The sequence below is a fragment of the Lipophrys pholis genome (genome assembly GCF_963383615.2).
Source record: "Lipophrys pholis genome assembly, contig: SCAFFOLD_24, whole genome shotgun sequence".
NCBI lineage: Eukaryota > Metazoa > Chordata > Actinopteri > Blenniiformes > Blenniidae > Lipophrys > Lipophrys pholis.
Window position 1 is genome coordinate 2,367,753 of NW_028291924.1, and position 144,179 is coordinate 2,511,931.

General features: G+C 42.3%; 4 protein-coding genes across 9 annotated transcripts in view; 3 read left to right on the forward strand and 1 right to left on the reverse strand.

The window, feature by feature from the left end:
- Positions 1–4,449: 4,449 nt before the first annotated feature.
- On the reverse strand, positions 4,450–23,523 carry LOC308128376 (NACHT, LRR and PYD domains-containing protein 3-like). 3 transcript variants are annotated; one of them, XM_080494082.1, is made up of 12 exons: positions 23,384–23,523; positions 22,630–22,703; positions 21,195–21,314; positions 20,172–20,273; positions 20,017–20,095; positions 19,497–19,704; positions 17,353–19,138; positions 17,099–17,272; positions 9,791–9,973; positions 6,589–6,771; positions 6,120–6,293; positions 4,450–5,815 (listed from the first exon to the last, which is right to left on the reverse strand). In XM_080494082.1, exons 2-12 carry the CDS (start codon positions 22,671–22,673, stop codon positions 5,803–5,805), a joined length of 3,066 nt encoding a protein of 1,021 aa, XP_080350208.1. In that variant the 5' UTR covers positions 22,674–22,703; positions 23,384–23,523; the 3' UTR covers positions 4,450–5,802. The 3 variants fall into 3 exon arrangements, with proteins under 3 accessions (XP_080350208.1, XP_080350209.1, XP_080350210.1); XM_080494083.1 differs by lacking the exon at positions 20,172–20,273; XM_080494084.1 differs by lacking the exons at positions 4,450–5,815; positions 6,589–6,771 and having other exon boundaries at positions 6,044–6,293.
- A 2,033-nt stretch (positions 23,524–25,556) lies between these two features.
- Positions 25,557–45,802, forward strand: LOC308128387 (ribonuclease inhibitor-like). Of its 2 annotated transcripts, XM_080494098.1 has the most exons (5): positions 25,557–25,692; positions 43,217–43,399; positions 43,695–43,868; positions 44,173–44,253; positions 44,883–45,802. In XM_080494098.1, exons 1-5 carry the CDS (start codon positions 25,676–25,678, stop codon positions 45,025–45,027), a joined length of 600 nt encoding a protein of 199 aa, XP_080350224.1. In that variant the 5' UTR covers positions 25,557–25,675; the 3' UTR covers positions 45,028–45,802. The 2 variants fall into 2 exon arrangements, with proteins under 2 accessions (XP_080350224.1, XP_080350225.1); XM_080494099.1 differs by lacking the exon at positions 44,883–45,802 and having other exon boundaries at positions 25,595–25,692; positions 43,695–43,872; positions 44,173–44,365.
- Positions 45,803–60,519: 14,717 nt separating this feature from the next.
- Positions 60,520–65,844, forward strand: LOC308128367 (uncharacterized protein; the record flags this gene model as incomplete). Its single annotated transcript, XM_080494068.1, has 4 exons — positions 60,520–60,863; positions 64,720–64,902; positions 65,198–65,371; positions 65,676–65,844. 4 exons carry the CDS (start codon positions 60,520–60,522, stop codon positions 65,713–65,715), a joined length of 741 nt encoding a protein of 246 aa, XP_080350194.1. The 3' UTR covers positions 65,716–65,844.
- Positions 65,845–134,219: 68,375 nt separating this feature from the next.
- Positions 134,220–144,179, forward strand: part of LOC308128373 (NACHT, LRR and PYD domains-containing protein 12-like) — a 281,629-nt gene continuing 271,669 nt past the window's right edge. For 2 of the 3 annotated variants that reach the window (XM_080494073.1, XM_080494075.1), the window contains exons 1-8: positions 134,220–134,352; positions 134,991–135,064; positions 136,264–136,383; positions 137,443–137,544; positions 137,621–137,699; positions 138,012–138,219; positions 138,577–140,362; positions 140,442–140,615. In XM_080494073.1, coding sequence (XP_080350199.1) covers positions 135,021–135,064; positions 136,264–136,383; positions 137,443–137,544; positions 137,621–137,699; positions 138,012–138,219; positions 138,577–140,362; positions 140,442–140,615 — 2,513 coding nt within the window. In that variant the 5' untranslated portion in view covers positions 134,220–134,352; positions 134,991–135,020. Of the gene's footprint in view, positions 134,353–134,990; positions 135,065–136,263; positions 136,384–137,442; positions 137,545–137,620; positions 137,700–137,854; positions 138,220–138,576; positions 140,363–140,441; positions 140,616–144,179 lie in introns of those variants that run through there. The other variant, XM_080494074.1, reaches the window with a different exon arrangement.

The following is a 144,179-nucleotide window of genomic DNA, read 5'->3' on the forward strand; positions in this document are numbered from 1 at the left end:
TGATCCTCTGGACACTGCCCAGCTACTGAAGGAGGAAAATCTAGTGGTTCTGACAAACTCCCCACTCCACCCAGATGTGGAGGCTAAAAGCAGCTTCACATGGGGAATCAACCTGATGTGACCTGAGATGTCTGGTCCTAGGTGGAACTGCTTTCTTCTCTCTTGGCCTCTTTTCTTTCTTTACCTTCTCTTCCTGCTCCACATCATCATCCTCTTCATCTGATTCTCCTTCACCCTCCTCATTCCACTCTTCCTCTCTCTCACTGCTCTCTCCCTCTGTTCACGTCCATCCTCCACCGCTGCTGCTGCTGCTAATATAAACTGATCTGTTTCACTCTCCTCAGCCTTTCTTCCTTCCTGCTTATGTTTCACCACCACTTTAGTTTCTTGTACAAACGGAGAGTCACAATCAACTTTCCACAAAGAAGCAGTAAATGTCAAAACTCCATGCATTAAGGTGTCCATTAATTATCTTGGTGATGTGAGATGACCAGCTTGTCTGTGTGACCAGCCATTAATCATTGCTCCAGCAGTGGCTTGTGCTTTTCCAAAACATTCCTTCATCCCAGCCATCATCTGGAGTGATTCAAATTATCTCACATATTCTGAACAAATCCAGCTTTAATACATGTTACACCTCACCTGGGTTTGATGGAACACAGAGTCCATCTTGCAGGACATGCAGGACCTTCGCCTAGAGAAACATTTTATTTCACAACAATCAAGGGACGCTAAAACCTCGTTTCCACTGCGCAGTTTGTGTCTGTACGGTACGGTACGGCAAATCATACCCAAACCCAACTCTGCTCGCCGTCCCACCACAAGGAATGTAAGAGAATAGAGAATCCACCAAAACAGAGGAAACCAAGAGGATGGAGCTCAGTGGTGGAGGAGGCTTTGTATGTTTGAGCTCCTTGTTTCAATCCTCAGCTTCTCCAAGCTTTAAGTCCAGATTCATGGCCGGAAGCATATCAGTGCTGTGTTTGTGACTCTTGGTGCTCCTGAAATGTCCTGCGTCTCTATACAATGCCCTCCTTCAGTGACTTCAGTTGAAATGAAGTCAAAGAAACACACTTTGACTCCAAGTTTAAATCTTCAGTGTTTTTACCAGAAAATCCTCTTAAAAACAAAAAAGAAATTACCGATTATTGTGACAGAGCCCCCAGCTCGCACAGTTGGTTTGAGTATGAGACTCTCAATCTCATGTCTCAGTGGGTTCATGTCCCACTCCGGGAGCCACCTTCCTGTGGGCTCACCACCTGCAGGAAAGGTTCTTAATGGGTGCAATGTGATCTTGGTGACGGTGCTCAGACTGTCACCCCCGTGACCCAGAAAGTTATGAATAAAAGATGTTGCATTTAAATTAAATCACCATGTACATTTCAAAGTGTCTGTGTATTTACAATTTGCAGAGAAACTTAATAAACTCTGAATAATGTTGCAGTGACTGTGAAGTATTTTCATTGACTAGATGTCCATGGATGCACCATGCTGAGCTGCTCTCTGTGGTTCCATGGTGTAATGATCAGAACTCTGGACTCTGAATCCAGTGATCTGAGTTCAAATCTCAGTGAAACCAGACTTTACTGGTGCTGCTCTGCTGTGGTCAACATTCACCACAATAGTAAGAACTTCACATGAACAATAATTAATGATTGAACAAACAGTAAAACAACAGACCTCCAGGCACTAAGCTCCTCCTCCTCTGAGGTGGAGCTCCTCTTGTAGGAGGTGAGAACAATGGTGAGTGATTTACACTTGAGGCCCAGCAGATGACCTTTGTCAGAGCAGAGAAGAAGCTCCTGAAGACTTTGAGTTGCTTCTGGGACAACTCAACTTTTCCTCAGTACATACTTGTACACATGGTTTTACAGGCAGGTGAACTCCGCTTAGAAACCACACAAACATCAAAATGATTCAGTGAAGCTCATTTTTTTGTCATAACCTGATTTAAACACTAAATCCAAAGGATCACACGCTCCATGGGAGGGAAGCACTGTCACTTTGTGTGGCTTCAACATTAAACTACCAAGGTGATGAATACAAACTGGAATGTCTGGATTATCTTCTTACATTATAAATTAGACACAAAGTTATAAAAAAAAACTTCCAGAATTTAAAATGATGGAAGTTATTATCAAATTACAAGTGTAACCTTCATTAAATGTTTAAAACAAGAAAATTCTAGATGAAATAGTGTGTCTGCCTCTCCTTTGTTCTCAGTGTCTCCATGGCAACAGACACAGATCCCCTTTGATCTCCTTTCATCTCTTCCATAAGGAGCCTGTCCCATCTGCTTTGTAAAGGACATATTTTTGCAGTTTTTTTTCTATTGTTTAGAAAGTGTTAGCAGAATCATTAACAGAAGTTGTAGCAGCCTATTGCTGAGAATGATTCTCAAACACAAAGTCAAAGCCTCTTTTGAAATTCAACACAAAGGATCATGGTTGATGACCAAAAGGCTCATCCAGGAGTTGAACCCAGGACCTCTCACACCCTAAGAGAGAATCATCCTCCTAGACCAACAAGCAGACATGTTGAAGAAGCTAAAGGACTCCTTTGATTGTCATAAAGCTGCAGGTTTGGAGCATTTCCACACTTCAAGTCAGGGCCGGCTTGGAGTTTGTATGTTCTCCTTGCCCCTCCTGGGTTTTCTCCAGGTGCTCCAGTTTTCCTGAAAACCTCCAAACATATATTTCAGGCTCATTGGTGACATAATACCTGAATCTCAAAATATCAAAAAAACACATTTTAAACCAATGTTCAAGTATTGAAGTTGATTTAGGACAACTTGTGTCTGAAATGGAGGAACCAAGGGTTCTTGTGGGTAATATGGGACAAAGAGCTCTTTAAGATAGGATGGAGCCGGGTTGTTAAGAGCTTTAGAGGTTAAAGAAGGATTTTAAATTCTATTGTAGATTGAACAGGAAACCAATGAAGAGAAGATCATATTGTAGTGATGTGATCTCTCCTGCTGGTTCCTGTCAGGACTCTCACTGCAGCTTTTCTATCAGTTCAGCACTTCAACATTTCAACACTTCTCATTTGGTTCTGCTCGTCATGGAGGATATACTGAGACTGATGACATCACAGTGATGTCAGAAAGGAGCTCTTGCCATGTTGCCATGGTAACTGTTGCATCATAGAATGAATTCACTCAGCTCAGCACAGCTTTACCTCCTGTCTGGTTCTTCTGTCTGCCACAGACTGTAAACACATTGTTGGAGATGTTTTTTAAGAAGCTCAGACCAGCTGGTTATTACAGAAGAGTATTAGAGCCTCTCATGAGAACAAAAGAGGGGAGTTAGTATTGTTTATTTCATCATCGCCCCTTTTATGTGAACGAGCTCTGATCAGGATGGAACAGCCTGGTTGAATTACTGAGTTGATCACCTGCTTCGTAGTAACGCTTATCAAGGAATGAAAATGTTTGTCAATCCAGATAACGGAGAGAGATCTGGATTGGTGGAGTTGGTGAGGAACCAGAGAGCTGATGGGGGTCAAAGGTCATGCTCAGGGAGCCACAGTGGTGAGTGGTCAGCTGTAGGATTCATCACTGTGAACCACTGCCTGAAAAGAGAGCATCGCCCAACGTGGGACTCAAACCCACAACCCTGAGATGAAGAGTCTCATGCTCTAGCGACGGAGCTCGTCAGGCAACGTGTTGTGTAGTGATGAAGGACGACTGTAATGTCCTACACAGGAGACCTTCAGGGACCACGGGAGACTGTGGCTATTTGAAGCTCCATCCACAGTTGCTATGGATACAGGAGCAGAAGCAGAACTCTTTCAGAACCATGACATCATCACAAGAACAGCCGAGAGAAGACAGGATGATAAGAATGATAAGAAGATGATAAGAAGTGGAGGAGTTTGTTTTGTCAGACAGAGAAGTGACTCAGGTTTCTGAGTGAGTTCTGTCAGAGCCTCTTCAGCTTGTGTGTCTCATCAGGTCTTTCTGGGCCGTTCACACCTGGTTAACATGTGTTTCAGGTTGTTGGGATTTATGGTTGGTTATTAGCATTAAATTACTGTAAGTGATAGATTACTGAAAGTAATAAATAACTGGAAGTAATTTATGAAAATTTTAAATTATTAATGGAAGTCAACGGTCATTTACTCCTTAACAACCCCTCAAGTAATTGAGTAATTACTTGAAAGTTAATAAATGATCAAAAATAATTTATTAATAAAAAATTATTAATTTTAATACATTCATTATTTATTTATTTATTAATAATGAAAAGGGGAGACACCACCAGATAAACTGGAAACAGCTAATACCAAAATATCAGTCTGGTTTGTAAAAAGGTTTATTTAAGTTAGTTAATATTTCTGCATAAAATATAACAATCTTAAATAAAAGGGAAAGTGTGAGATCCAAGCAGAGACTGTTACAAACCAGTGAACTGTCAACAATAAATAAAAATAATCACCAAGAATCGTTCAATTCAGCTAACAGGCGTTTATTAACAAAATGTATTAATTCATTAATAATTCTGAAATCATCTCATAAATCAACACGTTCAAGTAGCAAACGACATCTAATATGGAGATCTAATCTATCAAACAGCAAACACTATGTATATTGAGTGTGTGTGTGTGTGTGTCTGTGTGTGGCCTGGAGTGATGAGTGGAATGGGTGTAATGACCTTGAATATCCACCAGAGGGAGGCAGAAGTTGGCGGGTCAATTTGGTGACCGTGACGACCACTAGGGGCATGCAACGGCGCTCAGTGGGAGAGCGCAATGGTATGATGTGTCCACCAGGTGGACGTCAAGAGGAATTGCAATGACCCACGCGAACAGTAGAGGCGTTTGACTCGCTCTTTCTGGGGGCCGCAATGGTTGCTTAGCGACCAGCTATACAAGATGGCCGTCACGCGAGTATGCGCAAGGGCGGTCTCAGAACAACATGGTCTCACCTACTCCCGTAAACACTGGTGGACTTTGTCGGCCCGGTTCTGAGCGCCGGAGTTCTAACGGGACATGCAGTTAGAACTCTGGTGGTGGATGTGGATGTGGTTTAGCAGCACCAGATAGCAGTTTGGCTGCTAAATGTGACTGTGTGTGTGTGTGTGTGTGTGTGTGTGTGTGTGTGTGTGTGTGAGCTTATCTGATCAGATAACAGGAGCGGCGGCGGATTAGTGAAGGAGGGGGAGAGAGAGAAGGGAGTTAAAAAGTTCTGGGCCGGTCCACGTGAGTTAACACGCGGCTCCTTGTGTCTCCGTACGAAGTCCTGCGTCTGGATGGACGTGAATCCGTCTTGGAGACGGTGTGTTTTCACAGGTCGGACTTTTATACCGGATCATCATGGTCCGGCTCCCTGCTGTGCTCACCCTGGCCTTGGCCAATCAGAGAGGGGTTGGCTTCAGAGTTTCCGGGGAGTTTTCTACGGCTGTGGATGGAGTTGGTGGATCCCCCTGGTGGTGAGGTGCAGGGATGTAGCTTCCAGGGAGGGGTTGCCGTGGACCCCCTGGTGGGGGTCACGTGCCCAATGGCGAATTTTTCCAGTGGCGACCACATGTTCCTTTGTCCTGAGGGGGTGAGCCATGGAGGCCAGGCCCAACACAATGAACCAACACATGAAGAGAAGGAGGAAGAGCAGGAGCAGGAGGAGGAGGAGGAGGAAGAGGAAGAGGAAGAGGAAGAGGAAGAGGAAGAGGAAGAGGAAGAGGAAGAGGTTCAGTCCACACAGTGATGGTTCTGTGTCACATCCAGAGGAACCCTGGTTCGATGCTGGACTCTCACAGCGTCCTCTCTGCTGTCCTCAGTGGATCTTCAGGACACACAGCGTCCTCTCTACTCCCACCACCTGTAGAGAGATGAGAGAGATGAGAGGTGATTAGGAGAGTCTCTGTGGAGCAGCCAGGACTTCAGTCCTGTCCACAGCAGCAGCTCAGACCTCATGAAGGACCACCACTGTCAGACCAACACAACAAGCCTGAGGCTCCTCTGATTGGCTGACTGTGTCCTCTGCTGTCCAATCATGAAGCTGCTCAGCGTTCTCCTCTCACAGCCTCACAGAGCAGTCAAACTCTGGATCTTTGTTCTCACACTAACTGTGTTTAGTAGAAACCTGCTGGAAGCAGCATGGACTCACTCCAACATCTACTGACCTGAGAGTCTGCAGGCTGCAGTCTGGACTCTGCTGAAGACCAACCAGCTGCTGCACATCTGGATCCTCAAGGTTGTTGAAACCCAGGTCGAGCTCCTTCAGGGGAGAGGGGTTGGACTTCAGAGCTGACACCACAGAAGAACAGCTGATCTCTGACAACCTGCAGCCCCTCAACCTGAATAAAGAGAGAAAGCAGCAGAATGAATGAGGAGAACCAATCAGATGTGTTGATGGAGAAATGAGCAGCTCCACATTACTGTGTCCTGATCAATGAGCTGTTCTGTTGTTGTGGATCTTCATCACACTCATCCTCCACATGTCAGCACAACATTGCCACTCCTCCTCATGTCCACACACATCAGTAACAAGCTGCTGAGCTCAGTCCATCTCTCACTGCAGGATCAGAGTCTCACATCACAGCTGCTCACAAACATTTCTCCTTCTACAACAGTAACAGACAGTCAACTGACCCCAGAGTCTCCAGACTACAGAGTGGACTCTCCAGAAAACCACACAGCTGCTCAACTCCTGAATCCTGCAGCTGGTTCCAACTCAGGTCCAGATGTTTCAGATGTTTCAGGAGGGAGGGGTTGGACTTCAGAGCTGAGGCCACAGAAGAACAGCTGATCTCTGACAACCTGCAGCCCCTCAACCTGAATAAAGAGAGAAAGAAGTGAGATTAGAGGACAAAGTTTGATGTTGAAGTCATTGAGACTGAAGAAGGTTCAGACTGGAAGAGTTTAGAAATGTAAAGTCCAAACAGCTGAAGCCTCCAGGAGGAGAAGAGTCTCATCAACATGCTGATCACTAACATGCTGCAGAGCTCAGTCCATCTCTGTCCTCCAACATCTGGATCACAACACACACACACACACACACACACACACACACACACACACACACATACACACATACACACACACACACACACACACACACACACACACACACACACACACACACACACACACACACACACACACACACACACACACACACACACACACACACCCTCCTCCCCCTCCTCCTCCTCCAGTGCTATAAGAACCTTTAAATTCAGTGTCTGTAATGAAATTCTCTATATTTTTCCATCAGTTCCTGAAAATGAAGTCAGTTTAACTGAAACTTCTGGTGAAAATCCACTGAAACGTCAAAACAAAGTGTCTAAATCCTTTAAAGCTCCTGGCTTGGTGGGACCAGATTGGACCTCTTGGTGGGTTCTGGTCCACGGGCCTTATGTCCTCTGCTGTTATGTGAAAGTCAAACTTAAGGACTGGTGACGTCACACTCCTCCTCCACCCTGTGCTGGAGGCTCCGCCCCTCTGCAGGGATCTTTGGGATCATTATGTTACATTACTGCATGGAAGTGAAGCCAGAGTGTTTTATGAAGTAATCATGGAACCTGATTGGAACTAACTTCACTTCCAGGTCTTGTATGGCGTTCTGACCGCAGGCTGAGGTCTGCATGAGGCAGCAGGGGGCGCTCCGCTATGAGACGCATCATTAATAGAACTTCTTTCTAATGAAGCCAGACTTTAGCTTCATCAGTAACGACTAAACAAACCACATACTACTGGAAAGGAAAGATTGGATTTGGAGCCATAAAATGATCCTTTTAACGGCTTCATGTGAAAGAAAAGTAGAATCAGAGTGTTTCTGTAGGTTGTCATTGTCCCTCATCACGGTGTGTTAACAGTTAAATATGTGTCTGTGCACAGTGACGTGTCTGCTCAGTACAGGGTGGAGCTCTTACCGCTCCACCCCTCACAGGTTCTACTGGAGTCACAAGAAGTTGGAGGAGCATGGAGCGGTGACGTCAGCGTGAACAGGGCCGCTCGGAGGGGCCTGGAGGCTACAATGACGTCATTCAGCCGCACGGAGCCGTACAGAGCTCGCGGACACGTCAAGAATAAAACAGGCTTTATGGATCAGTGGCGCCACCTGCTGGAATCCTGGACTCACCGTGAGTACAATTCTTTTGAAGGTGTGGAAAAAATTAAAGTTAAAGCCTTGGGCTGCTGTTTCTAGAGCTACAGACCAGAACTAATCATAGAGCTACACAGAAAAGAATCCTCAATGAACATACCTCTCTCCCTCGTCACAGTTGCATGTTTACAAACTCTTCACAAGAGGGCAGTGTTGCACCACAAGTCTGTGTGTGTGTGTGTGTGTGTGTGTGTGTGTGTGTGTGTGTGTGTGTGTGTGTGTGTGTGTGTGTGTGTGTGTGTGTGTGTGTGTGTGTGTGTGTGTGTGTGTGTGTGTGTGTGTGTGTGTGTGTGTGTGTGTGTGTTCCGTCTGCAGCCAGCAGCCCTGAGAGAGAATCAGCACTGCTGATGTGGACATCAAGAAGAAATGATTGTTAAAGGAGAACCGTTTCAAATAAAGACAAAGTGTCGCGTCATTCAAAGCACAAAACCTTTAAACTGGAGGAGGAGGCGGAGTCTGTGTTCAAAACTTTGACGGCAAATAAAAACAGAACCGCTCCACCACTGAAAGTGATATTGGGGATTATTGAGGAGGAGAGTCTCCTCTGTCATTTAATAGGTTTCTGAAGTCGATAGATATTCGTGCTCAGAGTAGCTAGTGTTTGAAAATCTTATTTTGAAAGGCAAATTGTGGCCTTCCTGTCAGATTTAGGACACGGGTCCCAGCATGTGATTTGTCGGGCTCGATGAAACGAACAATTGACTTTTGGTTTGATCTTTCTACCACATTCCTACGGGCTGTGGTCGCTGTTTTGGTTTCTCTAGGAGGCGCTAGAGAGTACATTTTGGCTCTCTGGGGGTTAATGAACGTGCCAAAATTGGTGAGTTTTTGAGCATGTTTAGGGTTTTTTTATACAGGTTTTTATTTTTTTTTTACAAAAAACTAATAAGAAACATTCCAAATACAACAGGGTCCTGGCCTCCAGGTCCAGGCCTCCTTTGGAGGTCCTGGCCTCCAGGCCCAGGCCTCCTCTGGAGGTCCTGGTCTTTCTGCTCGGTCCCTCATAATGGTGACTTCAGCTCAAACATCTGCAATTAAAAAAAGATTTTACTGCCAGAGTGCAGAATACCCGCGGATGTTCCAGCCCTTGGTTTGACATGCTGCTCTGATTTTGATTTTTAGTTTAAAAGGCTCAAACAAAGTTGTACTTTTCAGGCGAAAGCAGTAGTGTGTTACTCTAAAAGGCCAGCAGAGGGCGCATGGCGATTGAAGGAGCCTAAAAGCTGCACAGAGGCAGCAGCATATTAAATCCTGCAGCCGAGCCAAACCCCAGCTCAAGTGGTCTGCCTCTTTGTTTCCTATTACAGGATGGAATCACACCCCTACATGACACACACTGGGTCAGGGGGGCAACAATGGCAGAGTGAGGGAGAGTTTGGAGCTCCAGCTGGGAGATCAGTGACTCTTCATCCAGGAGAGATCAGCCTGCTTTGAAAGCTGAAGCTCAACATGGAGCGTGTCAGAGGTTGTCAGTGAATTCTCCACTGCAGCACCTTGCTTCTTCTACCAAGCTTTGAAATGTGGAGCTCCACACGGCTCTGCCACAGTCACAGGACTAAAGCCCAGAGAAGAAGTCTCAGTTTCTCATGGAGATCCTCAGTGTGGATCATCTCATATCAGCCTGATGTCTGACCTTTAGTGTCAACACAACTTTCACTGCACACAAACTCAAACATGGAGTCTGACCTCAGAGTCTCCAGACTACAGAGTGGACTCTCCAGAAAACCACACAGCTGCTCAACTCCTGAATCCTGCAGCGGGTTCATACTCAGGTCCAGATGTTTCAGATGTTTCAGGAGGGAGGGGTTGGACTTCAGAGCTGAGGCCACAGAAGAACAGCTGATCTCTGACAAACTGCAGTTCATCAACCTGAATAAAGAGAGAAAGAAGTGAGATTAGAGGACAAAGTTTGATGTTGAAGTCATTGAGACTGAAGAAGGTTCAGACTGGAAGAGTTTAGAAATGTAAAGTCCAAACAGCTGAAGCCACCAGGAGGAGAAGAGTCTCATCAACACGTGCACGCACACACGCGCACGCACGCACGCACACACGCACACACGCACACACACACACACACACACACACACACACACACACACACACACACACACACACACACACACACACACACACACACACAGAGTTATTGTGTTTTTATTCTTTCCTAAATATTTTAAACTCGAAAAGTTTATCTTTAATGTTGAACAAGTGTGAATATTTCATTCCAAACTCTTCTATACTGAACTCCAAACCTTTCAACATTTGTTTCCTGAATATTTTATAACTTTGGGGTATATGTCAGTGTAGCTGTTGGTAAAATAAAGGGTTAAACATAGAACTATACAACATAGAACTAGTGTTGTCACGATACCAACATTCTGGTATCGATATCGATACCACCATGTAGTTCGATACGTTTCCAAATAAACAGAGAACACAAAAAATGTCATTAGATACAGCCTGTCTTAAGTACGACCAATGTCTTTAAATGGTTTGTCACTATGCAGTAATCTTTGACAACCTGCAGCCACTCAACCTGAATAAAGAGAGAAAGTTTCCAGATGTGTGTCAGTAGTTTGGAGATAAACTCAATCACCCTCTTTACTGGTTTCATCTCCATTTAGTCTCAATCTGAAGATTTGGTTTTACATTTGATAATAATTTCTATGATTTCTTCCTTACTAATGAAATGTCTCTGGGTCTTTCTCTTTACACTCTTTAATAGATTACATGTGTCTTTAATAGGATTCTGCTTTTCTTACATTTCACCACTTTTATTCATATTTATTTAAATCATTTCTTAGTTGTAGTTAACTTATTTTTATATTTCACATATTTATGTGCCACTTCTTTAGTTTAGTGTTTTATAGATTCTCTGTATCCTGTATTTTTCCTTTTGACAGAATCTTTTAATCCTTCTTTGATCAATAGAAGATCTTTGTTATTGTTTTCTTTGTTTAACATTTCTTCCTAATTCTGCATTTCTTACAGCTTTATTCACATTGTTGTCTAGATATTCTGATTCCCAGTCACTTGTAATAAATAGCTCTTTTCCACCAGCTCCTACTCAGCCTTACTCCACTTGACCTTACTGGCCTTGCCTCTACTCCACTCAGCCTCACTTGTTTTCCATTACAATAGAACGACCACGGCGTGGGCGGAGTCATCGGAGCTTTCTCCGTCATGCACAAGTAATCACCCCGATGTGATGCTTCACTGTCCGGTGTTTCGGTTTCACTGGTGCTCCTGTTAACTGGTGACTTCTGCCACAAGCTGTTAGTAGCTACTGATGTTAAAATAAGAACAACAAACCATACGATACTTTAAATTCTAATAGAAATGTGGTTAAACAGCGTTCACCAGGACAGCTGCAGACTTTGGTCCGTTTTTGTTTTTTATTGTGTTCAGGTTTATAAAATGGCGGGTGAATGAGCAGCCTGCCGTCTTCTCGTCTTCGCTCGCTTGGAACCTCAGTGTACTACGGTGTACCATGAAAGTACCTGGTAGCAGGGACCATCATGTAGTGGGAAAGTGTCAAAGGTGAGTAGAGTCAAGTGGAGTAAGGCTGAGGAGGTGGAGCAGCACCTTAACCTATTTAAGGTGCTGCTCTGGTGAGGACAGGTAACTTGTTTAGAACGTATTCAGGAGCAACACTGATCAGGTCCAATCAGCAGTTTTTACTTTGGACATGTCAAAGTATTTATTTGATATCCACAGTCCAATTGTTGATTCCTGTCCTCAATGACTCGCCCAATACTGAGTTCCTCTACCACAATAAATGTTTCTTCCTCATGCCACTCTCCCTGGCCCGGTTCACAAACTGTGTCTGCACACCTGCCATCCATTAGGTGGAGGCTTTAGAACCTCCACCTTGCCCTAGCTCTGTACTCTGGACTGTCTGTATTACAATCTGTTGTCCTGATTGTTTTGTAAACAGTTGATGTTGTTGGGAACACTGGTTGTACATCAGGCAATTTGACTGTTGATGATGATGAGTAACAGTGATATGAACACTTTATTCAGTAATGAGTAATCTAACGTGTTACTATTTCCAAACCAGTAATCAGATTAAAGTTACTTCTCCAAGTCACCATGCATTACTATTACTATTGTAGCATTACTATTGTAGCAATACTATTGTAGCATTACTATTGTAGTGATAATATTTCAGCATTACGATTGTAGTGTTACTATTGGAGTGTTATTACTGTAGATTTACTATTGTAGTGTTACTACTGTAAAGCTACTACTGTAGCGTTACTAATGTAGCGTTACTAATGTAGCGTTAATATTGTAGCGTTACTGTGGTAACATTACTATTGTCACAATACAATTGTAGCGTTACCATTGTAGCATTATTATTGTAGCATTACCTTTGTAGCATTATTATTGTAGCATTACTATTGTAGCATTAGTATTGTGGTATTACTATTGTAGCATTACTATTGGAGCGTTACTATTGGAGCGTTACTATTGTTGTATTACTATTGGAGCGTTACTATTGTAGCATTACTATTGTAGCATTACTATTGTAGCATTAGTATTGTGGTATTACTATTGGAGCATTACTATTGGAGCGTTACTATTGTAGTGTTACTATTGGAGCGTTACTATTGTTGTATTACTATTGGAGCGTTACTATTGTAGCATTACTATTGTAGCATTACTATTGTAGCGTTACTATTGTAGCATTACTATTGTTGTATTACTATTGGAGCGTTACTATTGTAGCATTACTATTGTAGCGTTACTATTGTAGTGTTACTATTGCAGTGTTACTATTGCAGTGTTACTATTGTAGCGTTACTATTGTAGCGTTACCATTGTAGCATTACTACTGTAGCGTTACTACTGTAGCGTTACTACTGTAGCGTTACTACTGTAGCGTTACTACTGTAGCGTTACTACTGTAGCGTTACTATGTTAGTGGTAGTACTGTAGTATTACTACTTTAGCGTTACTATTGTAGCGTTACTACTGTAGCGTTACTATTGTAGCGTTACTACTGTAGCGTTACTACTGTAGCGTTACTACTGTAGCGTTACTATGTTAGTGGTAGTACTGTAGTATTACTACTGTAGCGTTACTACTGTAGCGTTACTATGTTAGTGGTAGTACTGTAGTATTACTACTTTAGCCTTACTATTGCAGCCTTACTATTGTAGCATAACTATTGTAGCATTAGTATTGTAGCATTACTATTGTAGCATTACTACTTCAGCATAACTATTGTCGCGTTACTATTGTTATATAACTATTGTAGCATTACTATTGTAGCATTACTATTGCAGCATTACTATTGCAGCCTTACTATTGTAGCATTACTATTGTAGCATTACTATTGTAGCATTACTATTGTGGCATTACTATTGTAGCATTACTATTGTAGCATTACTATTGTGGCATTACTATTGTAGCATTACTATTGTGGCATTACTATTGTAGCATTACTATTGTGGCATTACTATTATAGCATTACTATTGTAGCATTAGTATTGTGGCATTACTATTGTAGCATTACTATTGTGGCATTAGTATTGTAGCATTACTATTGTGGCATTACTATTGTAGCATTACTATTGTGGCATTAGTATTGTAGCATTACTATTGTGGCATTAATATTTTAGCATTACTATTGTAGCATTACTATTGTAGCATTACTATTGTGGCATTAGTATTGTAGCATTACTATTGTGGCATTACTATTGTAGCATTACTATTGTGGCATTACTATTGTGGCATTACTATTGTAGCATTACTATTGTGGCATTACTATTGTAGCATTACTATTGTGGCATTACTATTGTAGCATTACTATTGTGGCATTACTATTGTAGCATTACTATTGTAGCATTAGTATTGTAGCATTACTATTGTAGCATTACTATTGTGGCATTAGTATTGTAGCATTACTATTGTGGCATTACTATTGTAGCATTACTATTGTAGCATTAGTATTGTAGCATTACTATTGTGGCATTAATATTTTAGCATTACTATTGTAGCATTACTATTGTAGCATTACTATTGTGGCATTAGTATTGTAGCATTACTATTGTGGCATTACTATTGTGGCATTAGTATTGTAGCATTACTATTGTGGCATTACTATTGTGGCATTAGTATTGTAGCATTACTATTGTGGCATTACTATTGTGGCATTAGTATTGTAGCATTACTATTGTAGCATTACTATTGTAGCATTACTATTGTAGCATTACTATTGTGGCATTAGTATTGTAGCATTACTATTGTAGCATTACTATTGTAGCATTACTATTGGTGAATTACTATTGTAGCATTACTATTGTAGCATTACTATTGTAGCATTACTATTGTAGCATTACTATTGTAGCATTACTATTGTGGCATTACTATTGTAGCATTACTATTGTAGCATTAGTATTGTAGCATTACTATTGTGGCATTAATATTTTAGCATTACTATTGTAGCATTACTATTGTAGCATTACTATTGTGGCATTAGTATTGTAGCATTACTATTGTGGCATTACTATTGTGGCATTAGTATTGTAGCATTACTATTGTAGCATTACTATTGTGGCATTACTATTGTGGCATTAGTATTGTAGCATTACTATTGTAGCATTACTATTGTAGCATTACTATTGGTGAATTACTATTGTGGCATTACTATTGTAGCATTACTATTGTAGCATTACTATTGTAGCATTACTATTGTGGCATTACTATTGTAGCATTACTATTGTGGCATTACTATTGTAGCATTACTATTGTAGCATTACTATTGTAGCATTACTATTGTAGCATTACTATTGTGGCATTACTATTGTAGCATTACTATTGTAGCATTACTATTGTAGCATTACTATTGTAGCATTACTATTGTAGCATTACTATTGTGGCGTCCAGCAGGAAGAGTTTCTTCTCTACAAAGACTCTTCATTATTAAACAGAAGCGGCTGCTCGTTCTCTCCTCCAAACTAAAGGACTCTTCAACACCCCTCTGGATGGAGCCTCCAGAGAACTGCTCTACATTGACATCGTTAAGGCTCCTGCATTCTCCCTTTTTCAACCCAGAAGAACAAGAAGAAAGTTCAGCAGTGACGTCAGCCAGATGCTGAAAAAAAAGCTTTTTCTGCAGGACAGGTCATACTCCGATAAGATGCTGCTGAACTCTCAGGCCACGCCCCCTCACAACAGACCACGCCCCCCGCAGCAGGCCACGCCCCTCGCAGCAGCCTCACGTCTGTGATGCGGCTTATAAACTTTTCAACTGCACAGTTTATTTCTGTTCCAGGGCTTTCAGAAATACATTCCTCTGAACTGTTTCAGCAATAAAAGAGAGTTGTTGGTCCGGTTTTAACTGCAGGAGCTGACAGCTGTTCGTGATGCGTTCAGGTGCATCATGTATGCCTGCACTCCGACATTTTAACGAGCTGCGGCGCACGTACAGTAGCGATGTTTCAAGCTAAATATGATTAAAATATGACTGATAGTCATGAGCGTACTGGAACACGCATGAGCAGCACACGGCAGAGCAGAAGTTTCGGCAGAGCAGCTCCTACATGGTTCAGCCAGGGAGGTTGGAAAAGCCCAAACTAATTTCTTCAGCCAGAAGAAGCTGGAAGAAGGAAATGACATCATTTTGTTCAGCAGGACCTGAACTGCTGAACTTTCATCTTGTTCTTATGGAGGATGAAGAGGACTTTACAGACACACACAGAGCATGCAGTCTGACCTGACCCGCCCCCTTCTCCACTCTCAGCCAATCACAAAGCAACTCGATCTAACGGTGCGTTCAGGTGACACAAAAGAATTGGAACCAAGAAATATCAACACTAAACTATATCATTGCTACAAGAACTGCAGAGATGTTGAACTCTTTTTGTATTTTCTTTCTTTTTCAATCAATCAATCGATCAATGAAAGACTTTATTTGTCCCCTAGGGGGGTAATTAAAAGGTTGAATAGCGCAGATGGAGCAGATAGTGCAAATATATAAATAGATAAATAGATAAATAGATAAATAGATAAATAGTGCAACAACAGACTACAACTACATCACCACATAAATAAATAGCTGCAATAGTAACAATCTGATAATAAAAGCGTGAGTCAGATATAAATACAACAAAGAATGAAGGTCAAAGGTTAAATATGTATCAGCAGGTGCAGGAGGCAGTGGTCAGCAGAGCTTTTGGCAAAACCGGTTGTCATTTTTATGTTCAGAGGATGGGGTGCTGTCAGCAGCTGTTAATAAATCTGTAATCTAACTTAGTTACATTTAAAAAATAGTAATCAGTAAAATAACTAGTAATCAGTAATTAGATTACTTTTTCAAGGTAACTGTGTCAACACTGATTAGTATTGATCAAAGAGTCATGGATCATGAACAAAAAATGGAATCTGATGTGCATCAGAAAACCTCGGGGCACCACCTGTTTAACAGGAAATGATGCCAATTTATATCAGTCTCATCAAGATAGACTAAACTATTAATTTAGAATTTAAATAATACTTAAATTAAAAACAATTAACACAATTAATCATAAAATATGTAGAATTTCAGTGTTTCTGACATAGAAGAGGTCGACATTTCATTCACTCTAGCCTCTGCTCTCTCATCCTCCTCTCTTTCCTTGGTGGATCCTCAGCCTCCTAAGTGATGATATTTTCATCCAGCCACAGGAGCACACCTGAAGTGAGTGTCCTGCTGCTGCTGGGCTTGTCTCATGTGTGGTGTTCTTGCTCGTAGTCGTGTCGGTGTCAGAGTCTGAGGCAGAACTCTGTGACATGGAGCATCACAAACACAGTGAGTGGAGGAAGTAAAGCTGCTGCTCTCCACCTGAACTTACACTGGAAACTTTACTTTGTAGTTTTACTTCCTGATTAATAGAGGAGAAAATATCAAGAGGCTGCAGTGTTCTACTGAGATGTTTTACTGATGTTCTAGAGATGTGAGCAGGAGAACAGAGAGTGGTGGATATTAATGATCAATAATGTCAGAACCTGAGAGCTTCCAGTTTACAGTGAGGACTCTCCAGTCCAGCCGACAGCCGCTTCACTCCTGAATCCTGCAGGTTGTTGTCACTCAGGTCCAGATGTGTCAGACTGGAGGACTGAGAGCTGAGGACTGAGGACAGAGCTCCACAGCTTCTCTCTGACAGACCACAGCTGCTCAACCTGAAGAAGAAGCAACAATGAAAACCAGTTCAATGTTTGTCATGGACTCAGTTCTACATATTTGTTCATGACCCACGTACACAGCTTTGTTGGAGGCTTTGACCACTGGCAGCAGCTTCAGAAGAGCCTCCTCTGAAGCAGAGTATTTCTTCAGGTCAAACTCCTTCAGATCTTTTTCTGATGACAGTAAGATGAAGACCAGAGCTGACCACTGAGCAGGAGACAGTCTACCAGTGGAGAGACGTCTTGATCTCAGGGACTGTTGGATCTCCTCCACCAGAGAACCATCGTTCAGTTCATTCAGACAGTGGAACAGATTGATGCTTCTCTCTGCAGACAGATTCTTACTCAGCTTCTTCTTGATGTACTGGACTGTTTCCTGATTGGTCTGTGAGCTACTTCCTGTCTGTGTCAGCAGACCTCGGAGGAGACTCTGGTTGGTCTGCAGTGAAAGACCCAGGAGGAAGCGGAGGAACAAGTCCAGGTGTCCATTTGGACTCTTCAAGGCCTCGTCCACTGCTCTCTGATGGAGATGGTGGAGATTGTTCTTCATCAGGACTGTTTGTTGTTGTTCATCCAGGAGGTTGATTCCAGAGCTGATGAAGGTCTGATGGACATGAAGAGCAGCCAGAAACTCCTGAAGGCTCAGATGGATGAAGCAGAAGACCTTGTCCTGGTACAGGCCTTGCTCCTCTTTAAAGACCTGTGTGAACATTCCAGAGTACAGTGAGGCTGCTCTGAGATCCAGGCCACACTCTGTCAGGTCGGAGTCATAGAAGATCAGATTTCCTTTCTGCAGCTCATCAAAAGCCAGTTTTCCCAGAGACTCCACCATCTCCCTGCTCTCTGGACTCCAGTGTGGATCTGTGGCAGCTCCTCCATCATACTTGACCTTCTTGACTTTGGCCTGGACCACCAGGTGGTGGATGTACATCTGAGTCATGGTCTTGGGCAGCTCTCCTCCCTCTCTGCTCTTCAACACCTCCTCCAGAACTGTAGCAGTGATCCAGCAGAAGACTGGGATGTGGCACATGATGTGGAGGCTTCGTGAGGTCTTGATGTGGGAGATGATCCTGCTGGCCTGCTGCTCCTCTCTGAACCTCCTCCTGAAGTACTCCTCCTTTTGAGGGTCAGTGAACCCCCGGACCTCCGTCACCATGCCGACACAGTCAGGAGGGATGTGATTGGCTGCTGCAGGTCGTGTGGTGATCCAGAGGCGAGCAGAGGGAAGCAGGTTCCCCCTGATGAGGTTTGTCAGCAGCACATCCACTGAGGTGGACTCTGTAACATCAGTCAGGATCTCAGGGTGCTGGAAGTCCAGAGGGAGTCGACACTCATCCAGACCATCAAAGATGAAGACCACCTGGAGGTCTTCAAAGCTGCAGAGTCCTGCTTCTTTGGTTGGAGTGAAGAAGTGATGAACAAGTCCCACCAAGCTGAACTTCTTCTCCTTCAGCACATTCAGCTCTCTGAAGGTGAATGGAAATGTGAAGTGGACGTCCTGGTTGCTTTGGTCTTCAGCCCAGTCCAGAGTGAACTTCTGTGTCAGGACTGTTTTCCCAATGCCAGCCACTCCCTTTGTCAGCACTGTTCTGATTGGTGGAGATCTTCCAGGTGAGGCTTTAAAGAGGTCTCCTGGTCTGATGCTGCTTTCTGCTCTGGCTGCTCTCCTGGATGCTGTTTCAATCTGTCTGACCTCATGTTCCTCATTGACCTCTGCAGTCCCTCCCTCTGTGATGTGGAGCTCTGTGTAGATCTGCTTCAGGAGGGTGGACTCTCCTGCTTTAGAGAGCCCCTCAAACACAACCTGGAACCTCTCCTTCAGGGCACATTTCACCTTCTGTTGGCAGACTCCAGCAGAAGTTCCTGAAAAGAAGAAAGCAGGAATGAGTTGAGTGTGTTTGACATTGAATGTGAAGATGACAGTGTGTTAGTGGAGATGTTTCTCCTCCATCAGCTCCATCCAGCTCCTCAGTGGAGACCAAACAGCCTCTGATCTGATGCAGATGTTTGCATCACATGAGCAGCAGAGTTCAGGAACTCTCTTTGTGTCTCCTCTTCTCTGCTGCTTGTTTTGGACTTTCTGCCTGTTTCACACTTTCTGTGTCTGACCTGGAAATGACCTGTGTTCTCTGGATGGACTCTGTTTCTGACTGCTTTCTGCTCCAGCTGAGAACATTTCAGCTTCATCTCCATCCTGTGAAATGAGATCAAATCCTCTTACTGCTCCACAGACGCCCAGCCAGCTCCTCCTGCTTCATCCTCCTCAGGAAGTCCAGGGTGATCCTCAGAAATGACTCTCTGCTGCTCCTCTGCTCTTCATCCTCATCCTCCCTCTCACTCTCTGAGCATGCTGGGTAATCTGGACTCAGGAGCTTCTTCATCTTCTTCAGCTCCTTCTTCATGAAAGTCACCATGTTGTCCTCCAGCAGCTGGAACAGAGAAACATCTGGAGTTGACTTTGAGCTGAAACTGAAGCCAGATTGAGATGTGAGTGTAAATCCAGTGCAGAGAGCAGGATGGACAACATGTGAAGCCAAATCACACTTCATGTGGGATCTCCAGCAGAAGCAGCTTCAAGCATCAGTGAAGACTGGAAGCTGGATGAAGGTTGGACTGTTTCACTTTGGACCTGAATGGATCTAATAAGCTGAGTGTCTGTTTCATGTTTCAGCTGGAAGCCACAGCAGCTTCTTCTGTCTCATGATGTGACAGTAAAGTGTTGAATGGAGACGTGTTCTCACCATAAATGTGGAGTCCAGATGTCTTTGATGCTGAGGGGCGGAGCCACCAGGGAGAAGCTGGGAGCTCTGCTGGCTCACGCTGCAGAAACATGTTGACTTTGTTAAAGCTGCTGTGTGGTGTGATGAGGAATCCTGAGACAAACACTGATTCTCACCCCTCATCACCACTTCCTACTCTACATTTAAAGGTACAGGGTTGGTCCTTAGAGCGGTCACTCTTCATGGACACACAGCTGGATGGAAACCCAGAGTCAGAGCTAAAAACAAACACAACATCAGGAACAGACTGACTTGAACAATGGAAGATACATGGAAGAACTGAGACTTTGATTCTCTAAGTCAGACTTTGTGAAAATACTGTGAGGATATTTAATAGTTATAAACTGTAGTTCCACATTTAAAGTTACTCTACCAGAAAAACAATCTTCAAAATGTACTTCCCATAAAACATCTCCCTTCTGCAGAGAGAATAAACCAAAACACCAAAACAAGACCATCAACACTCATTTGGACTCATTTCCAACCTGCAGTTTCCCAAATCGATCCACCAAAGTTGATGTTTACAAACCAAACATCAAACTGTGTTGATGTTTCCTAACTGACATCATCTTGGGAAATCTGCCACAAGGGTTTCTGGGATATCAAAGGTGGCGTCGCAGAAGCTGAAGCAAAATGATCCACATTGGAACGATTCAGCCCAAAATAAAAGACTGGACTTTCTCAGAGAAAGAGGATTAGAACCTCCAGAATATTCTTAAATGTTGTGAAACTGATCATTAATCAGCAAGAGGTCAACACACTGGTATGTTCCTTTAAATTTAAATGCTGGAATTATGTGTTTGTGTGAGTGTCATGATGAATTCCATTCAGAAAGGTATTAATGTATCAGAGATCAACATCAACAACTGAAACTGGATCCTACATGTTTCATGTTTCCCAAATGGATTCTGGTCGAATAACTTTAAAGTTGAAAGTTAAAAGAAGTTCCCCTCATATGATTCAGGTCCATTAAAGTTCCTAGTTTTTCCACCATCATCAACAGCTCCTCTGGTTCCCCTCCAGAAACTCCATCTGGACTAAAACTCAGTTCCCTAAAATACTGGAAGTGAATCTTAGAGTGAGCACAACTTCTCTCACTCTGGTTTGGAGGAAAGAAAAGAAAAGAAAGAGTTTCTTACTTTGTGTCTGAAGGTCCAGGTTCAGTACTGAAGTCTGGTGGATCAGCTTTGGACCGGTCACTCTTCATAGACAAGCTGCTGGATACTGAAGACCCTGCTGTGTGTCTGAGCTTCTCACCTCTATACACACACACACACACACACACACACACACACACACACACACACACACACACACACACACACACACACACACACACACACACACACACACACACACACACACACACACACACACACACACACACACACACACACAAATATTGTATTAGATCAACAGATCACACTTGGTTCTTATCATTTCATTTCCTGTTTTCAACAAAAGAACATTAATGTTATTTTCTTCTGGAAAAGTGTTCAGGAATTGATCAGTAAAAATATGTTTGATGAAAGAACTTCAATAAGCTTCATGTCATTTCCAATCTGCCATTTGTTTCAAAGTTCCTGGAAAAGTAGTAGCATCTGATCTGGACTCTGACTTTTCCCACAATAATCTGTATTCTGAATTTCACCTCTTACAGATTAAACTTGGATTAGAAAGGCCCAGTCAGTCACCAGATCTCAATCCAATAGAACCTGAATTTCTCCTCTTACAGATTAAACTTGGATTAGAAAGGCCCACAAAGCAACATCAAGTGAGCGGCTCTGCGGTGAAGCCTGGAAAAGCATTAAAATAGAGGAAACCCAGCGAGCGCCTGCTGAAGTCATGAGTTCACAACTTCAGCCAGTCATTGCCTACAAAGGCTTTTCAACAAGTGTGAGAGATGAAGGATTGATTCTCTCTTATTTCATTGGTTCAGTGACCTTTGAGCCTCTGACATGAAGGGATTGGGTTCAAATCCTTTAGTTCCTCACATTGTTATGGGATGTTTTAGTTGAAGCCACTGGATTAAAGCTGAAGTCTGGAGGGTTTCATTTCTATTTCCTGTGGTAATATACAGAACAAAATGAGACAAACTTTGTCTCTGGACAAATCTTTGTGGACCAAACTGTAAGTTAGTGATGTGGGACGTTTGGACTTCAGTGTCATGTGGAGACGTCCACTTCCTTTAAACTCCCTGTTGGAAAGGTGACACTGCTCTGACCTTGGATCAGGTTAAGAGGAGTTAGAAACTCTGACCTGAAAGACAACACATGGTCTTCTAGTCTCTGTCCTTTCCACTGCTTGTCCTTGTGTCTTTCATGATCACATTGGGACTGATCATGGGGACGGTGGAATGTCTCTGCACCTCATGTCCTTTACTGCAGCTCTTTTTCTGCTGCCTGTTGAAATCACTTCAGCTCACTTTGGATGACTTGAAATCACTGAGCCTTGAGACGAGTCAATACAGCAGAGCCACTTTTACTACATTTCATCTTTCTATGGAGTTTACATTTAGTGTCCATTCTTCTGTTTGCTGTTTGACTGAATGCAGGAGGGGGGGACGTCTCTTACCTGTCCACACACTCTGGTGGGTCTTCTTCATCCACGTCCCACATGTTGAGTCAGACAGAGAGAAACACACCAACCTGCTCCACACACACACACACACACACATACACACACACACACACACACACACACACACACACACACACAGAGGAGATCATGTGTGTGGTGCAGCAGGAAACAGAAACCCACATCCTGGTAGTTCCAGTTAGAGACGGTATCATTCAGTAGACTGAGATCAGAGAGCGACAGCCGAGACAAAACAGAGAAAGAAGAAAAACAAGAAGCATAAATAATGAACAAACAAAGGAAATAAGATGAGAGAAGAAAATATAGAAACATGAAAAATACAACAATCAATAGGATTAATGTCAGATGGAGGTTTCAGGGACAAAATGAAGCGTCTGGATGATAAATAATGAGATGATTGAGTCGTGTGTGTGTGTGTGTGTGTGTGTGTGTGTGTGTGTGTGTGCGTGTGTGTGTTGGTTTGAATGTTTTAGACTAACACAAACATGAGCCAATCAGAGTGAAGGAGGGCTGAAGCCCCGCCCACTGCTGAATGTTTTCAGAGTTTCTCCATGGAGAAGAAAAGAAGTGAAGAAAGGAGTTAAATGGAGGATGAAATGTTTGTCCAACAGGTGAAGAAGAAGAAAGCAGCTGTCAGAGGTTTGTGATGGTGTGAATGAAAGAGAAAAAGAGAAGTTAGAAAGTCTTTTGCTCCGTTGTGGAAGCTTCTAAAGAGCTGACAGATTCTCACCTGAACTCTCTTCTCTTCTTCTTACAGACACTTTTCCACGTGTGAGGAAACTTGTGGAGAGAAGAAGCTGCTCTTCGTCCGTCTCAGTCCGTCTTCGTCTGTCTCAGTCCGTCTCTGATGTCTGACAGCGTCGACGTTCTCTTTCCTGCTCTGACACACCCAGAGGAGGACATTCCTGAGAAAACCTGTTTGAAACCTGCTTCATGACGTCAATCTGAACTTTAAAGTGAAGGTGGAGCTTTAATATAAAGTCTGACACTTTATTTGGAGGAAGAAGTTTTCTCTTAGAACAGCTGTTCAACATGTGGCTCTTCATCTCCTCTGTAGCAGCTCCCTGAATCTTCACTGACTCACACTGAAATCAACATTGTGTTGTGGTTGCACTGGGAAGAAGGGCTCACATTAGAAGGGGGTGGGGCCAGGTGACATAAGCAGAGAGAGGAGGTGTGGTGCACTGATGTCGGGGGTGGAGTCAGAGGGGGCGGAGCTTCACCTGTTGGAATGTTTGGCCTGACAGCTTCAGTCTGTGTGGAGAAACAAAGACTCTCCACTCCACCCACCGTCTGTCTGCTTCCACCACTTCTACACTCTTTTATTTTCATTCTATTTACACACCAGAGTCTTTTTCAAAAGGAATCTGGTCTCTTGTGAAAACAACTTTGAAAAAAACAACAAATGAAAAAGAAAAACAAGCAAAAACGAGTAATGTGGAAAAAACACCTTACAACAGCAAAGATAAAAAACCTTAAATGACCAGAGTTTTAAAACAAAAGAGGTTTAACATTTTTAAAAAGACATGAAATTCTATCTAAAAAGGAGCAAAAATGTTGAAAGAGTTAAAATGTTGAATTGACTTAATACATTTTAAAGATAAAATATGAAACTGCTGCAAACAGCTGCTAATGAAACGTTGACCAGCCTGGATTGGAACTGAAACTTTATAAAGCAACATCAGACACACTTCAGAGCTTGTATCATAACCAGGGGTCTTCCAGGTTTACCAGGCCAAGGACCCCAAACTGATGGAGAGACGGAGCAGGGACCCCGACTATATATATTATATGAAACTGTGTTTTATATGAAGCTGGCCTGGTGCCATGTATAAACAGAGCTACTGTGTTATTGTCCATTCAATACTAAGCTATTGAAGTAATACACAGGTTGATATTTTCATGTTTTTAAACATGAACAAGCTGCAGGGTGGCCGTGCCACTGCCTGTTTCAAACAGACGTCTTGCCTACGACACTGAGCTGTTGGAATAATTCAGATTCATGTTTTTATCTGAAGCAGACATGTAGAAGTGACGTCAATCCTCAAGCCGTCTGTGGATGCTCACATACTCCCACATTAGTGTGACCTCTGACCCTGATGAGCAGCAACTGATGTGTCCTTGGACGGACGGAGGTCGTCAGGCAGAGGTCAAACCATCTCAGTAAAGGAGCTCTGAAATCCTCCCTCCAGCGCCTCCCAGTGGTCAGGAACTGCTGGTGTTACAGGAGGAGAGAGCACAGCAGAACCTGCCAGTTCCTCCACTGATGGAGACATGGAGGATCTTCCCTTTCTGACGTGCTCCCTCCATCTTCTGCTGCTTCCATTCTGTCCTACATGTGTACGGCCACCTTGCAGAGAAGCGTTCAGTTTGTTCAGCTCAGAGAAAATCAGCAGCATATGAACGTTTGGTTCCCCAGACATTGTGGCTGAAACATGCAGCCAGCTCTGTGAGCTTCTGGAGGAGGAAACACTCCAGAATAGACCAGAGTTTTAGACCAGGAAAATCTACCAAAATGATTTATATTTATTCTTGTGCCTCCGTCTTTAAGAGGCGAGGCGCTAAGATTACTATTATTAGGTTCACGTTTATTTTTAATCTGCTTCTTCTTCCGCCGGTATTTCTGCACAATCACGATGTCTCCCCATCAGGACACATGTTTAGTACACAGCTTACGGCCCCTGATGAGGACACCACTTAGCAAGCAGACACACAATCACTGCTTTCACTGTGGGACAGGAAGAGACGGACGTCTCCTAGACACCCTGCAAAGCAAGCAGGCAGACCCACCCTAAGATGGAATGACCTCATCAAGTACAAGTCAGAGCGAGGCAGAAGGGGCGTGGCCAGCCTTGCCCTGCAGCAAGGTAGAAATAAATAGGAGAGAGAGACAGGCCACAGCCACAGACAGCAGAGAGAGACAGACAAGAAACACTTCAGAGGGGAAAACACCAGGAAGAAGAGGGAGGAGACTGCCGATACCCAACAACTCAACTGAGCTGGGGCGCCAAAAGCCAAGAAGATGACATCATCCATCAGGTCCTGGAGATTTTCCAGATTTCAGTATTGCGATAGCAGCAGCAAATTCCTCTGGTGAAATAGGTCATATAACCTGGCCCTGGTATTTTCTATAAGATTAGGGAAGTATGGATGGTTGAAGAGGACCACACAGTGGCACGGTGGTTTTCCCCCTCGCCTCAGAGAGAAATGGTTAAAATACCAGCTGGGGCCTTTCTATGTGGAGTTTGCATGTTTCCCCATGTGTCCATGGGTTTCACACTCTAAAAACATGCATGTAAGGTTAATCGGTGACATAAATTTCCCCTCGGTGTGAACATGAGTGTGTGTGTTTGTCCTGTGATAGACGGTGACCTGTCCAGGTTATCCTGTCCTCGTCCATAGCAGGCTGGGATCAGCGTCAATACCCCACGACCATGAGGGGGATACAAGATGGAGGGATTATTTCAGAAGTTCTCCTTAGAAACAGTTTTCTGGAAATTCAGAGGTTTAGAGTCTTGAGTGAAACTTCTGAAAAATGTCATTTATTTTGAAAGGTCTCTATTGATTTCAACATTCTCTATTCTATTTTTTCTGATTTGTTGTTTTGCGCTGATCATTTCAGTTGGTTTGCTTGTAGTTTCTCTGATTTCTCTCAATGTAAGTAGTAGTGTTGTGCCGATACCAGTTTCGGGAGGGGGGCCGATACCACACTAAAAGCTGGTATCGGTATCGGTACCTGGAGGTATGAACTATCAACTCGCTGATACGCATCGCCGTGTGTTTTTCTCTCTCCCGACTCTCACTGCTGCCCTGACTCCTGGTGAGGTATTCAGTGCATGCCAAGGAAAGCCTCATATCTATATTATTTGTTATTTTAATTAAAATTTAACTGCGGTTGCACTACTGTTTTACATGTATTTACCAGTACATGGATATTGCACTATTTTTTGTCATTTGTGAGATAAAGCTCAGGTTTAAGAAAAGTTTATTATTTTTTCAGTACCACCCATACCAGGTAGGAAATAAAAAAGTTGTCCTACATTTACTGTGTTGGAGTTTTTTTCCTGTTTCACAAAGGGTTAAGCAGCCAGATGAAGCCATGATAGCAATGATTTATACAACCAAGTCAGTATTCAGTTCTTAAGAAATGGAAGAAAAACAGGCCATATCTTTTTTTTAAACACTGCAGTATAGGCAAGTATCGGCCGATACTATGCAACCCGGGTATCGGTATCAGGACACAAAATTGGTATCGGAACAACACTAGTAAGTAGTGTAGACTCTTGTGTTTTAAAAGCTGCTGTTTAACCGGGTATGTTGTTAAACGGTCGTGTTTAGTTTGGAGTTCCAGTCATTTTATTTTGTTAAGGCCTTGGCTAATAATTAGAATAACTTGTTGATCTAATTATTTGATTATATTCGTTGGTTTCAATGTTTCCTTGTTGGCTCTTCATTTCATGTTTTCGGTGTAAAAACATATCTGTCTTCTTAACTAAGCTTCCAAAGTTCCTCAAACGGCTTGACATGTCAGGACATGTTTGTTGAGGTCCTCTTTGAAGACGGAAAGGTTGTGACACCTGGGACTTGGTGAGAATTGAAGCAGAGAGACATGAACACAGGAGCCCCACCCAGTTTATGAAGTTTGAATCAAAGCCAATGTTTTCACTGACTTTGAAGAGATTCCTGAAATAGGAGTGGCAATTCTTTAAAAACCCAGTATGACTGTCTGAAATAACTGAGGCCAGAATGTCCTCTAGTCTACAAGACAGAACTTTTGCGGAAATATTTACGTCTCCCTTAAGCGAGGATTTCGATCTGTAAGAGGAGCCCTCTGATGGATCTTTACCTTTCTTTGCAAGGCCTCATGGGAGATTTAGGAAGCTGGCCAAGCTTACTTGTACCTGAAAACATTAAACTCAGCCGGAGCACCAAGAGCCAGGAAAAGTACTAAAACATTCAGCAGGTACTCTGTCAGGTCTTGGGGATTTTCCAGATTGCAAAGAAGAAATCCTCCTCTTGTGACTTGGGCTCGTCTCGCCTCAAGGCTCAAAGCCTATCGAGTCGGTCCACATATTTCCTTGGTCCCGCCTCTTCAGATCAACAGTGGGTGGAGCCGGCATGTTGACACGCAAAGTTCAGGTCAGACAACAAACTAGTTTCACCTCTATAAAAGTGCAACTCACAGGAAAGAGGCTGGACGTCTTTCCAGGATGTCCACTAATGCGAGACGAGTGTAAAGCGAAGGACACAATCTGACTTTGTGTGGCAGAGAAGGTTTCCTACTCTGGAGTCAGACAATAATCCTGCTCTCAATCCACAGTCATTTCAGCTTCAGTTCCACCTCCATGAATACAAAGACAGAGTTTTTCTAAAGGCTGAGAATCAGCTGCAGGTTCAATCCTCCTTCACATCCTGCAGATTGCTTCTCTGTCGTTCTCCTGATCACTGCTAACATTGTCTCCAAGTCTCGAGCAGCTATCTGACTCTTTCACTGAACACCTCTTTACCAGAAGAGGGAAAAATCAACCAAGCTGAACTAACTCAGTCCTCCTGACAGGAAAACCAAAGGTTGACCTTTGTAGGTGACATTAGCAAGAGCTGTGATGAGCATCAGCCTGCTGAACAGTGAGGAACTTCCTTTCTAAGACCCGTCTGTGTCTGTCTGCAGGTTGGTTGTTTAGCTCGGCCATTAAGTTGCTGCTTCTTCTTCTTGTTCCTTCCTGAATCAGAACCTGGTTATGACAGAACAGCTTCTTTGGTCTGGTGATCTCTAGAGATCCACCATCAAGGTCAACATCCTCCTGGTACGCTCACTCAAGTCAAACACTTTCAAAAATACATGGATGCAAAAGCAAGACAACAAATTGTGTATCCTTGTGATATTGTCAACCAGCGTGTTTGAGCTACAAAAATAATCCAAATGATCAATTACAAACTATAGAAGCAAAGATTATTTCCTTTATCATACTATCTTAATCCCCTGAGGGCAATTTCTTTAACAGATTGACCCTTCGGGAGCAGCTGGTTGGGCTGACGGTCTCGCTCAGGGATCCACGGTGCATGTTGTTTGGACTGTGGGAGGAGACCGGAGTACCAGCGTACACACACACACACACACAAACACAGCAGAAAATATAAACACACATTCTGGTAGTTCCAGTTAGAGATGGTATCATTCAGGGAAAAATGAAGCATCTGGATGATAAGTAACAAGATGATTGAAGTGTGTGTGTGTGTGTGTGTGTGTGTGTGTGTGTGTGTGTGTGTGTGTGTGTGTGTGTGTGTGTGTGTGTATGTTGTGATCCAGATGTTGGATGAACGGGCTGAACGATTTTGGAAAATAATCTAATTGCAATTATTTTTCTCAATATTGCAATTTAACATGCGGTTATTGTTTTTAGGTTCTCATGTATTTCTCAACAAACAAGCAATAAATCAATGTGTATTATAATAAACAATATCAGGTTTATTCTTCAGAAATTGTTCTTTCTTATAGGCGAGGCTTATGTTAAGATAAAGTCAAATGAAGCATGTATTAAAATGAAAGACAGTTTATTTATCTTCTACTTCAATTACAGTAGTAAACTTACTATGTACTGTGACTTGCAGCCTTGTAAGCGTTCACCACAACAAGCCAACCGCTTGTCCATTGTGCTGATCAAAGCCGTGAACCCAGGCTTGGTCACTATACTAATGCAGGGCTGGACTTTAAGGATCAAAGCTGTAAACCCAGGCTGGGTCACTATACTAATGCAGGGCTGGACATTAAGGATCAAAGCCCCAAACCCAGGCTTGGTCACGATACTAAGGCAGGGCTGGACATTAAGGATCAAAGCTGTAAACCCAGGCTGGGTCACTATACTAATGCAGGGCTGGACATTAAGGATCAAAGCCCCAAACCCAGGCTTGGTCACGATACTAAGGCAGGGCTGGACATTAAGGATTTTGAGCGGTTTGCTCATCTACACTGCAGTAGGGAAGCACCGATCCACATTTTTTCTCTTCCCATCCGATCCCGATACTTAAATTTGTATATCTGCTGATACTATTCTGATAGCAGAGCTCTGTTTGCTTTAATATTATTATCATCATTATTGTGTGTTGCCTTCAGTGGCAAAGGGAAATAAAACCTCTGCATGAACAGAAATCATAGAGCCTCCCCCTTCTCAGCTCCAAGTGTCCAAATCTGAACAGCTAGTCTGGGCTCTGAGTGGAAGCTGAGGGGGTCATGTGCCTGGGCCTCCAGTCTAATCCACTCCACTCCAAGTCTAAGTCCGAGTGTAAAACTCAGTCTCACTTTCACACACTCACTCACACACTCACACACTCACACACTCACTCACTCACTCACACACACACACACACTCTCTCTCTCTCTCTCTCTCTCTCTCTCTCTCTCTCTCACGGTGCAACCTCAGCTCCGCCCACTGCTCCCAGAGTCCAGGATCCATATTTCACTTTCTCTTGTATTGTTTGATTGTACACTCATAGTGACAGGACGTCTTTTCCTTTATAAATGAGTTCCCTGTCATCTGATTGTACCTCAATAACTAGTTTATCCAGGGATTCCTCTCTTCTGACTCATTTGTAATGATATCCATCTGTTGTCTGTTTTAAATGTTCATGTCTGTTAGTAAAAAAACAAACAGACATGAAATCACTGATATCATTGACTAATACACCCTTATACGTTTTCTTAATTTGACTTTTATTTGCTGATTGTTTCATCTGAATGTTTAATCTGTTCCACCTCTTTAAGCTACATCAATAACCAATGTAATACGCCCCCTGGATTTGGTCACCACAGTCACACCAAAGTCAGCCTTGCTGCTGCCCCCTGCTGGCCGCGCCCCGTCACTATCTGTCAAATCCTGTTACAGAGTGCTCTGGTGTCTGTGGGAAAAAACTTGAAACTGAGCAAGATGACTATTGCAGCAACACGTCATCAGTAGGATAAAACTAAGCTGTCTCTTGATGGTCTACGACAGGGTGTCCAAACTGGGTCAGAGAGTGCTGGTGTCCTGCATGTTTTAGTTCTGCGCCTGCTTCAGCATACCTGAATCTAATGATGACGTCATCACCAAGGTTGTGAAAAAGAACAATAATGAGCCTTTCATCACAAAGTGGATGGGAGAGGCACCGGATGGAGATCAACGGAGATCAAAGCCGGAGGAAATCTTGGATCTGAGCATCTCCATGGCAAAAGGCACTGATCTCCTTTGATCTGATAGGAGATCAGCACTGGAGCCATGGAGACGCTCAGATCAAAGGAAATCAGCTTTGTAGAGTTGTAATGTGCTCGTACTCATCCTTACATTTTTCTAGAAATATATCTTCAATCACCTTTTCACTAGCTACACCCTTTACCTGAACCTTTACCTGTTTCTTTATTTCATGTTTTCCAAATATCATGATTTTGGTTTGACCTAGATTCAATGAATTAGATTTCATTTCTCTGAATGTATCTAGTATCTCGTTAAAGAGTTTTTCTAGGATTTGGGAGAATTGTGGGTCTGTAGTTTGTGAAGTGTGTCTGTTTTCAATAACGGTATCCTTACTGGAAGCCTGTTGAATAATACTATGTAGAACCTTCTATGTACTGCTGACATGGTCTTTATTGTTTTCTGGTACTTTCTTAAAATAATTCTTCTTACATTTTCTCATCATATGAGTGAACTTATTTTTACATTTCTTGTATTTATTTTCCATCTCCTTCGTTCTACATTTATTGGATTCTCTATGTCATGTATTCTTCTCCTTGGATGCATTTTTTAAGGCCTTTGTCATCCATTAAACATCTTTATATTTCACTTTCTCTTGTATTTATAAATGAGTTCCCAGTCATCTGATTGTACCTCAATAACTAGTTTTTCCAGGGACTGCTCTGTTCTGACTCATTTGTGTTGACATCTATCTGTTGTCTGTTTTAATGTTTCTGTGGTTTTTATTGTAAATAGTAAAAAAACTAAAACAAACAGACATGAAATCACTGATATCATTGACTAATACACCACTTACTTTGATATTATCTATAACATGTTTAAATAAATTATGACCCTCCAAACGACCCCCAGGAGGCCCGGCTGTTGTGTGTGTGTGTGTGTGTGTGTGTGTGTGTGTGTGGGGGGGGGGGGGGGGGGGGGGGGGGGGGGGGGGGGGGGGGTGTGTTTGGGCCTGGTTATAGGAGAAGTGAGGATGGAGCAGCCATTTACTGGTAAAACTAACTCACTAACATCTTGGTGAAAATAGAATATATGTTTTTTTCAAATTAAAGTGACAATGAAAGTGAGAACAGGAGTTCCCCCCTCACCTCCAGAGGAACATAGAGAGTGAGCTACCAGCAGCTTCTCTCTGTGGAGGGGAACATCAGTCCTCACCTCCAGAGTGAGTCATGTCTGTATATTACATCCATTATTATTATCATTATTGTAGGTATTTGAACCGATTTGACATCCGCATTTTGGACGGTGCCGCGCTGCGTCTCATCTGGAAAATATGCATTTCGATTGGATAGCGTCGCATAATTCCTCAGGATTTCCTCGAAATACGTCATTGGGAAACTCCTCGTCGGCCGCCATTTTGAATTATTTGCTTCGGTCAACATTCAGACCGTCTCCGGAACGTATTAAAAACTCACTGGACTTCAACACATAAAAACAACTTCAACAGACTAAGTGATGCTTTTGAAAAGTAAATTGACGTATTTGTGATTATTTTGACTTTCTAATCCCAAAGTTTCATAACTTTCTATGGTTCAGAATAAAAGTGGACTGAGGAGGAGGAGCAGGAGGAAGAGGTGGAAGAGGAGAAATAAGAGACTGGATTTGATTTGTTATTGACAATTAATAAAAGTACTTGACACACATTTACCATGTTATTAAAGAAAACATGTATATGGATGAAAAGTGACTAATAAATATAGTGTGGTAGTAGGTAGAATGTAGTATGTAGTAGTATGGTAGTAGGGTGTGGTAGTATCAGGTCAGAAAAGGAAGCAGTACCATTTGGACAAGCTCAGAATGACTTTATTAATCCCTGGGGAAATTCTTTAGCAAGGCAGCACCAACAGCAGTGTTTTTAACACAACACAAATGATTGGGACTATTTTCAGGGAGTTTAGCGTGGAGTAGGACGCAGCTTCACGGAGGTGTGAATCGCCTGCTGACAGCCTGGAGGAGCTGCTGTTCATTTTTTTGATGTCAGTGCTGTTCTCCTCCGAGAGCTGGAGTTTGAAAACGCTGACGTCTGGCTGCAGAGCGCCGCCTCGCTGTACAACTGCTTTGCTAACATCCACATTGCTGCGTTGCTTTGCTAACTTCCACGTTGCTTTGCAAACATCCACATTGCTGTGTTGCTTTGCAAACATCTACGTTGCTGCATTGCTTTGCAAACATCCACGTTGCTGCGTTGCTTTGCTAACATCCATGTTGATGTGTTGCTTTGCTAACATCCACGTTGATGTGTTGCTTTGTTAACATCCACATTGCTGCGTTGCTTTGCTAACATCCACGTTGCTTTGCAAACATCCACATTGCTGTGTTGCTTTGCAAACATCTACGTTGCTGCGTTGTTTTGCTAACATCCATGTTGATGCGTTGCTTTGCTAACATCCATGTTGATGCATTGCTTTGCTAACATCCATGTTGATGCGTTGCTTTGCTAACATCCACGTTGATGTGTTGCTTTACTAATATATACGTTGCTGCGTTGCTTTGTCAACATCCACATTGCTGCGTTGCTTTGCTAACATCCACATTGCTTTGCTAACATCCATGTTGCTGCGTTGCTTTGCAAACATCTACGTTGCTGCGTTGCTTTGCTAACATCCATGTTGATGTGTTGCTATGCTAAAATCCACGTTGCTGTGTTGCTTTGCTAACATCCACATTGCTGTGTTGCTTTGCAAACATCTACATTGCTGCATTGCTTTGCTAACATCCACATTGCTGCGTTGCTTTGCAAACATCTACGTTGCTGCGTTGCTTTGCTAAAATCCACGTTGATGTGTTGCTTTGCTAAAATCCACGTTGCTGTGTTGATTTGCAAACATCTATGTTGTTGCTTTGCTTTGCTGACATCCACATTGCTGTGTTGCTTTGCAAACATCCACGTTGCTGTGTTGCTTTGCTAACATCCACGTTGATGTGTTGCTTTGCTAACATCTACGTTGCTGCGTTGCTTTGCTAACATCCACGTTGCTTTGCTAACATCTACGTTGCTGCGTTGCTTTGCTAACATCCACGTTGCTTTGCTAACATCCACGTTGATGTGTTGCTTTGCAAACATCCACGTTGCTGTGTTGCTTTGCTAACATCCACGTTGCTGTGTTGATTTGCAAACATCTACGTTGCTGCTTTGCTTTGCAAACATCTACGTTGCTGTGTTGCTTTGTAAACATATACGTTGCTGCTTTGCTTTGCTAACATCCACGTTGCTGCGTTGCTTTGCAAACATCTACGTTGCTGTGTTGCTTTGCTAACATCCACGTTGCTTTGCTAACATCCACGTTGATGTGTTGCTTTGTTTACATCCACGTTGCTGTGTTGCTTTGCTAACATCCATGTTGATGTGTTGCTTTTGCTAAAATCCGCATTGCTAGGTTGCTTTGCTAACATCCACATTGCTGTGTTGCTTTGCAAACATTCACGTTGCTGTGTTGCTTTGCAAACATTCACGTTGCTACATTGCTTTGCTAACATCCACGTTGATGTGTTGCTTTGCAAACATCCACGTTGATGTGTTGCTTTGCTAACATCCATGTTTATGCGTTGCTTTGCTAACATCCACGTTGCTGTGTTGCTTTGTTAACATCCAGGTTGCTTTGTGGTGTTTTGAGTGTAAAATCCCTCCAAACAGCAACATGTTGCCATGAAAAGTTGGATAGCACAGTGCTACTACCCTAGCCTGCTTGCTGGCTGCAAACTGTGGAATGGATTTCCTGACTCATTCCTCCTGGTCTCATTGAGACCCGCCTCCCTTCAGGAAATCCAGTCCACAGTTTGCAGCCAGCGAGCAGAGCAGCAGCAGGGAAACACTGGGGATCATTTCAGCACCATGAAGCAGACCAGGATCATGGATCAGAAATCTCTGCAGGTTGGATCAGAAATTTTTGATCCGTGAATTACGTTGATATCGGAACCTGATCCTGGATCGGCTCCATTCCTAAAGACCACCAGCCCGTTCAGACAAGGGGGGCAGATGATTCACTTGCCCGAGCAAAGCTTTTACTAGCCCCGGATGGTCGGACAGTCCTTAATGTCCAGCCCATTAAATGGGCATCATATCTTTCAATATGAACTCCGTTATGGCCTGAGTTAACCTGGTCTGAGTCCAGTATGACCAGTCCACCAGGATCCTAAACCTGGTCTGAGTCCAGTATGACCATTCCACCAGGATCCTAAATCTGGTCTGAGTCCAGTATGACCAGTCCACCAGGATCCTAAACCTGGTCTGAGTCCAGTATGACCAGTCCACCAGGATCCTAAACCTGGTCTGAGTCCAGTAGGACCAGTCCACCAGGATCCTAAACCTGGTCTGAGTCCAGTATGACCAGTCCACCAGGATCCTAAACCTGGTCTGAGTCCAGTATGACCATTCAACCAGGATCCTAAACCTGGTCTGAGTCCAGTATGACCAGTCCACCAGGATCCTAAACCTGGTCTGAGTCCAGTATGACCAGTCCACCAGGATCCTAAACCTGGTCTGAGTCCAGTATGACCAGTCCACCAGGATTCTTCACACATTCACATTCATTCAGATGTTCTTTTGTTAACTTTATTAATGAGCTGATTTTCAGGAACAGTTTTGACAACTTCAGCTTTGGACAGCAGCTCATCGTGTTCACATTCATTTCTCATCACATACGTCAGCAGGTTCTCATGGGAAGGTTTGGTGGATTTTATTTTGAAAACCAGACAACCTTATATCTGTCTAACCCCTGAATATTATTTTTTTTAATGTTTTTGGGGTAATCTTCAAGAACCAAGGACTTTTATTTTGAAGGAGTTTGTTGCTTGCCTGTCGGGGTCGGCACACTCATGGCCTCTGGCTCATTTAAATAATGATCAAAAAGGTTTTTTGAAGGTTTTAATAAAAAATGACTTTTGTTAAGGAGCTTGGGGCTTTGATTTTGAATTCCAGCTCACCCCTAGCCTAGCAAACAATGTACCATCCATTTTGAAGATTTGTATAATTTTATTAAACAAGGACATTTATTTTGAAATAACTTGGGGCTTTTATTTTAAAAGCCAGCTAAACTTTTATCCAGCTCCATTTTTAAGTTTTTTTGTGTTTTTTAATAACTATGGACTTTTATTTTGAAGAAGCTTGGGGCTTTTATTTTGCGGTGGACAAACCAAACAGCCATGATGATGGAGGTGCTCCACCAGTCACATTCATGTGTTCATTCACACTTTTCCACACCTGTTCTGAGCAACTAGATTAGAGGTTGGAGGAGGATTTCCATCAGTCTGCACTGATGATCAATCTGGTCCAGTCTCTCATAGAGTCGTAGGAATTGTCCCGTTCACCATCTGTAACAGTCTCCTCAACAATTCAATTCAATTCAATTTTATTTGTAAAGCGCTAAATCACATCAACAAACATCTCGAAGCGCTCTTACAATGATAGAGTACAACAGGACCCAACTAAACCTTCCAAAGCAAGCAGGTGTAACAAGCAACAGTGGCCAGGAAAAACTCCCTCGCATGGAGAGAAGTTCAAGAACTCCCTCTTCAGGAAGAAACCGTGGGGCGGACCCTAGACTCTGGAAGGACGGCCATCCGCCTTGACCGGTTGGGGGGAGAAGTACATGGGATAGGACAGGGAGAGAGAGGAAAAGAAGAGGGAGAGAGAGAGAGAGAGAGGCAGACAGGCCAGATAAGTACAAATACTAAGAAAAGTCTATGATGAGCGTTGGTCTGATGATGAACCAATCTCAGTCTGGAGTTTAAGGGCCGTGCCGTTGCGGTGGGGTCCCGGTGCTGTGGGGGGGTCCCGGTGCTGTGGGGGGGTCGGGTAGTAGGACCGTCGTAACTCCACTCTGTGAGTCTTGGGTCTGATCCCCTGGATCCTGCTCTCCTCCTGTCAGGGATAAAAAAGACTGCGGCAGTGTCTGGTGGCTCCAGTAATGTTGTTACACAGAGAGAAAGAAAGAAAGACAAGAAACAGAACCTCCAAATGTAGAGTTCCTCCCTTTAACGGGAGAGAAAAAATCCCCTCAGCAGTCTAGGCCTATAGCAGCTCAACTTAGTGCTCCTATTTTATTCCTATTTTATTCCTAAGGATAAGCTTTATCAAATAGGAATGTTTTTAGTCTCCTCTTAAATAAACTAATGGTGTGGGCCCTTCGGACCGAGGCTGGTAGTTGATTCCAGAGTAAAGGAGCCATATGGCTGAAACTCCTGCCTCCTGTTTTACTTTTATGGACTTTAGGGATTACCAACAGTCCTGCATCCTCAGAGCGAAGGGCTCGTGGAGGGTGATAAACTTCTAGAAGTTTCTCCATATAGGACGGAGCCTTCTGATGAAGAGTTTTATATGTGATCAGAAGGATCTTGAATTCTATTCTAGATTTGATGTGAAGCCAGTGTAAGGATGCTAAGACTGGGGAGATGTGCTCTCTTCTTCCAGTTCTGGTTAGTAAACCTGCAGCAGCGTTCTGCACTAGCTGTAAGGTCCTAACAGAGGAGTTTGGACATCCTGACATTAGGGAGTTACAATAATCTAATCTTGAAGTCACAAAGGCATGAATAATTTTTTCTGCATCTTTGAAGGACAAGAAGTTTCTAATTTTTGCAATATTCCTTAGATGGAAGAAGGCTGTCCTGGAGACATGTTTAACATGGGAAATAAAGGACAGATCCTGATCAAAAATAACACCCAGGTTCCTAATATCACTGTTAGAGGTTAAGGTAATATTATCTAACCTAATCAGACTGTCTGAAAAGTTATGCCTGAGCTTTTTAGGACCTACGATTAGAACCTCAGTCTTGGATGTGTTGAGCATTAAGAAGTTGATAGACATCCAGGACTTAACGTCCCTGAGGCAGGACTCTAGTTTAACAAGTTGGTCGGCCTGATTGGCTTTAACTGATAAATATAGCTGAGTATCATCTGCATAACAATGAAAGTTAATGCTGTGTTTCCTAATTATATTTCCGAGTGGCAACATATAGAGATTAAACAATATCGGTCCGAGGACGGAGCCTTGTGGTACTCCACACCGGACCCGTTCATGCATTGAAGATTTGTTATTTACATGAACAAATTGAAACCGGTCAGATAAATATGATTTAAACCAGTTTAAGGCTAAGTTTTTAATGCCGACGGCATCTTCTAATCTCCTTAAAAGTATATTATGATCGACAGTATCAAATGCGGCACTAAGGTCCAGAAGAACTAAAACCGATAGAAGACCTCTATCTGAGGCCGTTAGAAGGTCATTAGTAACTTTTAGCAGAGCAGTCTCTGTACTGTGGTTCATTCTGAAGCCGGACTGAAGGTCCTCTAACAGATTATTCTCCTGCAGATAATCGTTGAGGTGTTTAGCGACTACTTTCTCCAGAACCTTTGACAGGAAAGGAAGGTTGGAGATGGGCCTGTAGTTTGAGAGAAGGCTTGTGTCTAAGTTTGGCTTCTTAATGAGAGGTTTAGTAACTGCTAGTTTAAAGGATTGTGGCACAGAGCCTATTGATAGAGACTGGTTAATAATTGCGAGTATAGAATTATTAATTAGTGGCAGTGCCTCTTTCAGAATTCTAGTAGGAATTGGGTCCAACAGGCTAGTAGTTGGTTTAGCAGAAGAAATAAGGGAATTTAGTTCGACTAGTTGTATTTGCTGAAAGCATTCCAGATGACTGTTAGGTTTAACCAGTTCCTCTGTTATGGGGCTAACGGACGGTAGGGTTTGATGGATGTTATCCCTAAGCGTTGTAATTTTATTTTGAAAGAACTTCATGAAGTCCTCACTACATATATTGTTAGGAATGGTGGGCTCAACGCTATTTTGGTTCTTGGTCAGTTTGGCTACAGTACTGAAAAGAAACCGAGGGTTGTTTTTGTTTTCCTCTATTAAGGATGAGTAGTAATTAGTTCTACTTCTACTCAGAGCTTTCTTATAAGTTTTGAAGCTATCCTTCCAGGCTATATAATCTAGCTCTGTTTTTGTTGAACGCCAAGTTCTTTCTAATCTACGGGAGCGTTGTTTAAGCTCGCGGGTTGATGAGTTAAACCATGGGGATGACTTTTCCTGTTTTTTCATTTTCATTTTTTGAGGAGCTATGTCGTCTAGCGTTGTTTTTAGCATATCTGTCAGACTGTTTGTTAGGTATTCAATGTCTGAGCTAGCAACAGTATACGGGTCAGGAAGATTCACTACTGATTCTATAGCAGAGGGAATTCTTTCCTTGAATTTAGTTACTATGTTATCAGAGAGAGACCTGGTTAACACGGCTTTAGCCGGAGGTTTATAACTATTTAGAACAAAGTCAAAGGTTATTAAGAAGTGATCTGACAGGAAATCATTGTGAGGAGAGATGGTCAGATGCTCTATATTCAAACCATAAGTTAGAATAAGGTCTAGGGTATGTAGATGTTTATGGGTAGGCCCGTCTACTACCTGAGAGAAACCTAGAGAGTCAAGTGTAGATTTAAAGCTGGCACTGAAACTATCATTTTCTACGTCAACATGAACATTGAAGTCTCCTACCATGATAACCTTATCTTTAGTCAGGGCTAGATCTGACAAAAATTCAGAGAATTCAGTTAGAAAAGTTGAAGAAGGTCCAGGAGGACGATAAATGATTACAAATTCTACAGAATTTACTATTTTATTTGACGGGTGTCGCATGGTCATGCTCAGACTCTCAAAAGAACTAAAGTTGGGTTTTGGGTTCATGTTAATTAGTAACTGAGAGTTAAAGATGGCTGCCACGCCCCCTCCTCGACCACTTTCACGAGCTATTTGAGTGTTAATATGACTTGGAGGGGAGGCTTCATTTAGACTAACATGCTCATCTTTACGTAGCCAGGTTTCTGTTAATCCAAAGAGATCAATGTTGTGTTCGGTTATCAGATCATTGACTAGAAGAGCTTTGGATGATAAAGATCTAATGTTTAGGAAACCACATTTAATTTTTTTGTCTTGATTTTGTCTAGTTTCACACTTGATACGGATTAAGTTTTTGTAGTCATTAGAAGTTATTTTCTATTTAAAAGCAGATAACTGAACCAGTACAAAGATGTATACGATATATATCCATATATACATGTATATAAGATGTATACAAGGTAATTATTAAATCAGATTTAATGTACTTCAGGGACCACATACAGTCAGTTTCATCCTGAGTGGACCAGACTGGTACAATATTACTATAATAACCTTTATATTTACACTTCAAAGTTTTTCTTTGTTGTTGTCACAGTGGATGTAATGAAAGTATCTATATTTTTACTAGATCAAACAGTTGGTAGTGAAAATGACAACAATCTCAACATAAAGTCAATTTTAATGAAACATTGTGATGCAAAATACAAAGAAATGTGAAAAAGAAAGTAGTGTAAATCCTCTATAAGCTCCTTGCTTGATGGGACCAGATTAGAGCCTCTGGTCAGTTTGGGCCTCATGTTCTCTGCTGGAAAGGGAAAGTGAAACTAAAGGAGAGCAGCTCCACAGAGCAGCACTGGGCTGCAGGGAGGCGGCCAGAATTCACCTCTCAAACTAACCTCCTGACACCACAATGTCTGAATATTACAATAATCTGCTCCAGACCAAGTATTCTGGTCCTTTCAGTGTCGCTCAGCTTGAAATTTAGCAGGAGAACCTGTCTGTTGTCCTCGTCAGGCAGGTTGTCCTCATTAAGGTGTGTTAACAGGTAAATATGTGTCCGTCCACAGTGACGTGTCCAGTACAGGGTGGAGCTCTGACCTGGTCCTCAGAGGTTCTACTGTATCTGAAGACCTGTGTGTGTGTGTGTGTGTGTGTGTGTGTGTGTGTGTGTGTGTGTGTGTGTGTGTGTGTGTGTGTTTGTGAGTGTGTTTGTGAGTGTGTTTGTGAGTGTGTGAGTGTGAGTGTGTGTGTGTGTGTGTGTGTGTGTGTGTGTGTGTGTGTGTGTGTGTGTGTGTGTGTGTGTGTGTGTGCGTATTTTTGTGTGAGAGTGTGTGTGTCTGTGTGTATGTGTGTGTGTGTCTTTGTGTTTGTGAGTGTGTGTGTGTGTTTGTGTGTGTGTGTATGTGTGTGTGTGTGTGTGTGTGTGTGTGTGTGTGTGTTTGTGAGTGTGTGTGTGTGTGTGTGTGTGTGTGTGTGTCTTTGTGTTTGTGTGTGTTTGTGTTTGTGTGTGTTTGTGAGTGTGTGTGTGTGTGTGTGTGTGTGTGTGTGTGTGTGTGTGTGTGTGTGTGTGTGTGTGTGTGTGTGTGTGTGTGTGTGTGTGTGAGTGTGTGTGTGTCTTTGTGTTTGTGAGTGTGTGTGTGTGTGTGTTTGTGTGTGTAGAATAGAATAGAATAGAATAGAATAGAATAGAATAGAATAGAATGCCTTTTATTGTCACTTGTACAGATACAGTGAGATTAAAAACAACTCCAGTGACAGTGCAGCAGTTAAAAAGGGCAGAATATAGTGCAAGAAGGAGGGTGGGGGGTGTAGGGGGTAAGGTGCACGGTCCAGTCCTGTGAACGTTACAGAGTGTATTTACAGGGGTACAGAGTGTATTTACAGGAGTACAGAGTGTATTTACAGGATAATAAGAACTATAAAAATGATATTGCACATTATGAGGTAGTCTGTAAGTAAAGTAAAGTGAAGTCAGTGCATACAAGAGTTCACAGTGGTTATGGCTTTGGGGAAAAAACAGTTTTTGAATCTGTTCGTTTTTGATCTCATGACCCTGTAGCGCCTTCCCAAGGGCAGCAGGTCAAACAGGCCAGAGCCAGGGTGGGAGCTCTCCTTGATAATGTTCGTAGCTCTGCTGAGGCAGCGAGAGGTGTAAATGTCCATCAGGGAGGGGAGAGAGCAGCCGATGATCCTCTGTGCTGCCTTTACCACTCTCTGGAGCCTCTCCCTGTCTGCAGCGGTGCAGCTGCCGTACCATACTGTAATACAGTAAGGCAGCAGGCTCTCGATAGATGAGCGGTAGAAGGTCAGCAGCAGGTTGGAGTCCAGGTTGTACTTTTTGAGAACTCTCAGGAAGTGCAGCCACTGCTGAGCCTTCTTGGTGATTGCAGTGATGTTCTCTGTCCAGGAGATGTTGTTGGAGATGAGGACGCCAAGGAACCGGAAGGAGTGGACCCTCTCCACACACTCGCCGTTGATGTAGAGGGGGGCTGGGTCGGTGCTGGGTTTCCTGAAGTCGACGATGATCTCTTTAGTTTTCTTGGTGTTCAGACCTAGGTTGTTCTCTGAACACCAGTCTGCCAGCTTCCGGACCTCCTCTCTGTAGGCTGTCTCGTCCCCCCTCAAGATGAGTCCGACCACCGTAGTGTCGTCTTCTTCACTATGAGGTTGTTGTTGTGGGTCGGACTGCAGTCGTAGGTGTAGAGGCAGTACAGGAGAGGGCTCAGCACACAGCCTTGTGGGGAGCCGGTACTCAGCGTGCGGGTGGAGGAGAGGTGGGGGCCGAGTGTCACTGTCTGGAGCCGGTTGGAGAGAAAGTCCTTAATCCAAGCACAAGTGTGTGTGTGTGTGTGTGTGTGTGTGGGGGGGGGGGGGGGGGGGGGGGCAAGAGTGTCTAGTTTTGTGATGAGGATGTCCGGTATTATTGTATTAAAGGCAGAACTGTAGTCCACAAAGAGCATCCTAACGTAGCTCTGCTGTTGCTCCAGGTGGTGCAGAGCATGGTGGAGAGCTGCAGCGATGGCATCTTCAGTGGATCTGTTCGCCCAGTATGCGAACTGGTAGGGGTCGAGATCTTTGGGGAGGTGGTCCTTAATGTGCTGTAGAACTAGCCCCTCGAAGCACTTCATGATTACCGGGGTGAGGGCCACCGGACGGTAGTCATTCAGGGTGGTGACGGGAGACTTCTTCGGCACCGGGATTATTGTGGCTGATTTGAGGCAGGACGGGATGACTGCCTGGGCCAGGGAGAGGTTGAAGATCCTGGTGAAGGTGGTGGTGAGCTGGTTGGCGCATGCTCTGAGCACCTTGCCAGGAACTCCGTCTGGGCCCGCAGCTTTCCTGGGGTTCACTGTCAGGAGCACCCGCCCGTGTGTGTTTGTCTTTGTGTTTGTGTGTCTTAGTGTTTCTGTGTGTGTGTGTGTGTGTGTGTGTGTGTGTGTGTGTGTGTGTGTGTGTGTGTGTGTGTGTGTGTGTGTGTGTGTGTGTGTGTGTGTGTGTGTGTGTGTGTGTGTGTGTGTGTGTGTGTTGTGATACAGATATTGGAGGACAGAGATGGACTGAGCTCTGCAGCATGTTAGTGATCAGCATGTTGATGAGACTCTTCTCCTCCTGGTGGCTTCAGCTGTTTGGACTTTACATTTCTAAACTCTTCCAGTCTGAACCTTCTTCAGTCTCAATGACTTCATCATCAAACTTTGTCCTCTAATCTCACTTCTTTCTCTCTTTATTCAGGTTGAGGGGCTGCTGGTTGTCAGAGATCAGCTGTTCTTCTGTGGCCTCAGCTCTGAAGTCCAACCCCTCCCTCCTGAAACATCTGAAACATCTGGACCTGAGTGTGAACCAGCTGCAGGATTCAGGAGTTGAGCAGCTGTGTGGTTTTCTGGAGAGTCCACTCTGTAGTCTGGAGACTCTGGGGTCAGTTGACTGTCTGTTACTGTTGTAGAAGGAGAAATGTTTGTGAGCAGCTGTGATGTGAGACTCTGATCCTGCAGTGAGAGATGGACTGAGCTCAGCAGCTTGTTACTGATGTGTGTGGACATGAGGAGGAGTGGCAATGTTGTGCTGACATGTGGAGGATGAGTGTGATGAAGATCCACAACAACAGAACAGCTCATTGATCAGGACACAGTAATGTGGAGCTGCTCATTTCTCCATCAACACATCTGATTGGTTCTCCTCATTCATTCTGCTGCTTTCTCTCTTTATTCAGGTTGAGGGGCTGCAGGTTGTCAAAGATCAGCTGTTCTTCTGTGGCCTCAGCTCTGAAGTCCAACCCCTCCCACCTGAAGGAGCTCGACCTGCATTACAACAACCTTCAGGGTCCAGATGTGCAGCAGCTGGTTGGTCTTCAGCAGAGTCCAGACTGCAGCCTGCAGACTCTCAGGTCAGTAGATGTTGGAGTGAGTCCATGCTGCTTCCAGCAGGTTTCTACTAAACACAGTTAGTGTGAGAACAAAGATCCAGAGTTTGACTGCTCTGTGAGGCTGTGAGAGGAGAACACTGAGCAGCTTCAGGATTGGACAGCAGAGGACACAGTCAGCCAATCAGAGGAGCCTCAGGCTTGTTGTGTTGGTCTGACAGTGGTGGTCCTTCATGAGCTCTGAGCTGCTGCTGTGGACAGGACTGAAGTCCTGGCTGCTCCACAGAGACTCTCCTCATCACTTCTCATCTCTCTCATCTCTCTGCAGGTGGAGGGGAGCTCTCTGCGTTCTGAGCAGGGAGGACGCTGTGTGTCCTGAAGGTCCTCTGAGGAGAGCAGAGAGGACACTGTGAGAGTCCAGCATCGAACCAGGGTTCTTCTGGATGTGACGCAGAACCATCACTGTGCTGACTGAACCTCTTCCTCTTCCTCCTGCTCTTCCTCCTCCTCTTCCTGCTCCTCCTCCTTCGTCATCCTGATCCTTTTCCTCTTCCTCCTTCTCCTCCTCGGCCTGCTTCTCCTCCTCCTCCCCCTCTTCCTGCTCCTCTTCCTCCTCCTCTTCCTCCTCCTCTTCCTCTTCCTCCTGTTCTTCCTCTTCCTCCCCCTCCTCCTCCTCTTCCTGCTCCTCTTCCTCCTCCTCCTCCTCCTTGGCCTGCTTCTCCTCTTGCTGCTCCTCCTCTTCCTCTTCCTCTTCTTCCTCCTCTGCCTGCTTCTCCTCCACCTCTTCCTCCTCCTCCTCCTCCTCCTATTCCTTCTCCTCCCCCTCCTCCTCGTCGGCCTGCTTCTCCTCTTCCTGCTCCTCCTTCTCCTTCTCCTCTTCCTCCTCCTGCTCCTGCTCCTCCTCTTCCTCCTCCTCCTCCTCCTCCTCCTCTTCCTGCTCTTCCTGCTGCTCCTTCTCCTCTTCCTCCTCCTGCTCCTCCTCTTCCTATTCCTCTTCCTCCTCCTCCTCCTCCTCGCCTTCATGGCTCTCCCCCTCAGGACAAAGGAACATGTGGTCGCCACTGAAAAAGTTCACCATTGGTCACGTGACCCCCACCAGGGGGTCCACGGTAACCCCTCCCTGGAAGCTGCATCCCTTCACCTCACCACCAGGGGGATCCACCTACTCCATCCACAGTCGTAGAAAACGCCCCGGAACCTCTGAAGCCAACCCCTCTCTGATTGGCCAAGGCCATGGTGAGCACAGCAGGGAGCCGGACCATGATGCGCCGGTATAAAAGTCCGACCTGTGAAAACACACCGTCTCCAAGACGGATTCACGTCCATCCAGACGCAGGACTTCGTAGGGAGACACAAGGAGCCGCGTGTTAACTCACGTGGACCGGCCCAGAACTTTTTAACTCCCTTCTCTCTCTCTCCCCCTCCTTCACTAATCCGCCGCCGCTCGTGTTATCTGATCAGATAAGCTCACACACACACACACACACACACACACACACACACACACACAGTCACATTTAGCAGCCAAACTGTGAAAACGCCTCTAGTGGTCGCGTGGGTCATTGCTATTCCTCTTGACGTCCACCTGGTGGACACATCAGGCCATAGCACTCTCCCTCTGTGCGCCGCCGCACGCCCCTAGTGGTTGTCACGATCACCACACTGACCCGCCAACGTCTGCCTCCCTCTCGTGGACATTCAAGGTCATTACACCCATTTCACTCATTTCTACAGGCCACACACACACACACACACACACACACACACACACACACACACACACACACACACACACACACACACACACACGCACACACACTCTTTGTACATAGTGTTGCTGTTTAATAGATTAGATCTCCGCGTTAGATGATGTTTGTTACTTAATTGTGTTGATTTATGAAATGATTTCAGAATTCTTTATGAAATAATACATTTAGTTAATAAACGCCTGTTAGCTGAATTGAATGATTCTTGGTGATTATTGTGTATTTATTGTTGACAATTCACTGGTTTGTAACAGTCTGTGCTCGGATCTCACACCTTCCCTTTTATTTAAGATTGTTATATTTTTACACAGAAATATTAACTCACGAGGCTGATATTTTGGTATTAGCTATTTCCAGTTTATCTGGTGGTGCCCCCCCTTTTCATTATTAATAAATAAATAGCAATTTATTTATTAATATTTTTTTTATTCTTAAATGATTTTTGATAATGTATTAACTTTTAAGTAATTACTCAATTACTTTAGGAGATGTTAAGGAGTAAATGACCATTTACTTCCATTAATAATTAAAATTTTTCATAAATTACTTCCAGTGATTCATTACTTTCAGTAATCTATTACTTCCAGTAATTTAATGCTAATAACCAACCATAAATCCCAACAACCTGAAACAGATGTTAACCAGGTGTGAACGGCCCAGAAAGACCTGATGAGACACACAAGCTGAAGAGGCTCTGACAGAACTCACTCAGAAACCTGAGTCACTTCTCTGTCTGACAAAACAAACTCCTCCACTTCTTATCATCTTCTTATCATTCTTATCATCCTGTCTTCTATCAGCTGTTCTTGTGATGATGTCATGGTTCTGAAAGAGTTCTGCTTCTGCTCCTGTATCCATAGCAACTATGGATGGAGCTTCAAATAGCCACAGTCCACCGTGGTCCCTGAAGGCCTCCTGTGTAGGACATTACAGTCGTCCTTCATCACTACACAACAAGTTGCCTGATGAGCTCAGTCGCTAGAGCATGAGACTCTTCATCTCAGGGTTGTGGGTTTGAGTCCCACGTTGGGCGGTGCTCTCTTTTCAGGCAGTGGCTCACAGTGATGAATCCTACAGCTGACCACTCACCACTGTGGCTCCCTGAGCATGACCTTTGACCCCCCATCAGCTCTCTGGTTCCTCACCAACTCCACCAATCCAGATCTCTCTCCGTTATCTGGATTGACAAACATTTTCATTCCTTGATAAGCGTTACTACGAAGCAGGTGATCAACTCAGTAATTCAACCAGGCTGTTCCATCCTGATCAGAGCTCGTTCACATAAAAGGGGTGATGATGAAATAATTTTGATATAAAATGTTGGTAAGTTTATAGTAAGACCTCGGAATGGTGACAGTTGTCGAAAATAAAAACGTTGCTAGATTTTGATATAAAATGTTGTTAAGGCTATAGTAAGACCTCGGAATGGTGACAGTTGTCGAAAATAAACACGTTGTTATATTTTGATATAAAATGTTGGTAATGTTATTGTAAGACCTCGGAATGGTGACAGTTGTCGAAAATAAACACGTTGCTAGATTTTGATATAAAATGTTGGTAACGCTATAGTAAGACCTCGGAAAGGTGACAGTTGTCGAAAATAAAGACGTTGCTAGATTTTGATATAAAATGTTGGTAAGGTTATAGTAAGATCTCAGAATGGTGACAGTTGTCGAAAATAAACACGTTGCAAAATTTTGATATAGAATGTTGGTAAGACAATAGTAAGACCTCGGAATGGTGACAATTGTCGAAAATAAAGACACTGGTGGAATTCAATAAAAACTGAAGGCAAGGCTATAGGAAGACCTCGGAATGGTGACAGTTGTCGAAAATAAACACGTTTCTAGATTTTGATATAAATTGTTGGTAAGGTTATAGTAAGACCTCGGAATGGTGACAGTTGTCGAAAATAAACACGTTTCTAGATTTTGATATAAAATGTTGGTAAGGCTATAGTAAGACCTCGGAATGGTGACAATTGTCGAAAATAAAGACACTGGTGGAATTCAATAAAAACTGAAGGCAAGGCTATAGGAAGACCTCGGAATGGTGACAGTTGTCGAAAATAAACACGTTTCTAGATTTTGATATAAATTGTTGGTAAGGTTATAGTAAGACCTCGGAATGGTGACAGTTGTCGAAAATAAACACGTTGCTAGATTTTGATATAAAATGTTGGTAAGGCTATAGTAAGACCTCGGAATTGTGACAGTTGTCGAAAATAAAGACGCTGTTGGAATTCAATAAAAACTGAAGGCAAGGCTATAGTAAGACCTCGGAATGGTGACAGTTGTCGAAAATAAACACGTTGGTGGAATTCAATAAAAACTGAAGGCAAGGCTATAGTAAGACCTCGGAATGGTGACAGTTGTCGAAAATAAACACGTTGCTAGATTTTGATACAAAATGTTGGTAAGGTTATAGTAAGACCTCGGAATGGTGACAGTTGTCGAAAATAAAGACGTTGGTGGAATTCAATAAAAACTGAAGGCAAGGCTATAGTAAGACCTCGGAATGGTGACAGTTGTCGAAAATAAAGACGCTGGTGGAATTCAATTAAAACTGATGGCAAGGCTATAGTAAGACCTCGGAATGGTGACAGTTGTCGAAAATAAACACGTTTCTAGATTTTGATATAAAATGTTGGTACGGTTATAGTAAGACCTCGGAATGGTGACAATTGTCGAAAATAAAGACGCTGTTGGAATTAAATAAAAACTGAAGGCAAGGCTATAGTAAGACCTCGGAATGGTGACAGTTGTCGAAAATAAACACGTTGCTAGATTTTGATATAAAATGTTGGTAAGGCTATAGTAAGACCTCGGAAAGGTGACAGTTGTCGAAAATAAAGACGTTGCTAGATTTTGATATAAAATGTTGGTAAGGTTATAGTAAGACCTCGGAATGGTGACAGTTGTCGAAAATAAACACGTTGCAAAATTTTGATATAGAATGTTGGTAAGACAATAGTAAGACCTCGGAATGGTGACAATTGTCGAAAATAAAGACACTGGTGGAATTCAATAAAAACTGAAGGCAAGGCTATAGGAAGACCTCGGAATGGTGACAGTTGTCGAAAATAAACACGTTTCTAGATTTTGATATAAAATGTTGGTACGGTTATAGTAAGACCTCGGAATGGTGACAGTTGTCGAAAATAAAGACGCTGTTGGAATTAAATAAAAACTGAAGGCAAGGCTATAGTAAGACCTCGGAATGGTGACAGTTGTCGAAAATAAACACGTTGCTAGATTTTGATATAAAATGTTGGTACGGTTATAGTAAGACCTCGGAATGGTGACGGTTGTCGAAAATAAAGACGCTGTTGGAATTAAATAAAAACTGAAGGCAAGGCTATAGTAAGACCTCGGAATGGTGACAGTTGTCGAAAATAAACACGTTTCTAGATTTTGATATAAAATGTTGGGAAGGTTATAGTAAAACCTCGGAATGGTGACAATTGTCGAAAATAAACACGTTGCTAGATTTTGATATATAATGTTGGTAAGGTTATAGTAAGACCTCGGAATGGTGACAGTTGTCGAAAATAAAGACGCTGGTGGAATTCAATAAAAACTGATGGCAAGGCTATAGTAAGACCTCGGAATGGTGACAGTTGTCGAAAATAAACACGTTTCTAGATTTTGATATAAAATGTTGGGAAGGTTATAGTAAGACCTCGGAATGGTGACAGTTGTCGAAAATAAACACGTTGCTAGATTTTTATCTAAAATGTTGGTAAGGCTATAGTAAGACCTCGGAATGGTGACAATTGTTGAAAATAAAAAAGTTGCTAGATTTTGATATAAAATGTTGGCAAGGCTATAGTAAGACCTCGGAATGGTGACAGTTGTCGAAAATATACACGTTGCTATATTTTGATATAAAATGTTGGTAAGGCTAGAGTAAGACCTCGAAATTGTGACAGTTGTCGAAAATAAACACGTTGCTATATTTTGATATAAAATGTTGGTAAGGCTATAGTAAGACCTCGGAAAGGTGACAGTTGTCGAAAATAAAGACGTTGCTAGATTTTGATATAAAATGTTGGTAAGGTTATAGTAAGATCTCAGAATGGTGACAGTTGTCGAAAATAAACACGTTGCAAAATTTTGATATAGAATGTTGGTAAGACAATAGTAAGACCTCGGAATGGTGACAATTGTCGAAAATAAAGACACTGGTGGAATTCAATAAAAACTGAAGGCAAGGCTATAGGAAGACCTCGGAATGGTGACAGTTGTCGAAAATAAACACGTTTCTAGATTTTGATATAAATTGTTGGTAAGGTTATAGTAAGACCTCGGAATGGTGACAGTTGTCGAAAATAAACACGTTGCTAGATTTTGATATAAAATGTTGGTAAGGCTATAGTAAGACCTCGGAATGGTGACAGTTGTCGAAAATAAAGACGCTGTTGGAATTAAATAAAAACTGAAGGCAAGGCTATAGTAAGACCTCGGAATGGTGACAGTTGTCGAAAATAAACACGTTTCTAGATTTTGATATAAAATGTTGGGAAGGTTATAGTAAAACCTCGGAATGGTGACAATTGTCGAAAATAAACACGTTGCTAGATTTTGATATATAATGTTGGTAAGGCTATAGTAAGACCTCGGAAAGGTGACAGTTGTCGAAAATAAAGACGTTGGTGGAATTAAATAAAAACTGAAGGCAAGGCTATAGTAAGACCTCGGAATGGTGACAGTTGTCGAAAATAAAGACGCTGGTGGAATTCAATAAAAACTGATGGCAAGGCTATAGTAAGACCTCGGAATGGTGACAGTTGTCGAAAATAAACACGTTTCTAGATTTTGATATAAAATGTTGGGAAGGTTATAGTAAAACCTCGGAATGGTGACAGTTGTCGAAAATAAACACGTTGCTAGATTTTTATCTAAAATGTTGGTAAGGCTATAGTAAGACCTCGGAATGGTGACAGTTGTCGAAAATAAAGACGCTGTTGGAATTCAATAAAAACTGAAGGCAAGGCTATAGTAAGACCTCGGAATGGTGACAGTTGTCGAAAATAAACACGTTGCTAGATTTTGATATAAAATGTTGGGAAGGTTATAGTAAGACCTCGGAATGGTGACAGTTGTCGAAAATAAACACGTTGCTAGATTTTGATATAAAATGTTGGTAAGGCTATAGTAAGACCTCGGAATTGTGACAGTTGTCGAAAATAAAGACGCTGTTGGAATTCAATAAAAACTGAAGGCAAGGCTATAGTAAGACCTCGGAATGGTGACAGTTGTCGAAAATAAACACGTTGGTGGAATTCAATAAAAACTGAAGGCAAGGCTATAGTAAGACCTCGGAATGGTGACAGTTGTCGAAAATAAACACGTTGCTAGATTTTGATACAAAATGTTGGTAAGGTTATAGTAAGACCTCGGAATGGTGACAGTTGTCGAAAATAAAGACGTTGGTGGAATTCAATAAAAACTGAAGGCAAGGCTATAGTAAGACCTCGGAATGGTGACAGTTGTCGAAAATAAAGACGCTGGTGGAATTCAATTAAAACTGATGGCAAGGCTATAGTAAGACCTCGGAATGGTGACAGTTGTCGAAAATAAACACGTTTCTAGATTTTGATATAAAATGTTGGTACGGTTATAGTAAGACCTCGGAATGGTGACAATTGTCGAAAATAAAGACGCTGTTGGAATTAAATAAAAACTGAAGGCAAGGCTATAGTAAGACCTCGGAATGGTGACAGTTGTCGAAAATAAACACGTTTCTAGATTTTGATATAAAATGTTGGGAAGGTTATAGTAAAACCTCGGAATGGTGACAATTGTCGAAAATAAACACGTTGCTAGATTTTGATATATAATGTTGGTAAGGCTATAGTAAGACCTCGGAAAGGTGACAGTTGTCGAAAATAAAGACGTTGGTGGAATTAAATAAAAACTGAAGGCAAGGCTATAGTAAGACCTCGGAATGGTGACAGTTGTCGAAAATAAACACGTTTCTAGATTTTGATATAAATTGTTGGTAAGGTTATAGTAAGACCTCGGAATGGTGACAGTTGTCGAAAATAAACACGTTGCTAGATTTTGATATAAAATGTTGGTAAGGCTATAGTAAGACCTCGGAATGGTGACAGTTGTCGAAAATAAAGACGCTGTTGGAATTAAATAAAAACTGAAGGCAAGGCTATAGTAAGACCTCGGAATGGTGACAGTTGTCGAAAATAAACACGTTTCTAGATTTTGATATAAAATGTTGGGAAGGTTATAGTAAAACCTCGGAATGGTGACAATTGTCGAAAATAAACACGTTGCTAGATTTTGATATATAATGTTGGTAAGGCTATAGTAAGACCTCGGAAAGGTGACAGTTGTCGAAAATAAAGACGTTGGTGGAATTAAATAAAAACTGAAGGCAAGGCTATAGTAAGACCTCGGAATGGTGACAGTTGTCGAAAATAAAGACGCTGGTGGAATTCAATAAAAACTGATGGCAAGGCTATAGTAAGACCTCGGAATGGTGACAGTTGTCGAAAATAAACACGTTTCTAGATTTTGATATAAAATGTTGGGAAGGTTATAGTAAAACCTCGGAATGGTGACAGTTGTCGAAAATAAACACGTTGCTAGATTTTTATCTAAAATGTTGGTAAGGCTATAGTAAGACCTCGGAATGGTGACAGTTGTCGAAAATAAAGACGCTGTTGGAATTCAATAAAAACTGAAGGCAAGGCTATAGTAAGACCTCGGAATGGTGACAGTTGTCGAAAATAAACACGTTGCTAGATTTTGATATAAAATGTTGGGAAGGTTATAGTAAGACCTCGGAATGGTGACAGTTGTCGAAAATAAACACGTTGCTAGATTTTGATATAAAATGTTGGTAAGGCTATAGTAAGACCTCGGAATTGTGACAGTTGTCGAAAATAAAGACGCTGTTGGAATTCAATAAAAACTGAAGGCAAGGCTATAGTAAGACCTCGGAATGGTGACAGTTGTCGAAAATAAACACGTTGGTGGAATTCAATAAAAACTGAAGGCAAGGCTATAGTAAGACCTCGGAATGGTGACAGTTGTCGAAAATAAACACGTTGCTAGATTTTGATACAAAATGTTGGTAAGGTTATAGTAAGACCTCGGAATGGTGACAGTTGTCGAAAATAAAGACGTTGGTGGAATTCAATAAAAACTGAAGGCAAGGCTATAGTAAGACCTCGGAATGGTGACAGTTGTCGAAAATAAAGACGCTGGTGGAATTCAATTAAAACTGATGGCAAGGCTATAGTAAGACCTCGGAATGGTGACAGTTGTCGAAAATAAACACGTTTCTAGATTTTGATATAAAATGTTGGTACGGTTATAGTAAGACCTCGGAATGGTGACAATTGTCGAAAATAAAGACGCTGTTGGAATTAAATAAAAACTGAAGGCAAGGCTATAGTAAGACCTCGGAATGGTGACAGTTGTCGAAAATAAACACGTTTCTAGATTTTGATATAAAATGTTGGGAAGGTTATAGTAAAACCTCGGAATGGTGACAATTGTCGAAAATAAACACGTTGCTAGATTTTGATATATAATGTTGGTAAGGCTATAGTAAGACCTCGGAAAGGTGACAGTTGTCGAAAATAAAGACGTTGGTGGAATTAAATAAAAACTGAAGGCAAGGCTATAGTAAGACCTCGGAATGGTGACAGTTGTCGAAAATAGAGACGCTGGTGGAATTCAATAAAAACTGATGGCAAGGCTATAGGAAGACCTCGGAATGGTGACAGTTGTCGAAAATAAACACGTTTCTAGATTTTGATATAAATTGTTGGTAAGGTTATAGTAAGACCTCGGAATGGTGACAGTTGTCGAAAATAAACACGTTGCTAGATTTTGATATAAAATGTTGGTAAGACTATAGTAAGACCTCGGAATGGTGACAGTTGTCGAAAATAAAGACGCTGTTGGAATTAAATAAAAACTGAAGGCAAGGCTATAGTAAGACCTCGGAATGGTGACAGTTGTCGAAAATAAACACGTTTCTAGATTTTGATATAAAATGTTGGGAAGGTTATAGTAAAACCTCGGAATGGTGACAATTGTCGAAAATAAACACGTTGCTAGATTTTGATATATAATGTTGGTAAGGCTATAGTAAGACCTCGGAAAGGTGACAGTTGTCGAAAATAAAGACGTTGGTGGAATTAAATAAAAACTGAAGGCAAGGCTATAGTAAGACCTCGGAATGGTGACAGTTGTCGAAAATAAACACGTTTCTAGATTTTGATATAAAATGTTGGGAAGGTTATAGTAAAACCTCGGAATGGTGACAGTTGTCGAAAATAAACACGTTGCTAGATTTTTATCTAAAATGTTGGTAAGGCTATAGTAAGACCTCGGAATGGTGACAGTTGTCGAAAATAAAGACGCTGTTGGAATTCAATAAAAACTGAAGGCAAGGCTATAGTAAGACCTCGGAATGGTGACAGTTGTCGAAAATAAACACGTTGCTAGATTTTGATATAAAATGTTGGGAAGGTTATAGTAAGACCTCGGAATGGTGACAGTTGTCGAAAATAAACACGTTGCTAGATTTTGATATAAAATGTTGGTAAGGCTATAGTAAGACCTCGGAATTGTGACAGTTGTCGAAAATAAAGACGCTGTTGGAATTCAATAAAAACTGAAGGCAAGGCTATAGTAAGACCTCGGAATGGTGACAGTTGTCGAAAATAAACACGTTGGTGGAATTCAATAAAAACTGAAGGCAAGGCTATAGTAAGACCTCGGAATGGTGACAGTTGTCGAAAATAAACACGTTGCTAGATTTTGATACAAAATGTTGGTAAGGTTATAGTAAGACCTCGGAATGGTGACAGTTGTCGAAAATAAAGACGTTGGTGGAATTCAATAAAAACTGAAGGCAAGGCTATAGTAAGACCTCGGAATGGTGACAGTTGTCGAAAATAAAGACGCTGGTGGAATTCAATTAAAACTGATGGCAAGGCTATAGTAAGACCTCGGAATGGTGACAGTTGTCGAAAATAAACACGTTTCTAGATTTTGATATAAAATGTTGGTACGGTTATAGTAAGACCTCGGAATGGTGACAATTGTCGAAAATAAAGACGCTGTTGGAATTAAATAAAAACTGAAGGCAAGGCTATAGTAAGACCTCGGAATGGTGACAGTTGTCGAAAATAAACACGTTTCTAGATTTTGATATAAAATGTTGGGAAGGTTATAGTAAAACCTCGGAATGGTGACAATTGTCGAAAATAAACACGTTGCTAGATTTTGATATATAATGTTGGTAAGGCTATAGTAAGACCTCGGAAAGGTGACAGTTGTCGAAAATAAAGACGTTGGTGGAATTAAATAAAAACTGAAGGCAAGGCTATAGTAAGACCTCGGAATGGTGACAGTTGTCGAAAATAGAGACGCTGGTGGAATTCAATAAAAACTGATGGCAAGGCTATAGTAAGACCTCGGAATGGTGACAGTTGTCGAAAATAAACACGTTTCTAGATTTTGATATAAAATGTTGGGAAGGTTATAGTAAGACCTCGGAATGGTGACAATTGTTGAAAATAAAAAAGTTGCTAGATTTTGATATAAAATGTTGGCAAGGCTATAGTAAGACCTCGGAATGGTGACAGTTGTCGAAAATATACACGTTGCTATATTTTGATATAAAATGTTGGCAAGGCTATAGTAAGACCTCCAAATGGTGACAGTTGTCGAAAATAAACACGTTGCTATATTTTGATATAAAATGTTGGTAATGTTATTGTAAGACCTCCAAATGGTGACAGTTGTCGAAAATAAACACGTTGCTAGATTTTGATATAAAATGTTGGCAAGGCTATAGTAAGACCTCGGAATGGTGACAGTTGTCGAAAATATACACGTTGCTATATTTTGATATAAAATGTTGGCAAGGCTATAGTAAGACCTCCAAATGGTGACAGTTGTCGAAAATAAAGAAGTTGGTGGAATTAAATAAAAACTGAAGGCAAGGCTATAGTAAGACCTCGGAATGGTGACAGTTGTCGAAAATAAACATGTTGCTATATTTTGATATAAAATGTTGGTAAGGCTATAGTAAGACCTCCAAATGGTGACAGTTGTCGAAAATAAAGAAGTTGGTGGAATTAAATAAAAACTGAAGGCAAGGCTATAATAAGACCTCGGAATGGTGACAGTTGTCGAAAATAAACATGTTGATAGATTTTGATATAAAATGTTGGTAAGTTTATAGTAAGACCTCGGAATGGTGACAGTTGTCGAAAATAAAGACTCTGGTGGAATTCAATAAAAACTGAGGGCAAGGCTATAGTAAGACCTCGGAATGGTGACAGTTGTCGAAAATAAACATGTTGCTATATTTTGATATAAAATGTTGGTACGGTTATAGTAAGACCTCGAAATGGTGACAATTGTCGAAAATAAACACGTTGCTAGATTTTGATATAAAATGTTGGTAATGTTATTGTAAGACCTCGGAATGGTGACAGTTGTCGAAAATAAAAACGCTGGTGGAATTCAATTAAAACTGAGGGCAAGGCTATAGTAAGACCTCCAAATGGTGACAGTTGTCGAAAATAAACACGTTGCTAGATTTTGATATAAAATGTTGTTAAGGCTATAGTAAGACCTCGGAATGGTGACAGTTGTCGAAAATAAAGACGCTGGTGGAATTCAATAAAAACTGAGGGCAAGGCTATAGTAAGACCTCGGAATGGTGACAGTTTTCGAAAATAAACACGTTTCTAGATTTTGATATAAAATGTTGGTACGGTTATAGTAAGACCTCGGAATGGTGACAGTTGTCGAAAATAAACACGTTGTTATATTTTGATATAAAATGTTGGTAATGTTATTGTAAGACCTCGGAATGGTGACAGTTGTCGAAAATAAACACGTTGCTATATTTTGATATAAAATGTTGGCAAGGCTATAGTAAGACCTCGGAATGGTGACAGTTTTCGAAAATAAACACGTTTCTAGATTTTGATATAAAATGTTGGTACGGTTATAGTAAGACCTCCAAATGGTGACAGTTGTCGAAAATAAACACGTTGCTAGATTTTGATATAAAATGTTGGTACGGTTATAGTAAGACCTCGGAATGGTGACAGTTGTCGAAAATAAACACGTTGCTATATTTTGATATAAAATGTTGGTAATGTTATTGTAAGACCTCGGAATGGTGACAGTTGTCGAAAATAAACACGTTGCTATATTTTGATATAAAATGTTGGTAATGTTATTGTAAGACCTCCAAATGGTGACAGTTGTCGAAAATAAACACGTTGCTAGATTTTGATATAAAATGTTGGTAAGGTTATAGTAAGATCTCAGAATGGTGACAGTTGTCGAAAATAAACACGTTGCAAAATTTTGATATAGAATGTTGGTAAGACAATAGTAAGACCTCGGAATGGTGACAATTGTCGAAAATAAAGACGCTGGTGGAATTCAATAAAAACTGAAGGCAAGGCTATAGGAAGACCTCGGAATGGTGACAGTTGTCGAAAATAAACACGTTGCTAGATTTTGATATAAAATGTTGGTAAGGTTATAAGTGACAATCACTATAGTTTAATAATCACAGAGCACTTTTGGTTTTATTTCCTTCTTTCTCGGGGGTTCTGGTGGGTCTGCGTTGCTCCGTGTTTGCCGGCGACTGGCTGAGGCCATGTCGGCCGAGCTGAGGAAACTCTGGCTGTGGGGGAGAAGGTCAGCTACAGCAGGTGGAGCAGGTGGAGCAGATTGCTCTGGCTGTGGGGGAGAAGGTCAGCTACAGCAGGTGGAGCAGGTGGAGCAGGTTGCTCTGGCTGTGGGGGAGAAGGTCAGCTACAGCAGGTGGAGCAGGTGGAGCAGATTGCTCTGGCTGTGGGGGAGAAGGTCAGCTACAGCAGGTGGAGCAGGTGGAGCAGGTTGCTCTGGCTGTGGGGGAGAAGGTCAGCTACAGCAGGTGGAGCAGGTGGAGCAGATTGCTCTGGCTGTGGGGGTGAAGGTCAGCTACAGCAGGTGGAGCAGGTGGAGCAGATTGCTCTGGCTGTGGGGGAGAAGGTCGGGTACAGCAGGTGGAGCAGGTGGAGCAGATTGCTCTGGCTGTGGGGGAGAAGGTCGGGTACAGCAGCGTGAAGGCGGCGGCCCGGATGAACGGCGCCGTGGTGATCTTTATGGACCGGGTGGAGAAGGCCAACTCCGTTGTGGAGACAGGAATCACCGTGCTGGACAGGTTGGTCCAGGTACAGCCGCTGTCCCAGCCTGCTGTCCTGGTGATCCTGTCCAACGTCCCTCCTTATGCTCCAGATGAGCTCTTAACTAAGGAGCTTTCCAGGTTTGGAAAAGTGGTGTCTGGCTATAAGGAAATCCTGTCTGGAATGAAGTCTCCGCTGCTGAAACACGCGATCTGTTTCAGAAGACAAGTATTTATGATACTCAATAACCGGAATGAGGAGCTCAACCTCAGGTTCCGTGTGAGAGGAAATGATTATGACTACGTTGTCTTCGCGAGCTCAGCTGGCATGAAATGCTTCGGCTGTGGTGAGGAGGGACACACGGTGAAGTCCTGTCCGCGGCGGGCTGAGTCGGCTCAGCCCGGTCCGTCTGGGGGGTCCCCCCCCCGCTGGTGGCTCCGCGGTCCGGGCTCCCGGGAGACGCGGTGACTGGGGCTCAGTCCGAGCGGCCGATCGCCGCTCCTCGGGTTTTACCGAGGAGACGCGCTGCTGTGACCGACCAGGAGAGCATCAAACACGGGGTGAGTAGTGTAAATACACCGGGTGGAGGTGTGAATGTGAACGTGAGTGAGGAGAGTATGTCGGGTGGAGCTGGAGAGGAAGGAGGAGTGAATGACACTGAATGCAGCGTGAATGAAAGAAATGTAAATATCACTGGTGAGGTGGAGGAGAAAAAAGAAAAAAAGAAAAAAAAGTGGTTGATAAAAAGAGTGAGCCAGATGTGGAGCAGGAGAGAGAGGAGGAAGGAGAATGAAGGAGCAGCAGAGCTGATCAGGTGGAGGAGGCAGGAGGGAATAGCAAGGCAGAACAGGTGGAGGAGGTAGGAAGGAGTGCAGCATGGGCAGAACAGGTGGAGGAGGTAGGAAGGAGTACAGCATGGGCAGAACAGGTGGAGGAGGTAGAGATGGAGGAAGATTAAATAGGAAAAAATAAACCTGCAAAAAGGAGGAGGAAGAGAAAAAAGAGTGAAACAAAGAAAATGTGTGGAGAGAATCGGGGGTCAGAAGACAGTGGAAACGAATATGCATCAGATAACAGAGACATTTCTTTTAACAGTTCTCAAAAAACCAAAGTACCGTACAGTGCAGGAAGATTTAAGATGTTTTTTACAGCAGACGAAAAACCAACACGGGGTAAAAGTAGAGGACCATTTCCCAGACCTCAGTCTTTTTATTGTTTCAGCCAGACTCCATCTGAGCAGCAGACAGGAGTCTGTCCTCACAGGACAGGAGTCTGTCCTCACAGGACAGGAGTCTGTCCTCACAGGACAGGAGTCTGTCCTCACAGAACAGGAGTCTGTCCTCACAGGACAGGAGTCTGTCCTCACAGAACAGGAGTCTGTCCTCACAGGACAGGAGTCTGTCCTCACAGGACAGGAGTCTGTCCTCACAGAACAGGAGTCTGTCCTCACAGGACAGGAGTCTGTCCTCACAGAACAGGAGGGTTTTAGATTAAGGAAACTTGTGCTGAAAGCCAAAAAACTTTTAGACGATGATGCTGACAGTCAAGTTTGTTTTAATTAATGTATTAGTTTTTATCCTAGTTTTAAACATCTCTTTTATCATGGATGTTTTTAAACTGGGTATTTTAAATGTGAACGGAGCAGAGATCTGAGAAAAAGACAAGCAATCTATGAGACAGCCACACTTAAAAAGATAGACGTCCTGTTCCTTCAGGAAACCCACAGTGATTTTAGTAATGAAGCTGAGTGGAGGAGGGAATGGAAAGGGGAGGCCATGTAGAGCCTCCACCCTCCTCTCAGTGGAGGAGTGGGCCTCCTCTTCTCCAGGGCTTTTAACCCCAACTCACTGGAGGTCCAGCACTGTGTACAGGGGAGGTTGCTTTTAATCAAAGCTCAGTTCCACCATTTTAAATGTGTTTTTATTAACTGTTACGCCCCAACAGCCGCTGCAGAGAGGAAGCAGTTTGTCCTCAAGTTAAGTGAGGTGGTAGGTGGGTGTGGGTCGGAGGACTATTTGTTTCTGGGTGGAGATTTTAATTGTACAGAAGACGCGGCATTAGACCGCAACCATGCAGAGCCTCATCCAGCCTCTCAGCACGCCTTAAGGCAGCTGGTCCACTCTCAGGACATAGTGGACGTCTGGAGAAGGATGGTCCAGCCTTAAGGCAGCTGGTCCACTCTCAGGACATAGTGGACGTCTGGAGAAGGACACATCCTGACTGCCGACAGTATACCTGGTCCCACTTTAGAGAGAGCAGGGTCTCCTCAGCCAGGTTAGATCGTATTTATTGTTTTAAACATCATTTTAATGTCTTTAAGAAGTCTGATATTTTATCTATTGGTTTTACTGATCATTGTTTACTTTTAAATAGTATTTTTATCAGAAATGTTTTACCCAAAAGCGCCTACTGGCATTTTAATTCAGTTTTAACCTTTGATAGAAGTTTTAGAGGCTTTAGAGATTATAGCAGTCTTAGGCAGTGGTGGGACCACGGTAAGACTCAGATCAAACTCCTGTGTCAGCAGCACACCCTAAATGTCACAGGTGACATCACCAGGTCTATGAAGCATCTAGAGACCCAGATAGTGGAACTGGAACATCTAAATGAGTCCACAGGAGATCGAGGTTATATTGAAAGCCTCAAAAGCAAAAAAAGGGCTTTAGCCGACCTGCTGAACGTTAAAGTGCAGGGCGCATTGGTCCGGTCCCGGTATCAAACCATCTCTGGGATGGATGCTCCCTCTAGCTTCTTCTTCAGCCTGGAAAAAAAGAACGGTCAGGGGAAAGTGGTCCACGCACTGCTCTCAGACACGGGGCAGGAGATCTCGGAACCAAGCCAGATGCGAAGGAGAGCGGTGAGCTTCTACGCGTCCCTGTACCAGAGTGAGTACAAGGAGGAGCAAGGTCTCCTCGAGGGGTTCCTGCGGGGACTGCCTCAAGTCTCCGAGGAGGAGCAAGGTCTCCTCGAGGGGTTCCTGCGGGGACTGCCTCAAGTCTCCGAGGAGGAGCAAGGTCTCCTCGAGGGGTTCCTGCGGGGACTGCCTCAAGTCTCCGAGGAGGAACATGGTCCTAGGTAAGGATGTCCTAGACGTATTTAATGAGTGTCTGGCCTCTGGTTCCGTGCCAGTGTCCTGCAGGAGGGCAGTCCTCACTCTGCTCCCTAAAAAAGGGAACCTGCAGGACATCAAAAACTGGCGCCCTGTGTCGTTGCTCTGTGTGGACTACAAACTCCTGTCCAAAGTACTGGCCTCCAGGCTGGGGAGGGTTATGGAGCAGGTCATCCACCGGGACCAGAACTACTGTGTCCCTGGCAGTAGGTCTGGTAGGTTTAAAAACATTCTGTGCTGTACGGAAAACAATGAACTGCAATTTGCACATTTTTTAACATAAATGATTTCATAAGGCTCTGACGCACAATGTGACTGTTTTCTGACAAAATGTGTAAAAGGTGTAAATAAAAGTGTTTTAAAAATCAAAAAAATCTCTCTCTCTCTCTCTCTCTCTCTCTATCTCTCTCTCTCTCACGGTGCAACCTCAGCTCCACCCACTGCTCCCAGAGTCCAGATCCATATTTCACTTTCTCTTGTATTGTTTGATTGTACACTCATAGTGACAGGACGTCTTTTCCTTTATAAATGAGTTCCCAGTCATCCGATTGTACCTCAATAACTAGTTTATCCAGGGATTCCTCTCTTCTGACTCATTTGTAATGATATCCATCTGTTACTAAATAGTGTTGCCACAGTTATTTTTTAAAAGTAATCCAATTACTGATTACTAGTTACTCCTTTTTGTCACAAACTCAGTTCTGATCACTGCCTGGCCTCCTGCTGTTAGATATTTAACCTTTGACCTTCATTCTTTGTGTATTTATATCTGACTCACGCTTTTGTTATCACATTTTTACTATTACTGGTTTTTATTTACCCAGAGATGTAGTTGTAGTCTGTTGTTGCACTATTGATCTATGTATATATTTGCACTATCTGCTCTATCTGACCTTTTAATTACAGCCCTTCTCGGGCAAATAAAGTATCTGATTGATCGATAGATTGATTGAAAAAGAAAAAGAAAAAAAAATGCAAAAACAGTTCAACATCTCTGCAGTTGTGTTGTTGTTGCAATGATATGGTTTAGTGTTGACATTTCTTGGTTCCAATTATTTTGTGTCACCTCGTTAGAGCGAGTTGCTCTGTGATTGGCTGAGAGTCGAGAAGGGGGCGGGTCAGGTCAGACTGCATGCTCTGTGTGTGTCTGTTAGTTTGGAGGAGAGAACGAGCAGCCGCTTCTGTTTAATAATAAAGTGTCTTTGTAGAGAAGAAACTCTTCCTGCTGGACGCCACAATAGTAATGCTACAATAGTAATGCTACAATTGTAACGCTACAATAGTAACGCTACAATAGTAATGCTACAATAGTAAGGCTACAATAGTAATGCTACAATAGTAACGCTACAATAGTAATGCTACAATAGTAATGCTACAATATTAATGCTACAATAGTAATGCTACAGTAGTAACGCTACAATAGTAATGCTACAATAGTAATGCTACAATAGTAATGCTACAATAGTAACACACAATAGTAACGCTAAAATAGTAATGCTACAATAGTAATGCTACAATAGTAACGCTACAATAGTAATGCTACAATAGTAATGCTACAATAGTAATGCTACAATAGTAATGCTACATTAGTAACGCTACAATAGTAACGCTACAATAGTAATGCTACAATATTAATGCTACAATAGTAATGCTACAATAGTAACGCTACAATAGTAATGCTACAATAGTAATGCTACAGTAGTAATGCTACAATAGTAATGCTACAATAGTAACGCTACAATAGTAATGCTACAATAGTAATGCTACAATAGTAACGCTACAATAGTAATGCTACAATAGTAATGCTACAATAGTAATGCTACAATATTAATGCTACAATAGTAACGCTACAATAGTAATGCTACAATAGTAATGCTACAATAGTAATGCTACAATAGTAACACACAATAGTAACGCTAAAATAGTAATGCTACAATAGTAATGCTACAATAGTAACGCTACAATAGTAATGCTACAATAGTAATGCTACAATAGTATTGCTACAATAGTAATGCTACAATATTAATAGTAACACAAGGGGACGACTTGGAGAAGTAACTTTAATCTGATTACTGGTTTGGAAATAGTAACGTGTTAGATTACTCATTACTGAATAAAGTGGTCATATCACTGTTACTCATCAACATCAACAGTCAAATTGCCTGATGTACAACCAGTGTTCCCAACAACATCAACTGTTTACAAAACAATCAGGACAACAGACTGTAATACAGACAGTCCAGAGTACAGAGCTAGGGCAAGGTGGAGGTTCTAAAGCCTCCACCTAATGGATGCCAGGTGTGCAGACACAGTTTGTGAACCGGGCCAGGGAGAGTGGCAGTAGGAGGAAACATTTATTGTGTTAGAGCAGGGGTGGGCATTCCTGGTCCTCGAGGGCCACATTCCTGCGTGTTTTCTACGTCTCCCTTCTCAGACCAACTGAGTTGTCATGATGAGGCTCTGCAGAAAGCTTGATAACGAGCCAATCATTGCTGTCAGCTGTCTTGATGTGAGGACACATAGAAACCGTGCAGGACTGCGGCCCTCGAGGACCAGGAATGCCCACCCCTGTGTTAGAGGAACTCAGTATTGGGCGAGTCATTGAGGACAGGAATCAACAATTGGACTGTGGATCTCAAATAAATACTTTGACATGTCCAAAGGAAAAACTGCTGATTGGACCTGATCAGTGTTGCTCCTGAATACGTTCTAAACAAGTTACTTGTCCTCACCAGAGCGGCACCTTAAATAGGTTAAGGTGCTGCTCCACCTCCTCAGCCTTACTCCACTTGACTCTACTCACTTTTGACACTTTCCCACTACATGATGGTCCCTGCTACCAGGTACTTTCATGGTACACCGTAGTACACTGAGGTTCCAAGCGAGCGAAGACGAGAAGACGGCAGGCTGCTCATTCACCCGCCATTTTTTTAACCTGAACACAATAAAAAACAAAAAAGGACCAAAGTCCGCAGCTGTCCTGGTGAACGCTGTTTAACCACATTTCTATTAGAATTTAAAGTATCGTATGGTTTGTTTTTCTTATTCTAACATCAGTAGCTACTAACAGCTTGTGGCAGAAGTCACCAGTTAACAGGAGCACCAGTGAAACCGAAACACCGGACAGTGAAGCATCACATCGGGGTGATTACTTGTGCATGACGGAGAAAGCTCCGATGACTCTGCCCACGCCGTGGTCGTTCTATTGTAATGGAAAACAAGTGAGGCTGAGTGGAGTAGAGGCAAGGCCAGTAGGGTCAAGTGGAGTAAGGCTGAGTAGGAGCTGGTGGAAAAGAGCTATTTATTACAAGTGACTGGGAATCAGAATATCTAGACAACAATGTGAATAAAGCTGTAAGAAATGCAGAATTAGGAAGAAATGTTAAACAAAGAAAACAATAACAAAGATCTTCTATTGATCAAAGAAGGATTAAAAGATTCTGTCAAAAGGAAAAATACAGGATACAGAGAATCTATAAAACACTAAACTAAAGAAGTGGCACATAAATATGTGAAATACAAAAATAAGTTAACTACAACTAAGAAATGATTTAAATAAATATGAATAAAAGTGGTGAAATGTAAGAAAAGCAGAATCCTATTAAAGACACATGGAATCTATTAAAGAGTGTAAAGAGAAAGACCCAGAGACATTTCATTAGTAAGGAAGAAATCATAGAAATTATTATCAAATGTAAAACCAAATCTTCAGATTGAGACTAAATGGAGATGAAACCAGTAAAGAGGGTGATTGAGTTTATCTCCAAACTACTGACACACATCTGGAACCTTTGTCTTTCCAAACTTTCTCTCTTTATTCAGGTTGAGGGGCTGCAGGTTGTCAGAGATCAGCTGTTCTTCTGTGGCCTCAGCTCTGAAGTCCAACCCCTCCCACCTGAAACATCTGAAACATCTGGACCTGAGTGGGAACCAGCTGCAGGATTCAGGAGTTGAGCAGCTGTGTGGTTTTCTGGAGAGTCCACTCTGTAGTCTGGAGACTCTGGGGTCAGTTGACTGTCTGTTACTGTTGTAGAAGGAGAAATGTTTGTGAGCAGCTGTGATGTGAGACTCTGATCCTGCAGTGAGAGATGGACTGAGCTCAGCAGCTTGTTACTGATGTGTGTGGACATGAGGAGGAGTGGCAATGTTGTGCTGACATGTGGAGGATGAGTGTGATGAAGATCCACAACAACAGAACAGCTCATTGATCAGGACACAATAATGTGGAGCTGCTCATTTCTCCATCTACACATCTGATTGGTTCTCCTCATTCATTCTGCTGCTTTCTCTCTTTATTCAGGTTGAGGGGCTGCAGGTTGTCAAAGATCAGCTGTTCTTCTGTGGCCTCAGCTCTGAAGTCCAACCCCTCCCACCTGAAGGAGCTCTACCTGGGTTACAACCACCTTAAGGATCCAGATGTGCAGCAGCTGGTTGGTCTTCAGCAGAGTCCAGACTGCAGCCTGCAGACTCTCAGGTCAGTAGATGTTGGAGTGAGTCCATGCTGCTTCCAGCAGGTTTCTACTAAACACGGTTAGTGTGAGAACAAAGATCCAGAGTTTGACTGCTCTGTGAGGCTGTGAGAGGAGAACGCTGAGCAGCTTCAGGATTGGACAGCAGAGGACACAGTCAGCCAATCAGAGGAGCCTCAGGCTTGTTGTGTTGGTCTGACAGTGGTGGTCCTTCATGAGCTCTGAGCTGCTGCTGTGGACAGGACTGAAGTCCTGGCTGCTCCACAGAGACTCTCCTCATCACCTCTCATCTCTCTCATCTCTCTGCAGCTGGAGGGGGAGCTCTCTGTGTGTCCTGAAGATCCACTGAGGACAGCAGAGAGGACGCTGTGAGAGTCCAGCATCAAACCAGGGTTCTTCTGGATGTGACGCAGAACCATCACTGTGTGGACTGAACCTCTTCCTCTTCGTCTTCGTCTTCCTCTTCCTCTTCCTCTTCCTCTTCATCCTGCTCCTGCTCTTCCTCCTCCTCCTCCTCCTCCTCCTCCTCCTCCTTCCCCTAATCGGTGGGCCTGCTTCTCCTCCTCCTCCTCTTCCTCCTCCTCTTCCTCCTCCTCCTCCTCCTCCTCCGCCTGCTCCTCCTCGGACTGCTCCTCCTCCTCCTCCTCCTCTTCCTCCTCCTCCTCCTCCTCCTCCACTTCCTGCTCAACTTCCTTCTCCTCCTCCTCCTCAGCCTGCTTCTCCTCTTCCTCTTCCTCTTAAACTTCCTCTTTCTCATCATCTTCCTCCTCTTCCTGCTCCTCCTCCTCCTCTTCCTCCTCCTCCTCCTCCTTCTCCTCCACCTCCTCCTCCTCCTCGGCCTGCTCTTCCTCTTCATCTTCCTCCTCCTCCTCGTCCTCTTCCTCATCTTCCTCTTCCTCTTCCTCTTAATCTTCCTCATCCTCTTCCTCCTCTTCCTGCTCCTCCTCCTCTTCCTTCTCCTCCTCCTCCTCATCGGCCTGCCCTTCCTCTTCATCCTCTTCCTTCTCCTCCTCCTCTTCCTCCTACTTCTCCTCCTCCTGCTCCTCCTCCTGCTCCTCTTCCTGCTCCTCCACCTCCTCCTCCTCCTCGGCCTGCTCTTCCTCTTCATCCTCCTCCTTCTCCTCCTCCTCTTCCTCCTCCTTCTCCTCCTCCTCCTCCTCTTCCTCCTCCTCCTCCTCTTCCTGCTCCTCCACCTCCTCCTCCTCCTCGGCCTGCTCTTCCTCTTCATCCTCCTCCTTCTCCTCCTCCTCTTCCTCCTCCTTCTCCTCCTCCTCCACATCCTCCTCCTCCTCCTCAGCCTGCTCTTCCTATTCGTCCTCCTCCTTCTCCTACTCCCCTTCCTCTTCGTCGGCCTGCTCTTCCTCTTCGTCCTCCTCCTTTTCCTCCTCCTCCTCCTCCTCCTCGGCCTGCCCTTCCTCTTCATCATCCTCCTCTTCCTCTTTCTCCTCCTATTCCTCCTCCTCCTCCTCCTCCTCTTCCTACTCCTCCTCCTCCTCCTCCTATTCCTCCTCCTCCTCCTCCTCCTCTTCCTCCTCCTCCTCCTCCTTCTCCTCCACCTCCTCCTCCTCCTCGGCCTGCTCTTCCTCTTCATCTTCCTCCTCCTCCTCGTCCTCTTCCTCATCTTCCTCTTCCTCTTCCTCTTCCTCTTAATCTTCCTCATCCTCTTCCTCCTCTTCCTGCTCCTCCTCCTCTTCCTTCTCCTCCTCCTCCTCATCGGCCTGCCCTTCCTCTTCATCCTCTTCCTTCTCCTCCTCCTCTTCCTCCTACTTCTCCTCCTCCTGCTCCTCCTCCTGCTCCTCTTCCTGCTCCTCCACCTCCTCCTCCTCCTCGGCCTGCTCTTCCTCTTCATCCTCCTCCTTCTCCTCCTCCTCTTCCTCCTCCTTCTCCTCCTCCTCCTCCTCCTCTTCCTGCTCCTCCACCTCCTCCTCCTCCTCGGCCTGCTCTTCCTCTTCATCCTCCTCCTTCGCCTCCTCCTCTTCCTCCTCCTTCTCCTCCTCCTCCACATCCTCCTCCTCCTCCTCAGCCTGCTCTTCCTATTCGTCCTCCTCCTTCTCCTACTCCCCTTCCTCTTCGTCGGCCTGCTCTTCCTCTTCGTCCTCCTCCTTTTCCTCCTCCTCCTCCTCCTCCTCGGCCTGCCCTTCCTCTTTTTCATCCTCCTCTTCCTCTTTCTCCTCCTATTCCTCCTCCTCCTCCTCCTCCTCTTCCTACTCCTCCTCCTCCTCCTCCTATTCCTCCTCCTCCTCCTCCTCCTCATGTGTTGGTTCATTGTGTTGGGCCTGGCCTCCATGGCTCACCCCCCTCAGGACAAAGGAACATTTGGTCACCACTGGAAAAATTCACCATTGGTCACGTGACCCCCACCAGGGGGTCCACGGCAACCCCTCCCTGGAAGCTGCATCCCTGCACCTCACCACCAGGGGGATCCACCAACTCCATCCACAGCCGTAGAAAACGCCTCGGAAACTCTGAAGCCAACCCCGCTCTGATTGGCCAAGGCCATGGTGAGCACAGCAGGGCGCCGGACCATGATGCGTCGGTATAAAAGTCCGACCTGTGAAAACACACCGTCTCCAAGACGGATTCACGTCCATCCAGACGCAGGACTTCGTACGGAGACACAAGGAGCCGCGTGTTAACTCATGTGGACCGGCCCAGAACTTTTTAACTCCCTTCTCTCTCTCCCCCTCCTTCACTAATCCGCCACCGCTCCTGTTATCTGATCAGATAAGCTCACACACACACAGTCATTTAGCAGCCAAACTGCTATCTGGTGCTGCTAAACCACATCCACATCCATCACCAGAGTTCTAACTGCAAGTCCTGTTAGAACTCCGCTGCTCAGAACCGGGCCGACAAACTCCACCAGTCTTTACGGGAGTAGGTGAGACCGCGTCGTTCCGAGACCCCCTCGCGCATTCTCGAGTGACGGGCGTCTTGTTTATCTGGTCCCTAAGCAACCACTGCGGCCCCCAGACAGAACGAGTCAAACGCCTCTAGTGGTCGTGTGGGTCATTGCAATGCCTCTTGACGTCCACCTGGTGGACACATCAGGCCATTGCGCTCTCCCTCTGTGCGGCGCTGCACGCCTCTAGTGGTTGTCACGGTCACCACACTGACCCGACAACGTCTGCCTCCCTCTGGTGGACATTCGAGGTCGCTACACCCACTCACATTGACCTACCGTCTGCCTCCACCTGGTGGATATTCGAGGTCATTACACCTATTTCACTCATCACTCCAGGCCAGACACACACACACACACACACACACACACACACACACACACACACACACACACACACACACACACATACACACATACACACACACACACACACACACACACACTCTTTGTACATAGTGTTTGCTGTTTAATAGATTAGATCTCCATGTTTGATGTCGTTTGCTACTTGAATGTGTTGATTTATGAAATGATTTCAGAATTATTGATGAATTAATACATTTAGTTAATAAACGCCTGTTAGCTGAATTGAACGATTCTTGGTGATTATTGTGTATTTATTGTTGACAATTCACTGGTTTGTAACAGTCTGTGGTCGGATCTCACACCTTCCATTCTATTTAAGATTGTTATATTTTTACACAGAAATATTAACTAACTTAAAATAAACATTTTACAAACAAGACTGATATTTTGATATTAGCTATTTCCAGTTTATCTGGTGGTGTCTCCCCTTTTTATTATTAATCAATGAATAATGAATTTATTAAAATTAATAATTTTCTATTAAATTCTTTTTGATAATTTATTAACTTTTAAGTAATTACTCAATTACTTTGGGAGTTGTTCATGAGTAAATGACCGTTTACTTCCATTAATAATTTCAATTTTTCATAAATTACTTCCAGTGATTTATTACTTTCAGTAATCTATTACTTACAGTAATTTAATGCTAATAACCAACCATAAATCCCAACAACCTGAAACAGATGTTAACCAGGTGTGAACGGCCCAGAAAGACCTGATGAGACACACAAGCTGAAGAGGCTCTGACAGAACTCACTCAGAAACCTGAGTCACTTCTCTGTCTGACAAAACAAACTCCTCCACTTCTTATCATCTTCTTATCATTCTTATCATCCTGTCTTCTATCATCTGTTCTTGTGAGGATGTCATGGTTCTGAAAGAGTTCTGCTTCTGCTCCTGTATCCATAGCAACTGTGGATGGAGCTTCAAATAGCCACAGTCCACCGTGGTCCCTGAAGGTCTCCTGTGTAGGACATTACAGTCATCCTTCATCACTACACAACAAGTTGCCTGACGAGCTCAGTCACTAGAGCATGAGACTCTTCATCTCAGGGTTGTGGGTTTGAGTCCCACGTTGGGCGGTGCTCTCTTTTCAGGCAGTGGTTCACAGTGATGAATCCTACAGCTGACCACTCACCACTGTGGCTCCCTGAGCATGACCTTTGACCCCCTCAGCTCTCTGGTTCCTCACCAACTCCACCAATCCAGATCTCTCTCCGTTCTCTGGATTGACAAACATTTTCATTCCTTGATAAGTGTTACTACGAAGCAGGTGATCAACTCAGTAATTCAACCAGGCTGTTCCATCCTGATCAGAGCTCGTTCACATAAAAGGGGCGATGATGAAATAAACAATACTAACTCCTCTCTTTTGTTCTCATGAGAGGCTCTAATACTCTTCTGTAATAACCAGCTGGTCTGAGCTTCTTAAAAAACATCTTCAACAATGTGTTTACAGTCTGTGGCAGACAGAAGAACCAGACAGGAGGTAAAGCTGTGCTGAGCTTAGTGAATTCATTCTATGATGCAACAGTTACCATGGCAACATGGCAAGAGCTCCTTTCTGACATCACAGTGATGTCATCAGTCTCAGTATCTCCTCCATGATGAGCAGAACCAAATGAGAAGTGTTGAAATGTTGAAGTGTTGAAGTGATAGAAAAGCTGCAGTGAGAGTCCTGACAGGAACCAGCAGGAGAGATCACATCACCACAATAAGAGCTTCTCTTCATTGGCTTCCTGTTCAATCTAAAATAGAATTTAAAATCCTTCTTTAACCTCTAAAGCTCTTAACAACCAGGCTCCTTCCTATCTTAAAGAGCTCTTAGTCCCATATTACCCACAAGAACACTTGGTTCCTCCATTTGACTTTGTGTGTGAGAATCCTCCTCCCAGACCAACCAGCAACATCTTCAAGAAGCAAAAGGACTCAACCAACAGTATCGGGGCTTTATTCACTTTGAGGAGCTTTCAAACAGCAACGCCGACACATTTCATGATGAACTCAAACAGTGGTGCTAAAAGGGGGTTAGTACTATATGTGGCTTATAGTGACTCTGTGCTACAAGGAGCCAAGTCGGTAGATTCTGTATTTAACAGGTTGTTCGACATGATTAAATGATATGATCAATAACAGAGGCCCTGTTATATACGTGTAAATATGTATATATATGTTGTATACAACTTTATATTGGTTCAGTTATGTGCTATTAAATAAGTATGTTTCTTCCATAACATATTTGTTTTTTGGTTCGTTCAATAACAACTGGCCCTACAGTTTATCACATCTCACAATGTAGTATTTAATAGTCCACAATCTATTACAATTTACCATTTGAAGTCCATTTACATCAAAATAGAATCCTCTCTCTCTGTTCTGCCTTCTGTCTCTGTTTCCATTATTAATCCTACTAATTGATCAGCTGTGTCATTACAGGCTGTCACTGTCACAGTGTCTAATGTTGGATTTACTTTGTTTTAAGTAATATCTGGCTGTTGATCTATGGTTTTATTTCTTATTTTGATGGTGAGAGTTCATTTTTATTTTTGAAGTTAAAGCCGTTCATTCAGTCTCTTTTTGGCAGCGACCAAATTCAGCTCAGATCCAGATCAGATCCATAATGTGATTTATTAACAAGTGAAATAGGAAATGGTGTGTAAGGTGCAGTACGGCATGGCTCCGCCCCCTCCACAATGTGACAGGGTCTCAGTTATTTGGTGTATAACTAGTCCTGCACTGCTGGAGCACAGACACAAAAAGCTCATCAGGAACAGGTTGCTAGGACTTTTGTTAATGATTCAGATAACTGCTTCCCAAAAAAACCTGCAAAACAATGTCCCATATAAAGCAGATGGGAGAGGTTCCTTATGGAAGAGATGAAAGGAGATGAAAGGAGATTAAAGGAGATTAAAGGAGATTAAAGGAGATTAAAGGAGATTAAAGGAGATTAAAGGGGATCAGCATCTATTGCCATGGAGACGCTGAGAACAAAGGAGAGGCAGGCCCACTCCATCATACTACCTCAGTGCAAGATGGCGCCAGGGTGTAACGGCTGCCGTCTGCATGTTCTGACACTTCTTCTGAATCTGTTGTTTATCACTGCATTGTTTGGATATTTGTGCCAAAATGTCACTGCGTTACTGGTTTATGACCGTCAGGCACTGATGGACCTAAAACCACCGCATGAGGTGTGTCTAAACCTCAACTTTAATGGATCGCCAGCAAACAAAGCTCATCTTCTGAGGGACCTCGTTATGTCCCGTCAGCTGGATTTGGTGGGCCTCTCGGAGACCTGGCAGCAGGTGTGTGTGTGTGTGTGTGTGTATGTGTGTGTGTGTGTGTGTGTGTGTGTGTGTGTGTGTGTGTGTGTGTGTGTGTGTGTGTGTGTGTGTGTGTGTAGCACCGATCCTCTATGTTGTTATAGAAGCGTCCTTCTCTTGACCTGGAGGAGAGGTTAGCAGCACGTCACCCCGTGTGTTTTCATGTGTGCGTCAGTCAATGCTAACGTGTTAACTAGGTGTGGTCAGGCTGGTTGGGGGGTGTTGCAGTCGAGTTGGGAACGGGATCGTGGGGTTCCGGATCCTTCCTGCAGTGCGATGTGTGGACCCACGTTGTCCTTTCAGGACCTTCATGGTGGTGTGAGTGGTCAGCTGGATCTGGAATGGAACCAGCCACCTCTGGTCAGACCACCTCTTCCGTCTTGAGTTGTGAATAACCTGGTATTCACTTTTCCTGCACTGTGCAGCCTTCCTGAGCCAATGGACGGAGATCCGACACCGTCCCTTCTACACCAGAGGATCTTTCACACTAAAGAGAACTCCCTCACCCAGCTGGTCCTGGATCTGTCTCTGTTTGCTCACTATTGTTGGGACTCCGTCACCCTCTCACCCCCAGAGGGAACCGGCCTCCTGCAACAATCCAGTTGGAGGATTTCTTTTTAGGAAAGACCAGACTGGCCCCTCCCCCGTGCACCTTTCAGTTCCCATGCTGGTGGCCAGAGGGGCGCCGGGACCCGACTCCAAGGACCAAGGTGTGAGGAGAATCTTCCTTGTAAAAAACCTCCGAGAGACAGAAACACAGGAATCAGACTGAGAGCCATCGGACAAAGTTTAAGAGACGGCAAAACTACACATCATTCTATGGGACAAAACAAGATTTCTCCAACACTCATGCTTTGGCTCACAAAGAATGGATGAAAATAAAGTAAAATAATAAGGTGAGCAAGCGTTTCTTCATTGCAGGAGCAGTAGAGCAGGACAAACATCAGTAAAATGTAAAAAACCTCCATCAGAGCTGTGAGGACGAAGACCCTGTCAGGAGTGTTGTTCTCATTCTGTACGACAGGAAATGACCTCACTCCTCCAGAAAGCATCCGACCAACCGTGGGGAGAAGTGGAGCACTAACTCTGCAGCAGGTTAAAATAAAACTAAACATAGAAACAACAAAAACACACAAGACAGACCAACATAAAGACAAACCCACAGAATGCTGACAGCTGCATCGTCGCCACACCAGGTTAGACTAAATGAATGTTCTTAGTGATGACTCAGCAGAAATCACTCCATTTGGAGTTTGAGCGTATTAACATGGTGCTGGTCTGGTTCTACTGCATCTGGTGATCCATTACCGGCTTTAGTTCAGCTCTTTGATACAAATTGTGATGAGACCCAAAGGATCTCTTTTTTGAGACTTTATTCCTAATTACCAAGTATTAATTAAAACCTCTTCTGTCTCTTCTTTTATTTGACTAAACCCACTGATTTAGAGTGATAACTCTATTTTATTTAATTTGATCCATTATCAAGAACAATATTAGAAATCTATTGATGATCTGAACCTTCCCTCCTGTTGAGACATGAGATCACCCATGGCTCACTAAAGCAAATATCATTAACTAGTTCTAAGTTAGTGATTGTTCCTTGTTGAACTTCTATATAGATTATGTCTGATAATCAGGATTTTGTTTCAGCAGAGGTAATCTATTACCTACAAAAGTATTGAGAATCACCTCATTAGTAGTGGAATTCAATAAAAACTGATGGTAAGGTTATAGTAAGACCTCGGAATGGTGACAGTTGTCGAAAATAAACACGTTGCTAGATTTTGATATAAAATGTTGGTAAGGCTATAGTAAGACCTCCAAATGGTGACAGTTGTCGAAAATAAAGACGCTGGTGGAATTCAATAAAAACTGAAGGCAAGGTTATAGTAAGACCTCGGAATGGTGACAGTTGTCGAAAATAAACACGTTGCTAGATTTTGATATAAAATGTTGGTAAGGCTATAGTAAGACCTCGGAATGGTGACAATTGTTGAAAATAAACACGTTGCTAGATTTTGATATAAAATATTGATACGGTTATAGTAAGACCCCGGAATGGTGACAATTGTTGAAAATAAACACGTTGCTCGATTTTGATATAAAATGTTGGCAAGGCTATAGTAAGACCTCCAAATGGTGACAGTTGTCGAAAATAAACACGTTGCTAGATTTTGATATAAAATATTGATACGGTTATAGTAAGACCTCCAAATGGTGACAGTTGTCGAAAATAAACACGTTGCTAGATTTTGATATAAAATATTGATACGGTTATAGTAAGACCTCGGAATGGTGACAATTGTCGAAAATAAAGACGCTGGTGGAATTCAATAAAAACTGATGGCAAGGCTATAGTAAGACCTCGGAATGGTGACAATTGTCGAAAATATAGACGTTGGTGGAATTCAATAAAAACTGATGGCAAGGCTATAGTAAGACCTCGGAATGGTGACAGTTGTCGAAAATAAAGACGTTGGTGGAATTCAATAAAAACTGATGGCAAGGCTATAGTAAGACCTCGGAATGGTGACAGTTGTCGAAAATAAAGACGTTGGTGGAATTCAATAAAAACTGATGGCAAGGCTATAGTAAGACCTCGGAATGGTGACAGTTGTCGAAAATAAACACGTTGCTAGATTTTGATATAAAATGTTGGCAAGGCTATAGTAAGACCTCGGAATGGTGACAATTGTCGAAAATAAAGACGCTGGTGGAATTCAATAAAAACTGATGGCAAGGCTATAGTAAGACCTCGGAATGGTGACAATTGTCGAAAATAAACACGTTGCTAGATTTTGATATAAAATATTGATACGGTTATAGTAAGACCTCGGAATGGTGACAATTGTCGAAAATAAACACGTTGCTAGATTTTTATATAAAATGTTGGTACGGTTATAGTAAGACCTCCAAATGGTGACAATTGTCGAAAATAAAGACGCTGGTGGAATTCAATAAAAACTGATGGCAAGGCTATAGTAAGACCTCGGAATGGTGACAGTTGTCGAAAATAAACACGTTGCTAGATTTTGATATAAAATGTTGGTAAGGCTATAGTAAGACCTCGGAATGGTGACAATTGTCGAAAATAAACAAATTGCTAGATTTTGATATAAAATGTTGGTAAGGCTATAGTAAGACCTCGGAATGGTGACAGTTGTCGAAAATAAACACGTTGCTAGATTTTGATATAAAATGTTGGTAAGGCTATAGTAAGACCTCGGAATGGTGACAATTGTTGAAAATAAACACGTTGCTAGATTTTGATATAAAATGTTGGCAAGGCTATAGTAAGACCTCGGAATGGTGACAATTGTCGAAAATAAAGACGCTGGTGGAATTCAATAAAAACTGATGGCAAGGCTATAGTAAGACCTCGGAATGGTGACAATTGTCGAAAATAAACACGTTGCTAGATTTTGATATAAAATGTTGGTAAGGCTATAGTAAGACCTCCAAATGGTGACAGTTGTCGAAAATAAACACGTTGCTAGATTTTGATATAAAATATTGATACGGTTATAGTAAGACCTCGGAATGGTGACAATTGTCGAAAATAAAGACGCTGGTGGAATTCAATAAAAACTGATGGCAAGGCTATAGTAAGACCTCGGAATGGTGACAGTTGTCGAAAATAAAGACGTTGGTGGAATTCAATAAAAACTGAAGGCAAGGCTATAGTAAGACCTCGGAATGGTGACAGTTGTCGAAAATAAAGACGTTGGTGGAATTCAATAAAAACTGATGGCAAGGCTATAGTAAGACCTCGGAATGGTGACAGTTGTCGAAAATAAACACGTTGCTAGATTTTGATATAAAATGTTGGCAAGGCTATAGTAAGACCTCGGAATGGTGACAATTGTCGAAAATAAACACGTTGCTAGATTTTGATATAAAATATTGATACGGTTATAGTAAGACCTCGGAATGGTGACAATTGTCGAAAATAAACACGTTGCTAGATTTTTATATAAAATGTTGGTACGGTTATAGTAAGACCTCCAAATGGTGACAATTGTCGAAAATAAACAAATTGCTAGATTTTGATATAAAATGTTGGTAAGGCTATAGTAAGACCTCGGAATGGTGACAGTTGTCGAAAATAAACACGTTGCTAGATTTTGATATAAAATGTTGGTAAGGCTATAGTAAGACCCCGGAATGGTGACAATTGTTGAAAATAAACACGTTGCTAGATTTTGATATAAAATGTTGGCAAGGCTATAGTAAGACCTCGGAATGGTGACAATTGTCGAAAATAAAGACGCTGGTGGAATTCAATAAAAACTGATGGCAAGGCTATAGTAAGACCTCGGAATGGTGACAATTGTCGAAAATAAACACGTTGCTAGATTTTGATATAAAATGTTGGTAAGGCTATAGTAAGACCTCCAAATGGTGACAGTTGTCGAAAATAAACACGTTGCTAGATTTTGATATAAAATATTGATACGGTTATAGTAAGACCTCGGAATGGTGACAATTGTCGAAAATAAACACGTTGCTAGATTTTGATATAAAATGTTGGTAAGGCTACAGTAAGACCTCGGAATGGTGACAATTGTCGAAAATAAAGACGCTGGTGGAATTCAATAAAAACTGATGGCAAGGCTATAGTAAGACCTCGGAATGGTGACAGTTGTCGAAAATAAAGACGTTGGTGGAATTCAATAAAAACTGATGGCAAGGCTATAGTAAGACCTCGGAATGGTGACAGTTGTCGAAAATAAAGACGCTGGTGGAATTCAATAAAAACTGATATCAAGGCTATAGTAAGACCTCGGAATGGTGACAGTTGTCGAAAATAAACACGTTGCTAGATTTTGATATAAAATGTTGGCAAGGCTATAGTAAGACCTCGGAATGGTGACAATTGTCGAAAATAAACACGTTGCTAGATTTTGATATAAAATGTTGGTAAGGCTATAGTAAGACCTCCAAATGGTGACAGTTGTCGAAAATAAACACGTTGCTAGATTTTGATATAAAATATTGATACGGTTATAGTAAGACCTCGGAATGGTGACAATTGTCGAAAATAAACACGTTGCTAGATTTTGATATAAAATGTTGGCAAGGCTATAGTAAGACCTCGGAATTCAATTCAATTCAATTCAATTCAATTTTATTTGTAAAGCGCTAAATCACATCAACAAACATCTCAAAGCGCTCTTACAATGATAGAGAACAACAGGACCCAACTAAACCCTTCCAAAGCAAGCAGGTGTAACAAGCAACAGTGGCCAGGAAAAACTCCCTCGCATGGAGAGAAGTTCATAAGAACTCCCTCTTCAGGAAGAAACCGTGGGGCGGACCCTAGACTCTGGAAGGACGGCCATCCGCCTTGACCGGTTGGGGGGAGAAGTACATGGGATAGGACAGGGAGAGAGAGGAATAGAAGAGGGAGAGAGAGAGTGGCAGACAGGCCAGATAAGTACAAATACTAAGAAAAGTCTATGATGAGCGTTGGTCTGATGATGAACCAATCTCAGTCTGGAGTTTAAGGGCCGTGCCGTTGCGGCGGGGTCCCGGTGCTGTGGTGGGGTCGGGTAGTAGGACCGTCGTAACTCCACTCTGTGAGTCTTGGGTCTGATCCCCTGGATCCTGCTCTCCTCCTGTCAGGGAGAAAACCAGACGGCGGCAGTGTCTGGTGGCTCCAGTAATGTTGTTACACAGAGAGAAAGAAAGAAAGACAAGAAACAGAACCTCCAAATGTAGAGTTCCTCCCTTTAACGGGAGAGAGGAAATCCCCTCAGCAGTCTAGGCCTAGAGCAGCTCAACTTAGTGCTCCTATTTTATTCCTATTTTATTCTTAATGAGAAGCTCTATCAAAGAGGAAGGTTTTTAGTCTACTCTTAAATAAACTAATGGTGTGGGCCCTTCGGACCGAGGCTGCTAGTTGATTCCAGAGTAAAGGAGCCATATGGCTGAAACTCCTGCCTCCTCTTTTACTTTGAAGGACTTTAGGGATTACCAACAGTCCTGCATCCTCAGAGCGAAGGGCTCGTGGAGGGTGAGATACTTCTAGAAGTTTCTCGATATAGGACGGAGCCTGGTGATGAAGAGTTTTCTATGTGATCAGAAGGATCTTGAATTCTCTTCTAGATTTGATGTGAAGCCAGTGTAAGGATGCTAAGACTGGGGAGATGTGCTCTCTTCTTCCAGTTCTGGTTAGTAAACCTGCAGCAGCCAGTAGAAGGTCATTAGTAACTTTTAGCAGTGCAGTCTCTGTACTGTGGTTCATTCTGAAGCCGGACTGAAGGTCCTCTAACAGATTATTCTCCTGCAGATAATCCTGGAGGTGTTTAGCGACTACTTTCTCCAGAACCTTTGACAGGAAAGGAAGGTTGGAGATGGGCCTGTAGTTTGAGAGAAGGCTTGTGTCTAAGTTTGGCTTCTTAATGAGAGGTTTAATAACTGCTAGTTTAAAGGATTGGGGCACATAGCCTATTGGTAGAGACTGGTTAATAATTGCCAGTATAGAATTATTGATTAGTGGCAGTGCCTCTTTCAGAATCCTAGTAGGAATTGGGTCCAACAGGCTAGTAGTTGGTTTAGCAGAAGAAATAAGGGAATTTAGTTTGACTAGTTGTATTTGCTGAAAGCATTCCAGATGACTGTTAGGTTTAACCAGTTCCTCTGTTATGGGGCTAACGGACGGTAGGGTTTGATGGATGTTATCCCTAAGCGTTGTAATTTTATTTTGAAAGAACTTCATGAAGTCCTCACTACATATATTGTTAGGAATGGTGGGCTCAACGCTATTTTGGTTCTTGGTCAGTTTGGCTACAGTACTGAAAAGAAACCGAGGCTTGTTTTTGTTTTCCTCTATTAAGGATGAGTAGTAATTAGTTCTACTTCTACTCAGAGCGTTCTTATAAGTTTTGAAGCTATCCTTCCAGGCTATATAATCTAGGTCTGTTTTTGTTGAAGGCCAAGTTCTTTCTAATCTACAGGAGCGTTGTTTAAGCTCGCGGGTTGATGAGTTAAACCATGGGGAGGACACTTCCTGTTTTTTCATTTTCATTTTTTGAGGAGCTATGTCGTCTAGCGTTGTTTTTAGCATATCTGTCAGACTGTTTGTTAGGTATTCAATGTCTGAGCTAGCAACAGTATACGGGTCAGGAACATCCACTACTGATTCTATAGCAGAGGGAATTCTTTCCTTGAATTTAGTTACTATGTTATCAGAGAGAGACCTGGTTAACACGGCTTTAACCGGAGGGTTAGAACTATTTAGAACAAAGTCAAAGGTTATTAAGAAGTGATCTGACAGGAAATCATAGTGAGGAGAGATGGTCAGATGCTCTATATTCAAACCATAAGTTAGAATAAGGTCTAGGGTATGTAGATGTTTATGGGTAGGCCCGTCTACTACCTGAGAGAAACCTAGAGAGTCAAGTGTAGATCTAAAGCTGGCACTGAAACTATCATTTTCTAGGTCAACATGAACATTGAAGTCTCCTACCATGATAACCTTATCTTTAGTCAGGGCTACATCTGACAAAAATTCAGAGAATTCAGTTAGAAAAGTTGAATAAGGTCCAGGAGGACGATAAATGATTACAAATTCTACAGAATTTACTATTTTATTTGACGGGTGTGGCATGGTCATGCTCAGACTCTCAAAAGAACTAAAGTTGGGTTTTGGGTTAATGTTAATTAGTAACTGAGAGTTAAAGATGGCTGCCACGCCCCCTCCTCGACCACTTTGACGAGCTATTTGAGTGTTAATATGACTTGGAGGGGAGGCTTCATTTAGACTAACATACTCATCTTTACGTAGCAGGTTTCTGTTAATCCAAAGAGATCAATGTTGTGTTCGGTTATCAGATCATTGACTAGAAGAGCTTTGGATGATAAAGATCTAATGTTTAGGAAACCACATTTAATTTTTTTGTCTTGATTTTGTCTAGTTTCACACTTGATACGGATGAAGTTTTTGTAGTCATTAGAAGTTATTTTCCTAGGTTTAGATAGTTTTATACTTGTGGTGGTCCGAGGGATAGACACAGTCTCTATGGGATGTTTAACTAAGTTAGCTATGGTTGGTGACTGCCGAGAGGGAAACTCAGAGAGGCGTGTAGGACTGCCACTCTGTTACAATCAGTTGAGTCCTTTAGCTTCTTAAACACGTCAGCTCGTTGGTCTGGGAGTATAAGTCTCACTTTAGGTGTCAGAGGTTCTGGGTTCAATTCCCAGATGAGTCCTTGGAGTTACCTTGACCCTGATAGATGTCAGCACAAATGAGTCAGAACAGAGCAGTCCAAAGACACACTTCACCAACTACAGACCCACAATTCTCCCAAATCCTAGAAAAACTCTTCAACGACATACTAGATACATTCAGAGAAATGAAATCCAATTCATTAAATTTAGGTCAAACCAAAATCATGATATTTGGAAAATATGAAATAGATAAACAGGTAAAGGTTCAAGTAGAGGGTGTAGGTAGAGAAAAGGTGATTGAAGACAAATTTCTAGAAAAATGTAAGGATGAGTACGAGCACATTACAACTCTACAAAGCTGATTTCCTTTGATCTGAGCGTCTCCATGGCTCCAGTGCTGATCTCCTATCAGATCAAAGGAGATCAGTGCCTTTTGCCAAGGAGATGCTCAGATCCAAGATTTCCTCCGGATTTGATCTCCGTTGATCTCCATCCGGTGCCTCTCCCATCCACTTTGTGATGAAAGGCTCCTTATTGTTCTTTTCATAACCTTGGTGATGACGTCATCATTAGATTCAGGTATGCTGAAGCAGGCAGATAACTAAAACATGCAGGACACCAGCACTCTCTGACCCAGTTTGGACACCCTGTCGTAGACCATCAAGAGACAGCTTAGTTTTATCCTACTGATGACGTGTTGCTGCAATAGTCATCTTGCTCAGTTTCAAGTTTTTTCCCACAGACACCAGAGCACTCTGTAACAGGATTGGACAGATAGTGATGGGGCGCGGCCAGCAGGGGGCAGCGGCGAGGCTTAATTGCCCTTTGACCGTGTGACTGTGGTGACCAAATCCAAGGGAAGTATTACATTGGTTATTGATGTAGCTTAAAGAGGTGGAACAGATTAAACATTCAGATGAAACAATCAGCAAATAAAAGTCAAATTAAGAAAACGTACAAGGGCTTATTAGTCAATGATATCAGTGATTTCATGTCTGTTTGTTTTTTTACTATTTCCAATAAAAACCACAGCAAGATTAAAACAGACAACAGATGGATATCATTACAAATGAGTCAGAAGAGAGGAATCCCTGGATAAACTAGTTATTGAGGTACAATCAGATGACTGGGAACTCATTTATAAAGGAAAAGACGTCCTGTCACTATGAGTGTACCATCAAACAATACAAGATAATGTGAAATATGGATCTGGACTCTGGGAGCAGTGGGCGGAGCTGAGGTTGCACCGTGAGAGAGAGAGAGAGAGAGAGAGAGAGAGAGAGAGAGAGAGAGAATGCACCAAGAGAGAGACTGAGACACAGACTGAGACAGAGTTTTACACTCGGACTTGGACTTGCAGTGGAGTGGATTAAACTAAACTGAACTGAACTGAACTGGAGGCCCAGGCACACGACCACCTCAGCTTCCACTCAGAGCCCAGACCAGCTGTTCAGATTTGGACACTTGGAGCTGAGAAGGGGGAGGCTCTGTGATTCCTGTTCATGCAGAGGTTTTATTTCCCTTTGCCACTGAAGGCAACACACTCACTAGTCACCAGTCCACAGATGAAAACACAAAATCATATGTGTACACAGAAAGTCCAGTTAAGATGGAGACGGGTTGTGAATGACACAGATGCTACTGGTACAGTATGAGAGTCTGACTGCTTTCAAAAGCTCCAGTGATCATACAAGCGTATCAGTCACTCTCATACTTTCTCATGGTTCTATTGACAATGACAAGCAACAACACAACACTACTGCTTGGACATGTTTGCTGGATCACATCATGGATGATGGATGATGGATGGATGGATGATGGATGGATGGATGGATGGATGGATGGATGGATGGATGGATGGATGGATGGATGGATGGATGATGGATGTAATATACAGACATGACTTATGTTCACTCTGGAGGTGAGGGCTGATGTTCCCTTCCACAGGGAGAAGCTGCTGGTAGCTCACTCTCTATGTTCCTCTGGAGGTGAGGGGGGAACTCCTGTTCTCACTTTCATTGTCACATTAATTTGAAAAAAACATATAATCTATTTTCACCAAGATGTTAGTGAGTTTGTTTTACCAGTAAATGGCTGCTCCATCCTCACTTCTCCTATAACCAGGCCCAAACACACACACACACACACACACACACACACACACACACACACACACACACACACACACACACACACACACACACACACACACACACACACACACACACACACACACACACACACACACAACAGCCGGGCCTCCTGGGGGTCGTTTGGAGGGACTCACCAGCTCCATCTAGTGTCCCGCAGACGGTGGTGCCTGTCAGATTCTGTTACAGCAGCAGCCTCCTCTCGGTCTGAGTCCCACAGCAAGCCTGTCTGACGTCCGTCTGCAACTTGTGCCGGCCAGCAGGGGGCGTAATATGGATGATATCACTCTCCTCTGGCCTCATGATGTCACTCTCCTCTGACCCCCATAACGTCACTCTCCTCTGAGCCTCCACCTTCCCATCAGACTCTTCTTCTCCACCTCTGCAGTCACTGATCTCTTTGTGACTCACACTACTTCCAGCAGTGACCACGCGCTGCCATTCCTTTCTTTTTCTTTTATTAGTCATTCCACTACTGTGACACCAGATAAGGTCCTTTTCCTGACCTCCACCTCCTCCATCACTACTTCTCTCTCCAGAAAATTATTTTTCTTTGTCCTTCCTGCCAGGATTTAACATCAAATTTAGATCAACAGGCTGATTGAGATGCTAAAATATTGCGGAGGCCCTTTGCATTGAGCATTTAATGTAGAAAGTGGGCGTGTTGAGGGCGGAGATGAGCTGCTCCACCTTCCAGGTGGAGTGTGATCAATGAAAGGAAAGTGCGTGCAGATGTGAGTACGCACGGTTTTATCCATCCAGATTGTTTTGGACACAAGTACATGTTTAGTAGGAATCCTAGGCCAGGTTTAATAAATGAGGCCCTGCACAGGAACTGAAAAGGAAATAAACCTTCATTCATTCATTCATTCAGAAATGTGGGACTCAAGCTGTGAAATGGAAAGCTTCCATTCAAATGTCCTAAACTTCCTGAGGACACTGCCGTCCTTCAACATCTGCAGCAAACTACTGTGGATGTTTTATAAGTCTGTTGTGACCAGTGTCCTCTTTTACACCGTGGTGTGCTGGGGACAGCACATCCAAGAAGGACACGTCCAGACTGGACAAACTGCTCTGGAGTCGGCATGAAGCTGGAATCTCTGGTGACGGTAGCAGAGACAAGAACACTGAGGACACTGCTGGACATTCTGGACACTACCAGACACCCTCTGCACACCGTCATCAACAACCAGAGGAGCATGTCCAGAGGGATACTGCTGGACATTCTGGACAATACCAGACACCCTCTGCACACCGTCATCAACAACGAGAGGAGCATGTCCAGAGAGACACTGCTGGACATTCTGGACAATACCAGACACCCTCTGCACACCGTCATCAACAACGAGAGGAGCATGTCCAGAGAGACACTGCTGGACATTCTGGACAATACCAGACACCCTCTGCACACCGTCATCAACAACCAGAGGAGCATGTCCAGAGAGACACTGCTGGACATTCTGGACAATACCAGACACCCTCTGCTCCCCGTCATCAACAACCAGAGGAGCATGTCCAGAGAGACACTGCTGGACATTCTGGACAATACCAGACACCCTCTGCACCCCGTCATCAACAACCAGAGGAGCATGTCCAGAGAGACACTGCTTCTTCCCAAATGTGGGACTAACAGAGTTAAGAAGTCCTTTGTCCCTCAGGCCATCAGGCTGTACAAGTCCTCACTGGTGAGGGGGGGGCAGAGGACAGAAGGGAAGGAGCAGTAGCCTCCATCCACCTCATCCACCTCACCATCCTCCATCTCACATCCCATAATACAAAACTGTGTAATATCTAATGTCTCTTCACTGTAAATGATCCTCCTGGTTAATAATTCTTTCTGGAACCACAGAGGAATTGAACCTTCGGCCACTTTCACTCCTAGACTCTGTTAGGAGGCTGATTCTTTTTGTCGCTTCTAGATCTAGCTAAGTTAAGGTTAGTTAAGAGTTTAGATTATTTTTAGGGAGGTCCCCATCACACTTTTTTGCCGCCGATATCGATCTGATTTTTCAGAATTGAGTATCGGCCGATACCGATACTTTCCCGATCCAATACTCACATTACTATTGCAAAGATACTCAACAGTCTATTTTTGGAGCGACTAAGACGTCTGAAGCTAAAAGCACTATTGGCAGAAGCTTTGTTTAGCTAGAACTTATTGTAAAACTCACTTATTGAATCAAAATACTTCTCAGAATGACTTAAACATAAATACTCTGAGGCAATGTAACTTCTTTGTGTATTAAATTTCAGTTTACTTTAAAGCAGTATGAGAGGTTTGACCTGAATGTTACAGCACATTTACATTTTAATGTGAATTATAAACACTTAAGTCCACTTCAGAGTGGTAAAACTTGTTTGACTAAAGTATTCTGAACATAGTACTCTCAAAAACTTATTCAGAATATCCCCGTCTCCCTTCAAACTAGAGGAACCTTCTGGGTTAATCTTTTCACCATATCGCTCCCCTGTGGGGACTGAGCCTTTATTTTAAAATCCTTTATTTTAAAATCCTTTATTTTAAAATCCTTTATTTTAATATCCTTTATTTTAAAATCCTTTATTTTAATAACCTTTATTTTAAAATCCTTTATTTTAAAATCCTTTATTTTAAAATCCTTTATTTTAAAGCTGCACCGAGTTGCTGCTTCAGTGCAGCTTTCTCTTTAGTTGTTGATGTAAACTGAGGAACATCCACACAATGAAAAAACTATCTTTTTGTCCTCCCTGGTCTTCTCCCAACAAACCGTCCCCACCTCACTATGAACACGGCTCAACACGAGGCTTCAGGGCATGTAGTACACATGCCAGGCCTTTAGGGGCACTGTGACTCACCAAACACAATAAAAACCAGAAGAAGACAGACCACATAGAAATTTAGAAGTAGACTTCTGCACATAAACACATAAGCCACTGTATATAACTCTAGTTTTATAGGTCTATGGCCCTGCTCCGCCTGCTTCTAGCTTCTGCAGCTCCACCCGAGCTTCTAGTCCCGGATTGTTGTGGTTATTAGGCGACGTTGTGGGCCGCGTATTTTAATTTTTTTTAGATCGGCGGGGTGATCGGCTGGATTTGCCGATTACCGATCACTCACTAATCATTAATATCAGTCCCGATCCGATATCTACCGATGTGATCGGGACATCCCTAATTATTTTATATTTCTTGTACTTTATTTTGCTAGGAGTCTTATTCTTTTCACCATTTCTATATTTAGTTAAGTTAAGGTTAGTTCCCTTTTTCTGTAACTCCTCTTTGTTCTCCTCTGTGTGCTGCTCCTCTTCTATTAAGCTGCTGGAACTTACATTTCCCTGACGGAGTCGTCCCAAGGGATTAATAAAGCTGAGTCTAAAGTCTAAAGTCTAAAGTCTAAAGTCTAAAGCTCCTCCAGTCGTTCTCTTACTGCTCGATGTGAATCTTTAGCTGCTGAACAGCTGCTGGATTAACAAGGACTGTTTAGGATGAACTAGTTCTAGATGATAGATTCTCTCATCTTCTCTCATCTTCTCATAACACCGTGTCAGCAGTTTACCATGCTACCTGAGATGGAGTGATAATGAGACATCCTGCTTTTAAATGTTGATTTATGAAGCTTCATAAAACATCAATGTCCACAACTTGATAGAGCAGTTCATGTGGGACAATAGTAGTAATAGTTCCATTCATTGTTTCTGCACCCAGGACTAGATAGAGCGGTCATTTATGATCATTAAGGACCTCAAGCAAGATGACATGACTCAGGAGCTAATATTATGAAAAGGTCCAAATCTATTGAAAATCTAAATAAATATGATCAAACTGATCATTTCCTTTCAAATATCTAGTGTAGAAATTAAAAGCTGATGTTGTTGTTCCAATGTCTTGTCAGGGAGTTCCAGGTGGTTCTAGATCTTCTTCTCTAGTTTCTGTGTTTTGATTCAAACCAGGAAATGTATAAAAAAGTCTGAGCTCAATCCAAGTTTCCCTCCAGAGACACAAACCCTGCTTCTGTGTGCGGTGGATAAACCAAACCCAGTCAGAACAATGGAGATCCTGCTCCAGTCACATTCATGTGTTCATTCCCACTTTTCCATCCCTGTTCTGTGGAGCTGGATTTGAGGGTTCCAGATGGTTTCCAGCAGTCTGCGCTGACGATCAACCTCCTCCTCGTGCTGGACGATGGTTTGTTCAAACTCTCCGATGAAATGTTTCCTCTGTGAGACACGACAACACAGCCGAGAGAGTCCAACCAGCTCCAACCAGTAGTGGTGGGCGGGGCCATCGGAAATATCCAGATAGAACAACCACCCTTGGTATTAGTGTTCATCAATACTTGAACACTCTTCCTACTCCCGTCGAACTCACTTCCCTCGTGCTGCTCCGCCCCTCCTGTTCCTGTTTCCGGTCTGACGTCACCTGATCACTCCCGAGTTGTTGTTTTTAAATGAAACTTTAACAAACATTCCAGACAATGATAACTTTGATGATACAATCCAACATAAAAGACAAACACACATCAACTAAACAACCATAAGATAAAACTGAAAACAAAGACAAACAAAAAGAAATAATAAAAACAAAAAAACATACACTCGGGGTTTTCATAGAGTTTACATTCCTTTACAAAGTTATATAATCTTATACTATTTTCCTTCCTCATAAATTGAAGAGATTTAAAGTACAGACAAAGCTCTTTGTGAAAAATGTTGAAATTTGTCTTGGACTTCATATATTTGTTTTAGTGAATGAAAAACTTCCCCATCATCAGTAAAACATTAAAAGTTGGGTCTTGCAGGCTGTCGGCGAGAACTATTCCAAATAAAACATTCTCTTTGTCCAGACGAGACGGGGATGCAAATATAGATAATTTATTTACATAGCTTTCATTTACAGTAGTTTGTAGTTTGTTTAGTAGTTACTGATGAACCAAACAGTTTGCTTTATTATAAAGAAGTTCTGTGGAGCGTCTCATAGCGGAGCGCCCCCTGCTGCCTCATACAGACCTCTCCCTTCGTCAATCCAGAGATTAAATGATCTGGTTCCCTCGCTTTATTAGTTTGAGGTAACGACTTATTATCTCGTTCCCACGTTATTATTATTTTCTCTCTGGCCACTCAGTCCACTTTCTCTATCGTTCTCTCTGGTCAAATTAAAAAAAGATGAGACAACATGAAGCCTCGTCTGATCATCCAGCTCAGTTTTCATCTTCCACTTTAATATCCTGGTAGCAGCGTAGTTTGTCATGTTTTATGGTAGTTTTATAGAGCAGATAAAAACACCGCGCTGCCTCCACCACAATGTTTCAGACAAAACACGGAAGAACGGAGACATGAAAGTGGGCGGAGCCTTGGGTGGTTTTCCTACTTGTCTTTTATGAGCTCAATCAGTTGAAAAATTAATCCAGCTTAAAGTAGAAAACAGAGGATGGAGCTCAGTGGTAAAGTGCATGCTCAGCATGTCTGATGTCCTGGGCTCAATCCCCAGCATCTCCAAACTCTATGTCTGACATCAACAGCAGCAAGTAGATTAATAGAGAGTTAAGGCTGTTTTATGCTTGACAGACAGGCGAGACATGGACCAGAGCAGGACACAACAACTTGTTGGACATTGGTCGTCACTCGCGCTGCAGTTTCTGCTGGAAAAGACTTGAAATGATTCTTCCTGATGCCACAGGGACGTGAACTCTGCAGGACAAAGTGTTTAGAAAAGCTCTGCTGGAGAGGGAAGGAGAAAATACAGGACTTTATTGACTTTGTGATTCAACACTGATTCTAATGCAGGAAACATGATTGGACAAGTGACGTGTTTTTGTTTGTCAAAAACGGTGAAAAAGAAAATGAAACACGGAGAAAAGAAAGTAAAAATAAGTGGTATTCTGTGTTTGATATTTAAATGAGACATCAGCTCCATGAACAGGGCTGCACGGAGGGGCGTGGCGGCTGAATGACATAACTGGGTCATATGGAGCCATGTGGAGCTGCAGACCCTTCAAGTAGAAAACAGCCTTTGGTGTCTCTTGGTTGTTGTGAAATGAAACGTTTGTCCAGACAAACATCCTGCAGATTTCCTGTAAACAAAACATTCTAATCATCTGGATCAATTTGATCATGTTACTTTCTTGTTTTTCTATATTTTCATTGATTTGGTCATTAAAATGAGAATATGTGTTGAATTTAACTCTTCTGAACAAAGTTAAGGAATACAGACATAGACTGGTGTTTAGACAGACAATCATGTGCAGTGAGTGATTCGAGTGTGACGTCATCAAGGTCAATCCAACATGGCGGCACCCGGCTTGTAATACAAACTTTTCCGTCCGACGGGAAGAAAAAAAACAAAACCAAACAAAGGGAGTTTAAGATCACCCACAACGCTGGAAGAAGAAACAATCGAAGATCTTCAATCCTCCGTGCAGCCCTGTTCATGGAGCTGATCTCTCATTTAAAAATCAAACACAGAATACCACTTAGTTTTACTTTCTTGTCTCTGTATTTCATTTTCTTTGTCACCGTTTTTGACAAATGATCATTAATCTTATTATACTTCTAGCCAAATGGAATATTCACAAATATCTATATAATAGCGCTAAACCAGTGTTCTGTGTTTGTAAATGAGGCCAAGCAACATGTGAAACTATCAAACAATCAAAACACAAGAAAGTTGTAAAGACCTTTGATCTCTGTACTTTCTTTAATGTTTTACTTTGATATTGAGTTGTTGTCTCTGTACATTTAGTGACCCCTGGTGGTTGTTATACAGTACTGTTTATGCTGTACTATCTGTTTTTATTGTCTAATTTAAAAAAAAGGAAAGTAAAAAAAAAGTAAAAATGACTCTTCTTTGGGTTATTGCACAACGAGGTTCACAATTCACAAGCCTGTAAATCAGTGTACATGTACTCCTTTATAATTAACAGTAGTCATTCATATGATGAAAGAAACCACCCCAAGCTTTGGAACATGGCAGTGGTGGGATTTGAACCCACGCCTCCTGAGAGACTGGAGCCTAAATCCAGCGCCTTAGACCACTCAGCCACACTACCTGCTGCACTGGCATCTCCTGTAGAACTCTGGAGGGATTATATGTGGGAGTACTTTCTGGGAGGACTTTACTTTCTGCTGTTCATCTAAATTTGCATCCCCATCTCATCTGGACAAAGAGAATGTTTATTTGGAATAGTTCTCTCCGACAGCCTGCAAGACCCAACTTTTAATGTTTTACTGATGATGGGGAAGTTTTTCATTCACAAAAACAAATATATGAAGACCAAGCCAAATTTAAACTTTCTTCACAAAGAGCTTTGTCTGTATTTTAAATCACTTAAATTTATGAAGGAAAAAAATAGTATAAGATTATATAATTTTGTAAAGGAATGTAAACTTAATGAAAACCCAGAGTGTATGTTTTTTTGTTGTTGTTTTTGTTTGTTTGTTTTCAGTTTTATATTATTGTTGTTAGTTGGTGTGTGTATGTCTTTTATGTTGGATTGTATTATCTAAGTTATTATCATTGCCTGGAATGTTTGTTAAAGTTTAATTAAAAAAAGAAAATAACAAAAACTTATTATCACTCCATCTCAGGTAGCATGGTAAACTGCTGACACAATGTTCTGACAAGATGAGAGAATATATCATCTAGAACTAGTTCCTCCTAAACAGTCCTTGTTAATCCAGCAGCTAAAGATTCACATCAAGCAGTAAGAGAACGACTGGAGGAGCTTTAGACTTTAGACTTTAGACTTTAGACTTTAGACTTTAGACTCAGCTTTATTAATCCCTTGGGACGACTCCGTCAGGGAAATGTAAGTTCCAGTAGCTTAATAGAAGAGGAGCAGCACACATCATGAGGTCATAGGAGAGTGACATCATGGAGGTCAGAGGAGAGTGACATCATGAGGTCAGAGGAGAGTGACATCATGGAGGTCAGAGGAGAGTGACATCATGAGGTCAGAGGAGAGTGACATCATCCATATACCGAGAGGAGGTGGCTGCTGTAACAGAATCTGACAGGCACCACCGTCTCCGGGACACTAGAGGGCGCTGGTGCGTCCCTCCAAACGACCTCCTGGAGGCCCGGCTGGTGTGTGTGTGTGTGTGTGTGTGTGTGTGTGTGTGTGTGTGTGTGTGTGTGTGTGTGTGTGTGTGTGTGCGCGCCTGGTGGGAAGAGAAGTGAGGGTGGAGCAGCCAGTTACTGTTAAAACTAACTAACTAACATGTAGGTGAAAATAGAATATATGTTTTTCTTTCAAATTAAAGTGACCATGAAAGTGGAAATAGAGTTTTCTTTTTATTAAAATGAAAATCAAGGTGAAAATAAGATTTTCTATCAAAGTAAAGTGACTATTAAGCTGAGATGGTGGTGCCTGGGCCTCCAGTCCAGCCCCCCCCCCCCCCCCCCCCCTCAGGAGGGTTCCAGGCTGGACATCATGGCTGCTGGCCTCATCCAGCGATCCAGTGATGCTGGAGTGGCTCCTCCTCCTCCTCCTCCTCCTCCTCCTCCTCCTCCTCCTCCTCCTCCTCATCCTCCTCCTCCTCCTCCTCCTCCTCCTCTACTGGATGTGGACACTGACTGCTGCACAGCACAAGGAGGACAAAGCAAAGTGAAAGACAGGTTTGGCGGGCGGCCAGATGTGCTGGTCAAACTGGACATTTACCACTTCATGCGGCGGCTGGCATCTGGGTGTAGAAATGAGGCCCACCCCCTGTACCCCACCTTCATGTCCAAACTGTCCTGGGACAGCAGTGATGTCTCCTTGCTGCAGAGCCAAGAGGGAGCAGCTGAGGAGAGAAGAGCTCCCTGGTGGAGCAGCACATCTTCAAAGAGGACCTGGCTCTGCTCTGCAGGAGGACAGGCAAGAGGAGAGTCCCACTCTGTCCTCATGATGGAGGGAGGGGCTGCTTCATCAGCTGATGGGCGTGAAGGGCAGAGAGCTTCTTGGTGTGCCTCTCTTGGATCAGGAGAGGATGCAGAACATCTGGAGAGTCCAGAAGAGGCATTGAGGACCAAGAGGGTGTGCTGCTCTACACAGAGGGAGGCCGGACCTCCACCCTAAATCCCGCTGTGCCAGGGGGTCCACATCACTGGAATCTTTCCTCCTCCACCTCCAGAGCTTCACTCCAGGTTAGTATGAATCACTATTCACCAGCAGGAGAAGTGACCTTTGACCTCCTGTGGGAGTTTAGAGCCCTCCAATGGCCAGACAGGCTCAGGATGGCAAGGTGCCAAAATGAAGCGCTCCCAGTGTTTCTTTGTTTGAAGCTATTTGAAGGAAGGAGCTCCAACAGTGGGGATGGTGCTGACTTTAGACATGACAGCTCCATCATCTCAGCCATCAGCAGCCTCCATCACCTCCTCAGCCCCATACCTCCCTGCTCCACCCACCTTCCAGCTCCTCTGCTGGCCACTCCACTTTCTCGAAGTAGAATGTTTTGGTGTGAAAAACCTTTGTAAGATTCTAAACTTCATTTTAGGAAGGATTCTTTTGAAGTGGGAACTTTATTTGTCTTGTAATATTTTTCAGACTGTGGATTGGAGCAGCCCAGCCTCTGCTCCACCTCTCCCTCCACCTGCCACCACTGCTGTCGCCACTGCTACAGCACCACCTTCTGCTCCGTCTGCTGCTCCACCTCTCCCTCCCACTGCCACCACTGCTGTCGCCACTGCTACAGCACCACCTTCTGCTCCGTCTGCTGCTCCACCTGCTGCTCCCACTACTGCTCCCACTGCTCCACCCACTACTCCCTCTGCTTCACCTGCTGCTCCCACTGCTCTACCCACTACTCACTCTGCTCCACCTGCTGCTCCCACTGCTCCACCCACTACTCCCTCTGCTTCACCTTCTGCTCCCACTTCTGTTACCACTGCTCCACCCATTGCTCCACCCACTGCTCCTTCTACTGCTCCCACTGCTCCACCCACTACTCCCTCTGCTTCTCCTGCTGCTCCCACTGCTCCACCCACTACTCCCTCTGCTTCACCTGCTGCTCCCACTGCTCCACCCACTACTCCCTCTGCTTCACCTGCTGCTCCCACTTCTCCACCCACTGCTCCACCCACTACTCCCTCTGCTCCCACTGCTCCACCCACTTTTCCACCCACTGCTCCTTCTGCTGCTCCCACTGCCCCACCTGCTGCTCCCACTGCCCCACCTGCTGCTCCCACTGCTCCACCTGCCAGGAGCCGGACCCAATATGACAGACAGGTGGGGGCACTCTTGTTAATCCATGAGTAACATAGAGTGACATTGTTATTATTTCCTTCCAGTGGTAGATTTCTAATGCTCATCTTGTCTTGTGTAACAGCCCTGTGGTGGATCACATTCCACCTCCAGCACCACCTCTGCTGCTCCTCTCCCCGCCACCATCACAACCTCTGTCTCCACTGCTTCAGCCGATCCTCCTCCTGGGCCACCAGCTCTGTGTCCAGCAGCACCTGAGCAAGAGGTCGGTCTCACTAACATCTTCTATTCTACTTCAATCTTAGGTTTTTGCTTGTGCTAATCTTGTTTTTATCTATTTCTTTATTTTTTTACTGTTCTATTACCAGGCTGTGGACAAGCAGAATGTCCCGGGGACGGACGGAGTGGACAGCCTGGCAGAGTACTTGGTGGGGCTCCGGGCTGAAACTGGTCAAACCTTATCAAAGCAGCAGGCCAGTAATATCAGAGCCCTGTGGCAGAATGTCCTGCCATCTGACCAGCAGCGTGTGGCCTATGCCGCTCGGCACCAGGTGCTCCTGACAGCCGGCTCAGTTAGCAATGCCTCCGTCTCCAAACCTGGTTGCTACGGGTTCCATCCCAGCCGGATCTCAGCCGGACTGACTCCAGATCCCCACTCTGGGCCGGGCCGGGCCTCCTACTTTTAGCAGGTAAGTGGCCGTCAGTGATGCTCCATTTACAGAGACGATTTCGGGCTCCATTCGGAGGTGAGCTCTTGGTGCAGACTTCCAACGGCTTTCGTTCCCAGATATGCACCGGCGCCCTAACCCCCTCTCCTCTTCCCTCCCTCCCTCTCTCTCTCCCTCCCTCCCTCTCCCTCCCTCCTTCCCTGCCTATCTCCCTCCCTCTCTCTCTCCTTCCCTCCCTCCCTCCCTCCCTCTCTCTCTCCCTCCCTCTCCCTCTCCCTCTCCCTCTCCCTCTCCCTCTCCCTCTCTCTCGCTCCCTCTCCCTCTCCCTCCCTCTCTCTCTCCCTCCCTCCCTCATTTCTTCCAGGTGTGCTCCTGGAGTCATGCCAGGAGCTTGTTTTGTTGGGTGGAGGAGCGGCTTTGTGTGCGCAGGAGAGGTGGAGAGAGGAGAAGTTTTTTCCAAGTATTTGTATTATTTGACAAGATTTGAATAAGTTTTAATAAAAGATGCATTTTTATTCCAGACCTCTAATCGAGTCATTTTTTATTCATTTGAATGTGAAATGCTGAACCTCAAACGGGTGGTTTTTATCAACATTCCTATTTTTCTATCAACTGTTTTTTCTTGAGGGGAAAAACTCTTGTTGATATTAATGTTTTGGTTCATAATTTGTAATGTGGCCTTTTTTTTCTGACAGAATTCATTGAAAGGTAAGAATTCAACTTTGGAGGGCTTCTACAGAATCACTATTGATGTTGATATTGTCTAGATCAGAGGTCTCCAACCCTGGTCCTCCAGGGTCCCAGGTCCTCCAGGGTCCCAGGTCCTCCAGGGTCCCAGGTCCTCCAGGGTCCCTGGTCCTCCAGGGTCCCTGGTCCTCCAGGGTCCCTGGTCCTCCAGGTTTAGCTCCTCCCAGTTTCAACACACCTGATATCAATGAAAGGCTCGTCATTGGGCTTTTTCACAACCTTGGTGATGACATCATCATTAGATTCAGGTATGCTGAAGCAGGGAGGAACTAGAACATGCAGAGCAGGGGTCCTCAGGACCGGGACTGGAGACCTCTGCTCTATGAGTTTGAGAAATAAGAGCTACGGAAATTAAAGGCACACTCAAGACTAATATGACGTATTTAAATGAAGTTAACATGGTCTGAAACTGAATAATAATGAGGAGTCAACCTCAGGACTTTATCACCAGCTGCCACTGTTCAATTAATTGTACAAACTGCCACTGTAGATATTTGGGAGTATGGATATAACAGCATTGATGTTCAGTCAAGAAAAACTGTTGTGTAAATTCATTATTTCTTTCAATGTATGTCTTTCGTTTCTTCTGGAGCTCTAATGGTGTGCTACAACTGGGAGAGAGAGCTGAACCCTGCAGGACGCCGGCCCTCCAGGACCCAGCATGAACACCAGAACACTCTGTAACAGGATCTGACAGATAGTGACGGGGCTCGGCCAGCAGGGGGCAGCAGCGAGGCTGACTTTCCCTTTGACCGTGAGACTGTCGTGACCAAATCCAGGGGGCGTATTACATTGGTTATTGATGTAGCTTAAAGAGGTGGAGCAGATTAAACATTCAGCCAATAAAAGTCAAATTAAGAAAACGTATAAGGGTGTATTAGTCAATGATATCAGTTATTTCATGTCTGTTTGTTTTTGTTTTTTTACTATTTCCAATAAAAACCACAGAAAGATTAAAACAGACAACAGATGGATATCATTACAAATGAGTCAGAAGAGAGGAATCCCTGGATAAACTAGTTATTGAGGTACAATCGGATGACTGGGAACTCATTTATAAAGGAAAAGACGCCCTGTCACTATGAGTGTACAATCAAACAATACAAGAGAAAGTGAAATATGGATCTGGACTCTGGGAGCAGTGGGCGGAGCTGAGGTTGCATCATTTCATCCATCCATCAGTGTTCAGCATGTGTTGTGGTGCAGAAAAGGAGTTAATTCCAGGATCAATCTATGTTGTAATTTCTTATTCCCCCTGAATGAACCGAGCCAGAGGTTGAGCTGAGTGACAGACAGCCAAAGGAGGCGCTGTGGCTTAGCTGGTCAAATTTCCTGTCTAGTTAACAGGAGATTCTGGGTTCAAATCCCAGCAGTGCCTCACAACATTAGTTCAGTTTATCTTTACTTATATAGCATCAAATACAACCCAGTCATTTCTCGTTGTTTCTACAGGAGAAACCCAGCAAGTCCACATCATCAAGCATGAGGGTGACGGTTTGGTACAGTACTTTCAGTACCATCCACAACTTCAGTCAGTGAAAACACATGAAAACCCGTACTGTATCATAAAGTACCGGCACATACCGAGTGGTGGAAAGGATTTATTTCAAACAGGATAAGTATGAAAGAGTTGGTGACAGGGTGAAGCTCCCAGGGAGCTGATGGGGTCAAAGATCATGGTCTAGATCAGGGTTCTCAAACTCAGTTCCTGGAGGGCCTCAGCCCTGCATGTTTCCCACGTCTCCCTGCTTCAACATGGCTGATTGTAATGAGTGGCTCCTTATGGAGCTTTGTGCTGAATGTGGTGATGAACCATTCAGGAGTGTTAAAGAAGGGAGACATAGAAAACATGCAGGGCTGAGGCCCTCCAGGATCTGAGTTTGGACACCCCTGATCTAAGAGTAAGTCTCCAATGTACCAGGAGCAGAACTGATGACACTGTCTCATTTGAGGAAGGTTTTGAACCCACACCTCCTGAGAGACTGGAGCCTTAATCCAGCACCTTGGACCTCTCAGCCACACAACCTGCAGTTTACCAACAATGTGCTCAAACCTGGTCAGATAAAAGTCGCGGCTAACGGTTATTCATTAATACTGTGATGTCTGATTTCTTTCAGATCAAAATCAAACCTGTATTTTAATTATTATTTTTTTTTTATGTTTTTATCAGACTGCTATCAAATGTAAATATTTTCCTGCAGTACACCTGACACCAGGTAATGCAACGCTAAAAATACACCAAAGGAGGCGCTGTGACCATCACTCAGTATTTGATACAGTCAATCATAAGATTTTAATTAACCCTCTGAAAAATCATGTTGACATCACTGGTGTTGCTCTTAACTAGTTTTCCTGGTATTTATCAGACAGATCATTTCCTGTTCAGCTTGGAGAGACCTCTTCCTCTTGTGCTGCTCTTTGTTGTGGTGTCCCTCAAGGCTCTGTTTTGGGTGGCCTTAATGTTAACTTTCATTTTTATGAAGACGACACTCAACTGAACTTCCCTATAAAGCCTTGCTCTACGGACTGTGCCTCTATCCTGTCCTGCCTCACAAAAGTAAAGAACCAAAGTCCAAAAACTTTTTACAGCTGAACGGTTTAAAAACTGAAATCATTTTGATCGCCCTCAATGGACCCAGTTCTGGTGGTTTTAACATCCTTTGCTCTAGTCTTGGTAGCTCATTGAGCAATGTTTGAAAAGAGGCCCACAATTTATGTGTGGTGTTCGACTCCGACCTGTCCTTTGACTGTCAGGTGACCAAGGTAGTCCAATCCTGCTTTGCTCAGCTGAGACGACTAGTCAAGACCAAGTGATTCCTCTCCCCAGCAGACCTGGTGAAAGTAATACATGTCTTCATCTGGTCCAGGCTGGATTACTGTAACTCCCTTTATTCTGGCATCAGTAGGCTCAATGTTCAAAGACTGTAGCTGGAGCAGAATGCTGCTACCAGCTTTTTAACAGGCACCAGGAGGAGGGACCACATTTCACCAATCCCTTCTTCCTTTCACTGGCTGCCTGTCAGTTTTAGAAGAGATTTTAAAATGCTACTGTTTGTTTTTAAAGCCTTGAATGGTCTGACTCCTCCAGATATCAGAGACCTGTTATGATAATAATAATTACTAGATGTTTGTATTTCCAGAAGAAAATGCAAGTGTGAATGCTGAAGGTTGAATAAAGCTGATATCCTTTGATCTCAGCATCTCCATGGCTCCAGTGCTGATCTCCTATCAGATCAAAGGAGATCAGTGCCTTTTGCCATGGAGATGCTCAGATCCAAGATTTCCTCCGGCTTTGATCTCCGTTGATCTCCATCCGGTGCCTCTCCCATCCACTTTGTGATGAAAGGCTCATTATTGTTCTTTTTCACAACCTTGGTGATGACGTCATCATTAGATTCAGGTATGCTGAAGCAGGCAGAGAACTAAAACATGCAGGACACCAGCACTCTCTGACCCAGTTTGGACACCCTGTCGTAGACCATCAAGAGACAGCTTAGTTTTATTCTACTGATGACGTGTTGCTGCAATAGTCATCTTGCTCAGTTTCAAGTTTTTTCCCACAGACACCAGAGCACTCTGTAACAGGATTTGACAGATAGTGACGGGGCGCGGCCAGCAGGGGGCAGCAGCGAGGCTGACTTGCTCTTTGACCGTGTGACTGTGGTGTCCAAATCCAGGGGGCGTATTACATTGGTTATTGATGTAGCTTAAAGAGGTGGAACAGATTAAACATTCAGATGAAACAATCAGCAAATAAAAGTCAAATGAAGAAAACGTACAAGGGCTTATTAGTCAATGATATCAGTGATTTCATGTCTGCTTGTTTTTTTACTATTTCCAATAAAAACCACAGAAAGATTAAAACAGACAACAGATGGATATCATTACAAATGAGTCAGAAGAGAGGAATCCCTGGATAAACTAGTTATTGAGGTACAATCGGATGACTGGGAACTCATTTATAAAGGAAAAGACGCCCTGTCACTATGAGTGTACAATCAAACAATACAAGAGAAAGTGAAATATGGATCTGGACTCTGGGAGCAGTGGGCGGAGCTGAGGTTGCACTGTTAGAGAGAGAGAGAGAGAGAGAGAGAGAGAGAGAGAGAGAGAGAGAGAGAGAGAGAGAGAGAGAGAGAGAGAGAGAGAGAGAGAGAGAGAGAGAGAAAGAAAGAAAGAAACAGACAGACAGACAGACAGACATCAGTGATTTCATGTCTGTTTGTTTTAGTTTTTTTACTATTTACAATAAAAACCACAGAAACATTAAAACAGACAACAGATAGATGTCAACACAAATGAGTCAAAACAGAGCAGTCCCTGGAAAAACTAGTTATTGAGGTACAATCAGATGACTGGGAACTCATTTATAAATACAAGAGAAAGTGAAATATAAAGATGTTTAATGGATGACAAAGGGCTTAAAAATGCATCCAAGGAGAAGAATACATGACATAGAGAATCCAATAAATGATGAATGAAGGAGATGGAAAATAAATACAAGAAACGTCAAACTAAGTTCACTCATATGATGAGAAAATGTAAGAAGAATTATTTTAAGAAAGTACCAGAAAACAATAAAGACCATGTCAGCAGTACATAGAAGGTTCTACATAGTATCATTCAACAGGCTTCCAGTAAGGATACTGTTATTGAAAACAGACACACTTCACAAACTACAGACCCACAATTCTCCCAAATCCTAGAAAAACTCTTCAACGACATACTAGATACATTCAGAGAAATTAAATCTAATTCTAATCTAATCTAATCTAATCTAATAAATAAATTCTCTTTTCAATTTGATAGTCACGTTAATTTGAAATAAACTCCTATTCTCACTTTGGTAGTCATTTTAATTTTAAAAGAAAACCCTCCTATTTTCACATTTATTGTCACTTTAATTTGAAATAAATTCCTATTCTCACTTTGATAGTCACTTTAATTTGAAAAGAAAACCCTTCAATTTTACCTTTGATAGTCACTTTATTTTGAAAAAAACTCCTATTTTCACTTTGATAGTCACTTTATTTTGAAATAAACTCCTATTCTCACTTTGAGAGTCACTTTAATTTGAAAAAACCCTACTATTTTCACTTTGATAGTCACTTTAATTTGAAAGAAACTCCTATGTTCCCTTTGATAGTCACTTTAATTTGAAAAAAACCCTCCTATTTTCCCTTTAATTGTCACTTTAATTTGAAAAACCCCACTCTTTTCCCTTTGATAGACACTATAATTTGAAAAAAACTCCTCTCTTCACTTTGATAGTCACTTTAATTCGAAATAAACTCCTCTTCTCACTTTGATAGTCACTTTAATTTGAAAAAAACCCTCCTACTTTCACATTGATTGTCACTTTATTTTGAAAAAAACTCCTATTTTCACTTTTATAGACACTTTAATTTGAAAGAAACTCCTATTTTCACTTTGAAAGTCACTTTAATTTGAAAAAAACTCCTCTTTTCCCTTTGATAGTCACTTTAATTTGAAAAGGAAACACTCCTTTTTTCCCTTTGATAGTCACTTTATTTTGAAAAAAACTCCTATTTTCACTTTGATTGTCACTTTAATTTGAAAAAAACTCCTATTCTCCCTTTGATAGTCACTTCAATTAGAAAAAACCCTCCTATTTTCACTTTGATAGTCACTTTAATTTGAAAGAAACTCCTATTCTCACTTTTAAAGTCACTTCAATTTGAAAAAAACCCTCCTCTTTTCCCTTTGATAGACACTTTATTTTGAAAAAAAACTCCTTTTTTCACTTTGATAGTCACTTTAATTTGAAAAAAACTTCTCTTTTCAATTTGATCGTAACTTTAATTTGAAAAAAACTCCTTTTTTCCCTTTGATTGTCACTTTAATTTAAAAAAAACAACAACTCCTATTTTCCCTTTGATAGACACTTTAATTTGAAAGAAACTCCTATTCTCACTTTGAAAGTCACTTTAATTTGAAAAAAACCCTCCTATTTTTCCTTTGGTAGTCATTTTAATTTGAAAAAAACTCCTATTCTCACTTTGATAGTCACTTTAATTTGAAAAAACTCCTATTTTCCCGTTGATAGTCAGTTTAATTTGAAAGAAACTCCTATTCTCATTTTGATAGTCACTTTAATTTTAAAAGAAAACTCCTATTTTCCCTTTGATAGTAACTTTAATTTGAGAAAAAACTAATATTCTCACTTTGATAGTCACTTTAACTTGAAAAAAAAACCCTCCTATTTTCCCTTTGATAGTCACTTTAATTTGAAAGAAACTACTATTCTCACTTTGATAGTCACTTTAATTTGAAAAAAAAAAAACAACTCCTATTTTCCCTTTGATAGTCACTTTAATTTGAAAAGAAAACTCCTATTTTCCCTTTGATAGTCGCTTTAATTTGAAAGAAAACTCATATTCTCCCTTTGATAGTCACTTCAATTTGAAAAAAACCCTCCTCTTTTCCCTTTGATAGACACTTTATTTTGAAAAAAAACTCCTATTTTCACTTTGATAGTCACTTTAATTTGAAAAAAACTTCTCTTTTCAATTTGATCGTAACTTTAATTTGAAAAAAACTCCTTTTTTCCCCTTTGATTGTCACTTTAATTTAAAAAAAACAACAACTCCTATTTTCCCTTTGATAGACACTTTAATTTGAAAGAAACTCCTATTCTCACTTTGATAGTAATTTTAATTTGAAAAGAGAACCCTCCTATTTTCCCTTTGATAGTCACTTTATTTTGAAAGAAACTCCTATTTTCACTTCGATAGTCACTTTATTTTGAAATAAACTCCTTTTTTCCCTTTGATAGTCACTTTAATTTGAAAGAAACTCCTATTCTCACTCTGATAGTCACTTTAGTTTGAAAAAAACTCCTATTCTCACTTTGATAGTCACTTTAATTTGAAAAAAACTCCTATTCTCACTTTGATAGTAATTTTAATTTGAAAAGAGAACCCTCCTATTTTCACGTTGATTGTCACTTTAATAAAAAAAAAACCCTCCTATTTTCACATTGTCAATTTAATTTGAAAAAAACCTCCTATTTTCACTTTGATAGACACTTTAATTTGAAAGAAACTCCTATTCTCACTTTGAAAGTCACTTTATTTTGAAAAAAAACTCCTATTCTCACTTTGATAGTAATTTTAATTTGAAAAGAGAACCCTCCTATTTTCCCTTTGATAGGCACTTTATTTTGAAATAAACTCCTATTCTCATTTTGATTGTCACTTTAATTTGAAAAGAAAACCCTTCTATTTTCCCTTTGATAGTCACTTTATTTAGGAAAAAACTCCTATTTTCACTTCGATAGTACTTTAATTAGAAAAAAACTTCTATTTTCAAATTGATAGTCACTTTATTTTGAAATAAACTCCTATTCTCACTTTGAGAGTCACTTTAATTTGAAAAAAACTCCTATTTTCCCTTTGATAGTCGCTTTAATTTGAAAGAAAACTCATATTCTAACTTTGAAAGTCACTTTAATTTTAAAAAAAAACCTCCTATTTTCACTTTGATTGTCACTTTAATTTGAAACCCCCCCTCCTCTTTTCCATTTGATAGAAACTTTATTTTGAAAAAAACTCCTATTTTCACTTTGATAGTCATGTTAATTTGAAAAAAACTTCTATTTTCAATTTGATAGTCACTTTAATTTGAAAGAAACTCCTATTCTCACTTTTAAAGTCACTTCAATTTGAAAAAAACCCTCCTCTTTTCCCTTTGATAGACACTTTATTTTGAAAAAAAACTCCTATTTTCACTTTGATAGTCACTTTAATTTGAAAAAAACTTCTCTTTTCAATTTGATCGTAACTTTAATTTGAAAAAAACTCCTTTTTTCCCTTTGATTGTCACTTTAATTTAAAAAAAACAACAACTCCTATTTTCCCTTTGATAGACACTTTAATGTGAAAGAAACTCCTATTCTCACTTTGATAGTAATTTTAATTTGAAAAGAGAACCCTCCTATTTTCCCTTTGATAGTCACTTTATTTTGAAAGAAACTCCTATTTTCACTTCGATAGTCACTTTATTTTGAAATAAACTCCTTTTTTCCCTTTGATAGTCACTTTAATTTGAAAGAAACTCCTATTCTCACTCTGATAGTCACTTTAGTTTGAAAAAAAACTCCTATTCTCACTTTGATAGTCACTTTAATTTGAAAAAAACTCCTATTCTCACTTTGATAGTAATTTTAATTTGAAAAGAGAACCCTCCTATTTTCACGTTGATTGTCACTTTAATAAAAAAAAAAACCCTCCTATTTTCACATTGTCACTTTAATTTGAAAAAAACCTCCTATTTTCACTTTGATAGACACTTTAATTTGAAAGAAACTCCTATTCTCACTTTGAAAGTCACTTTATTTTGAAAAAAAAACTCCTATTCTCACTTTGATAGTAATTTTAATTTGAAAAGAGAACCCTCCCATTTTCCCTTTGATAGGCACTTTATTTTGAAATAAACTCCTATTCTCACTTTGATAGTAATTTTAATTTGAAAAGAGAACCCTCCTATTTTCCCTTTGATAGTCACTTTATTTTGAAAGAAACTCCTATTTTCACTTCGATAGTCACTTTATTTTGAAATAAACTCCTTTTTTCCCTTTGATAGTCACTTTAATTTGAAAGAAACTCCTATTCTCACTCTGATAGTCACTTTAGTTTGAAAAAAACTCCTATTCTCACTTTGATAGTCACTTTAATTTGAAAAAAACTCCTATTCTCACTTTGATAGTAATTTTAATTTGAAAAGAGAACCCTCCTATTTTCACGTTGATTGTCACTTTAATAAAAAAAAAAACCCTCCTATTTTCACATTGTCACTTTAATTTGAAAAAAACCTCCTATTTTCACTTTGATAGACACTTTAATTTGAAAGAAACTCCTATTCTCACTTTGAAAGTCACTTTATTTTGAAAAAAAACTCCTATTCTCACTTTGATAGTAATTTTAATTTGAAAAGAGAACCCTCCTATTTTCCCTTTGATAGGCACTTTATTTTGAAATAAACTCCTATTCTCATTTTGATTGTCACTTTAATTTGAAAAGAAAACCCTTCTATTTTCCCTTTGATAGTCACTTTATTTAGGAAAAAACTTCTATTTTCACTTTGATAGTACTTTAATTAGAAAAAAACTTCTATTTTCAAATTGATAGTCACTTTATTTTGAAATAAACTCCTATTCTCACTTTGAGAGTCACTTTAATTTGAAAAAAACTCCTATTTTCCCTTTGATAGTCGCTTTAATTTGAAAGAAAACTCATATTCTAACTTTGAAAGTCACTTTAATTTTAAAAAAAACCTCCTATTTTCCCTTTGATTGTCACTTTAATTTGAAACCCCCCCCCTCCTCTTTTCCATTTGATAGAAACTTTATTTTGAAAAAAACTCCTATTTTCACTTTGATAGTCATGTTAATTTGAAAAAAACTTCTATTTTCAATTTGATAGTCACTTTAATTTGAAATAAACTCATATTCTCACTTTGATAGTCACTTTAATTTGAAAAGAAAACCCTCCTTTTTTCCCTTTGAGAGTCACTTTATTTTGAAAAAAACTCCTATTTTCACTTTAATTGTCACTTTAATTAGAAAAAAACTTCTATTTTCAATTTGATAGTCACTTTATTTTGAAAGAAACTACTACTCTCACTTTGAGAGTCACTTTAATTTGAAAAAACCCTCCTATTTTCCCTTGATATTATCTATAACATGTTAATAAATTATGACCCTCCAAACGACCCCCAGGAGGGCCGGCTGAAAATAGAATATATGTTTTTTTCAAATTAAAGTGACAATGAAAGTGAGAACAGGAGTTCCCCCCTCACCTCCAGAGGAACTTTGAGAGTGAGCTACCAGCAGCTTCTCCCTGTGGAAGGGAACATCAGCCCTCACCTCCAGAGTGAACATAAGTCATGTCTGTATATTACATCCATCATACATCCATCCATCCATCCATCCATCCATCCATCCATCATCCATCATCCATCATCCATCATCCATGATGTGATCCAGTAAACATGTCCAAGCAGTAGTATTGTGTTGTTGCTTCTCATTGTCAATAGAACCATGAGAAAGTATGAGAGTGACTGATACGCTTGTATGATCACTGGACCTTTTGAAAGCAGTCAGACGCTCATACTGTACCAGTAGCATCTGTGTCATTCACAACTCGTCTCCATCTTAACTGGACTTTCTGTGGTGGACCAAACAACACAGTTGGGTCACACATTTAGCATCTTTACATTTCAAGAGTATCAGGACTCATCTCTGGTGTTTGAGGCTTGAAACTCTTTAGCATGTATCATGTAGCATCTTTGGTTTGTGAAGGCTGATACACTTTAAATGGAGCATGTAGCATCTTTACATTTAAAGAGTTTCAGACCTCAAACTCCAGAGATGCTGCCTGCTACATTTAAAGAGTAGCAGGCCTTGTACACCAGAGATGCTACATGATACATGCTACATTTAAAGAGATTCAGACCTGGTACACCAGAGTTGCTATATGATACAGGCTTATGAGTTTCAAGCCTCTCACGCCATAGATGCTACATGCTACATTTAATGAGTATCAGGCCTTGTACTTCAGATGTTATGAACTTACATTTTGTCTCAATAAGTAACTAAGTAACTAACTAAGTAACTAACTAAGTAACTTAGTTCCCAGTCATCTGATTGTACCTCAAGAACTAGTTTTTCCAGGGATTCCTCTCTTCTGACTCATGTGTGTTGACATCTATCTGTTGTCTGTTTTAATGTTTCTGTGGTTTTTATTGAAAACAGTAAAAAAACAAAAACAAACAGACATGAAATCACTGATATCATTGACTAATACACCACTTACTTTGATATTATCTATAACATGTGTAAATAAATTATGACCCTCCAAACGACCCCCAGGAGGCCCGGCTGTTGTGTGTGTGTGTGTGTGTGTGTGTGTGTGTGTGTGTGTGTGTGTGTTTGAGGGGGGGGCTGGTTATAGGAGAAGTGAGGATGGAGCAGCCAGTTAGTGGTAAAACTAACTCACTGACTGATACGCTTGTATGATCACTGGACCTTTTGAAAGCAGTCAGACTCTCATACTGTACCAGTAGCATCTGTGTCCTTCACAACCCGTTTCCATCTTAACTGGACTTTCTGTGTACACATATGATTTTGTGTTTTCATCTGTGGACTGGTGACTAGTGAGTGTGTTGCCTTCAGTGGCAAAGGGAAATAAAAGCTCTGCATGAACAGGAATCATGGAGCCTCCCCCTCCTCAGCTCCAAGTGTCCAAAATCTGAACAGCTTGTCTGGGCTCTGAGTGGAAGCTGAGGTGGTCATGTGCCTGGGCCTCCAGACTAATCCACTCCACTCCACTCCAAGTCCAAGTCCAATCATGAAATGTGTCGGCTTTGCTGTTTGAAAGCTCCTCAAAGTGAATAAAGCCCCGATACTGTTGGTTGAGTCCTTTTGCTTCTTGAAGATGTTGCTGGTTGGTCTGGGAGGAGGATTCTCACACACAAAGTCAGAACCTCTTTGGAAATTTAACACAAAGGATAATGGTTGATGACCGAAAGGCTCATCCAGGAATTGAACCCGGGACCTCTCGCACCCGAAGCGAGAATCATACCCCTAGACCAACGAGCCGACGTGGTCTGATCAGTGCTAATCAGAAAAGGTCACATTGATAAAAAGACACGTCGTGTCTTCAGCCAGACATTCTCTAGCATGCAGCTCTGCTGCAGCTTCTATCAGCCACCTTGTAGAGAACTTCAGCTCTAAAGTTAGAACCTCATTGATACCATAGCGCCAGTCAGAGCTAAAGTAGAGTGTGATAGGAGGACAGCTCCATGGAGGAAATATAGTCTGGTTAAGGCCCAATAAAGAGAGTGTACACAGCCAAGAGCGCAGGTGGAGAAAATCTAAGCTCCACCTTCATTATGACATCTACAAAGAAAGGCTTCGCATGTAGAATTAAAAAGGGCCAGACAATCTTTCTTCTCTGAGATCATCAACAAACACAGTACTATTACCCGTACTTTGTTTAGTGTGGTGGACAGACTGAGCAGTCCCTCACCATCAGGACCTCCTGAACTCTTCTCAGATGCATCTTGGATTGATTTTCATCCTATTTCCAGATCCGACTGAGAGTCGGTCAGTGGAGCTCAGGCATTACGACTGGAACCCCGGAGCCTCCACACAAAGATGTTCTGTCTAATCTGGCAGATGTTCTCCCGTTAGACTGAGCAGCACTAACACACATTGTTCACCAGCTCAAACCCACAACATGCAGCCTCCACACTCTGCACACAAAGTTTTTTAAAGATGTTTTTAACTGTTTAGCTCCAGATGTACTACAGAGAACACAGCTCTCTTCAGACGGGTGTTTTTCCTAAAACTCTAAAGACAGCCGTTATCAAACCTCTTTTAAAAAACAGTAATCTGGATGCTTCAGGAATTAGTAACTCCAGGCCCATATCAAACCTTTCTTAAGTCAGATTACTGAAAAGGTGCTTTTTACACAACTTAATGCTTTTATGGCTCAAAACAAGGAGCTGAATGTTTTCCAGTCTGGATTGACACGAGACAGAAGAAGACAGGAGCAGCAAGCAGGGAAGACGAGGGAGGAGAGGATATTGGATGATCACTCAATTTAAGGTAATGCAGGTAATGTGGCAGAGCGGTCCAAGGTGCTGGATTAAGGCTCCAGTCTCTCAGAAGGAGTGTGTTCAAATCCCACCACTACCCGTTTAAAGCTTTAGATGGATTTACTTCCTCAGATCAGCAAGTAATGAGACACTGCCATCAGTTCTGCTCCTGATATGTTGGAGACTTGCTCCACCCTTGTGAACTTTCACCCCAGCAGAACCTTGGGGGTCAAACTGGTCTGTTCCTACAAGCAGGCAAAGCAAGGTGATTGATACAAAACACTATGGACACCACAGACCTCTGTCTGAACATGAGGCTAAACATCTGGAAGTAAGACGCACGACAAGACACTGCTTGACAATGAGCTAATTCGTCACACCTCAAGGAGAAGACACAGTTATTTGAGGACATCTTGTCAAGAGAAGACCCATGGCATCAGAGCCAATTGAAGGAAGCTTCGCTTGTCTGACTAGAGACTATCTTTGGACGAGTGCGTGGGACAAGACAACACGCTGCTCCAGTCTGTTGTTCCTGACCAAGATTTGATCTGTTTCCATTCATTGATAACAGTTGAGCTTAACCACTTCCACCTGACAAGGACTGTTGTTGACACTCTTCACTTTAATTTAAAAAAATGAAAAAATCCCATTTTGATGTTCACTTTGATTTGAAAATAATACTATGTTCAATTTGATATTCACTTTATTTTGAAAAAAAAGATCGCATTTTGACTTTGATGTTCACTTTAATTTGAAAAATAAATTCTACTGTCACTTTGATTTTGACTTTAATTTGAGTCAAGATCAAAGTAAATCTCAAAGTAAGGTGGTTACCACTGTGGATCTAGAGCAGAGGTGTCAAACTCCTGGAGGGCCTCAGCCCTGCATGTTTTCTATGTCTCCCTTCTTTAACACTCCTGAATGGTTCATCACCACATTCAGCACAAAGCTCCATAAGGAGCCACTCATTGCAATCAGCCATGTTGAAGCAGGGAGATGTGGAAAACATGCAGGGCTGAGGCCCTCCAGGAACTGAGTTTGAGAACCCTGATCTAGAGCATGATCTTTGACCCCATCAGCTCCCTGGGAGCTTCACCCTGTCACCAACTCTTTCATACTTATCCTGTTTGAAATAAATCGTTTCCACCACTCAGTATGTGCCAGTACTTTGTGATACAGTACGGGTTTTCATGTGTTTCCACTGACTGAAGTTGTGGATCGTACTGAAAGTACTGTACCAAACCGTCACCCTCATGCTTGATGATGTGGACTTGTTGGGTTTCTCCTGTAAAAACACCAAGAAATGACTGTGTTGTATTTGATGCTATATAAGTAAAGGTGAACTGAATTAATGTTGTGAGGAACTGCTGGGATTTGAACCAAGGATCTCCTGTTTACAAGACAGGTAGTTTGACCAGCTAAGCCACAGCACCTCCTTTGGAGGTGGTTGGGGCAACGTGGGTTCATGCATCGCACTGCAGAAAGGTTCCAGAACCCCACGATCCGGTTCCAGACCCGACTGCAGCTCTCACCAACCAGCTTGACCACACCAAGCTGACACTTTAGGCCCGTCTGATGCACAGAAAACCTACAGGGTGATGTGCTGGTAACCTCTCCCCTGAGGTCATATAGGCTTGACCATACCTCGCTAACACGTTAGCACTGATTACTGCACACAGAAAAACCCACGGAGTGATGTGCTGGTAACCTCTCCTCCCAGGCCAATAGAAGATCACTCCTATAGCAACATAGAGGACCGGTGCCACGACACACACACTCAAACTGTGGTGGAAGAAGAAGCCAGACAGCGACAGTGACAGCCTGTAATGACACAGCTGATCCATTAGTAGTCTTAATAATGGAAACAGAGACAGAAGGTAGAACAGAGAGAGTGTGGATTACACTGAGTTGCACAATCCTAGAATTCTTCTGAAAACATTTAATTCCGTGATCAGACAGGTGAGGACATTGGATCCATTATTAATTGATCTTTGTCCACCAGAATCTTCCCTTCATCTTTTAAGGTTGAGGTATTTTTAACAACTTTAGATCCTAATATGAAGTACAGTAATGAATCATGTTGCTTTACATGATTTGTTGATACTTTGACCTGTGAGAACCACGCTTCTGCCTGCGCTTTAAATGTGTGGTCATTTCCTGTCTGACAGTGGAGGGAAAACATTCTCCAAAACTCACCAGATGTGAAACAGCACATCAGGACTGGTGCAGACTATAAGAAAATGTAAAACAACATTTTAACATCGTTAACATACAAACATGGTATTAAATGACGGAGGAGACACTTCTGCTCAAAACTTCTGTACAGTGGTCATTTTGACAACAAACTCTGATTTAGTCTCAGTCTTTTGAGGAACTCGCCATTTAGTTTTAGTCTTAGTTTAGTCATCAGAAGTCTTTCTTGTCTTAGTCTAGTTTAGTCGACTAAAGATCTTCAGAGTTTCAGTCGACTAAATCCACAGTGGACTTAGTCCATGAAGTGTTTCTCCAGAATATCCAGTCATTGGAAATATCCATCAGTCTGTTCTAGAAGGTATTCAAGTTTCAATTAGCAATACAGACTCAGATTGAACTGTTGGATTACAAAGAATGAATTTCATTTTATTCTCAATGTCAAAACATGAGCAAGGCATTTTCACAAAAGATGTGAAAACCAGCATGTTATTCTGCAGAGTTTCTCCATGATTGTGATTGGTCAGATGCTGCAGACCACTAAACTAAGGAGGAGATGTTGTTCCTCAGATATTATGAGGACCTTCATACATCAAAACTCTGGACTTCACTTGGTACCAATAGATTGAAGACAGAGGCAAGTAGGAGAGCTGAGAGTGCTGCAGCTCCCCCTGTAGGATGGTATATTAACTGCATATCTTCCACTTCAATGGTCTAGAAATCAGTGTGTCCACCACTGCAAGTCAGCAGATAGAACCAAACCTTTGGGTTCTAGTGAGGAGTCAGTCTACTCTTGTATTGATATTAGTACTGTGACGGGCTGAGTTCTACTTTATTATTCTGATCATAGAATCAAATGGGTTTTTTTCTCCATATTTTTCACGCTGTTATTGAATATAAAGATGTGTTTGCAGTACATCTGACACCAGGTAATGCAGTACTGAAAATGCACCAAAGGAGGCGCTGTGGCTTAGCTGGTCAAAGTGCCTGTTTCATAAACAGGAGATCCTGGGTTCAAATCCCAGCAGTGCCTCACAACATTAATTGACTTTAACTTTACTTATATTGCATCAAATACAACACAGTCATTTCTTGGTGTTTTAACAGGAGAAACCCAACAAGTCCACATCATCAAGAATGATCATGTTTGACCCCTCGCCCCGATGTGCCAGGTACCTCAACGGAGGGTTACTGTTTGGTTGGTACTTTTGGTATGGTTGAGAAAGGATCTTTTGGATTGGCTTGGAAACGAACCCTGCATAGTCCTAAAAGAACCCACAAGAACAAGAACAGTTGGGCCGTGACGTCAGCCAGCTGCTGAAGAAATGCTTGTTAGGCAGGAGAGTTCATACTCTGAGAAGAAGCTGTCAAACTCACAGGCCACGCCCCCTCACAGCAGGCACATTACTGTGAAGCACTGTTTTAAATGTTCAACTGCACAGCTTATTTCAATGTTTTTACAAATACATTTTGTCTGTTTCAGTAATAAAAGAGAACATTTGTGTCCGGGCCATGAGGTTGGTCTGGTTTTAACTGCAGGAGCAGAGAGCTTTGAGTGATGCGTTCAGGGGCATCACGGAAATTTACCCTCCAACATGTTAATGAGCTGCAGGGCTCATACAGTAACGAGGCTACATGCTAAACATGATTGATATACAGTCATTAGTGAGCTGGAAAGTGTATGTGCAGCACATGGCAGTGCTGAAGGTTTGGCAGTGCGGTAAAGACATACTTTGGTCCAGATGGTTAGCACAGCCCAACCAAATTTCTAAATTTCAAAAGCGACCCGTTAACATGTGACTGGGTTGTGAAAGCTCACAAATGAGGAGGGTTAAGAAAAGCTCAATTGCATTGGCCGGGAATCGAACCCCGGCTCCTGAATGGCAGGAGAGAATTCTACCACTGAACCACCAATGCTTAAACTTCAGCTCATTCCAGCCAGGAAATGTGAAGCGTTCCACCTTCAGTGCTCCATGAACCCCTCCCCCAGAGTTTGAGTGATTCTCACTGTCACTGAGTGAAACTGAACCAAACTGTGACCGGACACTTTTTGTCTCCTGCTGGAAAATAAGAGTCAAACTGTCAATAGTAAGAGAAACATGAAAATCTGCCAACTAAATGGACAAAGCTAAGATCCTGAGAGGAGCTGAAGTCAACATTCTTCCATTTGTCATCAAGAAACAGACAGGATTAAACAGCATCATGTTTCTCTCCTCCTGCCTGGCTCATGAGCAGTCACTCCTCTCTCTGGGCAGCAGGGGGGCTAATCAAAGCCCACCATCCCGAGTTCCCACACTCCAAATGGACACTTGGAGCTGAGAAGGGGGAGGCTCCATGATTCCTGTTCATGCAGAGGTTTTATTTCCCTTTGCCACTGAAGGCAACACACTGACTAGCCACCAGTCCACAGATGAAAACACAAAATAATATGTGTACACAGAAAGTCCAGTTAAGATGGAGACGGGTTGTGAATGACACAGATGCTACTGGTACAGTATGAGAGTCTGACTGCTTTCAAAAGGTCCAGTGATCATACAAGAGTATCAGTCACTCTCATACTTTCTCATGGTTCTATTGACAATGAGAAGCAACAACAAAACACTACTGCTTGGACATGTTTGCTGGATCACATCATGGATGATGGATGATGGATGGATGGATGGATGGATGGATGGATGGATGGATGGATGGATGGATGGATGGATGGATGGATGGATGGATGGATGGATGGATGGATGGATGGATGATGGATGTAAAATACAGACATGACTTATGTTCACTCTGGAGGTGAGGACTGATGTTCCCTTCCACAGGGAGAAGCTGCTGGTAGCTCACTCTCTATGTTCCTCTGGAGGTGAGGGGGGAACTCCTGTTCTCACTTTCATTGTCACTTTAATTTGAAAAAAACATATATGCTATTTTCACCAAGATGTTAGTGAGTTAGTTTTACCAGTAAATGGCTGCTCCATCCTCACTTCTCCTATAACCAGGCCAAAACACACACACACACACACACACATTCACACACATTCACACACATTCACACACAACAGCCGGGCCTCCTGGGGGTCGTTTGGAGGGTCATAATTTATTTACACATGTTATAGATAATATCAAAGTAAGTGGTGTATTAGTCAATGATATCAGTGATTTCATGTCTGTTTGTTTTAGTTTTTTTACTATTTACAATAAAAACCACAGAAACATTAAAACAGACAACAGATAGATGTCAACACAAACGAGTCAAAACAGAGCAGTCCCTGGAAAAACTAGTTATTGAGGTACAATCAGATGACTGGGAACTCATTTATGAATACAAGAGAAAGTTAAATATAAAGATGTTTAATGGATGACAAAGGGCTTGAAAAATGCATCCAAGGAGAAGAATACATGACATAGAGAATCCAATAAATGATGAACGAAGGAGATGGAAAATAAATCCAAGAAATGTAAAACAAAGTTCACTCATATGATGAGAAAATGTAAGAAGAATTCTTTTAAGAAAGTACCAGAAAACAATAAAGACCATGTCAGCAGTACATAGAAGGTTCTACATAGTATCATTCAACAGGCTTCCAGTAAGGATACTGTTATTGAAAACAGACACACTTCACAAACTACAGACCCACAATTCTCCCAAATCCTAGAAAAACTCTTCAACGACATACGAGATACATTCAGAGAAATGAAATCTAATTCATTAAATCTAGGTCAAACCAAAATCATGATATTTGGAAAATATGAAATAAATAAACAGGTAAAGGTTCAAGTAGAGGGTGTAGATAGAGAAAAGGTGATTGAAGACAAATTTCTAGAAAAATGTAAGGATGAGTACGAGCACATTACAACTCTACAAAGCTGATTTCCTTTGATCTGAGCGTCTCCATGGCTCCAGTGCTGATCTCCTATCAGATCAAAAGAGATCAGTGCCTTTTGCCATGGAGATGCTCAGATCCAAGATTTCCTCCGCCTTTGATCTCCGTTGATCTCCATCCGGTGCCTCTCCCATCCACTTTGTGATGAAAGGCTCATTATTGTTCTTTTTCACAACCTTGGTGATGACGTCATCATTAGATTCAGGTATGCTGAAGCAGGCAGAGAACTAAAACATGCAGGACACCAGCACTCTCTGACCCAGTTTGGACACCCTGTCGTAGACCATCAAGAGACAGCTTAGTTTTATCCTACTGATGACGTGTTGCTGCAATAGTCATCTTGCTCAGTTTCAAGTTTTTTCCCACAGACACCAGAGCACTCTGTAACAGGATTTGACAGATAGTGACGGGGCGCAGCCAGCAGGGGGCAGCAGCGAGGCTGACTTGCTCTTTGACCGTGTGACTGTGGTGACCAAATCCAGGGGGCGTATTACATTGGTTATTGATGTAGCTTAAAGAGGTGGAACAGATTAAACATTCAGATGAAACAATCAGCAAATAAAAGTCAAATGAAGAAAACGTACAAGGGCGTATTAGTCAATGATATCAGTGATTTCATGTCTGTTTGTTTTTTTACTATTTCCATTAAAAACCACAGAAAGATTAAAACAGACAACAGATGGATATCATTTCAAATGAGTCAGAAGAGAGGAATCCCTGGATAAACTAGTTATTGAGGTACAATCGGATGACTGGGAACACATTTATAAAGGAAAAGCCGCCCTGTCACTATTAGTGTACAATCAAACAATACAAGAGAAAGTGAAATATGGATCTGCACTCTGGGAGCAGTGGGCGGAGCTGAGGTTGCACCGTGAGAGAGAGCGAGAGAGAGAGAGAGAGAGAGAGTGGACCAAGATAGAGACTGAGACTGAGACTGAGACTGAGTTTTACACTCGGACTTGGACTTGGAGTGGAGTGGAGTGGAGTGGAGTGGATCAGTCTGGAGGCCCAGGCACATGACCACCTCAGCTTCCACTCAGAGCCCAGACCAGCTGTTCAGATTTGGACACTTGGAGCTGAGAAGGGGGAGGCTCCATGATTCCTGTTCATGCAGAGATTTTATTTCCCTTTGGCACTGAAGGCAACACACTCACTAGTCACCAGTCCACAGATGAAAACACAAAATCTTATGTGTACACAGAAAGTCCAGTTAAGATGGAGACGGGTTGTGAATGACACAGATGCTACTGGTACAGTATGAGAGTCTGACTGCTTTCAAAAGGTCCAGTGATCATACAAGAGTATCAGTCACTCTCATACTTTCTCATGGTTCTATTGACAATGAGAAGCAACAACACAACACTACTGCTTGGACATGTTTGCTGGATCACATCATGCAAACATGTCCAAGCAGTAGTGTTGTGTTGTTGCTTCTCATTGTCAATAGAACCATGAGAAAGTATGAGAGTGACTGCTTGGACATGTTTGCTGGATCACATCATGGATGATGGATGGATGGATGGATGGATGGATGGATGGATGGATGGATGGATGGATGGATGGATGGATGGATGGATGGATGGATGGATGGATGGATGGATGGATGGATGGATGGATGGATGGATGGATGGATGGATGGATGGATGGATGGATGGATGGATGGATGTAATATACAGACATGACTTATGTTCACTCTGGAGGTGAGGACTGATGTTCCCTTCCACAGGGAGAAGCTGCTGGTAGCTCACTCTCTATGTTCCTCTGGAGGTGAGGGGGGAACTCCTGTTCTCACTTTCATTGTCACTTTAATTTGAAAAACACATATATTCTATTTTCACCAAGATGTTAGTGAGTTAGTTTTACCAGTAAATGGCTGCTCCATCCTCACTTCTCCTATAACCAGGCCCAAACACACACACACACACACACACACACACACACACACACACACACACACACACACACACACACACACACACACACACACACACACACACACACACACACACACACACACACACACACACACAACAGCCGGGCCTCCTGGGGGTCGTTTGGAGGGTCATAATTTATTTACACATGTTATAGATAATATCAAAGTAAGTGGTGTATTAGTCAATGATATCAGTGATTTAATGTCTGTTTGTTTTTGTTTTTTTAATGTTTTCAATAAAAAAAAAAGAAACATTAAAACAGACAACAGATAGATATCAGCACACATGAGTCAGAAGAGAGGAATCCCTGGAAAAACTAGTTATTGAGGTACAATCAGATGACTGGGAACTCATTCATAAATACAAGAGAAAGTGAAATATAAAGATGTTTCATGGATGACAAAGGGCTTAAAAAATGCATCCAAGGAGAAGAATACATGACATAGAGAATCCAATAAATGTAGAACGAAGGAGATGGAAAATAAATACAAGAAATGTAAAACAAAGTTCACTCATATGATGAGAAAATGTATTTGTCTTTTGTGCTATTTATTTGTTTTGAGAATATTTTTGTATTTAGAATTAATATAAGACACAGCAAACTTTTTTATGTACTAAAAGAGGTGCGTAATCTCAATGTGGTTCTCCTGATTTCAATAAATATACATGTACACATGTGCATTTCAATACCTGGCTCCCCCTCCTGTGGTGCACCAGTATTAGCCTTGTTTACATAACAAACAGCTGAGGGTGAGGTGTTAGCTGAAAGTCTGTGAGTCAATTGACTGTTCTTTGGTATCTAGAGGAAGAATAGTCAAATGACTTCTCCGTGGTATTGTGAGTGTTAATGGATGACAAAGGGCTTAAAAAATGCATCCAAGGAGAAGAATACATGACATAGAGAATCCAATAAATGATGAACGAAGGAGATGGAAAATAAATACAAGAAATGTAAAACAAAGTTCACTCATATGATGAGAAAATGTAAGAAGAATTCTTTTAAGAAAGTACCAGAAAACAATAAAGACCATGTCAGCAGTACATAGAAGGTTCTACATAGTATCATTCAACAGGCTTCCAGTAAGGTTACTGTTATTGAAAACAGACACACTTCACAAACTACAGACCCACAATTCTCCCAAATCCTAGAAAAACTCTTCAACGACATACTAGATACATTCAGAGAAATGAAATCTAATTCATTAAATCTAGGTCAAACCAAAATCATGATATTTGGAAAATATGAAATAAATAAATAGGTAAAGGTTCAAGTAGAGGGTATAGATAGAGAAAAGGATATTGAAGACAAATTTCTAGAAAAATGGAAGGATGAGTACGAGCACATTACAACTCTACAAAGCTGATTTCCTTTGATCTGAGCGTCTCCATGGCTCCAGTGCTGATCTCCTATCAGATCAAAGGAGATCAGTGCCTTTTGCCATGGAGATGCTCAGATCCAAGATTTCCTCCGGCTTTGATCTCCGTTGATCTCCATCCGGTGCCTCTCCCATCCACTTTGTGATGAAAGGCTCATTATTGTTCTTTTTCACAACCTTGGTGATGACGTCATCATTAGAGTCTTAATGTCAGTAGAATGATCAGCCACCAACTAAGAAAGCAGGACTTCTAGTCCAGGATATACGGTAATGAACAAGAGAAAACATTGGACCGGGACTAAAACATGTTTATCCTGATTGATCACAGAGTAAAAGAAGGATAAAAAATGTTAAGAGAGTCTTCAAAACAAAAGGAGAAATCTATGAAAGCACTCATGTGTGTTCTTTAGAGACTGAAAGACAGAATGTTTGTCACAAGACGTGGGGAAGATCCTCTAACTTCCTGACATCCCAGCTGCTCTCTAGTTGCTTTGTCATGTTAGAGAAACATTGAGTGAAGGAGCTGCAGTGTGATGGTGACAATGAGCTGCTTCAACCAACACTTTAGCCTCTATCAACTTCAACACCCCAGATGGGAATCCAACCCACAACCCCTGGACATTCTGACCTACAAACATAGCAAAGCAAAGATAAGTGCTAAGTCCAGTGGATGATGTTGCTCTCAGACCCTCCTTGTGATTCCTGCTCTGAGCAGAGTGGAGCAGTGGAAGCCTGCTGGGCCCAGAACCCAGAGCTCCATGGATCCAAACCTTCCTCTGCTACTGACACTTTCTGGACTATGTCTTCCAGAACTTTCCCAGGGAGGCTGTGAAGTGTGATACCCTGATGGTTCTATCTTCTAACTCTGTTTGGTGATGTCACAGTGATGTCATAAAAGAATAGAAAAGATCAAAGGAACAACATTTCTTTCTTCACCTTGATCTCCACTCTCTCTCTCTCTCAGCAACAACATTTCACGTATACGGTACAAATCCAGCTTTTAGACATTTTACACCTCACTTGGGTTTGAGGGAATCACATCCAGAACATGATGGAACACAGGAGCCATCTTGGATGGTTCTACTGTCCTTCACAGAGATCTGGAAACTTTTGCATGTATTATTGTAGAATAATGTGAAGGTTCCAACAACACCAAGGGAAATGTTGTCTGTGAAGTTTGCTAGAGGGTTATCAAGGTAGCCAGGAGTTGAACCTGGAACCTTCTGATCCATAGTCAGACGTGATCTCAATTGCACCACTAGCTCCTCAGTCAGGTAAGTTTCCACATGTTTAACTGTACTGGACAACATTGACATCATTAAGTTGCTGGTTCAAATCTTGCTCAAAGGAGGACTTTTCATAAAACTGAGTATGAATTATTTCGAAGAGAAACTTGACTTTGTGACATAAATGTTGAGTTGAAAGGTGAAACTTCAGAGTCACGACATCTTACCACAGTCCTCAAGGCTTCAAAGGAAGCTCTCTGAAGTGATGACATTTATCAATGATGCACTTTTAATCTGAGGATCCACCGTTGAAATCCAGAGGCTTTTCAGAAACATGAGTCAGCACAATGTAAACTATTGATGTGTGTCTTTTCCACTGGAATTATTTCTCCCCTGCGAGGAAACACAGTTTCCACCCTTCCATAGCTCAGTTGGTAGAGCGGATCCTGGATTCATTTACCAGAATGACTCTGAGCCGATGTTCATTCAAGACTTTTGAGGCGTTACAATGGAAGGAAAGTCCTCCTCAGGACTACATCAACCAGGTGGATGGAGAGTCTTCACAGGTAGTTGAGGAAGTATGAGTTAGCACAATGGAAACCAAGCTGATCCTGTGGTGATCCAGTAGTTAGTACAGGGGTTCTCATGTTAAATTTCCATATCTTCATGAGAAATCAGCTCACGTAGGCCGAAATAGCTCAGCTGGGAGAGCGTTAGACTGAAGATCTAAAGGTCCCTGGTTCAATCCTGGGTTTTGGAAAAGATCTACTAGTGGTCGTAAACTGGATAAAGTCATTTAGGAAACTACACAGGACTCTGCTGACCCCAAAAACACTATCAAATTTAAATCTTCAATAAAACCTTAACCAGCCGTCAGTATATTTATGATGAATTGGTTCATAACCAAACAAAGTTATCATAGTATCAAGTCATATTGACTCCCAGTATGGATGATTTATGAAAAGTTGATAGTTACTGTACTTACCTTGGAGAAACACAGCAGGAAAATCTACAGTTGTCTCCTCTCCAGTACTGTCTTTTGTTGAGGAAATCAAAGTTATTAACAACAATATACTGTAGTCAGATTCAGCGCTCTCAGTATACACTCAGTAATCTCCGTCTGATCTCTCCCTACATGTACTTGCCGGCCATTCAGAGAAAAACTACCAAAATGTTCCTACGATGAACAAGATGGTCTGGATACTACTGAAATAAACAACACAACAATTGCAGGTCACTGAGTCTGGGTCTTCTTCTGGTGATCCCTGATGGTTCCTGGTTCTTCTGGCTCAGTCATGTGATTGGCTGGTTAGCTCAGCTGGTCAGAGTGTGGTGCTAATCACACCAAGGTCTTGGGTTCAATTCCCAAACTGTCCTTAGAGCTGACTGCTAACAAGTAAACCTGTGGAGTTCAGTTATCTCAGCTCTGTAATGAAATATTAACTTTTCTTTTTTTTAACATGAGGAACTAATGTGAAAGAAACTTTTGGACATGAACAGTCTGAGAGTCCAAACTCCATTGTGCTCACATCTTCAGCTCTGTAATGAAAGAGGGACTTTTTTCATTGATTGATTGATTTTTTGTTGACATCACTGGTGTTGCTCTTAACTAGTTTTCCTGGTATTTATCAGACAGATCATTTTCTGTTCAGCTTGGAGAGACCTCTTCCTCTTGTGCTGCTCTTTGTTGTGGTGTCCCTCAAGGCTCTGTTTTGGGTGGCCTTAATGTTAACTTTCATTTTTATGAAGACGACACACAACTGAACTTCCCTATAAAGCCTTGCTCTACGGACTCTGCCTCTATCCTGTCCTGCCTCACAAAAGTAAAGAACCAAAGTCCAAAAACTTTTTACAGCTGAACGGTTTAAAACCTGAAATCATTTTGATCTCCCCCAATGGACCCAGTTCTGGTGGTTTTAACAACCTTTGCTCTAGTCTTGGTAGCTCATTGAGCAATGTTTGAAATGAGGTCCACGATTTAGGCGTGGCGTTCGACTACAACCTGTCCTTTGACTGTCAGGTGACCAAGGTAGTCCAATCCTGCTTTGCTCAGCTGAGACGACTAGTCAAGATCAGGTCATTCCTCTCCCCAGCAGACCTGGAGAAAGTAATACATGCCTTCATCTGGTCCAGGCTGGATTACTGTAACTCCCTTTATTCTGGCATCAGTAGGCTGAATGTTAAAAGACTGCAGTTTCCAGAAGAAAATGCAAGTGTGAATGCTGAAGGTTGAATAAAGCTGATTTTCTTTGATCTCAGTGTCTCCATGTCTCCAGTGTTGATCTCTTATCAGATCAAAGGAGGTCAGATCCTTTTGCCATGGAGATGCTCAGATCCACTTTGTGATGAAAGGCTCATTATTGTTCTTTTTCACAACCTTGGTGATGACGTCATCATTAGATTCAGGTATGCTGAAGCAGGCAGAGAACTAAAACATGCAGGACACCAGCACTCTCTGACCCAGTTTGGACACCCTGTCATAGACCATCAAGAGACAGCTTAGTTTTATCCTACTGATGACGTGTTGCTGCAATAGTCATCCTGCTCTGTTTCAAGTTTGTTCCCACAGACACCAGAGCACTCTGTAACAGGATTTGACAGATAGTGACGGGACTTTTTGATGCTTTAAATGTGCTGTGGTGTTTTTGTTCCTATTACAGACTGTCCTCCCTTAGAACACAGTCTGTAATCTGCCTTTTCTTTCTCCTCTTCTCACCTCTCGTCGTCTCTCTCTTCTACAAGCTTCACATGAAATTTCGCTGTACTTGTACAATGACAATAAAGTGTGATTGATTGATTGATTGATTGATTGATTGATTGATTGATTGATTGATTGATTGATTGAGTATTTAATAGTCCACAATGTATTAGAATTTACCATTTGAAGTCCATTTTTTCTAAATAGAATCCACTCTCTCTGTTCTGCCTTCTGTCTCTGTTTCCATTATTAATCCTACTAATTGATCAGCTGTGTCATTACAGGTTGTCACTGTCACAGTGTCTAATGTTGGATTTACTTTGTTTTAAGTAAAATCTGGTCCTTTACCAATTGCTTTTGATGGTCCATGATTTTATTTCATATTTTGATGGTTCAACGTGTGAGAGTTCATTTTTATTTTTGAAGTTAAAGCCGTTGATTCAGTCTCTTTTTGGCAGCGACCAAATTCAGCTCAGATCCAGATCAGATCCATAATGTGATTTGTTAACAAGTGAAACAGGAAATGGTCTGTAAGGTGCAGTACAGCATGGCTCCGCCCCCCTCCACAATGTGACAGGGTCTCAGTTATTTGGTGTATAACTAGTCCTGCACTGCTGGAGCACAGACACAAAAAGCTCATCAGGAACAGGTTGATAGGACTTTTGTTAACGATTCAGATAACTGCATCCCAAAAAAAACTGCAAAACAATGTCCCATACAAAGCAGATGGGAGAGGTTCCTCAGGGAACAGATGAAAGGAGATTAAATGAGATTAAAGGGGATCAGCGTATGTTGCCATGGAGATGCTGAGAACAAAGGAGAGGTAAGCACACATTATTTCATCTGGAATGTTCTTGTTTTAAGCACCTAAGGTATTTTAAAAACCTCAAATGAGAACTGAGCAGTGTTGCCACATTAACCTTGAAAAGTAATCTGATTACCGATTACTAGTTACGCATTTAAATGTAACTAGTTACTTTACTGATTACTTGTTTTTTCAAGTAACTAAATTAAATTATAAGTAACTTTTACTTACTTTCAGCATCTGCTGACAACACACCCCCACCATCTCAAGATACAAATGACAACTGTTTTTCTAAAAACTCAGTTCTGATCACCGCCTGGCCTCCTGCTGATAAATATTTAACCTTTGACCTTCATTCTTTGTTGTATTTATATCTGACTCACGCTTTTATTATCACATTTTTACTATTACTGCTATTTATTAGTACCAAGTTGTAGTCTGTTGTTGCACTATTTATCGATTTATTTATTTGCACTACCTGCCTACCTGCTCTATGTGACCTTTTAGCCCCCCCAACCCCCCTCAATGGGACAAATAAAGCACTTCATTGATTGATTGATTGATTGATTGATTGATTGAAAAAAGGGGGCTGATTGCAATGTTAAAGTTTATTGATGACAGTAGTTTGTTCTCATTCGTTTGTGTCATCTGAACGCACGTTAGAGTGAGTTGGCCTGTGATTGGCTGAGAGTGACGAAGGGGGCGGATCAGGTGAGTGTCCAGACTGCATCATGCTCTGCTTGTGTCTGTGTCAGTTTGGAGGAGAATGGAGGAGCAGCTGGTTCTGTTTAATAATAAAATAGGGATTTACAGATACCAGTATCGGGTATCGGTTCGATACCAGGCATGAGGTGGTTACCACTCTGGATCTAGAGCAGAGGTCTCAAACTCCTGGAGGGAGAATTCATTCAACAAGATTAGTTTGAGTAGAATGTGCTGAACCAACAAAGCTGGATTCCATTGTGTTGAAATGTTTGACCAATGGAGAGTGAACTACATTGTCATTAATTGGATGAAGTGAAAAATAAAGTTTAGATTCTATGAAAAACCAAAGTATTGAACATAAATATCTAAATAATGTTGCATCAACACAAATACATGTTGTTCATATAACATGATTGAAAGGGATTCAATCCACTTCATCTGAGTAGATGGAAATGTGTGTCATGATTAAATTACTTTAACTCAACAAAGTGTTTTGGAGTGTAGTATTTATATTCATTCTTTGTAAAGTTTTCATGAATTCATTTAATTTCCTTGTAAATATTTAATGTCTCCATGTATTTCTTTGTAAAGCTTTAATGTATTTCTTCTTTCTTTCTAAAGCTTTAATATATTTATTTTATTTCTTGGTTAAGATTTATTGTGTTTATTTTTATTTATTTGTAAAGTTTTAATGTATTTATTTTATTTCTTTGTAAAGTTTCAATGTATTTATTTTATTTCTTTGTAAAGGTTTAATATATTTATTTTATTTCTTTGTAAAGTTTTAATGTATTTATTTTATTTCTTTGTAAAGGTTTAATATATTTATTTTATTTCTTTGTAAAGTTTTAATGTATTTAGTTTAGTATTTAAAACCCACTGTGGATCGCCCCTTTTGTCTGAATGACGCTCTGTAAAGACGTTTGCCTGCCTTGCCAGCAGAGGGCGGTAGAGTAACTTCATAGATGCAAACTGCCGTGAAACTTCAAGGAAGAAGAAGAGGAAGTTGTGTCTCAGGAAGGAAAAGTTTCATCTGGTGCAGCAACAAGAGTTGAGTTGAGCTCTGAGAGAGTTTATTAAGGAGCGACTGACTGCTGCTGCTGCTGGAGAAATATTCACCGGGTTTCAACAATCTATCGTCCTGCACGAGGAGGAGACCGATCGTCAGCGCAGACTGCTGCAGACCTGAAACCTCCAATCAGGTCTCACACAACAGGTGAGGAAAGGTGGGAATGAATGGAGACTGACATCTAGTTTTACTACAATCATGCCCCCATACAAGTGTTGCTGGAACAAACCAGTGTGAATCAGGTCATGTTGAGGAGACTGTTACTGATGGTGAACAGGACAATTCCTCCGACTCTATGAGAGACTGGACCAGATTGATCATCAGTGCAGACTGATGGAAATCCTCCTCCAACCTCAAATCTAGTTGCTCAGAACAGGTGTGGAAAAGTGTGAATGAACACATGAATGTGACGGGTGGAGCACCTCCATCATTATGGCTGTTTGTCTACCGCAAAATAAAAGCCCCAAGCTTCTTTAAAATAAAAGTCCATAGTTATTAAAAAAAATTACACAAAAAAACTTAGAAATTGATATTTAGGCGCAAGATGGATAAAAGTTTAGCTGGCTTCTAAAATATAAGCCCCAAGTGATTTCAAAATAAATGTCCTTGTTTATTAAAATGATACAAATCTTCAAAATGGATGGTACATTGATAGCTAGGCTTGGGGTGAGCTGGATATCAAAATAAAGCCCCAAACTCCTTTAAAAAAAGTACTTTTTTTTTAAAACCTTCAAAAAATATTTTTGATGATTATTTAAATGAGCCAGAGGCCATGAGTGTGCCGACCACGACAGGCCAGCCACAAACTCCTTCAAAATAAAAGTCCTTGGTTCTTGAAAATTACCCCCCAAAAATTAAAAAATATATATTTAGGGGTTAGACAGATATAAGATTGTCTGGTTTTCAAAATAAAATCCAACAAACCTTCCCATGAGAATCTGCTGAGGTCTGTGATGAGAAATGAATGTGAACACGATGAGCTGCTGTCCAAAGCTCAAGTTGTCAAAACTGTTCCTGAAAATCAGCTCATTAATAAAGTTAACAAAAGAACATCTGGATGAATGTGAATGTGTGAAGAATCCTGGTGGACTGGTCATACTGGACTCAGACCAGGTTCAGGATCCTGGTGGACTGGTCATACTGGACTCAGACCAGGTTTAGGATCCTGGTGGACTGGTCATACTGGTCTCAGACCAGGTTTAGGATCCTGGTGGACTGGTCATACTGGACTCAGACCAGGTTCAGGATCCTGGTGGACTGGTCATACTGGACTCAGACCAGGTTCAGGATCCTGGTGGACTGGTCTTACTGGACTCAGACCAGGTTAACTCCGGCCATAACGGAGTCCATAGTGAAAGATATGATGCCCATTTAATGGGCTGGACATTAAGGACTCTCCGACCATCCGGGGCTAGTAAAAGCTTTGCTCGGGCAAGTGAATCATCTGCCCCCCTTGTCTGAACCGGCTGGTGGTCTTTAGGAATGGAGCTGATCCAGGATGAGGTTCTGATACCAACGTAATTCACAGATCAGAAATTTCCGATCCAACCTGCAGAGATTTCTGATCCATGATCCTGGTCTGCTTCATGGTGCTGAAATGATCCCCAGTGTTTCCCTGCTGCTGCTCTGCTCGCTGGCTGCAAACTGTGGACTGGATTTCCTGAAGGGAGGCGGGTCTCAATGAGACCAGGAGGAATGAGTCAGGAAATCCATTCCACAGTTTGCAGCCAGCGAGCAGGCTAGGGAAGTAGCACTGTGCTATCCAACTTTTCATGGCAACATGTTGCTGTTTGGATTGATTTTACACTTAAAACACCACAAAGCAACACAGCAACGTGGATGTTAGCAAAGCAACGCAGCAACGTGGATGTTTGCAAAGCAACGCAACAATGTGGATGTTTGCAAAGCAACCCAGAAACGTGGATGTTAGCAAAGCAACAGAGCATGTTAGCAAAGCAACTAGCAACATGGATGTTAGCATAGCAACGCAGCAACGTGGATGTTTGCAAGGCAACACATGAATGTGGATGTTAGCGAAGCAACGCAGCAACGTGGATGTTAGTAAAGCAAAACAACATGTTAGCAAAGCAATGCAGCAACGTGCTATGTTTGCTAAGCAACGCAGCAACATGGATGTAAGCAAAGCAACACAGCAACGTGGATGTTAGCAAAGTTACAGAGCATGTTAGCAAAGCAACTAGCAACATGGATCTTAGCATAGCAACGCAGCAACGTGGATATTTGCACGGCAACACATCAATGTGGATTTTAGCAAAACAACGCAGCAACGTGGATGTTTGAAAGGCAACACAGCAACGTGGATGTTAGAAAAGAAATATGGATGTTAGCAAAGCAACTCAGCAATGTGGATGTTAGCAAAGCAAAACAGCAATGTGGATGTTAGCGAAGCAACGCAGCAACGTGGATGTTTGAAAGGCAACACAGCAACGTGGATTTTAGCAATGAAAAACAACATGTTAGCGAAGCAATGCAGCAACGTGCTATGTTTGCTAAGCAACACAGCAACATGGATGTTAGCAAGAGCAACACAGCAACGTGGATGTTTGCAAAGCAACACAGCAACATGGATGTTAGCAAAGCAAAACAGCAATGTGGATGTTAGCAAAGCAACGCGGCAAATTCGATGTTAGAGAAGCAACACAGCAACGGTGATGTTAGCTAAGCTACACAGCAATGTGGATGTTAGCAAAGCAACGCAGTAACGTGGATGTTAGCAAAGCAATACATCAATGTGGATGATAGCAAAGCAACGCAGCAACGTGGATGTTTGCAAAGCAACGCAGCAACGTAGATGTTTGAAAAGCAACACTGCAACATGGATGTTAGCAAAGCGACACAGCATGTCAGCAAAGCAACATAGCAACGTGGATATTAGCAAAGCAACACACCAAAGTCGATGTTAGCAAGGCAACACAGCAATGTGGATGTTCGCAAAGCAAAACAGCAACTTGGATGTTAGTAAAGCAACACAGCATGTTAGCAAAGCAACAAAGCAACGTGGATGTTAGCAAAGCAACACATCAACGTGGATGTTAGCAAAGCAACACAGCAACGTGGATGTTAACAAAGCAACACAGCAATGTGGATGTTTCCAAAGCAACACAGCAACTTGGATGTTAGCAAAGTAACACAGCATGTTAGCAAAGCAAAGCAGCAACATGGATGTTAGCAAAGCAACACATCAACGTGGATGTTAACAAAGCAACACAGCAATGTGGATGTTAGCAAAGCAACGCAGCAATGTGGATGTTTGCAAAGCAACACAGTAACTAGGGTGTTAGCAAAGCAACACAGCAACGTGGATGTTAGCAAAGCAACGCAGCAACGTCAATGTTAGCAAAGCAACGCAGCAACGTGGATGTTAGCAAAGCCGTAGTCCAGCAGGGCGGCGCTCTGCAGCCAGACCTCAGCGTTTTCAAACTCCAGCTCTCGGAGGAGAACAGCGCTGACATCAAAACAATGAACAGCAGCTCCTCCAGGCTGTCAGCAGGCGATTCACACCTCCGTGAAGCTGCGTCCTACTCCACACTAAACTCCCTGAAAATAGTCCCAATCATATGTGCTGTGTTAAAAACCCTGCTGGTGGTGCTGCCTTGCTAAGAATTTCCCCAGGGATTAATAAAGTCACTCTGAGGTTCTAAAGATAGAACTAGTGTATTATGAGATGATGACGTCACGCAGACCCCCACATTGTCCACATGCAACAAAAATACTTTGTACTGCTTCTTTTTCTGACCTGATACTAACCTCAAGTTGTCTTTTGAGAGAATACATGTATACATTAGTACATTTCATACTTTACTGTAGAGAGGAGTTTATTACAGCCTCATGTAGAATCAACAATAATTAGGTATGTGAAGAAAAATTAAAAAGTCAACCAAATAGAATGTGACTGGTCCCACTGGAAAGAGTAGAAAAAAATTAAGAAAATGACACCAAAACCATTGAGATATCTTAACAAATGAGGAATTTATAGGCAAACAAAGTTTATGAATTAGTTTAATTTTTTGAAAGCGAAGTGGTGCAGAGATCTGTGACCGAAAAGTTTTTATATAAAAACACTTGTAGTTTCTTTAATAATCAAGATATCTCAATGAAACCTTCAGGGAAGGTGTTTCTCTTTATACTCTTCAATCTGAAGGAATAATATTATATATTTTAAGATTCTTCTTGGTCTGAAATACATTTGATAGTATTAAGATTGGAGCTGCCACACCCTACTACCATACTACTACATACTACATACTACCTACTACCACATCATATTTATTAGTCAATTTTTATCCATATACATGCTTTGTTTTTTAACATGGGAAATGTGTGTCATGTATTTGTATTAATGGTCAATAACAAATTAAATCCAGTCTGTTATTTCTCCTCTTCCTCTTCCTCCTCTTCCTCCTCCTCCTCTTCATGCTCAGTCAACTTTCATTCTGAACCATAAAAAGTTATGAAACTTTGGGATTTGAAAGTCAAAATAATCACAAATACGTTGGTTTACTTTTCAAAAGTGTCACTTAATCCGTTGAAGTTGTTTTTATGTGTTGAAGTCCAGTGAGTTTTTAATAAGTTCCGGAGACGGTCTGAATGTCAACCGAAGTAAAAAATTCAAAATGGCGGCCGACGGGGAGTTTCCTGATGATGTATTTCGAGGGAATCCTGAGGAATTATGCGACGCTATCCAATCAAAATGCATATTTTCCAGATAAGACGCAGCGCGTCACCGTCCAAAATGTGGATCACAAATTGGTTCACATACCTACAATAATGATAATAATAATAATAAAGCAAACAGAACTCTGCTATCAGAATAGTATCAGCAGAAATACAAATTTAAGTATCGGGATCAGATGAGAAGTGAAAAAACGTAGATCGGTGCTTCTCTACTGCAGTGTTGATGAGCAAACCGCTCAAAATCCTTAATGTCCAGCCCTGCATTAGTATAGTGACCCAGCCTGGGTTTAGGGCTTTGATCCTTAATGTCCAGCCCTGCATTAGTATAGTGACCCAGCCTGGTTTAGGGCTTTGATCCTTAATGTCCAGCCCTGCATTAGTATAGTGACCCAGCCTGGTTTAGGGCTTTGATCCTTAATGTCCAGCCCTGCATTAGTAGAGTGACCAAGCCTGGGTTTAGGGCTTTGATCCTTAATGTCCAGCCCTGAATTAGTATAGTGACCCAGCCTGGGTTTAGGGCTTTGATCCTTAATGTCCAGCCCTGCATTAGTATAGTGACCAAGCCTGGGTTTAGGGCTTTGGTCCTTAATATCCAGCCCTGCATTAGTATAGTGACCCAGCCTGGTTTAGGGCTTTGATCCTTAATGTCCAGCCCTGCATTAGTATAGTGACCCAGCCTGGTTTAGGGCTTTGATCCTTAATGTCCAGCCCTGCATTAGTAGAGTGACCAAGCCTGGGTTTAGGGCTTTGATCCTTAATGTCCAGCCCTGAATTAGTATAGTGACCCAGCCTGGGTTTAGGGCTTTGATCCTTAATGTCCAGCCCTGCATTAGTATAGTGACCAAGCCTGGGTTTAGGGCTTTGGTCCTTAATATCCAGCCCTGCATTAGTATAGTGACCCAGCCTGGTTTAGGGCTTTGATCCTTAATGTCCAGCCCTGCATTAGTAGAGTGACCAAGCCTGGGTTTAGGGCTTTGATCCTTAATGTCCAGCCCTGCATTAGTATAGTGACCCAGCCTGGGTTTAGGGCTTTGATCCTTAATGTCCAGCCCGGCATTAGTATAGTGACCAAGCCTGGGTTTAGGGCTTTGATCCTTAATATCCAGCCCTGCATTAGTATAGTGACCCAGCCTGGGTTTAGGGCTTTGATCCTTAATGTCCAGCCCTGCATTAGTATAGTGACCCAGCCTGGGTTTAGGGCTTTAATCCTTAATATCCAGCCCTGCATTAGTATAGTGACCCAGCCTGGGTTTAGGGCTTTGATCCTTAATGTCCAGCCCTGCATTAGTATAGTGACCAAGCCTGGGTTTAGGGCTTTGATCAGCACAATGGACACGCGGTTGGCTTGTTGTGGTGAACGCTTACAAGACTGCAAGTCACAGTACTTAGTAAGTTTACTACTGTAATTAGAAGATAAATAAACTGTCTTTCATATTAATACATGCTTCATTTGACTTTATCTTAACATGAGCCTTGCCTATAAGAAAGATCTATTTATGTAGAAGAAACCTGATATTTTTTATTATAATACACATTGATTTATCGCTTGTTTGAAGAGAAATACATGAGAAGAGACCTTGAAAAAATAATCGCATATTAAATCTCAATATTGAGAAAAAAAAACGCAATTATTTTCCAAAATCGTTCAGCCCTAACACACACACACACACACACACACACACACACACACACACACACACACACACGTTTCAACCATCCTGTTATTTATCATCCAGATGCTTCATTTTTAATGCTTCATTTTGAAACCTACTGAATGATATCATCTCTAACTGGAACTACCAGAATGTGTGTTTATGTTTCCTGCTGCACGACACACATGATTTCCTTTGTGTGTATGTGTGCACGCGTGTGCATGTGGGTGTGTGTGTGTGTATTCTGGTACTCCAGTCTCCTCCCACAGTCCAAACAACATGCACTGTGGCTCCCTGAGCGAGTTCTTCAGCCCAATCAGCGGCTCCCGAAGGGTCAATCTGTTAAAGAAATTGCCCTCAGGGGATTAAGATAGTATGATAAAGGAAATAATCTTTGTTCCTGTAGTTTGTAATTGATCTTTTGGATTATTTTTGTAGCTCAAACACGCTGGTTGACATTGTCACAAGGACACACAATTTGTTGTCTTGCTTTTGCATCCATGTATTTTTGAAAGTGTTTGACTTGAGTGAGTGTACCAGGAGGATGTTGACCTTGATGGTGAATCTCTAGAGATCACCAGACCAGAGAAGCTGTTCTGTCATAACCAGGTTCTGATTCAGGAAGGAACAAGGAGAAGAAGCAGCAACTTAACGGCTGAGCTAAACAATCAGCCTGTAGACAGACACAGACGGGTCTTAGAAAGGAAGTTCCTCACTGTTCAGCAGGCTGATGCTCATCATAGCTCTTGCTAATGTCACCTACAACGGTCAATCTTTGATTTTCCTGTCAGGAGGACTGAGTTAGTTCAGCTTGGTTGATTTGTCCCTCTTCTGGTAAAGAGGTGTTTAGTGAAAGAGTCAGATAGCTGCTCTAGACTTGGAGACAATGTTAGCAGTGATCAGGAGAAAGACAGAGAAGCAATCTGCAGGATGTGGAGAGGAGGATTGAACCTACAGCTGATTCTCAGCCTTTAGAAAAACTCTGTCTTTGTATTCATGGAGGTGGAACTGAAGCTGAAATGACTGTGGATTGAGAGCAGGATTATTGTCTGACTCCAGAGTAGGAAACCTTCTCTGCCACACAAAGTCAGATTGTGTCCGTCTCTTTACACTCGTCTCGCATTAGTAGACATCCTGGAAAGACGTCCAGCCTCTTTCCTGTGAGTTGCACTCTTGTAGAGGTGAAACCAGTTTGTTTTCTGAACTGAACTTTGCGTGTCAACATGCCGGCTCCACCCACTGTTGATCTGAAGAGGCGGGATCAAGGAAATATGTGGACCGACTCGATAGGCGAGACGAGCCCAAGTCACAAGAGGAGGATTTCTTTTTTGCAATCTGGAAAATCCCCAAGACCTGACAGAGTACCTGCTGAATGTTTTAGTACTTTTCCTGGCTCTTGGTGCTCCGGCTGAGTTTAATGTTTTCAGGTACAAGTAAGCTGGGCCAGCTTCCTAAATCACCCACGAGGCCTTGCAAAGAAAGGTAAAGATACATCAGAGGGCTCCTCTTACAGATCAATATCATTGCTTAAGGGAGATGTAAATATTTCAGCTGAAGTTCTGTCTTGTAGACTAGAGGACATTCTGGCCTCAGTTATTTCAGACAGTCATTCTGGGTGTATAAAGAATTGCCACTCCTATTTCAGGAATCTCTTCAAAGTCAGTGAAAACATTGGCTTTGATTCAAACTTCATAAAGTGGGTGGGGCTCCTGTGTTCATGTCTCTCTGCTTCAATTCTCACCAAGTCCCAGGTGTCACACCCTTTCAGTCTTCAAAGAGGACCTCAACAAACATGTCCTGACATGTCCAGCCGTTTGAGGAACTTTGGAAGCTTATTTAAGAAGACAAATATGTTTCTACACTTAAAACATGAAATGAAGAACCAACAAGGAAACATTGAAACCAACGAATATAATCAAAGGATTAGATCAACAAGTTATTCTAATTAATAGCCAAGGCCTCGCCAAAATAAAATGACTGGAACTCCAAACTAAACACGACCGTTTAACAACATACCCGGTTAAACAGCAGCTTTTAAAACACAAGAGTCTACACTACTTACTAGTGTTGTTCCGATACCAATTTTGTGTCACGATACCAATACCCGGTTGCATAGTATCGGCCGATACCGATACTTGCCTATACTGCAGTGTTTAAAAAAAGATATGGCCTGTTTTTCTTCCAGTTCTTAAGAACTGCATACTCACTTGGTTGTATAAATCATTGCTATCATGGCTTCATCTGGCTGCTTAACCCTTTGTGAAACAGGAAAAAAACACCAACACAGTAAATGTAGGACAACTTTTTTATTTCCTACCTGGTATGGGTGGAACTGAAATAATAATAAAATTTTCTTAAACCTGAGCTTTAGCTCACAAATGCCCAAAAAATAGTACAATATCCATGTACCGGTAAATACATGTAAAACAGGAGTGCAACCGCAGTTAAATTAAAATATAAATGGATCAGGAGTCGGGGCAGCAGTGACTGAGAGTCGGGAGAGAGAAAAACACACGGCGCTGCATATCGGCGAGTTAATAGTTCGTACCTGCCGATACCGATACCAGCTTTTAGTGTGGTATCGGCCCCCCTCCCGATATTGGTATCGGTGTCGGCACAACACTACTACTTACACTGAGAGAAATCAGAGAAACTACAAGCAAACTACCTGAAATGATCAGCGCAAAACAACAAATCAGAAAAAATTAGAATAGAGAATGTTGAAATCAATAGAGACCTTTCAAAATAAATGACATTTTTCGGAGGTTTCACTCAAGACTCTAAACCTCTGAATTTCCAGAAAACTGCTTCTAAGAAGAACTTCTTAAATAATCCCTCCATCTTGTATCCCCCTCATGGTGGTGGGGTAGTGACGCTGATCCCAGCCTGCTATGGACGAGGACAGGACACACCTGGACAGGTCACCGTCTATCACAGGACAAACACACACACTCATGTTCACACCGAGGGGAAATTTATGTCACTGATTAACCTTACATGCATGTTTTTGGAGTGTGAAACCCATGGACACATGGGGAAACATGCAAACTCCACATAGAAAGGCCCCAGCTGGTATTTTAACCATTTCTCGCTGAGGCGAGGGGGAAAACCACCATTCCACTGGGTGGTCCTCTTCAACCATCCATACCTCCCTAATCTTATAGAAAATACCAGGGCCAGGTTATATGACCTATTTCACTAGAGGAATTTGCTGCTGCTATCTCAACACTGAAATCTGGAAAATCACAAGGACCTGATGGATGATGTCATCTTCTTGGCTTTTGGCGCCCCAGCTCAGTTGAGTTGTTGGGTATCGACAGTCTCCTCCCTCGTCCCTCTTCTTCCTGGTGTTTTCCCCTCTGAAGTCTTTCTTGTCTGTCTCTCTCTGCTGTCAGTGGCTGTGGCCTGTCTCTCTCTCCTATTTATTTCTACCTTGCTGCAGGGCAAGGCTGGCCACGCCCCTTCTGCTGTTCCTCCTTCTCTGCCTCGCTCGGACTGGTACTTGATGAGGTCATTCCATCTTAGGGTGGGTCTGCCTGCTTGCTTTGCAGGGTGTCTAGGAGACGTCCGTCTCTTCCTGTCCCACATTGAAAGCAGTGATTGTGTGTCTGCTTGCTAAGTGGTGTCCTCATCAGGGGCTGTTAGCTGTGTACTAAACATGTGTCCTGATGGGGAGACATCGTGATTGTGCAGAAATACCGGCGGAAGAAGAAGCAGATTAAAAATAAACTTGATCCTAGGAATAGTAATCTGAGCGCCTCGCCTCTTAAAGACGGAGGCAGAAGAATAAATATAAAAAGTTCATCCATTAATGCTTTAACAATCATTTTGGTCGATATTCCTGGTCTAAAACTCTGGTCTGTTCTGGAGTGTTTCCTCCTCCAGAAGCTCACAGAGCTGGCTGCATGTTTCAGCCACAATGTCTGGGGAACCAAACGTTCATATGCTGCTGATTTTCTCTGAGCTGAACAAACTGAACGCTTCTCTGCAAGGTGGCCGTACACATGTATGACAGAATGGAAGGCTTTCTCCAAACCAGCAGAAGATGGAGGGAGCACGTCAGAAAGGGAAGATCCTCTATGTCTCCATCAGTGGAGGAACTGGCAGGTTCTGCTGTGCTCTCTCCTCCTGTAACACCAGCAGTTCCTGCTCACTGGGAGGCGCTGGAGGGAGGATTTCAGAGCTCCTTTACTGAGATGGTTTGACCTCTGCCTGACGACCTCCGTCCGTCCAAGGACACATCAGTTGCTGCTCATCAGGGTCAGAGGTCACACTAATGTGGGAGTATGTGAGCATCCACAGACGGCTTGAGGATTGACGTCACTTCTACATGTCTGCTTCAGATAAAAACATGAATCGGAATTATTCCTACAGCTCAGTGTCGTAGGCAAGAAGTCTGTTTGAAACAGGCAGTGGCACAGCCACCCTGCAGCTTGTTCATGTTTAAAAACATGAAAATATCAACCTGTGTATTACTTCAATAGCTTAGTATTGAATGGACAATAACACAGTAGCTCTGTTTATACATGGCACCAGGCCAGCTTCATATAAAACACAGTTTCATACAATATATATAGTCGGGGTCCCTGCTCCGTCTCTCCATCAGTTTGGGGTCCTTGGCCTGGAAAACCTTGAAGACCCCTGGTTATGATAAAAGCTCTAAAGTGTGTCTGATGTTGCTTCATAAAGTTTCAGTTACAATCCAGGCTGGTCAACGTTTCATTAGCAGCTGTTTGGAGAAGTTTCATATTTTATCTTTAAAATTTATTCAATTCAATTTATTCAATAAGTCAATTCAACATTTTAACTCTTTCAAAATTTTTGCTCCTTTTTAGATTGAATTTCATGTCTTTATTAAAAATGTTAAACCTCTTTTGTTTTAAAACGCTGCTCATTTAAGGTTTTTTATCTTTGCTGTTGTAAGCTGTTTTATCCCCATTACTTGTTTTTGCTTGTTTTTCTTTTTCATTTGTTGTTTTTTCCAAAGTGGTTTTCACAAGAGACCAGATTCCTTTTGAAAAAGACTCTGGTGTGTAAATAGAATGAAAATAAAAGAGTGTAGAAGTGGTGGAAGCAGACAGACGGTGGGTGGAGTGGAGAGTCTGTGTTTCTCCACACAGACTGAAGCTGTCAGGCCAAACGTTCCAACAGGTGAAGCTCCGCCCCCTCTGACTCCACCCCCGACATCAATGCACCACACCTGCTCTTGCCGCTTATGTCACCAGGCCCCACCCCCTTATAATGTGAGCCCTTCTTCCCAGTGACACCACAACACAATGTTGATTTCAATGGGATTCAGTGAAGCTTGTGGGAGCCGCTACAGAGGAGCTGAAGAGCCACATGTTGAACAGCTGTTCTAAGAGAAAACTTCTTCCTCCAAATAAAGTGTCAGACTTTATATTAAAGCTCCACCTTCACTTCAAAGTTCAGCTTGACGTCATGAAGCAGGTTTCAAACAGGTTTTCTCAGGAATGTCCTCCTCTGGGTGTGTCAGAGCAGGAAAGAGAACGTCGACGCTGTCAGACATCAGAGACGGACTGAGACATCAGAGACGGACTGAGACAGACTGAGACAGACTGAGAGCAGCTTCTTCTCTCCACAAGTTTCCTCACACGTGGAAAAGTGTCTGTAAGAAGAAGAGAAGAGAGTTCAGGTGAGACTCTGTCAGCTCTTTAGAAGCTTCCACAACGGAGCAAAAGACTTTCTAACTTCTCTTTTTCTCTTTCATTCACACCATCACAAACCTCTGACAGCTGCTTTCTTCTTCTTCACCTGTTGGACAAACATTTCATCCTCCATTTAACTCCTTTCTTCACTTCTTTTCTTCTCCATGGAGAAACTCTGAAAACATTCAGCAGTGGGCGGGGCTTCAGCCCTCCTTCGCTCTGATTGGCTCATGTTTGTGTCAAAACATTCAAACACACACACACACACACACACACACACCCACACACCCACACACACACACACACACACACACACACACACACACACACACACACACACACACACACACACACACACGACTCCATCATCTCATTATTTATCATCCAGACGCTTCATGTTTTCCCTGAAACCTCCATCTGACATTAATCCTATTGATTGTTGTATTTTTCATGTTTCTATATTTTCTTCTCTCATCTTATTTCCTCTGTTTGTTCATTATTTATGCTTCTTGTTTTTCTTCTTTCTCTGTTTTGTCTCGGCGTGGTGTGTGTGTGTGTGTGTGTGTGTGTGTGTGTGTGTGTGTGTGTGTGTGTGTGTGTGTGTGTGTGTGTGTGTGTTGAGCAGGTTGGTGTGTTTCTCTCTGTCTGACTCAACATGTGGGACGTGGATGAAGAAGACCCACCAGAGTGTGTGGACAGGTAAGAGACGTCCCCCCCTCCTGCATTCAGTCAAACAGCAAACAGAAGAATGGACACTAAATGTAAACTCCATAGAAAGATGAAATGTAGTAAAAGTGGCTCTGCTGGATTGACTCGTCTCAAGGCTCAGTGATTTCAAGTCATCCAAGTGAGCTGAAGTGATTTCAACAGGCAGCAGAAAAAGAGCTGCAGTAAAGGACATGAGGTACAGAGACATTCCACCGTCCCCATGATCAGTCCCAATGTGATCATGAAAGACACAAGGACAAGCAGTGGAAAGGACAAAGACTAGAAGATCATGTGTTGTTTTTCAGGTCAGAGTTTCTAACTCCTCTTAACCTGATCCAAGGTCAGAGCAGTGTCACCTTTCCAACAGGGAGTTTAAAGGAAGTGGACGTCTCCACTTGACACTGAAGTCCAAACGTCCCACATCACTAACTTACAGTTTGGTCCACAAAGATTTGTCCAGAGACAAAGTTTGTCTCATTTTGTTCTGTATGTTACCACAGGAAATAGAAATGAAACCCTCCAGACTTCAGCTTTAATTCAGTGGCTTCAACTAAAACATCCCATAACAATGTGAGGAACTAAAGGATTTGAACACAATCCCTTCATGTCAGAGGCTCAAAAGTCACTGAACCAATGAAATAAGAGAGAATCAATCCTTCATCTCTCACACTTGTTGAAAAGCCTTTGCAGGCAATGACTGGCTGAAGTTGTGAACTCATGACGTCATCAGGCGCTCGCTGGGTTTCCTCTATTTTAATGCTCTTCCAGGCTTCACCGCAGAGCCGCTCACTTGCTGTTGCTTTGTGGGCCTTTCTAATCCAAGTTTAATCTGTAAGAGGAGAAATTCAGGTTCTATTGGGTTGAGATCTGGTGACTGACTGGGCCTTTCAGGAAGATTCTACCTCTTTATTCTAGAATCCCCTCCTGGGTAGTTTTGGCTGGTTGTCCTCCTCACATCAGAAGAGAGTAAGGGGACGGTGTTTTGTGACGTTTGGGGACAGTGTCAGGTGACGGGTTGGGAATAGATTAGAAAGTGACGGGATCATCGGTGGTTGAAATGTTTGACTCCTCATCACACAGTCATCAAAGTGTGTGTGTGTGTGTGTGTGTGTGTGTGTGTGTGTGTGTGTGTGTGTGTGTGTGTGTGTGTGTGTGTGTGTGTGTGTGTGTGTGTGTGTGTGTGTGTGTAGAGGTGAGAAGCTCAGACACACAGCAGGGTCTTCAGTATCCAGCAGCTTGTCTATGAAGAGTGACTGGTCCAAAGATTATCCACCACTCTTCAGTACTGAACCTGGACCTTCAGACACAAAGTAAGAAACTCTTTCTTTTCTTTTATTTCCTCAAAACCAGAGTGAGAGAAGTTGTGCTCACTCTAAGATTCACTTCCAGTATTTTAGTACAAGAGTCCAAACTGCAAACTGACCAGCAAAGTCTGATCCTACACTCTTTCAAAAGTCCTATTTTGATGATGAATCTGCTGGTTTCAAAGTTTGAAGACAAGATTTGAAAGTTGTCAGTGATTGGATGATTTGGATGTTGGTTGAGAAGAAGTTCCAGAGTTGCTGGCTGGTGACCAGGGTGTGGAGCAGTGTGGAGATGCTGCTGGGTGAGAGGGAGGAGCAACAGTTGTTGATGTTACCAGGGGGGAAATATGCTGACTTTTTAACTTTAAAGTTATTCTACCAGAATCCATTTGGGAAACATGTAGGATCCAGTTTCAGTTGTTGATGTTGATCTCTAATACATTAATACCTTTCTGAATGGAATTGGTCATGACACTCACACAAACACATAATTCCAGCATTTAAAGTTAAAGGAACATACCAGTGTGTTGACCTCTTGCTGATTAATGATCAGTTTCACAACATTTAAGAATATTCTGGAGGTTCTAATCCTCTTTCTCTGAGAAAGTTCAGTCTTTTATTTTGGGATGAATCAGTCCAATGTGGATCATTTTGCTTCAGCTTCTGTGACGTCATCTTTGATATCCCAGAAACCCTTGTGGCAGATTTCCCAAGATGATGTCAGTTAGGAAACATCAACACAGTTTGATGTTTGGTTTGTAAACATCAACTTTGGTGGATCGATTTGGGAAACTGCAGGTTGGAAATGAGTCCAAATGAGTGTTGATGGTCTTGTTTTGGTGTTTTGGTTTATTCTCTCTGCAGAAGGGAGATGTTTTATGGGAAGTACATTTTGAAGATTGTTTTTCTGGTAGAGTGACTTTAAAAGTGGAACTACAGTTTATAACTATTAAATATCCTCACAGTATTTTCACAAAGTCTGACTTTGAGAATCAAAGTCTCAGTTCTTCCATGTATCTTCCATTGTTCCAGTCAGTCTGTTCCTGATGTTGTGTTTGTTTTTAGCTCTGACTCTGGGTTTCCATCCAGCTGTGTGTCCATGAAGAGTGACTGGTCTAAGGAGGAACCCTATACCTTTAAATGTGGAGCAGGAAGTGGTGATGAGGGGTGAGAATCAGTGTTTGTCTCAGGATTCCTCATCACACCACACAGCAGCTTTAACAAAGTCAACATGTTTCTGCAGCGTGAGCCAGCAGAGCTCCCAGCTTCTCCCTGGTGGCTCCGCCCCTCAGCATCAAAAACATCTGGACTCCACATTTATGGTGAGAACACGTCTCCATTCAACACTTTACTGTCACATCATGAGACAGAAGAAGCTGCTGTGACTTCCAGCTGAAACATGAAACAGACACTCAGCTTATTAGATCCATTCACGTCCAAAGTGAAACAGTCCAACCTTCATCCAGCTTCCAGGCTTCACTGATGCTTGAAGCTGCTTCTGCTGGAGATCCCACATGAAGTGTGATTTGGCTTCACATGTTGTCCATCCTGCTCTCTGCACTGGATTTACACTCACATCTCAATCTGGCTTCAGTTTCAGCTCAAAGTCAACTCCAGATGTTTCTCTGTTCCAGCTGCTGGAGGACAACATGGTGACTTTCATGAAGAAGGAGCTGAAGAAGATGAAGAAGCTCCTGAGTCCAGATTACCCAGCATGCTCAGAGAGTGAGAGGGAGGATGAGGATGAAGAGCAGAGGAGCAGCAGAGAGTCATTTCTGAGGATCACCCTGGACTTCCTGAGGAGGATGAAGCAGGAGGAGCTGGCTGAGCGTCTGTGGAGCAGTAAGAGGATTTGATCTCATTTCACAGGATGGAGATGAAGCTGAAATGTTCTCAGCTGGAGCAGAAAGCAGTCAGAAACAGAGTCCATCCAGAGAACACAGGTCATTTCCAGGTCCGACACAGAAAGTGTGAAACAGGCAGAAAGTCCAAAACAAGCAGCAGAGAAGAGGAGACACAAAGAGAGTTCCTGAACTCTGCTGCTCATGTGATGCAAACATCTGCATCAGATCAGAGGCTGTTTGGTCTCCACTGAGGAGCTGGATGGAGCTGATGGAGGAGAAACATCTCCACTAACACACTGTCATCTTCAATTCAATGTCAAACACACTCAACTCATTCCTGCTTTCTTCTTTTCAGGAACTTCTGCTGGAGTCTGCCAACAGAAGGTGAAATGTGCCCTGAAGGAGAGGTTCCAGGTTGTGTTTGAGGGGCTCTCTAAAGCAGGAGAGTCCACCCTCCTGAAGCAGATCTACACAGAGCTCCACATCACAGAGGGAGGGACTGCAGAGGTCAATGAGGAACATGAGGTCAGACAGATTGAAACAGCATCCAGGAGAGCAGCCAGAGCAGAAAGCAGCATCAGACCAGGAGACCTCTTTAAAGCCTCACCTGGAAGCTCTCCACCAATCAGAACAGTGCTGACAAAGGGAGTGGCTGGCATTGGGAAAACAGTCCTGACACAGAAGTTCACTCTGGACTGGGCTGAAGACCAAAGCAACCAGGACGTCCACTTCACATTTCCATTCACCTTCAGAGAGCTGAATGTGCTGAAGGAGAAGAAGTTCAGCTTGGTGGGACTTGTTCATCACTTCTTCACTCCAACCAAAGAAGCAGGACTCTGCAGCTTTGAAGACCTCCAGGTGGTCTTCATCTTTGACGGTCTGGATGAGTGTCGACTCCCTCTGGACTTCCAGCACCCTGAGATCCTGACTGATGTTACAGAGTCCACCTCAGTGGATGTGCTGCTGACAAACCTCATCAGGGGGAACCTGCTTCCCTCTGCTCGCCTCTGGATCACCACACGACCTGCAGCAGCCAATCACATCCCTCCTTACTGTGTCGACATGGTGACGGAGGTCCGAGGGTTCACTGACCCACAGAAGGAGGAGTACTTCAGGATGAGGTTCGGAGAGGAGCAGCAGGCCAGCAGGATCATCTCCCACATCAAGACCTCACGAAGCCTCCACATCATGTGCCACATCCCAGTCTTCTGCTGGATCACTGCTACAGTTCTGGAGGAGGTGTTGAAGAGCAGAGAGGGAGGAGAGCTGCCCAAGACCATGACTCAGATGTACATCCACCACCTGGTGGTCCAGGCCAAAGTCAAGAAGGTCAAGTATGATGGAGGAGCTGCCACAGATCCACACTGGAGTCCAGAGAGCAGGGAGATGGTGGAGTCTCTGGGAAAACTGGCTTTTGATGAGCTGCAGAAAGGAAATCTGATCTTCTATGACTCCGACCTGACAGAGTGTGGCCTGGATCTCAGAGCAGCCTCACTGTACTCTGGAATGTTCACACAGGTCTTTAAAGAGGAGCAAGGCCTGTACCAGGACAAGGTCTTCTGCTTCATCCATCTGAGTCTTCAGGAGTTTCTGGCTGCTCTTCATGTCCATCAGACCTTCATCAGCTCTGGAATCAACCTCCTGGATGAAAAACAACAAACAGTCCTGATGAAGAACAATCTCCACCATCTCCATCAGAGAGCAGTGGACGAGGCCTTGAAGAGTCCAAATGGACACCTGGACTTGTTCCTCCGCTTCCTCCTGGGTCTTTCACTGCAGACCAATCAGAGTCTCCTCCGAGGTCTGCTGACACAGACAGGAAGTAGCTCACAGACCAATCAGGAAACAGTCCAGTACATCAAGGAGAAGCTGAGTGAGAATCTGTCTGCAGAGAGAAGCATCAATCTGTTCCACTGTCTGAATGAACTGAACGATGGTTCTCTGGTGGAGGAGATCCAACAGTCCCTGAGATCAGGACGTCTCTCCACTGGTAGACTGTCTCCTGCTCAGTGGTCAGCTCTGGTCTTCATCTTACTGTCATCAGAAGAAGATCTGAAGGAGTTTCACCTGAAGAAATACTTTGCTTCAGAGGAGGCTCTTCTGAAGCTGCTGCCAGTGGTCAAAGCCTCCAACAAAGCTGTGTACGTGGGTCATGAACAATATGTAGAACTGAGTCCATGACACACATTGAACTGGTTTTCATTGTTGCTTCTTCTTCAGGTTGAGCAGCTGTGGTCTGTCAGAGAGAAGCTGTGGAGCTCTGTCCTCAGTCCTCAGCTCTCAGTCCTCCAGTCTGACACATCTGGACCTGAGTTACAACAACCTGCAGGATTCAGGAGTGAAGCTGCTCTCGGCTGGACTGGAGAGTCCTCACTGTAAACTGGAAGCTCTCAGGTTCTGACATTATTGATCATTAATATCCACCACTCTCTGTTCTCCTGCTCACATCTCTAGAACATCAGTAAAACCTCTCAGTAGAACACTACAGCCTCTTGATATTTTCCTCCTCTATTAATCAGGACGTAAAACTACAAAGTAAAGTTTCCAGTGTAAGTTCAGGTGGAGAGCAGCAGCTTTACTTCCTCCACTCACTTTGTTTGTGATGCTCCATGTCACAGAGTTCTGCCTCAGACTCTGACACCGACACGACTACGAGCAAGAACACCACACATGAGACAAGCACAGCAGCAGCAGGACACTCACTTCAGGTGTGCTCCTGTGGCTGGATGAAAATATCATCACTTAGGAGGCTGAGGATCCACCAAGGAAAGAGAGGAGGATGAGAGAGCAGAGGCAAGAGCCTCACAGTGACCAGTACTTCTTATGAAGCAACCAGTCAAATCAGTGGAGTGAAGCACAGCGACGGGTCAAAATAGAATAGAATAGTTTATTCTAGTGATGGCCAGATGAAGCTTCATGAACCACTGTCTTTACTTTCTGACCCTCACACAGAATCTGTGTAGTTTTCTTCTTTTCATTTTAAATGAATATAATCTTAGGAATCCTACTGTCACTACTTGCTGTCTTATTAATGTGTACAAGGGTGGATGAAATGTCGACCTCTTCTATGTCAGGAACTCTGAAATTCTTCATCCTTTATGATTAATTGTGTTAATTGATATTAATTTAACTATGACTTCAAATTCCAATGAATAGTTTTGTACAGTCTATCTTGATGAGACTGATATAAATTGGCATCATTTCCTGTTAAACAGGTGGTGCCCCGAGGTTTTCTGATGCTCATCAGATTCCATTTTTTGTTCATGATCCATGACTCTTTGATCAATACTAATCAGTGTTGACACAGTTACCTTGAAAAAGTAATCTAATTACTGATTACTAGTGACTTTATTGATTACTTGTTTTTAAAAGTAACTAAGTTAGATTACACATTTATTAACAGCTGCCGACAACACCCCATCCTCTGAACATAGAAATTACAACCGGTTTTGCCAAAAGCTCTGCTGACCACTGCCTCCTGCACCTGCTGATACATATTTAACCTTTGACCTTCATTCTTTGTTGTATTTATATCTGACTCACGCTTTTATTATCAGATTGTTACTATTGCAGCTAGTTATTTACGTGGTGATGTAGTTGTAGTCTGTTGTTGCACTATTTATCTATTTATCTATTTATATATTTGTATATTTGGACTATCTGCGCTATTCAAGCTTTTAATTACCCCCCTAGGGGACAAATAAAGTCTTTCATTGATCGATTGATTGATTGAAAAAGAAAAAAACTACAAAAAGAGTTCAACATCTCTGCAGTTCTTGTTGCAATGATATAGTTTAGTGTTGACATTTCTTGGTTCCAATTATTTTGTGTCACCTGAACGCACCATTAGAGCAAGTTGGTCTGTGATTGGCTGAGAGTGGAGAAGGGGGCGGGTCAGGTCAGACTGCATGCTCTGTGTGTGTCTGTTAGTTTGGAGGAGAGAACGAGCAGCCGCTTCTGTTTAATGATAAAGTGTCTTTGTAGAGAAGAAACTCATCCTGCTGGACGCTACAATAGTAAGGCTACAATAGTAATGCTACAATATTAATGCTACAATAGTAATGCTACAATAGTAATGCTGCAATAGTAATGCTACAATAGTAATGCTACAATAGTAATGCCACAATAGTAATGCTACAATAGTAACGCTACAATAGTAATGCTACTATAGTAATGCTACAATAGTATTGCTACAATACTAATGCTACAATAGTAATGCTACAATAGTAATGCCACAATAGTAATGCTACAGTAGTAACGCTACAATAGTAATGCTACTATAGTAATGCTACAATAGTAATGCTACAATACTAATGCTGCAATAGTAATGCTACAATAGTAATGCCACAATAGTAATGCTACAATAGTAACGCTACAATAGTAACTCTAAAATAGTAATGCCACAATAGTAATGCCACAATAATAAGGCTACAATAGTAAGGCTACAATAGTAACGCCACAATAGTAATGCTACAATAGTAACACTAAAATAATAATGCCACAATAGTAATGCTTTATTACTAACGGTACAATAGTAAGGCTACAATAGTAAGGCTACAATAGTAATGCTACAATAGTAATGCTACAATAGTAATGCTGCAGTAGTAATGCCACGATACTAACGCTACAATAGCAATGCTACAATAGCAATGCTACAATAGCAATGCTACAATAGTAATGCTACAATAGTAATGCTGCAATAGTAATGCTACTATAGTAATGCTACTATAGTAATGCTACAATAGTAATGCTTCTATAGTAATGCTATAATACTAATGCTACAATGGTAATGCCACAATAGTAATGCTACAGTAGTAATGCTACAGTAGTAATGCTACAATAGTAAGGCTACAATAGTAATGCTACAATACTAATGCTACAATAGTAATGCCACAATAGTAATGCCACAATAGTAACGCTACAATAGTAACGCTACAATAGTAACTCTAAAATAGTAATGCCACAATAGTAATGCCACAATAGTAAGGCTACAATAGTAAGGCTACAATAGTAACGCCACAATAGTAACACTAAAATAGTAATACCACAATAGTAATGCCACAATAGTAATGCTACAATAGTAACGCTACAATAGTAACTCTAAAATAGTAATGCCACAATAGTAATGCCACAATAGTAAGGCTACAATAGTAAGGCTACAATAGTAACGCCACAATAGTAATGCTACAATAGTAACACTAAAATAGTCATGCCACAATAGTAATGCTTTATTACTAACGGTACAATAGTAAGGCTACAATAGTAATGCCACAATAGTAATGCTACAATAGTAACGCCACAATAGTAACGCCACAATAGTAACGCCACAATAGTAACGCTACACTAGTAAGGCAACAATAGTAAGGCCACAATAGTAAGGCCACAATAGTAAGGCTACAATAGTAATGCTACAATAGTAACGTGACAATAGTAATGCTACAATAGTAACGCTACAATAGTAATGCTACTATAGTAATGCTACAATAGTATTGCTACAATACTAATGCTACAATAGTAATGCTACAATAGTAATGCTACAATAGTAATGCTTCTATAGTAATGCTATAATACTAATGCTACAATGGTAATGCCACAATAGTAATGCTACAGTAGTAATGCTACAGTAGTAATGCTACAATAGTAAGGCTACAATAGTAATGCTACAATACTAATGCTACAATAGTAATGCCACAATAGTAATGCCACAATAGTAACGCTACAATAGTAACGCTACAATAGTAACGCTACAATAGTAACTCTAAAATAGTAATGCCACAATAGTAATGCCACAATAGTAAGGCTACAATAGTAAGGCTACAATAGTAACGCCACAATAGTAACACTAAAATAGTAATACCACAATAGTAATGCCACAATAGTAATGCTACAATAGTAACGCTACAATAGTAACTCTAAAATAGTAATGCCACAATAGTAATGCCACAATAGTAAGGCTAC

Coding starts and splice junctions, on each gene's coding strand:
- LOC308128387 (XM_080494098.1), top strand. Junction 43,869..44,172: donor TGCAGCCTGCAGACTCTCAG/GTCAGTAGATGT, acceptor ATCTCTCTGCAG/GTGGAGGGGAGCTCTCTGCG. Junction 44,254..44,882: donor AGGAGAGCAGAGAGGACACT/GTGAGAGTCCAG, acceptor TCTCCCCCTCAG/GACAAAGGAACATGTGGTCG.
- LOC308128376 (XM_080494082.1), bottom strand. CDS start 22,673: ATGTGGGACGTGGATGAAGAAGACCCACCAGAGTGTGTGGACAG. Junction 19,705..20,016: donor ATCTGGACTCCACATTTATG/GTGAGAACACGT, acceptor TCTCTGTTCCAG/CTGCTGGAGGACAACATGGT. Junction 19,139..19,496: donor GGCTGGGCGTCTGTGGAGCA/GTAAGAGGATTT, acceptor TCTTCTTTTCAG/GAACTTCTGCTGGAGTCTGC.